The sequence below is a fragment of the Lepidochelys olivacea genome, assembly GCF_965140295.1.
Source record: "Lepidochelys olivacea isolate rLepOli2 genome assembly, chromosome: 1".
Classification (NCBI taxonomy): domain Eukaryota; kingdom Metazoa; phylum Chordata; order Testudines; family Cheloniidae; genus Lepidochelys; species Lepidochelys olivacea.
The window spans coordinates 231,343,179-231,478,051 of record NC_140411.1 but is presented as its reverse complement, the minus strand read 5'-3'; the positions used below and the strand labels follow the sequence as shown (position 1 = coordinate 231,478,051).

The 134,873-nt window shown below is 42.8% G+C and overlaps 1 protein-coding gene across 4 annotated transcripts; it reads right to left on the bottom strand.

Annotated features, from left to right (window-relative positions):
• Window positions 1-54,400: 54,400 nt before the first annotated feature.
• On the bottom strand, window positions 54,401-134,667 carry ARFGAP3 (ARF GTPase activating protein 3). 4 transcript variants are annotated; one of them, XM_084632380.1, is made up of 17 exons: window positions 134,649-134,667; window positions 125,186-125,304; window positions 124,451-124,523; window positions 115,620-115,751; window positions 113,043-113,126; window positions 107,834-107,915; window positions 106,400-106,459; window positions 106,120-106,164; window positions 103,369-103,415; window positions 102,128-102,273; window positions 79,771-79,896; window positions 77,393-77,512; window positions 71,759-71,896; window positions 70,246-70,369; window positions 69,914-70,004; window positions 56,243-56,364; window positions 54,401-55,532 (listed from the first exon to the last, which is right to left on the bottom strand). In XM_084632380.1, the coding sequence occupies exons 3-17, from the start codon at window positions 124,475-124,477 to the stop codon at window positions 55,515-55,517; spliced, it is 1,362 nt and encodes a 453-aa protein (XP_084488506.1). In that variant the 5' UTR covers window positions 124,478-124,523; window positions 125,186-125,304; window positions 134,649-134,667; the 3' UTR covers window positions 54,401-55,514. The 4 variants fall into 4 exon arrangements, with proteins under 4 accessions (XP_084488506.1, XP_084488505.1, XP_084488503.1 ...); XM_084632379.1 differs by lacking the exon at window positions 134,649-134,667 and adding an exon at window positions 134,416-134,536; XM_084632377.1 differs by lacking the exon at window positions 134,649-134,667 and adding an exon at window positions 133,955-134,153.
• Between the last annotated feature and the right edge of the window lie 206 nt (window positions 134,668-134,873).

Here is a 134,873-nt window from a genome sequence, read left to right as displayed (position 1 = left end):
TGAGAATGAGACCCTTAACGAATAAAATCTGAGTATCATGTTCCCAGGAAGATTGTATTCCTGTTCAGCCACAATTCAATTGAAATTGGAGAGGATTCATGGCGCAACATTTTCTTGATCTAATTTCTGTGTGTGGGCGGCAGGGATTATCCACGGAATGGTGTTCCTGGCAGCCAGAAATAAGGATGATCAGCCGCTATCCAGACAGGTTTTTTTTAATGAAGAAGTTGGCAGCTATGGATAAAACCTTTTAAAAACATTAACCCAACGTTCTGGGTATTGATTAATATTCGGCACGTAGGGGAGTGTGATAGATTTTGCCCATCAGTGGCAACAAGGATTAAAAATAATTTGTTTATCAAGTAGAGTCTCTTTGATCAAAAATGAAATGAGATAGAGGGGGTATTGCACCAGGTGGACAACCTGGCTATCTTCCCAGAATGCTAGAAAATTATAAACCCCAAAAGGAGAAATATTATTGCACAGAAAGTGCTTTCATGTGGTCAGAACAAAGTCTCTAGTTCTTCTATTCAGTGCAGAACTGTGGTGTAGGGAGGGTCAAAGGTGGCTTTACTCCAACTTTACATCTCCCTTATCATGACTTTGGCAGAGGACGGGAGTAATCCCCAGTGTAAATTAGAGGAGCCCCAAAGGCTACTCAAATTTATATCCTGATGCAAAGTACATTGCGCTGGATTGGTGGTTGATATTTTGATATTAGGAAATCTCATAGCATGCAATGTTGACTAGGCCTCAGCAGCAAACAGTTTTCCTGTGGAACAAGAGTTTTTGAGATTTCAATATTTTGCCACCATCCCGAAATGGGATGAAAAGTCACCATCTCGAAAACTTCTGTGACTTGATAATCCGGAAAAAAAAATCAGAGCAAATCAATCACAATGTTTAGTTTTGATCATTTCAAAATGTTTCATTTTGATTTTGAATTTTAAAAACTTTTTATAGTATAAGGTAAGTAAAAATTTCAAAGCAAAGTCATTTTGAATTAAAAACCAAAACTTTTCATTTGGAAAGTGTCAAAATGGGACATTTCAACAAACCTGAAACTTCTTTTTTCCAAAATTTTCTTTTGAGTTAGGACACTTGTCAAAATCAACCTTCCTAGGCAGTTTCAGTTTCAACAAATGGACATTTTCTGGTGAAAAAAGTATTTTATCACAAAGTTCCTGACCAGTTTTAATATTGATCCTGGCAATCACTGTCTGGAAGGACAAATTTTGTACCAAATGGTCGGGCCCCAGGGCCAGCAATTGCTGACTAAAGTTTATAGTGTAAATGGAAGTTGTAAATGCCTGAAAATCAGCCCCCTAAACATGGTTTTAGGAGCCTAACTTTAGGCCCCTAGGTTCAAAAATTTTGGCTCCAGCTTTTACCAACAGGTTACCACACTGTGGTATATTGCAATGATTCGTACCTCAGACCTGACAATGCAAAATGAAGACAAATGTGATTAAAAACCATGTCTTGACACAACACACTTATCTGGGGAACAAACTTCCGTAAGTGCCCAGGACAAGCCCAAACAATACCTTGCTCTTATATAGAGCTTTGATCATTAGATCCTAAAGCACTTCACAATTTTTAATGTATTTCTCCTCACAACAGCCCTGCAAGGTAGAAAAGTGCTATTATTCCCATTGTAAGGATGAGGAATTGAAGCACAGACCTGCCCATGGTCAGACAGCAAGTCTGTGGTGGAGCAGGGAATTGAAGCCAGTTGCCTAAGTCCCTTGGCTAATGACCTAAACACTGGCCCATCCTTCCTCTCAGGTTTGATTTCTCCTCCAGTGACAGGTTGTCCACTTGTTCCAATACCCCCGCCCCTTTAAATCTGACCAGGTTTTGAGGTGCTCCCACTGACAAGTGATTTTCTTTGTGGGGCTTCATTGCTACCACTGCTTCGTTCAGTCCTTTCTTCATAAACATATGTTGAGTTAATAATATACTTGAACAATGTGACCCGCCAGCTACCGGAGGAAAATAATCTGTCCCACACACAGTCTTTGGAAAGCAAATATCATTAAACTGGAAAGACGTTTTGAGACTAATGGGAAACAAAGGTAACTTAGGGTTTTTTTGTTATGTTACACATAGGCAAACACTCCTAATTGAATCAAGAAAATCCATTTTCAAAAACTGTCTGGATCTTTATCGATTTCCTGCCATCATTTCAAGGTGTACTGCTAATGTACATTCCAGAGAGCATCCAAATGGTTTATTCTTAGCCCTGGAGTTTTAGGGAGCTCAGAGATTTTTCATTAAAATAGTTCTTGTTCATTTGAACTATCTATGAATGCAAAGTGAAAATAATTTGTACCATTTTGAAAATATTATTTGAATAGTTGGATAAACTATAGAATTGGAGAAGATAATTTAGTTGCCAAGATTAATTTGAGAAGCAGAAGCATTCAGCCCTGGAGCAGCTACCACACAGATATACCCTATGTCAGATAGCTCACAAATATCCTGAATCATACATGACAAAAATATTTCACATCTTTATGTATCCCAGAGAGCTTGAGAGTTGTTCGTCCATAGTTACCCTATACAAGAGCTGTTCAACTCTTTAATATAGCTTTGTTTAGCACAAAGATCCAGATCCAGCATAGCACCTAAGTATGTACTTAACTTTGAGCATGTGGTTAGTTCAGTTGACTTCTGTGGAGCTACTTACATTCTTAAAATTAAGCATGTGCTTACATGCTTTGCTGGATAGATGCCAAAGTGCTTTATAAACTAAAAATACAGGACTCTCCATTGAAATGCAGCCACCTCTGGGGGGGGGAGCACAACAGCTCTTTAAAAGTACACAGCAACTCTATACAATGAAAGAAGGGAAAGAAGAATGCGGTATTGTGTTGAAATGGCAGAGGGAATGTAATTACATTGGGCCCCTCCCCTTCAACAGTTTAAATTAGACCTCCTTAGGGAGAGGTGCGTTTAAGACAGAAACAGGATCTGCAGCCTATTGAGAATCAAATGTAGGGAGAGAACGGTTAGGCAGAAGAAAGACTTTCCTGGGGGCCTTGAATCCTAAAGCTGGGTGGCAGGAAATTATAAGTCTTTTGAAATACTGATGCAAAGTGAGAGCATTTTGCCATCCCAAAATGTGTCCTCTTTGGCTCTCTCCCTCTCCAGGGCCTTTCAACAGCTTTGCTTCCCTGTGGCACCTTTACTTCCCAGTGCCTGTACTGGCTTTCCGAACAGCAGCACCCCTACCTATGACAAAAGTGCTCTTCCAAGCAAGATGGATTTTCTCCAGCTTTCTTCTTTTTGTACTTTCACCGCTGCACCCCTTTCTACGATCTCCCTGTCTTTGTGTCTTGTCATAACATTTCTCTAATCACCCATCGTCTCCTCCTGTTGTGCTTCTGTCTTTTCTTCCCTCTCCGATTTCTCAAACAGTGGCGCCTCAGTCACAAGTCCTGCAGGAGCTGGCCAGGCAGAGTTGGAGCAGCAGTTGGAAAAAGCACTCAAGACCTTGCAAATAAGACTCATGGCAGATCTGTGCTCCAGCTGCGAGAGAGAGAGAGATCCATCATGAATCAGAGGCCAAGTGTAGCAGCACAGGGCTATATCATCAGGACTAATACTCACAAAACAAGCTCACTGCAGCTACTGTCAACATGGAACATCTATCAAGTGTAATTCGGGGGTTATTGGGGAGATGAAATAGGAGTCGTTCCTTTGTGTATTTCCAGCAATGTCCATATTGTTGAGCTTTTCTTGCCTTCAGCACTGTATGGATATTCCGGTTCCTCATTTACCATCTCTTCTGCAGCTGGTTCACCGTTCCCCTGCTAAGTCTTAAGAGTCTTCCATTTATCCTGTGTGTCTTGTGTTGGATGTGTCTTTTTACCCCAACAAATAGAATGCATAGTATTGTCACAGTTCAAAGCAGCTGCACATATTTTCCCTCCGTAAGCCCTTGAGAGCTCCTATTCTTTGCTCCCAGCACCTGAACCTTCACCGCTGATGGGTGGAGAGCTGTATCTCTGTTATGCTTGACCATTTGGGGGTGGTTGTTTTTCAGGCTGCACAGTTCCTTGGCTATGCCGTGACAGAGGCACTGACTCCCTGACTGGTCCGGGGCTGGAGCACCCATGGAAAAAAAGCAATAGTGGGTGCTCAGCACCCACTGACAGCCCCACAGATCAGATCCTCCTCCTCCCCACAACCCTCCTGCCCACCAGTGGGCCCCCACCAATCAGCTCCTCCCCTTCCCTCCCAGCACCTCCAGCCTGCCACAATCTGCTATTCAGTGGCATGCAGGAGGCGCTGGTGGGGAGAGGGGGCAAGACGAGGCAGGGGGAGGGGTGGAACAGGGTGGGAAGGGGCAGGGTGTGGGTGGGCCTTGGGGTCAGGGGTGGAGCGGGGGCCGGGCCAGGAGTTGAGCGGGGGCCGAGCACCCCCTGAGGAACTGGGAAAGACGGCACCTCTGTGCTGTGATATCCCCAGCAAGCCTGACTGCCTAAACAGAGCAGCATCCACTCCGCTTTCTCTCCAAAGGATATGATCAGTATAATTACCCACAGTTATAAGTTGCCACACAGCCCTTAGTAGGCAAGCACATTTATTCTTAAGGTGAAAAAGTTACACAGAAAACATTAAAAGAACCTACGTATGTGCTAATAAGCTTACCAGAGATCACCCCTCAACTCCAACAAGGGCTTTGAGCAGTCCTTCAAACCCCACCATGGAGTTTTTCTGTGGTTACAAGTTCACAACAGCCTTAGCTCAGAACTAGCACCCTATGTGTAGGTCAGTCTTTCATGTATACAGCCTGGGCCTTTGATCTTGAGACTCTGGGAACACATAATGAGCAGACATTGCCCCCGCCCCGAAAGGATAGGTTTTTGCAGAACCAGAGATGGAGCATTTGCATTCACCTCCCCCTAGAGGTTCCCCAGGGAAACCACTTGACACTGTTCGTCGCAAAAGTCAATGCTTGTCTGGCCCATTGTTCACCTGTAGTCCTTGGAAGTTTATAGCACTTTCCAGGGATTGCATCCCATCTCCCCCCTAGAGAGATTGCATACAATCCTGACCCACAAAAACACATAATCTGTGCATTTAATACAATGGATACTGCAGGAAATTGCCAGATCTGTCACAAATATACCCTTAAAATTGACCATTTTCTCTATCGGTGGTTTCAGCAGCCTCTGGGTTGATAAGGAACAAACGGCTGGTACGCACAGCAGAGCAACCTGTTTCTCTGAAGTTGTACATTCAGCAAAAAAGGTTGTATCACAGTCCACATATTCATTAGTGATCGAATGAACAGCTGGCTTGGATGCTTGGTACAACAAATGAGAGAGATTGAGACATCCCATCCTGAGCTCTAGCAACGGACCCTTACTCCTCAGCACTACATTAATACCACATGACTGTGCAGCTCCCAGTGCAATGGGGACCCTAAACATGTAGGAAGAGGCAGTTCCTGCCCTGAGGAGCTTATAGTCTGAACAGACAAAAGAATAGGAAAAAGGAAATATTGTTACCCCTTTCAACCTGAGTGGTATGCCAAAAAGTTGAAGTGGCCAGGGTTGCTCCAGTTTGGAGGAGGTATTTCTTTGATGCAATCCTGTTTATATACAAAGAATGTATAAATCCCTATTTCTCTAACTACTGAAGGAATCAAACAACAAGAAACAATCTCCTCACTCACAGTTCCAAGCCCCTTTTCCAGTCAACATTTTAGCCCAAAAGCTCTCTCTCCTTCTTCGCTTTCCTCAGGGCCATGTTCCCAGGGCTCATTCGGACTTTGTCTAGTACTTCCCTGCTGTGCACGCGCTCTCTGTCTGTCTCTCTGTGGTATTTTCCCCTGCTTCTCTCGCAAGCACCCAAACCTTCACAAAACAACAGCTAGGGAAACCTCTCTGTCTAGATTTCCCTCATTTTCGGTGATAACGTGCCTGTGTTTGTGTAGTACTCCTGTTGTTCTAGTGACCTGGTTACAAAAGGAGCTTAATGGCTTCTCTACATTTATGTTCAATGATAGACATATGCTAATTTCAGAGAGGTTTAACCCACTCTGAAACATTATTCCCATCTGACATATGGGGAACCCAGGCACAGATATTAAGTGATGGGCTCAAGGTCACACAGGAAGTGTGTAGCAAAACCAGGATTTGAATCCGGAGCTGCTGAGTCTCAGTCCAGTGGCGAAATTGCAAGACCATCCATTTTGTTCTCACTACAATTTGTGGAAGCACATGCAGAAACAGTTGCATTGCAGCCAGCTCACCTGAGCTTTTCAAAATATGAACTTTTTTCCACATTAGTGCAAAAATTTCCCAGTGATTAGGAAATAATGAGCTGTGCCAGAAAGGGGATGGAAGTGGGAAGAATTGTAGCCTACAGTCACTCAGGCACCACAGTGATTGGCATAGTATAAAAACCTGACTAGATTAGAATGGGGATTGCAATTTTACAGGCACAGGAGGTGCACAGAACTGTTTGTAGAAGTCACAGAAATTAGAAAGGGAATAGGATGACCAGACAGCAAGTGTGAAAAATCGGGACAGGGTGTGGGGGGTAATAGGTGCCTAGGTAAGAAAAAGCCCCAAATAGCAGGACTGTCCCTATAAAATTGGGACATCTGGTCAGCCTAAAAGGGAAAGACCTATGAAATTAGCTAGTTCATCCCAATGCAGGACTATTCAGAAGGACTAAATCTAAGTATTATTATTATATGTTTTCAATTGAGCATTTATTTAGTGCTTTACATATTCACAACTTTGTTCACATGAGCTAATTAATCCTCACAACAACCCTGGTAGGTAGATAAAATGTTGGCAGTACTGTTTCAGTGGGGAAACTGAGGTAGACAGTTGAAGTTATTTTCCCAAGCCCAGACAGCAACTGTGATAGACCTGGGATGAGAACTCAAGACTTCTTGACTCCCAACCCCTTGTGCATCCTTCCTAACCACACTGCCACCTAAGTATCTTTTCCCTCCTAATTTACAAGCACTGAAATGATTGAGTTGTGCATTATTTCAAGTGGAGATGGACCCAAATCAAAAGCCTGGTTCCAAACTCCAGATCTGGGAACTGATCCAATCTGAATGCAAACACAAAATCTGATCATCTTCAAGATGGTTCCAAAGACCATGGATCTGAACACCAGATATGGCACTGTATTTCTTATCTCCAATAGGCTGAACCAAAATCACAGTCACAGTTCAGCTCTAGAGCTGCATTTCAGATCTTGATCAATCTCTAATTGCAAGTGACTATAGTACTTCTGCCTCAGCAGCACAGTGTGAAAAAGGAACAGCTGATATGGGAATAAAGACCCACCATAAAATGTAACGTTTCCAGAGGATTTCCTATTGAAAGTAACTTCTCTATCACAATGAAAATCCCAAAAGATAAGCTGGTTGATCTATAGCCCAGTTCCAAAATAGATTACTGTAAAATGCCTGTTTACTGTGAAAGTGATGAAGCTGAACTGATTTACTGCTTTTGCTACTAGTGGGTTTTGCACTAGTTATTTTTTATTTTGAACATTCCATAAATTGAAGACACAATGTTATTGCAAAACCTTTTAACCCAGATAAGACCATGCCAGCTTCCTCAAAAGTGGTCTCATATTTTACAGGGGGCGTGGGAATGCAGTCTCTGGAGTCTGTAGAACACTGAATATTTTTTAAATTGCTGATTTAAAAATGGGGCTTTCCCCGCAAAATGACGCTAGCTAAGAATGACATCATTCTAACCTAATTGGACTAAGTTGCGTGGCTCCATGGTAGGCTTCACACCTGATTTGTCCAAAGGAATGGTGGAGTTAGTGTAGTCCTCAGGCCATAAGAATCAAGGGTAACGCCTAGAAACCTTAACTTCTGGATCAACAAAGCAGCTGAGGGGAGACTGGCGTGCCATAACTATTTGAGACCAGCCACCTTGAAGGGAGGAAGTCAAGACATCAACAAACTGGCTCTGCCAGCCTTCACCCAGATTCGCTGCATGCAAAGAAGGTCTGCTACCATAGGTGCTGACTCCGTGGGTGCTCCGGGACTGAGCAGGGGTGGGAAGAGGCAGGGCCGGGGGCAGAGGTGGGGTCGAGCACCCAGGGGAAAGCGGGGAAGTCGGCGCCTAGGTTTGCTACCACAAAGCGTTCTGCCAGCAGAGCATCCTCAGCTGGTTCCTTGGCTGCTGTTCCAGCTTCTGCTGCACTAAAGCCCAGAAGACAGTGAGAGCTGAAGAATTTGCTAACCCCACGGTACCTTTAGTAACTTCTTTTTTCTGTTGGTCTCTCTCGCTGGAGATGTCCCTGCCTTTTTAGGGTTTTTTTTTTTTAGGTGGTAAAAGTGTGGCTGTGTGCATGAGCTCCCATAAAGCCCATACAAGGAAGGCATCAGAAAGAGAGCTCCTCAGATTTAAACAGCTCTAAGTATTGTTTCATAAAATTACTCATTTCAAGTATGTTCTGTGCTTATGTTTAAAAGTCCTGAGAAGCTTGAAATAGCCATTTGTAATTTCTGGTAAACAAGAGTTGTCAAACTTCTCCTTATCAAGAGTGTTCTCCTACACTCTGTGTACAATATCTCTATTAGGAGTGAGAGAAAAGGGTTAGCAACCACCCAAGAATTCTAAGAAGGAAGCTTTATCGTTAGACTTGGCAGAATTCAATTTTTTTAAATAATGTTGATGGCTAATATCAATATGTAGTTCAATTTTTATCAAAATTATGGGAGTGGGTTAGATGATTATTTATGACAATAGCTGTTGAGATTCAAAAAGTTAAAGCTTTATAACCATTAAAAACACCAGTTGTCAACATCACTGTTAAAATATACACAGCAAGTCTTCTTACATCAAACTCTCATAAGTTCTCAAACAACATTTTTTAATTTGCTTTTTAAAAAATTCTGTCATCATTGATGGAAATATTTCTGATCAATCTGTGTGTGTAAAATGAAACAGACATTTACTGTACTGATAAAAAACAAATCTGATCCTTCCAAACCTATTTATAATTAGCTCTGATGTTTGTGTACCATGGTAGGTGTTCAGATACAGGTACTTCTGTCTCTTTGGAGAAGGCTCTTAATTCAGGTATGTGTTTGGGGTCCTGGCAAGGAAAGGGTGCACAGCAACCATGCCTGCCCTGAACCCCTCCCTTTGGGATCTCTTTGTGTTGGACCCCATCCCCTTGTGAAGCTTCCCAAATACAAAGTTTTCCTTCTTCCAGCCTTGAAGAGACAGTGTTATCTCCTCCCAGGGTAGCAGGAACGACATTCTTTAATGGAGTGCTTTGGATTGGTGAGATCCTCTCGGTTACCCCACTCTCTGTTTCCAAAAGGTCAGCTGGGTGGACTCACCCCTCCAGGAGATCTGACCCCCCAGTCTCCCCTTAAAACCTGATCCACAGGTGAGGGGTCTGGCATTTCAGATGCAGATCCTTCACCCTCCTCCTGGGGAAAAGCCTCCCTACAAAAGGTGGGCAGACCCTCCTGTCCACTGCTTCCTCTAAGCTGTGTGTGCATGCACACAGATCCTAAACCCTGTGCACATGGCGAAACACCACACACACAAAAATTTGCACAGAAGAAATTTTTTGCGCACACGGCTTGTCAAAAATTAGAGGGAACATTGCTCCTGTCCCTCCTCACCTTCCGTCTGGACTTCCCTTTCTGGGCTCCTCTGAGGCAGACACTCCTGTGTTCCCTAAAAGGGAAGGTGACCCTGATTTAGCTGTGGGCTCACGACTACCAACACCCTTCACTGGCCAGCAAAATCCCCCCCACCCCACCCTGTCTTCCACTGAGGTTGGGCTTGCTTCCAGCTACAGAGCCCTTGGGGTCTGCTCCCACTGAAGTGGTCACCAGGACCCCAACTTTCACCCTCGGGACACATGTCTCTGTGCACCCCAGGGCAGGACCTGTCCCCTGCTGACCTGCAACTTCTTGGCAGTCAGCAGCTGGGATGGCCTCCCGGTTACAAGGTGGAGCATCCCGCTCCCCTAGGGAGATGATTACAGGACAGGAGCTGGCTCTATCCAGCCCTTCCCACAAGGACTTGCCTTGAGCCCCAGGGCTACAGGAACTGGTTACAACCATCCCTGCCCCCAAAGCTGCATTCGCCACGGCTACAGAGGCATTAAAGAGACGCTCTCCTATTCCCCCAGCCGTCTATGTGACTTCCAGATTCCTTCTTGCTGCTAACAAAGCCTGGGACAGATTCTGCCACATCGAAGAAATCATTCCCCAGTAGAAACGGTGCAAAACTGTGTGCCACTGCTGTAACAGTTAGGTCAGCCTGCAAATCATCAGTTTCCAGGTGCACCTTACCTAAAGGTGCAAGGACTTTGTAACCTCCCACCAATTCTAATTGTGCCATTTTTCCTGGTAACCAATTCTTTTCCTGGATCAGGTTTCTCCTGACCACAGAAATTTCTGCACCCGTGTCCCTTAAACTTTGGAGCACTTTGCCATTAAGTTTAACAGCATGCATGTGCTCACTGCTTGGTTGTGTACAAACAACCTTTACAAATCCTGTGTGATAAGAGGAGATACCCCTGTGCTCTGAGAAACAGCAGCTTCATGTGTTACCTGCTGTTCCCACTCAGCCAAGGACATTTATTCCTCAGGTGCTCAGTGGACTTACAATGAGAGCACCTTTGGGGCTCCTCTGCTTGTACAGGAGATGTGGGACGAGTAACAGGGAAATGGGGAGGTGAACAGCCAGCCTCCTTTTTCCCAAGGGTAAAATGGTGATTCTGCTTTCCACCCACCCTGTACTCCTCTGCCAGTGGTTTATGTTTAATTGCAGCTTGTGACTCCTCGTAAGAATCTGCAAACCCAGCTAATTCCCCTGCTGCATTCACCTTGTTGTCCCACAGATACCGTTTTACATCATCACTGCACATATTCAGGAACTGTTCCAGAGGAACCAAATCACACATTTCTTCAAAGCTTGTAATTCCTTTCCCCCTCACCCACTTGTCTACCAAATCTCTCATTTCATTTACATAAGCCACATTACTCAATCTAGATCCCCTCTTAAGACTCCTGAATTTAACCCTGTAGGTTTTCAGGTGTAATCTGAAACTGTTTCAAAACCAGTTCCTTAAATTTACCATAGTTTGAAGCACCAGCAATAGGCATCTTATTAAATATGTCCAGAGCTCTCCCAGTCAATTTTGCAACTAAAGTAGTCATTTTTTGATGTTCAGGAATCAGATGGAGAGTACACACTCTCTCAAAGGTGATGAAATATTCGGCAATATCACTGGATTCATCATACTGCGGGAATAATCACTCCCATTTATGCATTTTTGGGGAAATGGAGCCAGCTGCTGAAGGATTTTGTCTCTTCCACTCCATAACAGCCAGTTCATGTTTCTGGGTCTCAATCTGGGCCCGAATTTCTCTGTCTTTTAATTCCAGGGCTAGCTGCCTCTCTTCTTGAGCAGCTTGTTGGGCTAACCTCTGGGCTTCCATGGCTCTTTGGTGAGCAGCTTTCTGTATTTCAATTTGAGCGTGAGTCTGCACCGCCATGGTTTCCCTGGCTACAGCTGCTTCTTTGAGCCTCATTTCTGCCTGCCACATTTGAAACTCGCGGCCCTTTGCCTTTTCTTCTGCTTCCAGTCTGGCCAGCTCTAGTTTTGTAGTTGTCTAGCTGGTAGTCATTTTCCTGCTTTCTTGTGCTTATTTCCCTCACCCGAAATAAACAAACAGAAAATAACAAACCAGTAACCACTTTGTCTGTTCTCCAGCCACCACACTTAAAACTCACTTAAAATCACTACCAGTGTCTCAACGCAATCAGCTGTGCACAGGTCCTGCTCGACTATGCCACTATGACGGGTTCGACCACAGAGATCCCCTTGGGACTGTCACCTGATGTGCTGAAACTACCTCTGAGTCCATTTCCCCTGTCAGCTTGGGACTCCAGAACCCTGTCTTGTTGAGCCAGACTCTGCTCCAACACAGACGCAGGGTCTGAACCACATCCCCAGAGCTGCAAGCTTTAACTGAAAACCATTCAGCAGGTACTCCTATCTCCAGCACCCAGAAACCCAGCTCCCAATGGGCTCCAAACCCAAAATAAATCTGTTTTACTCTGTATAAAGCTTATATAGGGTAAACTAATAAATTGTCCGCTCTCTGTAACACTGATAGAGAGATATGGACAGCTGTTTGCTTCCCCAGATATTAATCACTTACTCTGGGTTAATTAATGAACAAAAGTGATTTTTATTAAGTATAAAAAGTAGGATTTAAGTAGTTTCAAGTAATAATGGACAGAACAAAGTAAGTTACCAAGCAAAATAAAACAAAATACGCAAGGCTAATTTAATACACCAAGGATCTAGTTACAAATACTAACGTCTCACCCTAGATGTTATCTCAGGTACAATCCTTTTCAGACCAACATTGTAGTTTATGGCCTGGGTCCAGCAATCACTCACACCCCCGTAGTTACAGTCCTTTGTTCCAGTTTCTTTCAGGCATCTCTTTGGGGTGGAGAGGCCATCTCTTGAGCCAGCTGAAGACAAAATGGAGAGGCCTTTTATATTCTCTCTCTTGTGGGCGGAAACCCCTTTGTTCTTCTGTGCAAAATCACAGGAACAAGATGGAGTTTGTAGCCACCTGGGCAAGTCACATGTCCATGAATATTTCAGCTTTTTGCAGGCTGACGCAATGGTTTACATGTTAGTTTGAACATTTCCAGGAAAGCTCAGATGTGGATCGGCGTCTCCCAAAGTCCATTGTTAGTTAAGTACTCCCAGTTACTTGAATAGCCCCTTCACAATATGTTGGCCAAACCTCCCTTGTGTGTTTCCTACAGCAAACACTTTAAATACAAGCATAGAGCATATCATAACTTCAGATATAAAAATGATACATGCATACAAATAGGATGAATATATTCAGTAGATCATAACCTTTGCAGAGATATGTTATATGGCATATCTAGCCCAAAGCATATTCCAGTTATGTCATATTTACCCTCATAAGCATATTACCATAAACCTATAGCAATGTCACAGAATGCAATATAAGAGCCTTCACAGAACACAACAAAAAATAATTGTGCTTCACTATTAAGACACTTAATCAGCTGCAAGTTATAGACTTGACTGACTTTGGTAAAATTCATTAATGAGGATTTATATCTAAATGGACAGTCACCTTCTTAGAATCCTCTTTAGAATATATAAGGATTATTTTTAGAACTAATTTGATGATTAAACTCAGTTGATTGTTTAATTCTAATCCAAAACTGATGCTAACTTGTTGATTTGACCTTGATTTCATAGTTATATTTCTTTATTCAGCTTAACATTAGTAAGAATAGCTTCACTTTGGTGACATGAGTGCAGGCGACTGGACTAGATGACCTCTCGAGATCCCTTCCAGTCCTACGAGTCTATGATTCTATGATGTTTTCTTGACTTTATTTTTTGTTTGTTTAAATGTTTTATTAAAACTTATAAAATTTGTATTGAGTCATGTTTCTTTTAATAAGCGACATGAGTCCAGAATCTTCGAGGACCTTTGTGGACATCAGCCGGTCAGTCTAAAAGCCTGACCTGTTCTCCCTAATCAGCCCATGACTCTCACATCAGATGCTTCTTATAAAGCTGAAGAGACTGCCAGTCCTATGCTAACTCACAATTCACTTGCAAAGACACAGAAATGAAAAGAACAATCTCAATAATGATTCCGAACATTCACTTTTTCTGGCTTCATAGCGAAGAATAGCCAGCGGAGTTAATTAAAACAAAATGCAGCTACAGTTCCACAGCCGTGTCAGCAACATGATCTGTTTGGGGAGAGCTAACTTGCGAAGAGGTGTTTACACCTGCCAAACACTGACAGATGCAATTTTAACAAGCATATTATTTTCCAGGCCTCTTGTCGTATTGACTCTGAATGGGAGTAGAAACTGACTCTTTAAACCACTCAGTAGGAATGCTGCATTTTGCTAGCAGTCTCAGGATACTTCAGAAGTCAAGGATGCAAAGATATCGTATTTCAGCCCTGATGCATTTAATATGTCTAGCTTTGGGTATATAAATCAATATTGTTAAACAATCCTTCACAAGACACTGTATCATTGATATGTACCCGTGGGCAATATGTTCTGTTTATGGTCCCGATTCTACAGATCCCTGTGCCCAGCCAATTGGACCCTTGTATGCTCAGGGAACCGCACTGTCTTTTATGGGGCTTCATGTGGATGCAGAGGTCCAATTGCCTGCAATAGCTTATATGACTGGAGCCTATGTTTAATCTTAACAGTAGGAACAAAGCATAACATAAGAGGGGAAAAAATTAAAACAACAAAACAGTCTATACCCATGTCTATCTTACCTAGAAGCTTCTTGGCTCCTGATGGAAGTCTAAAAAGGCCTAACTTCTTCAGACATCCCAATGGCATCTGTGTGTGTGTGTCAGTCTGAACAGCTTATCAACAACTGCTTGATCTTTGGACACAGTCTTTTTAAATGTTTATAGTTCTTTTGATCAGCTGGCCCCCAGCACTGGCCAAACAATCCTCGTAACCTGGAGCCAGGATCCCCACAGTTAATAGCATTGTCTCTTAACCACCATGGACTGTTTACCAGGTTGTAGCTTACCTTGATCTATTATTTCACTTCCTGCTAGTTTTTCCAACAATCTGCTCTTAAACTAGTGCAACATACTCATACAGTAAACATCGCGATAACTAGGCCATACATGGTATTCATAAAGTTATTACAGAGCAGTCCCACGTCTGTCATGATAGTGACATACCTTTGTTCTAGGCAATCACCCAAAGCACTGACAAATAGGTGATTACCGGTCAACCTCCTGTCTGAAAAGACCACCCCAAAGTAAGTCCACAGGCACTGAATCAATTTTACTCCACTTCTATCTGAAAGCTCTCTCTGTTAGGCAAAGCTGGTCACTACTTTAGGTTTCACAGTGCACTTAAATATGCCAAGGATGCGTGGAGGTGTCTGAGCAGTATGTGCAGCTGCCTCCGTGGCTCAGCCGGAAAGTGAAATTTGAGCCTTGCAGAGTGGTTTCTGTTGGATGAGAAATCGGCAACACAGAGTCAGGGTGCATTCTTGGTGTTATCTCTTTATTTACAAAAAATACACACAAAGTCCTGTTTCCCTGAATATGGTAGAAACAAAAATAACAAGGATGCATTTCCTTGCTCAGTAAAAACCAAACCAGTCACTCCAGCCAGCCTGAGAAGCATCTTCTTTCTGCCTCTGGTTCTGTTCAGAGTCACACTGCAACTGCCTCTGCCCACTCAAAAAGTGTAGAAGAAACACCTAGAATGGGATATCTGGGGAAATTCCTTATAATCTTTAACTTGTGGCTGCACGGCTGACCAGGTAAACCTGGGTCATTAGGGTCACAGTACCCCCTTTTAATGACTCTGGGTGGTTACCTGATGGTTTTCAGCCAAAATGTTTTGATTTTCAGATGTTTTCACCAACATTTTTTAAAATTAAAAGTTGAATTTTTCCATGGGATATTGGGGGGGAACATTTTCCAAACAGCTCTAATTACTGTACATAAGTGATTTGGTTGTTTTTCATACTAGGGATTACATACTATACAAAGTACCCTGACAGACTCTATAAAACAATGAGAAGGGATTATATTAGTAAATAACTTCCCTGTAAGCAGTGTATTACCAAGAGTTAAGAGGATGTTTGACTGTCATAGATCTTCAAAAAATCAGAGGGGTAGCCGTGTTAGTCTGTATCGACAAAAACAACGAGGAGTCCAGTGGCACCTTAAAGACTAACGGATTTATTTGGGCATAAGCTTATGCCCAAATAAATCCGTTAGTCTTTAAGGTGCCACCGGACTCCTCGCTGAGCTTCAAAAATTCCACAGAAATATTTGGCAGTGTATAGCTTAGAAGCAGGCAGATTTAAAACATTCACTTTGACCCACTATAGACTTCAAACACAACTTGTTTTGGTTGCCCAGGGATGCGCAGACATCATTTTTACTAGTCAGGCAAAATGACTCACCAGCCATCTAAATAACTAACCTATATGTTTGAAGTGCCACTTGTACTTTCTCAAGAACTGTGATCATTTATTTCTTTGTCTATATTTTGTGCTGCATTACAATAGTTTCACAATTCACGTGTCTCAAGAGTTGTTTGATTTAAGGCATCATGATATTTCTGGAATAGCGACTAGCTGAATAGTGTTCTGCCCTCCCATCCATGTGTCCAGTTAATGAAGATCAATGCCGAACAATTTTAAAGTAATATGGAAAATTTATGTGTGGGTTTACAAATTGCATTTCTTTCTGTTTCTAATCTTTCCAAGTGAGCCTCCCTCCACTGAACATTAAACCATCTGGAAAATGTCATTCAGCGGGTTATTTCCAATGCAAAGAAGATATGCATAACAAAAGTAAATCATGATGTCATGACTGAGATGAGTTATATAAGGATAGGTCCCGTAGAGACATGATGGTTCTTTAACTATTTAGATCTCTAACTTTGACTAGAAGGTGCACACAATAGCAATATAGCAATACTAACAAGCAGAGATAGAAAAGGATATGTGATGACTGGGGCTAGGGCAATCAGACCTAGTGGTCGGAGCTGGAGTTCAGAGCAGAGCCCAGGCCGCAGCTGGAAGCCTAGCCGAGGGCAGAATCAGAGCTGAGATCAGTAGCCAGGACCAGGAACAAGGTAGGAACCCAAAGGAAAACAGGGAAGCTGGAACCAGAGACGTCTTTGGCAAGCACGTCTCAGGTGAGAAGGCAGGGTCCAATATAGCAGCCAGCCAGGAATTCACCCAATTGCCCTGACAACTTCTTGTGCCTGCTTCAGGCTTAAATAGCACAGCTAGCTCAATCACTGGGGCTGGGCATTCTGCCAATCGGATCCCCCATAGGTGGTGCTAACATTCCATTACCTGCTCGGCCCACCACTTACTAACAAGCTGCCATATGGCAGCTGGGATGTGAAGGTTGTCCGGGTACCCACCGAATCAGGGTCAAGATCTGTTGCTCTTTACAGGACAGAGCGGTAGAAGCCATGGTACCAATCCTACAATATAAAGTGCACCAGATTGTCATGTTTGTCCTCACACACTTCTCCCACAGAATTCCTTATCGACCTGTGCCAGACTTGTTAAGAAGGAAGATTTTCCAAAGGAATTCAGCTGTAGCCCTGGCAAGCATGGAGAAGCTACCCAATGAGGTCCTCACCATGTCTAGAAATGATTATATCATTATTTGTTTCTTTGATTGCAGCACCTAGAGGCTCCATGCCCATCCTGGCTGGGGCTGTACCCACACAAAACAAAAAGTCTGCCCTTGCCCCAAAGACGTCACAATCGCTCTATAAGATGAGAGATCACACACAGGGACAGAGACAGAGGGGAGGGGGACTACAAAGAAACAAAGACAATATTGGTCAACATAGCAGGCAGTGGTTTCAGCACACCAGGTGCCTCCACTGTTGTCAAATTTTTGAGGGGCATAACTGGTGAGCAAAGTATGCCCATTACCGGGGAGTCTTTAAGTGATCTAGGTTTACCTGTAGGCATTCTAGAGCTGTCTTTATTAATTACAGACGCCATCAAACCCTCATCAAACCCCATAACAAGAACAAAGAAAGGGGTCACACAAACAGAATAACTCAAGGCAGCATGTCGCTAATATATATCCACCCTCTCAAATTCCAGAGGTGACACCACTTAAATATGTGATTCGCAGTGTCACTCTAGGGCATGGCAACAATACTGATAAAATGCTACTTTGCATGTCTACTAGTCATATTTTAACGTGCATGTATTTGCTTTGGGAACCATAGAATCATAGGACTGGAAGGGACCTCGAGAGATCTTTTAGTCCAGTCCCCTGCACTCATGGTAGGACTAAGTATTATCTAGACCATCCCTGACCGGTGTCTGTCTAACCTGCTCTTAACAATCTCCAATGACGGAGATTCCACAACCTCCCTAGGCAATTTATTCCAGTGGTTAACCCCCCTGACAGTTAGGAAGATTTTCCTAATGTGCAACCTGAGCCACCTTTGCTACAGTTTAAGCCCATTGCTTCTTGTCCTATCCTCAGAGGTTGAGAGAACAATTTTTCTCACTCCTCCATGTAACAACCTTTTATTTACTTGAAAATTGTAATGTCCCATCCCCCCTCATGTTTAGTCTCCAGACTAAACAAACCCAATTTTTTCCATCTTCCCTCACAAGTCATGTTTTTGTTGCTCTTCTCTGGACTTTCTCCAGTTTGTCCGCATCTTTCTTGAAATGTGGTGCCCAGAACTGAACACAATATTCCAGCTGAGGCCTAATGAGCACAGAATAGAGAGGAAGAATTACTTCTCGTGTCTTCCTTATAACACTCCTGCTAATACAGTGGTTCTCAAACTTTTTTTTGTGTGGACCACTTGAAAATTGCTGAGGGTCTCGGCGGACCACTTAATGATCTTTCCAAATGTTGTTTGTACAGTTAGCGAACTATTGCAAAGTGCTTTGGAAAAAAGCGCTGTATAAAAATAAACTTAATAATAATTAATGTTTTTTTTGGTTCTACAAATAAATATGATCTCATATTTTAATATCAGTAGTCTTACCTTTCTAATGCGATGGATGTGCCCTCTCTCCCCCCCCCCAACAGCAGCCCCCAAGGTAGGGCTGGGAAGGAGGAGGGGGTCTCTCCCCGGCAGCTGCAGCCCTGGAGCTGGGGAAAGTTGCCTCTTTCTCTGACCACCGCAGCCCTGCATGTCCCAAATTCCCCCCACCCCCTCTTCTCACCCCACTGCCCCCTCCCACCTACCCCTTATTCCCCCCCAGGCTACCACCTTACCTTACATGTGAATCTTGTCCAGGTTCCAGGCATCTAATTAGTGGAGCCACACCTGCACGGCTCTACTAATTAGGTGGGTGGCCTTTCATTTTTTTGTGTGCAGCCGCCCAGGTGTGCATCTTAGAGGGAACTATTTCGCAGACCACCTGATATGGAGCTCGCGGACCACAGTTTGAGAACCTCTGTCCTAGAATGATGTTTGCTTTTTTTGCAACAGTGTTACACTGTTGACTCATACTTAGCTTGTGATCCACTAGATCCCTTTCCGCAGTACTCCTTCCTAGGCAGTCATTTCCCACTTTGTATGTGTGCAACTGATTGTCTCTTCCTAAGTGGAGTACTTTGCATTTGTCCTTATTGAATTTCATCCTATTTACTTCAGACCATTTCTCAGATCATTTTGAATTTTAATCCTATCCTCCAAAGCACTTGCAACCTCTCCCATCTTGGTATAATCTGCAAACTTTATAAGTGTACTCTCTATGCCATTATCTAAATCATTGAACAGAACTAGTCCCAGAACTGATCCTTGCGGGACCCCATTCGATATGCCTTTCCAGCTTGACTGTGAACTACTGATAACTACTCTCTGGGAATGGTTTTCCAACCAGTTATGCACCCACCTTATAGCTCCTTCTAGGTTGTATTTCCCCAGTTGGTTTATGAGAAGGTCATGTGTGACAGTATCAAAAGTCTTACTAATGGCAAGAAAAACATCTACTGCTTTCCCCCTATCCACAAGACTTGCTACCCTGTCAAAGAAAGCTACTAGGTTGGTTTGACATGATTTGTTCTTGATATATAATGCTGACTGTTACTTATTACCTTATCTTCTAGGTGTCTGCAAATGGATTGCTTAATTATGTGCTCCATTATCTTTCTGGGTACTGATGTTAAGCTGGCTGGTTATAATTCCCTGAGTTGTCCGCATTCCCCTTTTTATAAATGGGCATTATATTTGCTCTTTTTCAGTTCTCTGGAATCTCTCCCGTCTTCCATGACTTTTAGACGATAATCACTAATGGCTCAGACATCTCCTCAGTCAGCTCCTTGAATATTTTATCCAGCCCTGGTGACTTGAAGACATCTAACTTGTCTACGTAATTTTTAACTTGTTCTTTGCCTATTTTAGCCTCCGATCCTACTTCATCCTCACTGGCGTTCATTAAGTTAGATGTCCAATTGCTACTAAACTTTTTGGTGAAAACAAACAAAAGTCATTTACCACTTCTGCCATTTCCACATTTTCTATTATTGCTTCCCCCAATTGAGTAAAAAGGCCTACCCAGTCCTTGGTCTTCCTCTTGCTTCTAATGTATTTGTAGATTTTTTTTCGTTACCCTTTATGTTTCCACCTAGTTTAGTTTAGTTTTCTGCCTTGGCCTTTCTAATTTTATCCCTACATGTGTTATTTGCTTATATTCATCCTTTGTAATTTGACCTAGTTTCCACTTTTCGTAGGACTCTTTTTTGAGTTTCAGATCATTGAAGATCTCCTGGGTAAGCCAGGGTGGTCTCTTGCCGTACTTCCTATCTTTCCTGCGTAGTGGGATATTTCCTTTTGTGCCCTTAACAATGTCTCTTTGAAAAACTGTGGCAGTTTTGTTTTGTGTGTGTAATTCTCCCAGAAGTTCACTTGCTATAATGAATTAATGAGATGCAAAATTTCATCTAAAAATTAAACAGGTTGTGAGTAATAGGAAACAGTCACTAAGCAATCCAAAGCCACTACAAAACTCGCCTGGTTTAGGATTTCATTTTAAACTCAAGACTCAGAGCAAGTTCACTGAAAGATTGGCTCCATTTCATACATCTTTTGTACAATCTGGGACAATTCACTGTATTGAATCAAAATCAAGGGAAAATCATGATTTTGTACATTTTTAAAACAAAAAGGGGGTGGAGTATGTAACACACATGAATTGAGAAAAATACTAGTTTGAACCCCTGTAGAGCAAAACTGCCCCAGTTCTATACAGCTCCAGTTATAGACCCTCTAATTCTACATTGCCAGCATGCCCAATACCCACAATGGGATCAGGCCTACAATCTATATGGCTAGTTATTAATGTCATCTAGCTAGCATTAGCTAAACAGTATCAAGATTCTGTATCTTGTATCAAGTATCAAGTAAACATGGATGCAAGATTCTCATTTGGGGAAGAATATGGACAAAAATTTCAAAAGCACCTAAGTGACTTAGGGTATTTAAATCCCATTTTCAAAAGTGGCTTAGGCACTTAGGAGCCTTAAGGTATGTCTACATGTAACCCTTCTGCCCGTCAGAGTTGGCAGCAACAAGGGCCGGGTTCAATATCTAGGGGTTCCATTCCAATAACACAATGCAAACCGGCTCGAGCCCCCACCCAGTGACCTGGGACAAATATATACCACCCCCGCTGGGCGCCTCCAAGAGGCAATACTTCCCCTCTCGCAAGCACATAGTCTGAGTGTAGCAAAAGTCTTTTAATAATAGAGAGAAACAATGTGGCATTATGTTGGGGAAACACCACCAACAGGATTCATAACACAACCCATGAGCAAAAAAAAAAACCCACCCCAGGCAAATTGGGGCATGCCCTTTTCCCTTTGGTTCTTGAGTCCAGCAACCCCAAATCACCCAAAGTCCCAAAAGTCCAATGCCCCAAAAGTCTCTGTCCCTGGTCAGGGCAGCCCCAGAGTTCAAAAGTTTATCTGCGGAGCTTTACCTCCCAACCTGGGTGGAAATGGGACGGGGGTAAGAGGCACCTTACGTGATCTGAAGCTGACCGCCCCATAGCTCCATAGTGGCGCTCCACTCCGCCAGCCACCCCACAAACTCCTTTGCTCAGCTGCGCTCCGCTCCGCCAGCCGCCCCACGAACTCCTTTGCTCAGCTGCGCTCCGCTCCGCCAGCCGCCCCACGAACTCCTTTGCTCAGCTGCGCTCCGCTCCGCCAGCCGCCCCACGAACTCCTTTGCTCAGCTGCGCTCCGCTCCGCCAGCCGCCCCACGAACTCCTTTGCTCAGCTGCGCTCCGCTCCGCCAGCCGCCCCACGAACTCCATCACTCAGCTCCACGGCCCACAAGCAGCTCCTGCCATCCACACACTGCGCCGCATTGAACTGCTCCACAATATATCTTCAGGCTCCCCCACTACTTAACACAACACTCAGTGATTTCAGCTCTTAGGTGAATTCAGCTTATAATAGGGGAGCCCCAGTGCTGGTGCACTGTCAGCCCAAAGTGAGCTCAGCAGCCTATAACTAGACTTCTAATGAAATCAAAATTAGCTCTGATATTCCACAGTGGAGAGAGGAGGAAGTGCAATTAGCATGTAAGGCCCTCACCAAGGGGCCCATGCCACCAAGTATTAATACTTGTCCCCAGCCTCTCTCCATTCACACAGTTTTGGAACCCATGACCCTTGCCTAGCGAGTGCTACTTAGTTGATGGTGAATCCCTCCATCATAACAAAAGGCCACGTGCATTCCAAGCACAGTTCCCATAATCAGGGTAATAACAATTTATTCTTCCTGCCCCAATAACAGAGACACTGGGGATCCCACAACAGCCAAAGTGACCATTTGGGCAGCTATGGTCTCATTCTAGGCGTGGTGGGTGTGCCTATGCAAATGAGATCGGCCCCTGAAGTTCTTTTCCACAACTTGCCACACCTCACCACCAGATGTCAGGGTGGAGCTCATCCTGACTCTGCTTACATCCTCCCCCCAGCCGAGACTTTGTCGTCCCGACAAATCACACTCCCTTTATACCAACTCATTGGTTTCCTCCAAAGGGCCTCAGGAAGCCCACTTTAGCTTCCACAAGCCTGTGTGCTAAATGTATTGGCTCCTCACTAGTCACCCCACGTGCATCATAAGTTAACCGTTTCACTGGTCTTATCACCCTGTCTCGTCTATTGAGAATCTCTGTTGCCGAGGTAGGGGGAACATCCTCTTGAGTGATGGATGGAGAGGCTTCCCTGGAGGGTCCCTCGGCTACTGGCGTAGGCCCCTGCACTCCTAGTTCTAATGCTGGAGGGTCCAAGGTGCCCAGGACATCCTCTACCTGTCTGTCCCCATTGTCCAATAACCTGTGTGTGTCATCACAGGGGGGTCTCATCAGCAGCACCGGGGTATCAGAAAGGGGCCTAAATAGTTCCGCCATTGGGTTTAGGGCGGAAGAGGGAAAACTCTCGTTTGGTTCAGCTGATCGAGACTGAAATCTTGTCTCCATCCCAGGATACACCAGGGTTGTGTCTTCCTCCTCAGACTCACTCTCAGATGTGCAGAATAGGGGTAAGTTAGCTGCAGGGGGCCCACTGTCTGTGTTGGATGGCGGCTTTGGTCTAGCACCTCTGTTCTGCCCGGCGGCCCTGCCGTGGCCCATCTCACAAGGGGTGCTTACCAATTCCCCCACAGGGAGCAAAAGGTTTCTATGTACCGTCTTTATTTGCCCTGGACCGTCTTCAGGTTTGATCTTGTAGACCGGCAGATCTCCCAGCTTTTCCATCACCAGGTAAGGTATTGCCTTCCATCTGTCAGCTATCTTGTGTTTGCCAGCAATACCCAAATTTCGCAGCAGGACTCTGTCCCCCAGCTGGAGCTCCTGCGAACGCACTCTAGCATCATATCGATGTTTGTTGCGGTCTGCGTTCTTCCGAGCCGCAGCGGTAGCTAAGCGATAAGCATCCCGCAGCTTTTCTCTTAGTCGGGATACATATTGCTGATGAGTTTCATAGCTATCTCCATCCTCTGATACACCAAAGCACAAGTCTATGGGTAATCTTGGTTCTCGCCCAAACATCAAGAGATATGGGGTGACTCCCGTAGCATCGTTCTTTGTGGCATTGTAGGCATGCACCAGAAATGCGACATGCTGGCTCCAGGTTGCCTTCTGCTCTGGTCGCAAAGTTCCCAACATATCTAATAGGGTTCGGTTGAACCTCTCGGGCTGAGGATCACCTTGGGGGTGATAAGGCGTTGTCCTAGACTTTTTAATTCCTGCTATCTTCAGCACCTCCTTCAGAAGGTGACTCTCAAAATCCCGCCCCTGATCAGAGTGTATCCGAGCCGGGAATCCATAGACTGAGAAATATTTGTCCCACAATACTCGAGCAACGGTGGTGGCCCTCTGATCACGTGTGGGATATGCTTGTGCATACCGTGTAAAATGGTCAGTCACTACTAGAATGTTTCCAACATTCCTCTTGTCTACCTCCACAGACAAGAAATCAATGCATACCAACTCCAAAGGTTTGTTGCTGGTGATGTTCTTGAGATATGCAGCCCTCGTGGGCAGAGTTTTCCTTTGAACACATCGAGCGCAAGTCTCACATTTCCTGCGAACATCTTCAGCCATTCGGGGCCAATAGAACCTACTACGAATAAGTTCCAGGGTCCTCTCCATCCCTAAATGCCCAAAGTCATCATGCAGGGCCCTCATGGCCAGGGCTCTGTACTTTTTTGGCAGTACTAGTTGTGCTCGTTGTTTTTGTAAAGGGTCAGTGGTCATTCGGTGTAGCACTCCCTGAATCAGTTTTAGTTTGGTCCATTCTCTCAATAGTAGTTTACCCTCCGGGTTAGGTGGGACAACCGCAGCTGGGCTTCGCCCCTCCCGTTTGGCAAGTAGTGTATCACGAATGTCAATATCTTGCCGCTGGGCTTCTTGCCAGTCAGCCGCATTGAGCATGGGCAAAGGAGATTGGTCTAATGCAATATAGTTCACCGAAGCAGAAGGCATGCATTCAGGGGGCAGGCCCAAAGCTTCTGCAACACATCCCTGAAGGCCCTCACGGGCCTCTGGCTCTCGGCGACTCACACTGCAAATAGCTCTCACTCCATCTGTGAGTATCACAGCAACTTCTGGAGCCTGCGGACGCCTGGACAATGCATCTGCATCTACATTGCTTCTCCCTGATCGGTACTGAATGCTGAACTCATAGCTAGCCAAGGCGGCCACCCATCTCTGCCCTGTAGCATCCAGCTTAGCACTTGTTAACACATAAGTCAGTGGATTGTTGTCTGTCCACACCTGGAACTGAGCACCATACAAGTAGTCTCGAAATTTCTCAGTGATGGCCCATTTCAAGGCCAAAAATTCCAGCTTGTGGGTGGGATAGCGAGTTTCACTATCAGACAATCCTCGGCTGGCAAAGGCTACAGGTTTACATTTGCCTTCCACTTCCTGGTACAGGACTGCTCCCAGACCCTCCAAACTGGCATCAGTATGCAGGATAAATGGTTTGCTTGGGTCAGCAAAAACTAGGACTGGAGCATGAGTTAGGCAAGTAATGATTTCTCGAAAAGCCCTTTCACATCTCTCATCCCACCGTGGCCCAAATGGTGCAAAGGGGCCATTGTGTCTCTGCACAGGAGGCTTTGGGGACCTCCCCTTATTCTTGGACTTAGATTTATTCTTGCTGGACTGATGTCCCCTGGTAAGATCATTCAGAGGCTTTACAATCGTAGCATAGTTTTTCACAAATCTGCGGTAGTAGCCACTAAATCCAAGGAAGGTCTTGAGTTCTCTGTAGTTACTTGGACGTGGCCATGTAGTGAGTGCTTCTATTTTATCAGGATCAGTACTCACACCTTCTTGGGACACAATGTGACCCACATACTTCACTGAGGTTCTGCAGAACTGGCATTTGTCAATTGAAAGCTTCAGACCATAATCCTCCAACCTATCAAGCACTTTAAGAAGTCTTTCTTCATGCTCCTCTAAGGTTCTTCCAAACACAATCAGGTCATCCAAATAAACTAACACTTGCAGTAAATTCATGTCTCCCACAACTTTCTCCATGAGACGTTGAAAGGTGGCAGGTGCTCCAGAAATCCCTTGGGGCATGCGTTCGAACTGATAAAACCCTAATGGGCAAATGAAGGCTGTCTTCTCCTTATCTTCTTCTCCCAGAGGGATCTGGTAGTATCCACTTCGAAGATCCAACACAGAGAACCACTGGCTTCCCAGCAAACAGTCTAAGGCGTCTTGCACTCGAGGCATAGTGTACTGGTCGACCACAGTACGGCTGTTTAGGGTGCGGTAGTCAATACACATCGGGATTTTCCCATTCTTTTTGCGGACTACCACAATGGGTGAGGCGTATGGGCTGCGGGACTCTGTAATGATGCCATTCGCAGCCAGCTCCTGAAGATGATGTCGCACATCTTCCATCTCAGAGAGAGCAATCTTCCTAGATCTCTCCCTGAAAGGTCGAGAGTCATGTAGTCTGATATTGTGCTCTACTCCTTTTGCACATCCCACATCCCACTCATGCAGTGAGAACACCTTGGATCTTTCACAAAGTTTCTTCCTCAGGCGATCTTTCCAGTCCTCGGACACTGGTGAATCTCCAAAGTCAAACTTTGCTGGGTCTATTGCCGAAACTGGAGTTTCATACTGGGGTTTTACAATCGACTCAGGCTCAAAGAGGTCTGCTATCTTTTGTCCTTGCTTCACAAAAATATCACGACTCGTTTAATTAGCAATCAGTATAGTCACCCTTTCCTGGGCTTCAGCAGGTAGGGTTATGACTCCACTGGGGACCAGCACTCCTTCAGGGAGCTCTCCTCCCATCGGCTGCTCTATCATTGCTAACGTCCCTTTACTGCCTTTCAGACAGGTACTCATGACAAGCACTTCTTGCTCCGTCCTTGCAGGCACTACTAAAGGGGTTGTGCCCGCGTACTTCAGTGCCCCAAGCGGTAGCTCAGATGTGTCCCTTTTGGCGCTCTCAATTTTCCTATAGGCTTCAGCACAAAGCGTATGGATCATCAGGGTATTCAGGTATTGGTCCCCAGCCCGCCTTCTGCAGTAATCCGCGAGTACCTTGAAGAGACTGGAGTTGGTCCCTATCAGCACAGACACATCAGAAGTCCCTTTAGGGTCAGGGCATATTAAGGCAGCTGTGTCTACCTCTTCTCTTACCCCAGCAACCTCCTCTGGGAATTCCAGGTGCACTATGACATACCCTTGATAGGGGTATTCATCCATGCTGAGGCCACACAGGCCAAGGCCAGTCAGTGGCTGTATAGGCAGGTGCCTAAGCATCTGTTGGTAGAATGACTGAAATATAATAGTCACTTGAGATCCAGTGTCAAGCACTGCTTTACACTCCACCCCTTCGATCCTCACCATGACCTCTGCTCGAGGCCCTATCAGTCCTGCAGGGATCCCAGCTGGACAGTCTTTTCTGGGGGAACCTTCAAATCCTGCAGACCTGGGGGGTCCCCGTCCCCAGACCCTCTGGCAGCTACCGGATCTCTCCCAACTGATCCTCAGCTTTCCATACACTAAGGAGGGGTTTTCTTCATTACGGCACTTGGCAGCACTGTGTCCATCCTGACCACATCGGTAGCAGAAGAATTGACCCTTCCCCCTTCGCCTGGGGGGGATGGTGGCTCTAAGTGCGGGCTTCTCAATCGCCACAGTTTGAGGCTTCTTATTCCTGGAAGTCTTAACTCGGTCAACGGTACTTTGCAGCTCAGCTATCCGTTCCGTCAGGACCTGCATTTGTTGGGCAAGTTCCTCTCTGGTGCTCACCATCAGTACACTGGCCGTTTGCAGTGGTGTTGTGCTGGCTGGCTCCGATGTTTGGGCTTCCCAAAACTCACTGGCAGCCTGCCTTTCTTCCTCCTCTCGGACCTCTTTTATCAGCTGGGAGTAACTTGGGGGATGTTCCCGTCGTTCTCTTAGCTGGAGATGAAGTAGAATCGGGTTCTGATACTGAGTTCCTCTTACAATTTGAGCCAGTCTGGTCTGATCCATCTGCTCAGCAGTCACTGCTCCCCTCATGACAGCTCTCTGAAGCAGTCTCTCCAGTCTCTGTATGTAGGCTGAAGCCTTCTCGCCCTTTTGTTGTCGGGAATTAAGGAACTTACAGTAGCTGTCTTCAGGGCCCTCTACGCTCCCAAAGGTGTGTTCAAGGGCCTCTAGGCAGTCCTTCACACTGACCCCAGGGTCAATGAGCTTCAGGGTGCGAATCACATCTAATGCTGGGCCGCCAAGGCTCTCTATAAGGCATCTTCGTTTTTCTGCATCTGGTACGGCCCACTCTTGCAGCATTTCAGTGGTATGCTCTAACCAGGGTTCAAACTCCTCCTCCCCAGCAAATAATCTTAACTTACAACAAGAGTCTGACTCAGCATGGGGCAGCACAACCTTTTCCAATATTTGCCCCAGAGCTTTTGTCCAATCATCAGCCGAGGCTGCAGCCTCTGAGCTAGAAGCTGCTGAGCCAGGGCCCAACAAACCTGACATATTAGCCATTATACAAACAGTAATTTCCTCAAAATATAAGCACAAACAAAAAAAAAATATAAATTGTTTCCCAATGTAGTGGATCACTCAACAGGTGCTTGCGAGGGGTACTGACCCAGGTGATCCCGGACGAGCCCCCAAAAATGTAACCCTTCTGCCCGTCAGAGTTGGCAGCAACAAGGGCCGGGTTCAATATCTAGGGGTTCCATTCCAATAACACAATGCAAACCGGCTCGAGCCCCCACCCAGTGACCTGGGACAAATATATACCACCCCCGCTGGGCGCCTCCAAGAGGCAATACTTCCCCTCTCGCAAGCACATAGTCTGAGTGTAGCAAAAGTCTTTTAATAACAGAGAGAAACAATGTGGCATTATGTTGGGGAAACACCACCAACAGGATTCATAACACAACCCATGAGCAAAAAAAAAAACCCACCCCAGGCAAATTGGGGCATGCCCTTTTCCCTTTGGTTCTTGAGTCCAGCAACCCCAAATCACCCAAAGTCCCAAAAGTCCAATGCCCCAAAAGTCTCTGTCCCTGGTCAGGGCAGCCCCAGAGTTCAAAAGTTTATCTGCGGAGCTTTACCTCCCAACCTGGGTGGAAATGGGACGGGGGTAAGAGGCACCTTACGTGATCTGAAGCTGACCGCCCCATAGCTCCATAGTGGCGCTCCACTCCGCCAGCCACCCCACAAACTCCTTTGCTCAGCTGCGCTCCGCTCCGTGGGCCACAGCACAGCCCATAATCTTTGCAGCATTATGTGCTACAGCCCCGTAAACTATGCCGCTACCGTCCCCAGCCCTGCCATGGCACATTGCCTATGCCAGGACTTGTAAGGCGAATTCCTCAGAGAACAGTGCCAGTGTGAGGGGAATTCTCCCCTGGCTGTTTATGGATTTTTTTAAGCCTCTTTACACACGCTGACCCTTTTACCCTTTTAAATCTTCATCCACTGAAGTTTGTGATCCTTTCTATAGGTTTTCCAAATCTGCCTAGAGCATTCGAAAGCAGTGATGTATTCTATAATAGGCTCTATAAAAAGGTTAAAAACCCCTGCAGAAATGATCTCGATTAGTTTTAAGATAAAATTTGACAAATTTATTTATGAATGGGATGGTATGACATGATAACCTCTGGGCCACCAAGCCATGGCAGGCATTCTTTTCCTCCCTCTGCTCCTTCCATCTTTATTGCCCTAACGCACGCTCTAGGTCCCTTCGTTGAGTCTCTCTCACTGAGGTCTCTCACCTCCTCCTCAGATCTCTCTCCCTCAAGGGGCCTCTTCCTGGACTCTCCCACACTTGGCTCCCAACCCTCTCTCCTTCCTTTTCTGTCTTCCCCTTTAATCACCCACAGTCACTGCCTCACTCTCCACTTAGTCTCCAGCCTCATTCCCTTTTGGGATAGGTGTCTCCTATAGCTCTCCTCTTCCCTCTTTCTTTGAGGGTCTCTCTCATTCTCTATACTGTGGGCTGTGAGGGGGAACAGCGTAGAGCTGCATACACTAGTCCTCCACCACTCCAGCACTTGGGGAATTCTCCCTTAGGCTGTTGTGACCCCCCTCGAGCCAGTGTATGCTGCCAGAGAAATTGGGCTGGCAGCCAGAATTTGGCCCATAGAATTTAATAGAGAATGAGTTTCTTTCTATACATTTTCGAACTACCTATAGAATTGTCAGGCAGGAATCTGATTTTCAGTTACTTTCCGTAGGGTGGTCCATAAACCATATGGAAAGGATATTATTTTCTATTAACTTTTACAGGACTGCAGATGTGGAGTCCTTTGTAACTAACAAACCTCTCACAGTGTCACAGCCAGAAACAGAACCAAGGAGTCCTAGTTCCCAGTTCTTTACTTGTCTATATTTATTCTGTATGTTTCTTTTATTTATGGTGGCAAATTAAAAAAATACTAAGAGAAAGAAGGCTGTTTCCAATTCTCCTGTGATCAAAGAACGGGTGCATATGTTGTTAAACAAATTGAGGCTTGACTGGAAAAGGAAAACTGGTGGGAAAGCCCAGTTGATGCAAATTGGAGCCACTCCACTGACTTTGATAAGTCTGTGACAATTTACATCAGTAGAGAATTTGACCCACTGTTAGGCCAAAATATGCAGACTCCACTCTGAATGCCGATTGTATGTGCTCTTTGGGGCAGGGAAATATTCTGTTCATTGCCATGTACATTACAGTGTTATGTATGGTAAAGGATCATTTAAAAAAAGCAACTCTCTTAAGAAAAAAAAAAGAAGGGGTTCTAAATGCTTATTTGCAAATGGCAGCTTGCTAGGGGACTCCCAAGAAATGTGATCACACACACCCGACTGGATGGGTTCCCCAATGACATTGAAGTGAAAAGGCACCACATCGAATCAAAAAATTAAGCAAGAATATCAGAGCCAAAGCTGTTCTTTTTAACTCTGCCACACCAAGTCTGCACAACCAAAGCAAACTGATGAAAACCGGGAGGGAAATCTTACCTGCTTTTCCACCTTGGTCTCGCATTACAGGAACAGGTTGTCCGGCTGGTTACTTGGAAGGTTATGAGCTAAACTAAGAAGTGGTGAAACAGGTTGGCAGAGAGAGGCTAATTCCAAACTCAGTGAAAACAATGGCCTGAGTACCCCCAGCTGCCTTGGGAACTGTACATGGTGTCAAGTTTTTCTTTCAGGGGCTCCTCCTCATTCTGTCCCTGCAATAAGCAGGTTTCTCATCCCAGTGTGGTATAAAATCTAAACTTAAGCTGTTAATTTTTTGGCTCCATTGAGACACTCAGTTTGTCGATGTAAAAGTGTCAATTTAAAATTCTCACCCACCCACCCCCTTTTTTTTCTTTTAAATTGCGGCCAGAGCGTGGGGACTAGTATAGCAACCGGAGAGGCAGCCCACTGCCAGCTCTGGCGTATGAAGGTCTAGATTTATCCATGCGACAACTAGCGCACAGGCAGCAGCAGATGCCAATGCAACCCCCCTGGTGTCCTGCTAATGTGCCTCACTCTTGCCCTGGAGCTGCTGATGTAAGGGGACTGTTGCCCCCTTACTAACATTCAGTGGGGGTGTTTTAGTTGCTAGCTCCCAGTACTAAAAAGGGGGAAGGGTCGATGGGGAATCAGGACCCTGAGACTGACAGCCCCCAGGAACAATGGGGAGAGGCCAATGCTCTAGGTCAGCCTGAATGACAGGGCGGGCAGGCTAATCAGGGAGTCAGGAGGCCAGGGAGGTCCCGTCTTCGGTGTGAGCTGGAATTGCCTGGGTCAGACAGAGTGGGGCCGAAAGCAGGGGCCCAAGCTGAGCTGGGGAGGATCCAGAGGGACCAGAAAAGCAGCCCAGAGAGAGCAGACCCTGTCCTGGGAGCAGAGCTGCAGCTCCAAAGCCAGAGGCACAGCCCAGAGAGAGCAGACTTGCCCTGGGAGCAGAGCTGCAGCAACCAGAGCCAGAGGGGCCAGAAAAGCAGCCCAGGAAGCAGGTCAGTGCTGGGAGCAGAGTCACAGAAGCAGCCGGCAGAGCAGACCTGTCCTGGGAGCAGAGCTGCAGCAACCAGAGCCAGAGGGGCCAGAGAAGCAGCCCAGGGAGCCGGAGGCAGAGCGGCAGCAGCAGTGCAGAGACAGAGTGGTGGAGCTGGGGCTGGAGCAGTGCGGAGCTGGGTGCGGTGAGCAGCTGGGGAGAGCGAGGGGGACCCTGGGGGCCCAGCACAGGGAGACACCTCAGCCAAGAGGCTCTGCAGGCCAGGCTTGGATGTAACCCCGACAGGGCGGGGGCGACACTGGGAAGAAGGGTCCTACCACTGAGAGCCTGAGAGCGTGTGGCCACCACCAGAGCAAGTGTCCGACCCACAGCATCCCTGCAGCACAGCCAGGGCCTGAGGAGGAGGCCTGGGACTTACAAGGAACAGCCTGTGAACTGCCCTGACGTTCCAGAGACCCTGTTTGTGACGTTCCCTGCCACAGAGCGGGGTGATGTGTTTCCCTTCACCTTTCCCATTTTTCCTTATGCTTTTTAAAATTAATTGTTGATTAAATAACTTGCATTTGCTTTAAATTGTATGTAATGGTCAGTGGGTGAGAGAAGTGCCCAGTGCAGAGAGAGTACCCTGGAGTGGGGACACCCTAGCCCCTGTCCTAGGTGACCACAGCAGGGTTGGGGGTTGAGCCCCCCAGGAATCCTGGGCCCAGCCTTGTTGGAGTTACGAGGACTCTGCAAGACAGGAGAGTGGAAGGGGAGTCCTCAAGGGCAGAGAGGCCTCTGGGTTAAGGAAGTGGGAGCAAGGACTCAGATCCTTTCACTAGCCCACTTCACCGGGGTAGTGCAGAACCCAGGAAATTTCCCCACAATAGCAGGACTATTTCCCCACTTACACTGAGCCAGAGGAAGGAGGAACCGCAAGACAATGGGAGCACGGAACCTCAAGGCTTTCACCACTGTCTTCTCCCATCAAAATAAACTAAATAAACGGTGAAAAAGTCTGGGGGTGAATTAAAAAAAACAAATTGGCTTTTCCTTTTTGTAAAGTGTAAGCAAGAATTTCAGCGAAGCGCAACTGAAATGACAAGAGCAGTGTAGGAGAGAGAATTCACATTTCTGGTGCCAAAAGCCCCTTCTCCAGCAGGTTATGAAAGGCCAGCACTCTCTTTACATTATCAGTCCATTATCTGTTGGTTGATTATACTCCCCTGAGGAAATGACTCAGTAGACATCGGTAGCTGCTGTAAAACCAGTAGCTTTATATAAATTACAAGTTTTGTGACCTTCACCTATACCACACTCCTCCCCAGTGCTCTGAAATGAAGTCTCATGAACACTAATAATTGAAGTATCTGTTAGAACTGCTAGCTGAAAGTTTCCTATCATACAGGGGGCTGATTGACCCTTTGGCTGGCTTCTCCCTGCAGTTTCTAGGTCCAGAGGGTGCTGGGGTTCCAGAGACTGAAGCTGGTACTGCAACTTGATGCTGATATCATCAGAGGATTTTCAACAGTGTTGACTATATACAAATGGGCTGTTTGCTTCCATCCCCTCTTGCCCCTTGTCAAGGTTCCTTCCCCACTCTGAACTCTAGGGTACAGATGTGGGGGCCTGTATGAAAGACCCCCTAGGCTTATTCTTACCAGCTTAAGTTAAAAACTTACCCAAGGTACAAACTTTGCCTTGTCCTTGAACAGTATGCTGCCACCACCAAGTGTTTTAAACAAAGAACAGGGAAAGAAACCACTTGGAGACGTCTTCCCCCAAAATATCCCCCCCAAGCCCTACACCCCCTTTCCTGGCGAAGGCTTGATAATAATCCTCACCAATTGGTACAGGTGAACACAGACCCAAACCCTTGGATCTTAAGAACAATGAAAAATCAATCAGGGTCTTAAAAGAAGAATTTTAATTAAAGAAAAGGTAAAAGAATCACCTCTGTAAAATCAGGATGGAAAATACCTTCCAGGGTGATCAGATTCAAAACATAGAGAATCCCTCTAGGCAAAACCTTAAGTTACAAAAAAGACACAAAAACAGGAATATACATTCCTTCCAGCACAGCTTGTTTTACCAGCTATTTAACAAAAGAAAATCTAATGCATTTTCTAGCTAGATTACTTACGAACTTAACAGGATTTGGAAGGCTGCATTCCTGACCTGTTCTGGCAAAAGCATCACACAGACAGACAGAACCCTTTGTTTCCCCTCCCCCGCCCCTCCAGATTTGAAAGTATCTTGTCCCCTCATTGGTCATTTTGGGTCAGGTGCCAACGAGGTTACCTTAGCTTCTTAACCCTTTACAGGTGAAAGGGTTTTGCCTCTGGCCAGGAGGGATTTTATAGCACTATATACAGAAAGGTGGTTACCCTTCCCTTTATATTTATGACACCCCTCCCTTTGTTTCTTCACCTCAGCTTCACTCCACACCCATCCTTCAAACCTTCTCACTCTCCCACATAATCTCTCTCTCCTTCAAAATGCCCTTCAGCTAAACTGTGAGAGAGAAGGGTAGACAGACCCCTCCCAACGATACACCTACAAAACACATTTTTTTAAAAAAAGAGGAAGAAAAGAAAAATATTGTAGCCCTGACATGACATTTGCCACCAACACATTGTTCACTCCCTGTTCCCCCACCTTGTGTCTGTCTTGTCTATTTAGATTGTGAACTCTTTGGGGTAGGGACTGTCTACTAGTCTATCTTTGTACAGTGCCTGATCTCAGTTGGTCCCTCGGTACTACCATAGAAAACAACATCAATAATCATGGGACAAATCTGGTCCTTGTCAATGGAGTTACACGAGGGATTAATGTCTGGAGGCTCTGAGCCCTGTTTTTCAGTGCTTAATTTGTGCCTCTTTCATTACAAATTAAGCACGGCCTCTTTGACCATGTGTTCAACAAGAGCATGTGCTGTTGCATTTGTGTTATTATTGGAAAGGTTTGAACTTCCCAACTAGACATTTGGGTAAAGTTCTGGCCCCATTGAAGTAAATGACAAAACTCCCATTAATTTCAACAGGGCCAGATTTCACTCTGTCACTTCAGTCTTCCAAATGGCTACCTAGCATCTGAGTCATGAGTTCTTACACACTTTCCGATTTACTTCCAACAAGCATGTTGCCTCACTAAGCACTTTTTTTTTTTAAACCTTCCCTTATAACCAAGTTCCTTTCTCTCTTCTTCCCTTGTCATCATTAAGGAGCCTAGTTTGCACATTAAAGCACATTCTCTAAACTGCCTTCATAAAAGATCCTGTATTAAAAGTTTAATTGCCAGTGAGATGAATAAAGCACAGGGGAGTTCACCCCTCTTTGCTATTGTTTCAGGGTATGTCTACACTTGTACAATTTCCAGCTTAAGTAGCGATAGCCACACTAGCGCTGATAGAGCTAGCGCAAAATAATAGTGTAGACACAGCAGCAAGAAGGGATAGCCACCCAAGTACATACCCATGGTCTTGGATGGGATTGTACTCAGGGCAGCTAATCCTCATGCTGCCATGGCTACACTTCCATTTTTACCATGCTAGCTTGATCAGAACTAGCACAGCTATGTCTATTTGAGGTGGAAATTGTACCTTCCAGCCCCAGTGCAGGCGTACCTTCAGGTTCTCTGCAGCCTCAAGCAGACATCACGGCATTGGTTACACGCAGTTCATGGTTGGAAAGTCTCTGCAGCCATGAGTGACAGCAATATATTTATTTTTTAAAATGAAAGCTTAGATTATGGAGAAATGGAATAGGTCTTGCAGGCCACCTAAATACTTGATGGAGTTGGAGTTGGACCATAGACCATGTTTACACTCTTGCACTGTAACTTCTACCTTTTCCTTTAACTGGGGTGAAATCCTCCAGCATGAATTCTGTGACTTATATTAATGGTACTTTCAAATCATAACCATTCCTGTTTTCTTTATTCTCAATTTACGATCTTGAAATCTCCTTTTTATCACTTTGGAGTTACCCAGCCACAAGTCTGAACTTATATGTAATTAGAGATTAATCCAGATAAACTTTAAGCCTTGAAATACAGCAGCCACAGCCGTTGAGCTGGGCCAAAACATGTTGAAAAACACCGGTGGTCTAGCTATACCATTGGAGAACTGACTGTACTGGAGTGATCATTTGGTTTTATTTAATGACAAGATACTTTTGAGATTTACTCTACAGTGTTACCTGTTGTTGAACCTAACTGTCAAACTGAGGCTTGACACGTCTTTCAGCCTGTTAATGCTGAAAACAAACCAGAATTTTAGGACCTGGATATTGATATACGTCTAAGTAAGGCTAGTCATTACTTTGTAAGCGCCACAGATTCATACTTCTCCATATACAAGAACGCGTGCACGCACACACACAGAGTGGATGTGGCTTGTTCACGCTGAACCACAAGGAAACCCAGACCTTCATTATTAACCCCTTTAAGAGCTAATTTGTAGCCTCTCAGTGTGTAAAGCACTGGTCTCGCTTTCCCAGAACTTCAGATTGGCTCTCAGGAGCCATTGGCTCAGTTCCATAAACAAAGCCATTCCTGATTTCAACAGAGGCGTGTTCAGCATAAAATTCCTCTAGCTGCTCACAATTTGGTTCTCTCTTAACTACGGCCACATCTACATTAGAAAAGATTTGCCAGGATTGCCAACCCAACATAGCTGTAGCAGCAAAGCCTCCTAGTGTATGTAGATGTAACTTATACTGGCCAATAAAAGGGGAGAGGGATTTTGCTGGTATTGTTTATATTGATTTGGCAAGCTAAATAAGTTGTTTGGGGGAAAAGCACTTTTTGTGCCATTATAACTGCATCTACACTTGGGATTTTGCCAGTACAAAAGTGTCACCAAAATAATCCCATCCCTACATTGATATTAGTACACCAGCAAAAGTTTCTAGTGTACATCTGGCATAAGTCAATTTTGCTTTTAAATCTTATTTGTACTAAAAACTGTAGGATCCAATTTGCCTCTTCACAACAACATTAAATTTACCAGCTGGTCCTGACACTTCCCTTATAGTGGCATTCACCCCTGAATCCTCCATCTGTCTAATAATTTCTGCAGAACCACATCATTCTGTTCTTTACTTTTGTTCTCCTTTTCCTGGGGTTGTTGCTTTGCTTCAATCTCTCTTCAAATTACTAAAATGTATGTGGGGATCAGATAGCTGAGTTGTTTGAATCACAGGAACTGGACTCCAACGTAAATACATTTTCTGGGCTCTGTGTATTGCTAATGCATTTAATCTGTCTTTTATCTCTGGAATGTCTTTTAAACTTATTTTCTAATTACATTAAGGATTTGTTTGGATAAGGGGATGGGCATTTCTTTTTAGTCTGTAAGACAAATTTTGATCCAAAAAGATGGGAAGTGATTTTTGCAATCCGGGGTGGTGGTGTGTGTGTGTGTTTTTTTTTTTTTTTTTACTGACCGCACTGCTCCTCCATTAGAAGTTACTTGGCATTGCTTTGATTCATTAGCGAAAGAGCTGTGTTCTTCTTTCATCTTTTCCATGTTAGATTAATTTTTTCCCTCTGTTTCGGTAGGATTGTCACATACTAACTTTGCATAGATACATCATTGGCTCTGCCACAGAATCCTTGTTTGATGCTGGGCCTCATCCAAAGCCCACTGAAGTCAATGAGAGTCTTTCCATTGGCTTCGGATGAGGCCCTTAATCTCAGTTCTACAAAATGGGAATAATGTTTCCTTTCTCCCACCATTAGTCCTGTCTATATAGATTGTAAGTAGTTTGGGGCAGGGACTGTTAGTTATCTGTGTATGTACTGAATAGCTCAATGGTGTCCCAATCCCAGTTGGGGCTTGTTATCCCTAACTATATCATATTTATTAGAATTTAACATTAATATTTTGATAGCACGTAGAGGCTAACCAGGGCAGGACTTCATCATGATAGGTGCTGCACAAGCATTTGGTTCAGCTGTACGCTGCTCTTAGACACAAGCTACCAGCAGTCATTTAATTATATTTAGTGCTATCTGCTGCATTTAATAGTAAAAATGGACATACAGATCCACATAAGTGTACTTCAAAAATTAGACTCAAATCTGCAATTACACCCAAGTCTGTAGACCTTTATGCCTTCACTGAGCCCCTTTGAAGCCATCAGGTCCTTTATACACAACATGCCCCTGGTGAAACCTGGCATACCAGCTCAGGTGAAAAAGTGGCAGTCACCAGTAGTAGCCTAGGTAGGAAAACTCAGAGAGCCACAAACCATGCTGGGGAAGATGTGTGGCTGTGTGCTATCCACACATGCTAATTACACATTGTGGCATCCTGTGACAGGCGCTGCCATGTGAAGTATTTTGAGCCCTTTGCAGCAGGAGGTGAAAACCACATATCCCAGCTTTCACTGAAGGAGAATGGGAGGTGAGAGCACCCAGCAACTTGCAGAATTGAGCCTTATTTTTACAGGGATCTTCTATGTTTAGGAAACTAAAATAAGCCATAATGAGTTGGTCCTTTCTTTAAATAGCAAGCTACTGCAAGTAACTGACTATGGACTTGTCTGTAGTAACTCAGCAGAGGCATAGGAAATGACTGTGCAATTACATTTTATCAAATTACAGTTCTATATTAATTTTCCAGAATAGCACACATTGTACTGTAGGGTTTTTTTCTCCAACTCTAAAATATTCTCAGGCTACTCCCTCTTGTTTGGAGTTTGCAGATCCTCTGCAGGGCCATTTTGGAGCTTCATGTAGTACTGCCATTATACCAAACAAGAACTTTTCTTGCATTTGGACTTTCCAGACAGGGTTTATATTAGTCTCCAGGGCTTGCCTTCACTTTCCAGTGAGCATATGACCTTTTCAATTCCAGGGAAACCCACTTGCTTCCTGTTTTCTCCTGTTCCCACAAGGCCTGGTGGCAGCCACATCCTATGATGCTTCACTGTCACTTTGCTGGACACTGTGTGTCTGTTTATTCACATTTGCATTTTGCAGGGGATCCACAGAACTCCCTAAAGCAGAGAGGTACAACTCATCCTGCCTTACTTTCTGCAGACTGACTGCTGCTGGGCCCAGATCACACATTTCCCCACTGAGCCTCGCAGCCTTTGAGCAGGACCAGGAAAAAAAGCCCTGAGCACTTAAAGTGATAGCTTACAATTTTAATACAGTTTTCAATACTCCACAGTAAGAGAAGTAGGTGCTAATTGCAGCCATGACAAAAAAATTATAATTTTCTGTCCCCCTAAACCTATGTACCTTTGCAAACCTGACCTAGTTCACTGGTTGGGCCTTTATAATCAATGCCTCTGAAAAGAAAAAGCAAATGTTCCAGCTTTTTAGAAGCAGATCAAAAAAGATCCTTAAAGGAACAAAATTAAAAACACGACATGTAAGGAGAGTCTGGCCATCTCCACTGACTGCAAACAGGTACTGTGCCAAACCACAGAAGAAGAGTTGGGCAGACAGTGAAAACACTGATTTACAAATAGGCTTCTTAAATCCAGCAGGTGATTTAAACCATCTGCAGTCAGAGCTCTTTTTATGTTGATTTTCCATGAACATTTGGGCGGCCATACTTTTTGAGCTTTTATTCATGTAAATATAGATGCCTACATTGGAAGTGTTGATGTGGCCACTCCTGTATGTACACTGGCTGGCTGGCGGTGTGTGTGTGTGTGTGTGCGCGCGCGCGTGCGTGTGCGCGCGCAGGAGTGACCTGGTGTTAGAAGAAAAGACATGATCAGGAGAGTGAGAAAGCCAATGATTTTGACACAAACAAAACTAAGTGACCTGTTTTCTGTCATGATGCACCATGATGTGAAGAGCGCAGCAGGGTTCATGAGTGGAACCATCCAACACAGGACTTTTGTACCTAATTTTGTTCTGCTCCAGGTGTGATGTTTTATGGAAGTTATGTAACGAGATCATTTGAATATCTGCAAATAATTTGCATATGCCCATAAATTAAGCTTACTGTCAAGACACCCCTCCCCAGCAGGGGAAGCTGATGCAGATGAATGAATGTCTGAAGGGGTCTGTGGAGGAATTGAGTAGGAAGCTATGGGGTGGCTTCTGGACTGTTTGTATTGATGAGAGGTAGCACAGAACTCTGGGGTGAGGGAAGGAGATGTTTGGGCAGCTGTGGGGGCTCCTATAGATTAGAGAGTGCTGAATCTTTTAAGAGAAGAATGTGCTGTGTCTCCTGAGGGACAGGCGGTTCCTGGGATGGATGTTTACTGGGGCGGCTTTATCTTCTGCTGCTGCACTAGCAGCCTGCTCCCAGTCCTAGGGGCTTGCTTCTGGCTCTGATCCATTAGCGGAGGGAGCAAGAGGAGGATGTGCCACTGCGGCTCTACTGGTTAAAAGACAGAACTCTAGGCAAAGCCCACTGCCCTCCAACATCTCTGCTGGATGGATGAGACATGCAGGAATGTGAGACACTCGGCAGCCCCGAACTTTTGACAAGTATGGAGATTAACACACCCTCCTAAACGCCACTGATGTTAGTAATTCCTGGCTGTCCAAGGAATGCAGGGGAGGGGAAGTTAAGGTGGAGCCATCTTTCTGGCTCTAGAACGTAAGAACAGCCACAGTGGGTCAGACCAAAGGTCCATCTAGCCCAGTATCCTGTCTTCCAATGGTGGCCAATGCCAGGTGCTTCAGAGGGAAAGAACAGAACAGGTAACCATGAAGTGATCCATCCCTTATCGCCCATTCCCAGCTTCCAATAATCATTCACAGTGTATAGGTAGCCTCCATGCAAACGTCCCTCATCAACTTGCTCAGCCCTGAAGGCCAGGGACCACCTTTCAGAGAGAGAGGGGAATTTTGTCTCCACTTCCATTCAGCCCTCTCCACTGAGGCTGCCAACAAGTATGCAATCAATAGATGAAGCACTCAAGTACAATGGAAATGGGTGTGGTATAAAAAATCTAGGCTGATTATCCAATTACTTTCATGTAAGCTAGTGCATAGTCTTCAAATAGGAAGAGCTTTCAGTCACCACCAACCCAGCTTGGATTCAAACCAGTGATATGGACTTATTCCATTATTATTCTCATAAATTATCCAGTCCTTAACTGAAAGCGTGATGGTATCTCCACCTCCATATGCTTTCTTAAGAATTGTGCAGCTGTCCAATGAGTCATCTCGTGCGGCAGGGTGGTATTTGCACACTCCATTTAACACGGGATTTTTCCATCGCCACAGGTCTGAGAGAGCCTAACCTGTCTCATTTACTATAGATTTTCTGCCTCACATTATCACATAAAGACTTGATTGTAAAGTACATTGCGTACATTTCCCCTCTATTAATAGGCATCTTTCTTTCTTCCAGAATAACATTTCCTGTTTTCCTGAGATGTTTTTCTTTAATTGGAACTTCCTTTTCACATAATACGTTTATATTGCATTTCCCAGTTACATAAATATCTCTCAGAATAGACAGTCTGTCATGAGTGGATTCACCTGCTGAACGCCATAAGCTTTTAACCCCCCCTGGATCCAGGTAGTGACTGCCCACTCTTCTAAGGCACACTCTCAGGTGCAGACTTTGTGTCCACCACCCTTCTTGTGTAGTGGAACAATACAGTCTGCCACCTAGACAGTGGAACCAGTGCCTTAGTGCGCCCAAGCCCCCAGTCGCTTAGACACATTCCAGCTAGGTTCCACCTGGTTGTTGGAGCTCTGGTTTCCTAGTTATGCTCTTCAGGGGAAATGTGGCAACATAGGCTTAGCCAAGAAATTTCTTATATACCACCACTTTACTCTTGAGAAGCATAAGAATTACAGATCCATGGATTAATTACAAACTCCCCTCAGTCTGATCACACCCCCTTTTGTAAGTCTCTGGGTTTGGTCCAAGTCCTTAAGGGAGGCAAAGTTCCTCCTACTTCCACTCCTCCTTTTGGGTTGTCTGTTTTTGGTGATTAAATAGCTTCCTTGACTTAGAGCATTTCTCTTTTTAAAATAGCTTCTGACACCTTTCCTTTTCCTGCTCTTCAGCTGGGCATTTTCCATGCTCCAACCCCTCACTGGCTTCTGGGCAGAGTCATTCAAAGTCAATAGCTCTGCCTGTAGCAACCCCACTGTACCACAAAGGAAGAGCTGTCCAATGCTGATGGCTCTGTCGCTGATCCCCAGATACAGTCTTTGCATGGTGCCAAGTTTCTGGTTTGGAATGAATGCTCGAAGCCACACTAAAGGTTATACTCAAAATAGAGGTTAAAATATAGCAGGTGTTCAGAAACAAAAATGGAGTTAATAAATTGATATAGACATGTCATAATAATGAATTATTTCTAACAAGCCACCTGTAGCCTGTCTGGATTATTTGTCATAGGTTTCACACAGACCCTACCACCAATTTTAAACTGACACAGAAGAGACTATAGTTAATGAGCCAAATTTGTAACTCCATTCAATTGAGTCATACCAGGAATTCATTTGCCTCACTATATATTAAAACATTTATTCTTACTTGTGTTAGTAACAGCATCTTAGATTAAACCAGACACAAGAGAAACATCTAACTTATTTAACACTTTTTATACCGTTTGTTTGCCTCTTTGCATTTCACTCAGTTTGACCATGAAATTAGACTGGTTTCACATTCTGGCTCACGTATACTAACAGTCTCCAAATTTTTGAAAGTCAAGTACCACTTCAGGAAAATGAAAACAATCCCAGCCTCCTGAGGCTCCTTCATCCCCATCTGTGGAAGAGAGTGCAGGGGACTGAGAGTTTGAGGACCACTTGTGATTCTCTGAGACATTTCTGCTGAGGCAACCAACCTGGGTATTCTGAAGCCCTGGAAGATGGAGAGCTATGGTGGGATGTTATGGTGAATCCTCCAAATCCATAGGTGTATGGCTTTCTAATGTAGCAGGGAAGACCTGGCTCCTCCTGTTGATTTAATGCATCATTGTGATGTTATCTGTAAGCACTTGCACTGTGAAGCCCCAAAGGAGAGGCAGAAATGCTTCCCATGCAAATTGCTCCAAGTTCTAGCATGTTGGTGTGGAGGGAGGTGTCAGGAGCCAGCCATTTTCCATGAATCTGAAGCTGATCTGGGTTGCTCTCCACCTTTGAGTGGAGGCACCCATAATTAGAGTCTTTAATGGAAGGGATGTTGGAGAATGGAAGTTCTCTGCATATTTGTTTTGGTTGTGTCAACCAATCTAACAATGACAGGACTTCTATGGGGAAAGATACCTTGTCCATGGTGTGTGTGTTGGGCAGATACTCAGATTTCAGCCACCCTTGCTGTGGAAAAAGTTGAAGTCTGGCATGCTACATGACAGGCACGCACACCACCATGTGTCCCAGAAGACTGATGCAGGTTCTCACTTGCATCGTGGAACAGGCACAGAGCTGTCCTACGACATCTGTCATTGGCTGGGGTCCAGAATCTGGAATCTCTGAGGTAGGTATGCCTTTGGTAGCCTGGAATGTAACACTATCGTTATAAATTCAGTGCTTTGCATCAGCATTAGTGTGGATTTGTCTTTGTTGACTCTGAGGCCCAGAGAAGTGAAGAGCACTGGAGTCTTTTGTATAGAATCTCTGACTTGATGCAGGGCAATCCCTGAATTACCCAGTTGTCCAGATAAGGGTAACCCTAAACCCCTAGTTTCCTTAGATGAACTGCCACGGCAACAAAACCCATGGTAAAATACGCTTGATGCTGTGGTAAAGCCAAAGAGCAGGATTGTATAGTGGTAGTGAGACTGGTCTGAGGCGATCACAACCCAAGCTTCTCTGAAATAAAACAGGCAGTTGCCAAACTGAATAGAAGGGAATGGATCCATAGGTAGTCCAGCCGGACTTTGGACATTCCCGTCAAAATTGTTTCCTGGTTGTCTGTCCCTGGTGCATGGCAGCCAAGGAAGAGGTCAAAGAACATCAGTGGCGAGACTGTTTCCTGCTCCTTGGTGGCCCTGAAGCGCACTGTTGAGGGTAGCATCTTGTATCTGTACAAGGACGGTTGTCGTCTCAGACCTGGAACATACAGATCCAGTGAGCAAAAGGAAAGGAGGACGTGTGGCACATTAGAGACTAACAAATTTATTTGAGCATAAGTTTTTGTGAGCTACAGCTCACTTCATCATTTTCAATAACACCCCTTAATTAATCAAGCCTGACATTTACCATATCTATACTTGTGCTGCCATAATTAAAAAACCTTCTACTCCCTCATTGGCTATATTAAACATTGTCTTAATTAACGGCATAAATACCATTTCAATAACTATCAATATAGAAAGCATTCTTCCAAAACATACACATTTCATTTAGAACTCCTGTTAAAACCAGTTAGGCCCAAACAGGTTTACAATGACCTGGGGTTATAGCCTAATATATCTCTAACTTGCCTCTTACTGTCTTACTTTATTTCACCCACGATTTAACAGCCCTCATTATTGTCAAAACTAAATTTAGGCCCAAAAACCTGTTCCCTACTTACATTTTAGCACATTTCTATTGAACACGAAAAAACATCACTTTTATACGCTACCTGACACTGGTTTTCTCTATGTCAATGCCAATGGTAAGAAGTTATCCAGTGCAGAGGCAGAGAGCAGTCTGCCCCCTGAGAGTACTGGAGCAGTGCAGAGCGACCATCAGTGCCAATTTCACTTTAGATATACATGGAGCCCTGGAGGAGGACTTTGTCTCCTGACTGAGGGAGATCTGTGCATTCCCTGGCCTCTGGGGCAGTGTTCCTTATGGCTCACTTCCTGAGTTGAGGCCAGAGCAGCAAAGAAGGACTTCTGAGTGTTCCATGAGCTTGGGGTGACATAAAAGATTGCTGGGGCACCAGAGGAGTGTAAGTGACTGGGTGGAGTGGGTCAGTCAAGTTACTTGCCAGGATCTGAAGATAGCCCCTAGAAACATCTGTGTGGGTAAGTCTGCCTTTTCTCTAGCTTTCTGGGCGCACTTTGAGAAGATTTGTACATTGGGCAGCATATATGTCCTTCTCTAGGCATAAGAGGCATATTGAATGTCTGACACTGATAGGCATTTCCAAGATGAACCCTGTAGACTTGACTTTGGCCATTTAAGCCTGTGGACAGGGGGAAAAGGCAAGTAACCCTTTCAAAGTCCTGAACTTAAGTAAAAGATTTTTTTTTCTTCCTATCAAAGGGTATTAACTAAACTTATCTAAATAACAACAGCTCTAACTAACCTCTCTGCAGGCAAAGAGACATGGATATGGTGGGGTTCTGTCTTGCACCATGGGTAATAAGGAACAGAGAGGTGGTTGAGACTCCCACCCCTTCTGGGAGCCTAGTGTTCTCACCACTGATGTTCTTTGACCTCTTCCTTGGCTGCCATGCACCAGGGACAGACAACCAGGAAACAATTTTGATGGGAACAGGAGCGTAGATGTGGCCCCTGCAGACATTGCTATTCAAAATGAATTCAATCTTGCACGTGTGGGGCACATAATGCACCAAGCCTGGAATCTGTGTGGGCAGGCACTCAAAGAACTTCTATTTTGGGCATAAGCTACCCTTCAGTGCCTTTTTAAACTCTTAACATTAACACATTTTAGGATTTTCCTCTATTAGGCAAAAGATTCATTTATCAACTGCAACAAACAGCCACCTCAGCGTTGCTAAATATAATTACACTAAAAAGAATATGAGCTCTGGGTTCATTTTATCATTTCACATTATAAACCTTATTCTGCTCCCACTAAAGATAAAGGAAGTTTTGCCACTGCCTCGGCCCTGATCCCACTCCCACTGAAGTCAACAGAAGCCTTTCAATTTTCAGTGGAAGTTGGATCAGGCCCTTAAATGGGGCCTACATGTGTTTTCCCTCTGACTTTCACATGACTAATGATGTCTGTTTTCTTCCAGCATGATTTTAGAGTGAGATTTCTAGCAATCCTTTCTGCATTCCAGTGGAACTCTTAATTCCAGAGAATCGGACTTTCAAATGTATTTATAAAAATGCGACAGTGACTTTCAGATTCTGTCAACTCCACTGGGCAAATGAGTATTATTATTGTTTGAGCACCAGAAGTGCAGTCAGCCCTACTGATACATGTATATAACCCTATGGATGTCCTAGATTAACATTTCTCAAAGTGTGTCCCTGATTCTGAACAGAGCTTTCAAATTGTTCTCTAGAACCTCTGCTTCCTTATATATATATTTATAAAGTTAGTCTATAACTGTTATGGTTGTGACAAAAATCTTTGAAAACATGACCAGCATGTATTTACTGCAACACCTTCCTGAGTTTGCAGAGAGCCCAAAAATATCTCTAGGGTGTCAACTCTCCCATTTATTTTGATAAGTTAAGTCAGATGTCACTGCTGATACTTTGTGTTAACACTGTTACTTATTCCACTGCTCATCAAAACATATATGAAAGGAGAGGAAGTATATTATGAAGATCTAAAATATAGGCCTTTAACATCATCTGGAGAGAAATCCTGTCCCCAATGAAATCAATCAGAGTTGTGCCATTGACTTCAGTGGACTCAGGATTTCACTCATCCAAAGTCGGAAAGGCGAGCGGGAAGAATTTATTTCATTTTCCTGATGAGGGGCTCACCTTCCAAAAGTTTGAGAAACTCAGATTATTTCCTATGTGAGTTGACATTGCATTTACACTATCTAAAAACTAAGGAATGGGTTAGTACACCTCTGTATGTAGGCAAGTGTTTAATGTGTTAAGCTCTGCAGCAGCAGTTTACTGATGCAGGATCAGATGCTGCAAATTAATACTTTGCAACCCTTTTAGAGTTGCACCTGCTTATAAAAAGGTCTGAATTTACCCTTTAGTTACTGGTTTCAGAGTAGCTGCCGTGTTAGTCTGTATTCGCAAAAAGAAAAGGAGGACTTGTGGCACCTTAGAGACTTTGTTAGTCTCGAAGGTGCCACAAGTCCTCCTTTTCCTTTAGTTACTGATTTCCATTGCTGCTTTGCATCGACAAGATAGCTTTGCTTTCATCCAATTCCCAGAGTTTTTTTGCACAAAAGACAGAATGGCATAGGGTACCATTAAACATTAGAAAAACCAGCGGCTGAAGATAAAAAGGTAGCATATGCAAGTTACTATTAGAACGTAAATGGAGAATTCTGAATTAGCCACGGTCAGACACAAGATGCATTCTATTCCCTTCCATCTGATCAAATTTCTAACCTGTATATCAGAAAGACCACAGATTTTACCAAGAGTTTTTGGACCTTCATGCACTGACATTTTTTTTTTATTATTTCAAGAGTTATTACAAATTCAGGTAAATTTGATACGATCCAGAGGAAAAGACATGCAAGGCAAACAGTAAATGTTATAAATAGATTATGTATTACCAGAAAATGAAGCAGAAAGAGATCATCAACATAATGGAAAAAGAGAAGAAAAGCATGTTCATTTTCTTTTGGGAGCTAGTGTACACAGCAAATCAAATTATCAAACTACTATTACATGGGATTGCTACACACAGTTAAAAATACTTACCACATACCAAACATATTGCCCAACTGATTGAGGGATGGCTTAATTTAACAATGAACCTCTAAAGATTGGATGCTTCCAGTTTATTCAAATTTACCAAATCTTTTGAGAGACCCCTGGTACCCTCCAACTCTCTCTGTCTCTTACCTTTAGTAACAGGCCCCAGATCCCTCCCTGAAATGGACCCCTCCTTGTTCCAGAGATCTGATAATGGCTGGGCTTCCCTGTGCTAGGCCTCATTAGTGTGGAATTAATGTGAGTGCATTCAAGTGCAGCCTTGATTATTTAATACATTTACATTAACTTAACTTCAAAGCCTGTTCTTAAAGACTTTCTTTCCTACCAGTCCTCAGATCAGTACTCGGTGCTTTCAGACTCATGCATTGCACTACAGTATTCCATCACAACAAATGGATTGTAAAAACATGTACCAGCATGCAAACCACACCAAAGTTACATGCATGTAAAGTCATGGGTAGGAGAGTCCCAAAGGATCACAGATCAGCTGGTTCCAAGAAGGATCCTAAGTAGAGCTGGTCAAATACTTTGCACACAGAGGTGTTGTTTTGAAAAATGGCCTTTTTTCAAAAACAAATTTTTTGAAAAAAGCAACTCATAGGTCCCACCTTTTGTAAAATTTTCTTTGACTTTATCAGTATTGTTTTCAAAATAAAAAAAATTGTTTAACAAAACTCCATTTTCAGTAAGAGAACTGGTAAATGAAAAATTTAACAATTTCAAAAACTAATGATAAAATTTCAATAAAAATATCGTTAAAATGTGGAAAATTTCACAAAAAATAGAAATTCAGTCTATTTTGAATCCTATAAAATGGAAAAAATTTTGAACTTTTTTTGCAAATTTTTTTTTGACCAGCTCTAATCCTACATTTAGATACTCGTCTAAAGCCAAATATGCCCCATGGCATGGCCCCCCAACAACCACCATTCCCCCTTTTGCTTAATAGGACCATAACTTTCCTTATACCAGTTATATTCTTGGGCAGACCAAATGACCTCCTACCATCTCTAGTGCACCTTTGGTAGGTAGCTTTCAGGGGGGCCCCTGCTCTCTCATCTTACATATAAATGGGGGCATATCTTCCTTCCAGTCTCTTCTGCCTTCTCCCAATTCCCATTGAGTATCCCCACACTTCTTTCCTTTTCACCACATTGTGGTGGCTCCCCCAATCTGGTTCTTTCCTCATTCCTTCCCTACCCTCTGTGGCAGTGCTTCTCCAAATCATCCCTCCTTTGTTCCCCTCCTCCAATGACTCCCTCTCCTTTGGAGGTGACACCACCCTCAGACCTGACTTGACTGCCACCCCAGGAGTCTGTAAAATGCTACCAGCTCCTTCTGAGAGGAACTCTGTGGTCCCCAGCCTCGCCTGTTCTGCTCCTTATTGGCCCGAGAAGGCAAATAGGCTGATCTGTAGCATTATTCCCCCCACCCTTTACCTTCTAGTAAAGAGCAGGATGGAGCAACACTGGGGAGGGGCACAGGGAGCAGGCTGCAATACTGACAAACTCCTGAGGATGACTACACACAGCACATACTTGCTTTTGGAAAGCTTGCAAGCCCTCAGAATGGCCTCTAAAATGTTGGGGCTTTGGGTAGTTAGAAGTGCTATGCTGTTGCCACCAAAACCATGAAAGTGAAACTGCATTGATAAGAGGGAGTTAGAGAGTGTAGGCAAGATAGATAGTTCTTAGTGTCACCTGTTGTGTTGAAAAGGGGATGTCTCAGGCCCAACATGGACTAAAATGTAACTAAAACCCTTGTTCACTATTACAACATTAAACAGTTAAGTATGGTCCAGAGCTTGATGTCAAGTTATTGCTGAAAATGGCTTACCCCCATTAAAAATCTTTTATTAAAGACAGAAAAAAAACCCAACAAAAATTAAATGATTTGAAATGTTAAGTATTAAGTAAGGATTTATTTTAACAACATTTTTCCCCTTTAGCTGTACAGTCTTTTATAGAGAGAAACACTTGTTTGACAGTCTTTTAGATAGTATTAAAGATGGTATTTACTATCCTTCATGGTGAAGAATGAAAAGGTTAGTTTAGGTAGTTGGGATTTGTCATTACTTAATTTAATCCTGCTTCCTTGAAGACAAACACATCAAAAGGTGAGAAAAAAGACCTGCAAAGAGAGAAAACAGAGCTTCTGTCTCTGGTGTTAACTTTCACTTGCAACCTTGCTGCTGGAGAAACAAGTCAGAACATGGTCTGATCACCCATTCCAAAACGCAGCAAACTTGAGCCAGCATCAGACTGTTTTAGGCATTGTTTTTAGCTGCCTCTCTGAACAAAGGCTCATAGCAGTGTTGCAAAAGATGGAGCTATCTTGGCTAGCTAAGCCAGACTCTTTTACAGAAGACATACAGAAAGACATAAAACACATAAAAGAAAAAGAAATAAGGGGAATGGAGGGTGGAAATGACACCCAACGGAAGGGATTACAGCAGAAATGCAAATCTCTCATTCTAGCTGGAGGTGGCAAGGTTGTAGGTTCCCTCTCTCTGACCTGATCCAGTCAAGTTCCTAACTTAGGATCAGGATGATGAAGGCATAATGGATCTCATGGTCCCAGGAGATGGTGCGGGTGGCAGCCATGATCGTAAAGCTGACTCCTTCCAGTCCATGCCCTGCCCACTAAGATAATATCCAAAGAAATAGGGTGGCAACCTTTTAAAATTAACAATGACCAATCAAAACACATTTCAGAGATTTCTAGAACCTTTCATCTCTGTTATACATGGAGCCTTGAAGACCCCTGACTAAAGTTCTAGTAAGTTAAACATGCAGGTTTGCCTCAGTCTGTCTGTCTTCAACTCTTGCTGATTTATACAAAATAGTTTATGAAACAAGCTGTTGGACTCTTGTTACTTTGGACAATACATCAGTGGCTGGATTCCTATAATAGAAGGGCCTCCCCCCCCCACCACTGAAATTAATTTTTGTGAAGTTTTTCCCCCAAAAACAGTATAGAATTTGGGGTGGAGGGAGGCAGGCATGAGGAGAGGAAGGAATAGAGCTGAGGAGAAAAATCTCAGATATTTCAGCTTCTCTTATAGCCAGTTTATGGCTCAGCTCTGGGATAACAGAGGCAAGTGTGGTGCTGAAAAAGTCCTATAAATTTGTATATTGTATGGTTGTGAATTAATTAAGAATGCCACAGTGCGGAGGGAAATGAAAATGAGAATTTTTACAGTTAGGGAACCTCTGAAAGCCAGAACCCCAAGTATTCTATAATTCTCTTACTATGGAATTTGCTGTAGAATCTATCCTTTGTCACAGTGTTTGGCTCCTTATCTAAATTTCTGTTCATCCATAATTTTTTCTATCCTACAAGGTTGTAAAGAAAATCTTAAAAATGTGACCCCATTGTAAACTGATGCAATGCTGTCTAGTGAATCTGCACAGTATAGAACAATAGCTTCAGAAACATTAACTGACTCATTTATTTCACTAAATGAACTCAAACCTAAAGATGACAATGTATATGTCAGTACTCAAGGCCCTGATTCAGGAAAGCACTTATGCATATGCTGCCTCCAGGAAGGAAGACTGCTGGGGAGAGATGGGGTCCACCTGACCAATAAGGGGAAGACAACTTTGCACACCAACTCACCAGTTTAGTGAAGAGGGCTTTAATCTAGGTTCCAATGGGGAACAAGTGACAAAAGTCCACAGGGAGGTTTAAAAAAGGTGACTTTAACAGAAGGCTAAATATTGGCTGGGGAGGGAGGAGGGAAGGGAGAATTATAATAGGGTCAACAAGAGGAAAAACCCTGGAGGAATCTGCTCAACATCTCAGATGACTGTACACTGTATAAATGCAAGGAAAACGGGGAATAAAGAGGAAGAACTGGACATATTAGTAAATAAGTTAATTATGACTTAATTAGCATCACTGAGACTTTGTGGAATAAATCTCAAGACCGGAATATTGGTATAGAGGGGTATAGCTTGTTCAGGAAAGACAGGCATGGAAAAAGGAAAGGATATGTTGCGTTAGACATCAAGAATATGCATGATGCAGGTGCAACAAAGGCAATTGTCAATCTGAGGCATTAACAGGAGTAGTGTTGTATGCAAGAGAAGGGAAGTAATGGTTCTGCTCTACTCAGCACTGATGAGGCATCATTGGGAGTACTGTGCCCAGTTCTGGGTGCCACACTTTAGGAAAGATGTAGGCAAACTGGAAAGAGGCCACAGGACAGCAACAAAAATGATACAAGTTTTAGAAAAACTAACCTATGAGGAAAGGTTTAAAAAACTGGGCGTGTTTAGTCTTGAGAAAAGGAAACAGAGGGGCCCTGATACCAATCTTCAGGTATACTAAGGGCTGTTATAAAGAGAAGGGAAATCCATTTTTCCTTATGTGCACTGAAGGTAGGACAAGTAGTAATGGGAGATTTACATTAGATATGAGGAAAAAACTTTCTACCTATAAGGGTAGTTAAGCACTGGAATAGATTTCTACTACACCGCGGGGGGAAGAATCGATCTAAGTTACACAACTTCAGCTATGTGAATAATGTAGCTGAAGTCGCTGTACTTAGATCTACTCACCGTGGTGTCTTCACTGCGGTGAGTCGACTGCTGCCGCTCCCCTGTTGACTCTGCCTGCGCCTCTCATTACGGTGGAGTACAGGAGTTGACGGGAGAGCTCTCAGGGGTCAATTTATCAGGTCTAGACTAGACGCGATAAATCGACCCCCGCTGGATCCATCGCTGCCCGCCAATCCGGCGGGTAGTATAGACATACCCTGAGTTGGACAAAGATTCTCTTAAAAATACTGAATCTCTATCAGCCCTTTAGACAAGGTTTTGGTAAAATTCCAGGCTTATATTTCAGGTATGGCCAAACTGCGGCTTTTTTACAGGTAAAGAGCGGCTCATGGAATCCCCTTTGTGTCCTCTGCCATTCTCTGCTTACCAGACTAGGGCTGGGGGAGCTTGGGGCTTCTGCCCTGTGGCAGGGCTAGGGACTTCTCCCCTATGAGGAGGAGAGTCTCAGGGCTTTAGCCCTACGCATGGTGCGTGTGTGATGGGGCTCAGAGCTTCAGCCCTGCATGGGGCAGCGGTACGCACCAGGGCTCAGGGCTTCTGCACCCTGGCACCTCAGTCTGTTAGGTGGAGAATGGGGGGGGGGCATGCATGGGGGGCTCCGGGAAGTACTTCAAGAGAATTTAAGCCCTGGTGAACCCAACGGCATGAGAGTGAGACTGTCAGAGAAGCTCACACATGCACATTATTTCAGGAACTTGCATCATTCTGTATTCAGATATTCTGCAGAATACAGGCTGTATTTACTGTTCAAAGGTCACATTTGTATAGTTTTAGCTTTAAATGTTAATCCTACATTAATTTCATGGATGACAATGATATCTTCAAATTGTAAGAAATGCAAGGAGAAAACCAAAATATTAAGCCAGAATGGGAAGAAGATTTTGCATTCACGGTTAAAGATGGCAAACCCCTGTGCCTTATCTGCAATGCATCATTCACTAACCACAAAGCGAGCAACTTGAAACATCACTATGAAATGAAACACAATAACTTTTCATCTAAATACCCTCCTGAAACAGAATTAAGGAAAAACAAGCTATCCAAATTAAAATTACGCCTAAATACAGTCAGACATTACTTTCAGCATTCAGTAAGGAAGCTGACACAATGACCTAAGCTAGTTTTGTTATGTCATGGAATATCGCTCATGCTAAATGTCCATATTGTGAGGAAGAATTTGTTAAGAAGAATATTGCAGAAGTGGTTTCACTTTTAGATCTAAGTAACACAAAACTTCAATGAGTAATAAAGCAAATTCCAATTTCACACCACCCTGTGGAGAGGTGTAGCTCCCCAGATCAGTGCTGATGTTGCAATCAAGATGCAAAATGATCTAAAGAATTCTTTACCATACAGCCTAGCTGTCGACAAATCCACAGATATACAAGATAAACCACAACGAGCAAACAATATTTGTTCACTGTCTTTCTGTGGATGTAATTGTGAAAGAAAAAACACTGGTCTTGGTGGCACTAAAAGAAACAACCTGCGGAGTTGACGTAAAGAATGCACTTGACAAAGCACTGACAAATGCTGACGTACTGCTGGATAAACTTGTCAGTGTTGCAACAGATGGAGCACCTGCAACAGTAGGGGAAAAAGGTAGGACTTACCAGACTCTTGAAAAGCGATCCCAAATATCCAGAGTTTCTCCCTGTTCATTGTATCATCCATCATGAACATCTCGCAGGCAGATACTTCAAGTATGAAAATGTTATAAAAATGATCCTAGAAATTGTCAGTTTCATCTGTTCAAATAGGAAGACTCATCGACAGTTCAAAAATTAAATCGAAGAGCTGGATCTAGACCCACAAGGCCTCTAACTTTAGCAGTAATTAGCCATGGTCTAGTAAGTAGGATGTTAATATTTTTAAAAATGCACATGTAAAGGTTGTGTGTTTCTTGTGGCTCTCAAACTTCTGAAGATTATTGTATGCATCTCAGAGGGACAGTAAATTTGGCCACCCCTGTTATAATTCCCTCCACAACATTACTGTTTTTTGTTTTGCTTTTTTAACTATCAGGAAGAATGCAAAACAGTTTTCTTCTATGGTATGTTTGCTTTTAAGATAACTGAGGGGTTTTAGTCTAACAGACATTACCTGTAATTTGTTATGGTTACATTTATCCTTATTTATAATTTCTCAGTCTTTTCTACTTGTGATTTGCTCTTTCTACAGAGCACATGAGAGAGAAAAAAAAACGTTCCTCACAATATACATACCAGTCTTCCCAAAGAACCAAGACTGTGAATAATCACTTCATTCATGTAATGACACCTCATCAATACCAATATTTATGCATGGGTGTTTCAAATATGGCATTTCCTTATACAACATAAGGCGGAATTTAGAGAAGCAGTTCAAGTCTTCTGTATCTAGATATCAGGGCTGAAAAAACAACACCACCACTGTCTACTAAAGTAAAGCTATGTAGTTAATCAGGACAAAAGCCCAGCTGTGTTCAGCTCTTATAAAAAATAAAGGATTTTTGGATTAATAAATCAGGATGTATCAGACAGAACAGCAAGTAAAGATTAAATTTGAAGAACTTGAATCAAATTCGGTTAGTTAGATAGGAAATATAGTGTCCAGATGTGTCTAGATTAAAATCTTAATATACAAAGCTACTAGCACTGTAGGTTCCTTCCCCCACTCCAAATCAGTGGGTGTTCTTTATAAACATAGCAAACTGATATGAAATGGCCACTTCACTCTATTTTAATTAAAGACTAATTCCAAACAGCAAGCACAGCATTAGTATAGAAACCAAACATGCATGGTGGACTGGCCTCTTGCATACATGTATATAAGAAAAATACAACTGATTTCAATGGTTTTTATTAGGCATTAGCAGTTTACAAATTTGAGAGTTGTTTAAGAAATAAAGCTATAGAACAGAATCAGTTGGAAACTCATTTTGGGGGTTTTTTAGATCCACAAAATTTGCAAAATACTTTGTCAGTGGCAAATTCCAGGCTGTCTAAAACACAGCCCCACTATATTTTCTTATTCACATATTTCGTAATTTATCAAAAAACTAAGATTGTTCTAAAAATACCTAACAAAACTAAATAGTCAATTAAACTACTCTATCTGTCCCTATAATTATGTATACTTGAATTTTGTTCATTTTGTACACGATACTGATTGTTTAAGAGCACTTAAGGAGACTATATTGCAATTTTTAATAATTCTTAAAATTATGAATAAATAGATCCCATGACAAAATTAAGTTTGTTACCTTTTTACTTGAGTATTTATATATTTCATACCTCACCCTAAACAAAAGATTTTCTAGAGGAAATAATGCTCTCAAGGTAATATTCCCTTGTCATTTTAATGCTGAACAACATGAATTTCAAGAGTTTCTATTTCATGACAAGCAAAGGTCCAAATCAAGTCCTATATTTTGCCATAATACACTAAATACCATTTCAATGTATGATTTTTTTAACTTAAGATTTCGTTTCTACAAGACACAAAAATGTGAGCAGCCAAACTATGTATACATGTGGCATCTGAGGTTTATGACTACAGATGCAGAGATTCAGATCAGTAAGTCTCATCTTTCCATGTAAGCGCCCTTATATCCACCTTTTTCTTCCCAGCCCCACAGCCAACTGGGGGGGGGGAGGAGGAGAGAGAGAGAGAGGTATTGTATGTAACACTAAGGACACTGGAAGATACAACACTATAAAGGAACAAAAGCGTAAGTGATGTAACAAGTTACTACAAGGTTTTTGCTACATAAAAATAAAGTGACAGTCCAAAAATTCCAAGAACCAGAAAGTAACATGGTAAACAAAAGTGGCAAAACAACTTGCAAAATATTCTACAGCCTTAAGGCAGCCTTCATTTCAATCAGCAATGTGATCACTGGCATATCTGGAGAGAAATTCTTCTTTAGTGTACTTAAATATGTTGATATGCAACTGGTTAAGAATTATATCGATCCTAGAAAAAAGAACAAAACACTCATGGGCATGTTTTCCACAGCAAGATAAATTAAATATGGTAATATTCATTAAAAGTAAGTGAGGTTTAATTTTTAAAGTCACCACATTTAGAAAATTGGCCAAGATTTTCAAAAATAAGAGCTTAATATTGGGCTCTTGAATTTCAAAAATTTAATCTGAGCTCAATGGGAATTGATGGGCGTTTGGTACTTTTGAAAATCAGGCCTCTTACTTAGGTGCCTAATTATGAATTTAGGATTTTAAGTTTCAGTGTCTATTTTTAAAAATATTGGTCCTTCCATCCAGGGACTCTGTGGTACATTTTTCTATCACGTCAATTACAGAGACAAAAGCCTAACAGTTAAATTACTACTAGTTACTCTAAAATGGGATATGAGCAACAAATACGCTTGATAGAATGCACGTTCAATTACTATAAGAAAAGGAACATTTTAGTCATTTTTAAGTCTCAACTGTACCCATGGAAACTTCTCTACGAAAAGTGAATTAATTGGAAAGTCATAAAAAGCTTTAAATATTTTACCATCTGTTATGAAAATTCTCTGACATTTCAGCTACATTATATAAAAACAATCAACTTTTTCCCCCCTAAGGAGTTAACAGGAATCATGTGAATAAATCCTCATGACAAGACTTCAATATCTATCCCGTTATTTTTAATATTTCTTACTTTCCTAATTTACTAACCTGTATAGAAGTCATGACTCCATTAGCAAGAACAGAAAGTTTTCCAGCCACTGATTTCACTCCTTGTTTAAACTGAGCCATATCCGGAGCTGAAGGCAAGACATTTGCAATACTGTAACTTCCTATATAGGGAATAAAAAACATGCAATAGTGATACTGTATTAAAAATAGCATGTTTTGAGAGCTACTATCTACTACACTGAACACCAACCCCATGAATGTCTGCATGTCCATACTAACTAAAGTTCTAAAAATTAAAAGTAACCCTTAGATATAAAACAATTAATCAAATTACTCAGACTCATCTTGCTTTATATTTTCAAATGTCCATTTGAGAATTTGTACATATTCCTACCAAACCTGCTATTTTCTAAAAACATACACTCCACATTCCAAGTTGAGCAATTACACTATGCCAACATATAAGATTCCTCTGCAGTTTCAATTGGATACAAATACTATTAATTTCCTTTCCTAAACTGTTATTTAGCCTTGCTGTGTGTTGTTAAACAGCTCCTGTGTTTTGCTTCAAAGGTGGATGCATTGGTATAGGTGGAATTCCGACACTACCTTTGGGAGGAATTTAGGGTGATGCCGTAGCGATACCTTGTCCCTATGGAATATAGTGTAGGAGGGATCTGCTATCATGGCGGCTAGCTCACCTACCCACGTGGCTGAGGTTATGGCTACCAGGAATGTCACTTTCATTGAGAGGTGGGAGAGGGAGCACGTTGCCAACGGTTCAAAGAGGGGCTTCATGAGGGCGGAGAGGATGAGATTAAGGTCCCACAGAGCTGTAAGCTTCAGTGCTGTCAACAAGAAAGGCTCACAGCATCTAGCAGTCCGTGGTGCACCTCTGGAAATGTCAGAGGACCTAGGTGGTGTCAGTGGGGCCATACTATCCAGGGGGTGCAGAGGCACTGGCAGGAGGGGGCACACACGGGTGAGTGTTCCAGACGCACGGGTACCATGGCAGTTATTGGTACCATCAGATCCCATTTGCACCTAGCCTTACTCTCCACATGTGGAAGCTTGGGCATTGGTCCAGTTGGATCCGCGCACAATATCTCACCCAACTTGGCCTGGCTTGGGGAAGAAATGCTGTGCGCTGGAGCAATCTATGATAGGGATCTGATTTTATGCTCATGACAGTGTTTTTTACTCTAATGTCGGTACTTGTCCTTTGTCTTCAGTACCAACAGACCAGGGGCATAAAGGGTGATCAGAGGGGCTCTCACTGCCAACAATGGTCGCTGTACCGGGGGTTCCATCGGTCCCGGATCAGAACATGCCCTCAGTCTAAAATGGCTTCCTCCATCAAGTACTTATGGAGGCGAAGCCACAATGTGTGTCTTGCCGAGGTAGCAAAGGCACCTCTGGAGTTTGTCACTCACAGATAATGAGTGCAGGCAGGACACAATTTTTAAATCACGGAATCTGGGGCATAGTCCCCAGGTGGAGAATGTTCCCCAAACAGGGAAAGAACTACACTAACATATAGATCACTAAAATGACAATATACAACTATCTGCAACTAGGTACACAGAACAAGGAGTGGTCACTCTCTTAGTAAAATTAAGAGTGTGAAGGAACAGGGGTTTCCGACTCAGGCCGTGCGGCGATTAGAGGGAACCAAAGAGGCGTCAACCCACTGTACCTATTATACCCTCGGCTTGAAGCACAAGGGGATGCATCACGTACGTGTGGGTCAACGGACACTTCTTCCAGACTGAGGTGCATGGCATGCATGCACACCCACATGTGGAATACACATAGGTACCATGACTTGAAGAACTAAACAATTTGCATTTTAGCAGACAACCCCAGAGGGGAATGAGTAGTGGTGTCACCCGTCTTGCAATCTTTCGTGCCTTACAGTAGCTCCCATCTGGGCTGCTCACAAACAGCCTTCCAGCATGCAAGCCACACCTGAGGTGTCTGTGTGTAACGGCAGCCTGCCAGGTACACCTGGGCTCTCACTAGCCTGGGTTATACTGCAGGGTGACCTCAACACACCCCAGTCCCAGATCGTCCCCCAGAAATGTATGTCCTGTACTGCCCAGCCCTGTCCTGGCCAGTACAAATATATTAAATCCATTATTCCTTTATAGAAATAATATGCCAGTTTATTATCTTAAATAGCTATCAGGCACTTCAATTTAAAAACACTGGATTAGATAAAACAGTAAAGCAAACTTAGCAACTACAAAGAGAGAGATTTTAAGTGAGGATAAGTAATGAGGTATAAAGTTAGACATGGTTACAAGAAAAATAAAGAGAAAACTCTCACTAGTATCTACTTACAAAACTAACTTAGTTGCAAAGCAAACTTTCTCCAGGCTCCAGCAGATTACTGACCAAACTCGCAGGTCAGGACCCCTCCCCTAGAGTCCAATGGCTGTTTCCTTTTGTCTTCTCAGGTGTGGAGAATGAGGTGGGCAAGGGGGGGGAGGATGTCCCCTTTTTTTTTTTTTTTTTTTTTTTTTTTTTTAATAGTTTCAGTCCCCCACTTGAAAAAATATTTCCAGCTGAGACCCAAGAAGACAACAATATGTTTTTTTTCACCTGTTTGAACTTCCTTTGTTTTCCCCTCCTGCTTGATAACTCTGTTTACTGCTTCAAGGCAAATTAAGGCAAGCACACATTGCTTCCTTTGTTTAGGACAGACCTGACTTCTGCCTGGGCAGGGCTGTAGGGTTTGGAACATGTGTTAATAACATCATAGGGGGAATCTTATAACTTCACAAACAATCTTTTCATCCATATTTTAACAGGACAATACGGAACAGCAAATAATGAGTTTTCAAATGATACCTTATAAGGCATACTTTGTACAAAAGATTATTACAATAGTGTGGTAGCATGTAAATACAGGAGTGTATTCTGTCACACTACTTCACAGTTGGAAATAGACTGAGCTGGAGGCATCCTTCAGAATACTCCATTTCAAAGATTCACTGGACTATAAAAGAGAAGGGGACCAAGAAAGAGAAGGTTACTCCCCTTGTGCAATAACTGAGGCTCTTCGAGATGGTTGTCCCTGTGGGTGCTCCATATTAGGTGTCTTGACGCCCTGCACTTGTAATCAGAGATTTGTAGTAGCAGTGCCCCGGTTGGCCGCGCATGCACGGAAGCCATCTCGCGCCGCTCTGAGTGACCACTTAGCATGCGCAGCCAAGCATCCCTCAGTTCTTTCTCTACCCCAGAATCAATGTGAAACTCTGAAGTAGAGGGGAGAAGGGAGGGTAGTGGAGCACCCACAGGGACAACTATCTCAAAGAACCTCAGTTACTGCACAAGGTGAGTAACCTTCTCTTCCTCTTCGAGGAGTGTCCCTGTGGTTGCTCCACTTTAGGTGACTATGAAGCAGTACCCCTCGATGGAAGGAGGGGCTTCGGAGTATTTTTGTTAACAGTGAACAGCACTGAGAGTCCAAACTGAGTGTCGGCAGAGGAACGTAGTTCCAAGGCATAGCGTTTGGTAAACGTGTGGGCCAAAGCCCAGGTAGCTGCCCTGCAAATGTCTACGATGGGTATGTTGTTGAGGAACACTACAGACATGGATAGCGCTCTGGTGGAGTACGCACGAATCCCAGTGGAGCAGGGGTGTTGCTCTGATGACAGAATAGGTGGATACAGCCAGAAATCCATGCAGATAATCTTTGTTTAGAGATGGCCTCACCCTTTGATTGCTCTGCGACCAAAAGAAAGATGGGACAATTTTCTAAACGTCTTTGTTCTTTCTAAGCAGAAGGCCAGAGCTCTACGGACGTCGAGAGTGTGAAGGGATGCCTCCCCAGTGTTGGCGTGGGGTTTCGGAAAAAACACAGGTAAGTAAATGGGTTGGTTTAAATGAAATGAAGAGGCTACTTTAGGTATAAATTTAGGGTGGTGTCTTAGGATGACTTTGTCTTTATAGAATGTGGTATACGGCGGGTGTGCTATTAGGGCCCCTAGGTCCACTACTGTTCTTGCTGAAGTGATTGCAATAAGGAAGGAGACCTTCATTGATGGATGTAGCAGTGAGCAAGTCACAAGGAGTTCGAATGGCTTGCCCATGAGGATGTGTAGCATGAGGTTAAGGTCCCATATAGGAGTAGGGTGTTTTAGAGGAGAATAGATGTTGGTCATGCTGTTTAAGAATTGTTTAGTGGTTGGATAAGCAAAGATCGTGGTTCCATCTACCTTAACTTGTAGTGAGGCAATGGCTGCTAAGTGTACCTTTATGGCGCTATTGGAGAGGCCAGCCTTTTTAAGGCCTAATATATAGTCCAGGACTCTGGGTAGAGGGGCAGAATGAGGAGACTTATGATGAGCCTCGCACCAGGTGCAGAAACCTACCCACTTATGAGTGTAAGTCTTGCGTGTGCTCAGTTTGCGACTATTCAAGAGAATATCTTTAACCTCTTCAGAGTAATCCTGATCCAGCCCCATTAGCCATGGAGTAACCAGGCTTTGAGATGGAGAACCGCTAGGCTGGGGTGAATGATGCGGCCAGCCTCCTGTATTAGGAAGTTGTGGAAGGGTTTGAGGAGGTTTCACCGCCATCTGTGTTAGGTATGGGAACCACATCTGTCTGGGCCATGTGGGCGCAATGAGTATGACCCTGGCCTTGTCCTGTCTGATTCTGTGTAACACCCGGCTTAGTTCCGGGCGGGAACGCGTACATTAGTGGTGCTTCCCATATTGTGAGGAGGGCATCGCCCAGTGAGTGGTGCCTCAGCCCCGCTCAGGAGAAATATTGAGGACATTTTGTATTGTGAGCTGTTGTGAATAAGTCTACAGTAGGGAACCTCCACTGGTTGAATACGGTCACGAGGGTTGGGTAGTCCATCTCCCACTCATGGATTTGTGAGAAGTGTCTGCTCAGATGGTCTTCCATGGTATTCTGAAGTCCTGGCAGGTAAGCTGCAGAAATGTCTATATTGTTGGATATGCACCATAGCCCTAGGTGGAGTGCCTCAATGCAAAAAGGGTATGATCGAGCTCTGCCCTGTTAGTTTATATAAAACATGCAGGCTGTGTTGTCCATGAGGACTTGGATGGTATTGTTGCGGATAAGCGGAAGGAAGTGTTTGCATACTTTTCTAGAATGTTTATATGTAGCTTGGTTTCTGCTGGGGACCAGCGTCCCTGGATGGGGTTGTTGTCCAGATGGGCTCCCCATCCCACTAGGGAGCCATCTGTGGTGATTGTTATAGTGGGAGCTTTTTGTTGGAATGTGACCCCTGAACAGATGTTTTGCAGTTGTATCCACCACTTGAGGGAATCCTCCTCTCTCCGGGGTATAGTGAGCCGTTTGTGAAGGGAATGCTTGTGTGGTATACAGCAGGCGTGGAGCCAGGCCTGTAGGCATCTCAAATGCAGTCGGGCATGTTTGACTACATAAGTTGTAGCAGCCATTTGCTCAAGAAGTTGTAAGCAGGCCCTAGCAGACATTTGGGGGCTGTCTGATTGTTATCAGCCTGGTTAGGTTGTGGAATCATTGTTGGGATAATCTTGCTTGTGCTGCAAGACAGTCGAGATAGGCCCCTATAAACTCTAGCTGTTGGACAGGGACCAAGGTGGACTTTTGAACCTTTATTTGAAACCCTAGGCTGGTGAAGAGGGTTAATCTGTTGTGTTGGTGCTCTTATGATGTAGTTGTCCAAGTATGGGAAGATCATTACCCTTAGCCTGCGGAGGTAAGCTGTGGCGATGGCTAAGACTTTGGAGAATACCTATGGGGCTGTGGACAGGCTGAAGGGTAGTACTTTGTATTGGTAATGTTGATGGCCTAGTGTGAAGCGCAGAAACCGTCAGTGTGCTGGATGAATGGTGATGTGAAAGTAGGCATCCTGTAGGTCAAATCTCCTTTCTCTAATGCTGGAATTATGGTTGCTAGGGTAACCATTTTGAAGGGCTGCATCGTTACAAATTTATTGAGTTTGCGTAGGTCCAGAATGGGTCTCCAGCCCCCATTCTTTTTCTGTGTGAGGAAATAACGGGAATAAAACCCTGTTCCCCTGTGTTGGAGTAGTACTATTTCAACGGCTCCTAGTTACAGGAGATGGTTTATTTCCTGCTGCAACACAGTCTTGTGGGAGGGGTCCCTGAAGAAGGATAGGGAAGGTGGGTGGGTGGGGGAGTAGAAATAAATGGGATAGAGTAACCCTTCTGGTTGATTTCCAGCACCTATTTTTCTGAAGTGATGTTGTTCCAGACTGGGTAGTGTGGTAGCAGGTGGTCTCCAAAGAGAATGGATGTTATCTGATAATCTGGCATGGGAGAAGACAGAGGTCTCAAGCCCTTGACCAATACTTCAAATGATTGATGGGATGTTGATGGTTGAGATGTGGCAGGTTGATCCTGGTTATGCCTGCGCCTTGCTTGTGTTTGCTTGCGGCGTTAGTCATATTGTCTTGGGTTGGGAGTACAGGGTGGGATGGAATCTTTGGGTATAAAAATCTGCCGTTTTTTCTTGTTTGGGGGGACGTAAATACCTATTGTCTTCAAGGTGATTCTCGAGTCCTTTAAAGTATGTAGGGATGGATCTGTGGTTTCTGCAAATAATTTTTGTCCCTCAAAGGGCAGGACCTCATCTGTGACTTGTACTTCCCTAGGAAGCCCAGAGAGGTGGAGCCATGAAGCTCGACGCATGACCATGGACGTGGTGATGGAACGAGCTGCCGTGTCAGCAGAATCAAGGGAGACCTGCAGTGCTGTTTTGGCAATTAAGGAGCCCTCCGCAATGTTAGCTTTGTATTGCTCCTTTGACTCCTCTGGCATTTGTTCAATAAAAGATGTCATTTTATTAAACAAGTTGTAGGTGTATTTCACTAACAGAGTAGTTTGCTATGTGAAATTGCAGTGAGGCTGAGGAACAGGCTTTGTGTTCAAAGAGCTCAAGCCTTTTCCAGTCTTTGTCATAACGGGTGGTTTCTGACTGGTGCTGTTTTCCCCTTTGGTTTACTGCCTCTACGACCAGTGAATTTGGAGTTGGGTGAGTAAATAAGAACTCAGCCCCTTTTGCTGGTACATAATATTTTCTGTCCGAGCGTTTACAGGAGGGTGGGACAGTGGCCGGTGTCTGCCATGCTATCATTGCATTAGAGTAGTGTTAATGGGCAGAGCTATTTTTGTTGATGGGAATGCCTGCAAGATGTCAGTAAGTTTATGCTGAGTCTCTGGCAGCTCTGCTAAAGAGATGTCCAGGGATTCTGTAACTCTTTTGAATAAGTCCTGGAAGGACTTGAAATCAACTCCTGTGATGGGAAGTGATGGCATAATTGTTTCATCTGGGGACGAGGATGAAATATGGGTGGGGGTGGCAGTGTGACACCTTCAGAATCCTTTTCTGGCTCCTCTCCCTCTTCCTCCTGGGCCTCCAACGGTGGGGGGTTCATGAGTGAAGGGGACCGGGTGGCACTTGATGCTGGTACGTTGGGGAGTTTAAGATTTTGGGCTTTGTAGATGTCCTACTATGGCCAACTGGGTGGCATAACAACAGGAGGTGGTATCCATGGTTGTGCCTGCCAGCTTTGTCCTTGCATAGTTGGTTGTTGGTGAGAGGGTCCTGGTTTCGGGGAGGAATTGCAAGGGGTATAAAGACCTGAATCATTCTCTTTATCCTCATCACTAGATAATGGAGGTGCAGATCTGCTCGGAGTGCCTATTCAGGTTGGTCCTGGTCTGACTGGGGTACCGCTGGTGCCGAAGAGGGATGTTCCCAGCATGGAGGAGATTGCCAGGTCCGCCTGTCCCATGAAGGGTTGCAGTACTGGGAAGCTTGGTGTTGTGGATAGCAGCATAGTATGCTCTGCTGGTGCCGAGGTCTTGTGAGGCTGTGCATATGCAGCAGGTGGCACCATTACGCTAGCTGGTGCCGAGGCGTTCTTCGGCACTGTTGGTGCCGAGCTAGGGAGCTTAGCTTTAGCTCATGCACCTGAGAGCCTGGCTGTATCAGTGCCTTGGCTCCTCGGGATGTCTCGGTACCAGACATTCTTGGTGCCTCTCATCTGAGGTTCTCGGTGACGTCGGTACCGGGGCAGACTTCTTGCCAGGAGATCGCTTCTTCTTAAGGGGATCTTTCTGAGGCGATGACTGTGACCAATGTTTGGTCGCCTTGTTAGATGCAGGGTCCTTAGACACTGTGTGGAGCTCTTGTCTGAGGCTGTTGCTGGAGACCGTTGGCCAGGAGGAGTCCTGGACTCTGGGTCGGAGGCTGGCCTGAGGGATTTCTCCATCATTAATAGTTTTCGTTGGAGGTCCCTGGCTTTCAGCGTCCTGGCATATAATTTCTTGCAGGGTGCACACTTCTGTGGTATATGGGTTTCCCTGAGACAGCATGACCATCCGATACAGTAATAGATAGCCTGCAGGTCAGGCAACGTTTAAAGCCGGGGGAACCAGGCATGCCTGAGATGAAGGTTGCTGTTCAGTCACCATTTGTGGGGGGGTGACAAAATAATATTTACTGATTAAAAAAAATTAAGGACAGGAAGACAAAAGAAAACTGTCAAAAGGGATAAACAGAGATGGGAATATAAGCAATTTTACGACCTAGACGGGCGCTCCTTGAAGAAGAACCCCATGTTATCTATCTTTCCCCTAAGACAACAAAGGTGCCAGCCCTTTGACTTTGGAGGACAGATCGTGACCCAGGAATTTGGTCAGCCATCTTGATGGAAACGTGACGAGAATTTTACCTTGTACCTAATCTAGCTTAAATTTTAGTTACTAGAAAGCATTTTATCTTGATTTCTCTTGTAATCATTTCTCACTTTAATTCTTATACTCACTTAAGATCTATCTCTGTAACCAAACTTGTTTTATTTTTAATGCCAACCAGTTCAGTGCTGTGTTTAAACTCAACTCTTTGTTAACTCCAGTTAAAGTAACAAACTGTTGAATACTGGCTGTTTAAAGGAGCAATGGACCTTAACATTCTTCTGGTTGTTCCACGATAAGGTTGGACATTTCAGAACACACATTTTGGGGGAAAACTGGGGCTGGAGAGAGTGTGGCGTTTCCTTACCAGTTGTTAACCAAGACTGGCAGAGACCAGTAGAAATCTGTGGTATTGTAGGCTGGCTCCAGGATCCAAAGTGTTGGACCAGGGTTGTCCAATACATAGAGTGCATACTTGTTGCTGACTGTGAGCGTCCCAGGCAGAAAACCACAGTAGCAAGGCATTGTGAGGCTCTTGGGGTTACATGGTAAAATGTGACAATTCTTCATTGGTCTGGACTGCACCTCAGAATGTGACATCCATTCCAAGACTTTTCTAGTTGTTGGCAGCTCCACATGGTGCTCAATACAAAACAGCTGAACTCTGATTCTTCAAAAGGCATAGTTTTTCAACTGTTTCTTTTACAGGAAAAGTTAGAAGTGATAGGAACAAGACAATCAGGTAGCTCAATCAGAAATTAATGGGTTGATGCTGGTATAGACAACCCAGTGGTCTGGCCCAAAGTGTTACAAAAGGCCACACTGAGACTCGTAGTGATTAAACAAGGAGTGGCAGAAACATACTTCAGAAACACTGTGGGCGAACACTCATAAAACTTTTGAACAATCTGTAAATTCAGTGCATAACAATATCAAACTCAATTAGAGCTTTTAAAAATATTTTTATGGTACTTCAGTTATGGGCTTCACATTACACTAACATAGCTCAAAATACAAAACAAAGTTGCTTGCTACTGTGGCATGTAACTTATAAGGTAAATGCACATTAAATAAGTTATATGCCAAAGTGCAATTTCAAATTTCCTTATCTGTGGATCATGCCTCATCATCATTCCTTATCCTTTTCCTATGGCTGCAAAACACACTCTTTTCTCACTTTTTCACTACAGTGAAATGATACCTTATGGGCAGTAAGGAAAAAGATGCAGTCCTATAAGAGAAACTTTCAGACCATTACGAGTAATGTGGTCAGATATCATCCCTCCAATTTTTTTTCTTTCCTCAAGAGAAGAGCTTTTTCCCTACAATCACAATCAAAACAACTATTTTGACTGCTTGCAAAAATTCTTGCTCCTTTTATTCAGCATGAATTTGTCACTATTTTAGACTCTCAAAAGGCAAAAGATGCCAAACTTTCTATTAAAACTACACCCTCATTATCTCTAATGGCAAGTCTACACCATAGCTGTTTTAGTGACCAACCATAATCTGAATTGGTATCTTCCCACCCATAATTTCTAAGACACTAGTGATGCAGGTTGGTATTTAATATTAAAAATTGTTCAGGATAGCAGAACTTATTTGCAGTGAAAGATGCAAAGTCATTTTCAATAATCAGCTTTCTGCACTGCCGTTAAGGTCAGCACTGGCTGTTTCTACAGTGGTATCACCAGACCTGAATTCTGCAGATTCTTTAATCAAACCAACATTGTGATATGAATTCAAGTTTCACTTATACCTGTGAGACCCATCTGAAACAACAGTAGCAAAGACATAACCAAATTTCTGAACTGCCATTTTTACTTTCTTATGAACTTTGTCACTTCAGATATCCTTTGGTCTTCTAATTTTGAAAACCAAATGAATAAAAATGAAAATCCCAAAGAATATAAATAATCCAGATATAATGTAAATTAATATCTTAAGCAACTTAATTTTTCCCATGGCTTTCTGGGAAGCATCTTGCATTTTTGTCAGTAAAACTTCACCATTTAGTGCCATTGACAATCAATAACTTTGAAATTAATTACACTAGAGGCTGTTCTTGTAGCCTTTCCTAGCTCTTATTTTTGTTTTGTAAAAGATGTAGACATTTAACCTGAGATTTTTTTTTACAAGAACAAACACTTTGAAAGTGTTTTACGATAAACCCTAAGTGCTATTCATGAAAGTGAATGTTTGAGTTTAAAAAATGGTGCTTTATTCTGGCAAGGACTCCAGAATTTTTGTAGCTTTTTTTTGCCAATTTCTGAACTTCATACTACCTTCATTTTATAGAGAATCACTGTCTGCGTGCTTCTCAAAGTTAGGCAATTTTCAAAGGATAAGGACACTACCTCTCCACCATAATTGAGGGATGCATGTGTAACAGACTGACTATTGTGTGAATTAAAAATGGCAGTACAAATCACTACAGTATATCACAGGGCGATACTGGCTCTTTAAGAGGGTGCACTCTGCCTCATCTGCTGACCCAAATGAGCTTTAAAAGAGAGTATCTGGGACTAGAGAGAAGGAGAAACCCAGTGAAGGGGAGTCTGAGTGTGTCAGGCTGAATGCCAGCCAGGAAAGAGGCAGAGAGTACAGACACAGGGCTCTCACACTGCCTGCTCCATGGGAATAGGGACCCCTGGAGAGCTAGGACTGCCAGAGTCCCCTGGGAGGGGAGGAAGTGGGAACCTGGGAGGAACTGTTCTGAAAAGGGGCCTCCAGGTAGAAAAGCCTGGATGGCACTGTTCAGGGAAGCAGTAATCGGGCACAGCAAGACTGCCAGAGTCCCCTGGGAGGGAAGATAATGGGCACCTGAAAGGAAAAGGGGAAAATTCCCCAGGAACTGTAACCCAGGGTGGGTACCGGAACTGTTTTGTTGTTGCGTAAGTTTCTACAATAAAGCTGCCTCAGAGACTGTGGGCATGGCAAGGGATCCATTGTTGGCAGAGGCGAAGCTACTACCTTTTTCCAGTATCTTCCTCCTTTTATTATTTTCTTAGTGATACCAGCCGAAAAGAATCTGTAAAAGCCTATCATCTTTGGCAACAAAATTTCATCTTTATCTGATGCACTTCCTTGAGCGCCATAATCCATATGAATTTTTCAAGTGGTCAGTAATGAATGCACTCACAGCACATGTATGCTATAGCATCTTCATGAGATGTAATAGTTTGTACTGTACTCAAATATTGGTATCTACAAGACATTTTAAAACAAGATAGTATATTTAAAAGGATTGCTTCAACCTGAATTTGAATCTATTTTTAAAGTGTAAGTTAAAAGTAGTTTCAGACAGTACACCTGCCCCAATCCTTGTTTTACAATCATATTTTTCTATTGTCTTCCCATCCCCTCCCTCCATTGCTGTATAAGACCCTCACATAAACCATACAGAGAACTGATTAGAGGGGGAAACATGAAATTGTCTCCACAAAAAGTGTGGTTAAATGCACAAAAACAAACTGAAAAAAATATTTCCCCTTCTAATTGCTATAGTAATTGTAGACAAACTAACACTAATACTGTAGGTTAAAAATTCAGGGGAAAAATGGTTTTTAAGCTAGTGTCCCTTTAATTTTATATATATATATATACATATATATATATATATATATATATATACATATACACATACACACACACAGATACACACACTATACTGAGGATATCAGTAAACTGCCATAGTTCTAAGTTAGTCACTATGGCTTCCTTCCTATCAAGAGTCTTCAAAGTTGCTTGAATTTAGATGCTTTTGACTAAAATTCAATTTGGGAATTTGTGCTAAGTGACACTGCTGCATTAGCCAGTAAATTAACAGTGCATACCTTACTCAGTGAGGCCATTGTAATATCAAATGTGTTTTCACTGGAGCCAAAATGAAGATTTTAAATTGATTTTTTTTTAAATTTTCTACAATTTACTAAGATATTGAAACTGAATTGTGTGGCTGTTTTTTAAAGTAAAATTGGGATGTTGGGTATCATTCACTTTTCTAGACTATATTTATAATTACTTATAGATTTTTAACTATTCTTCAAACAATTTTTTTAAAAATTACCTCCCTTTCCCCACTGGCTACAGAATTGAAACCCAACTAATTAGAGCACTAAAATGCTCTGATGTCTCATTGTCTTTTATAGCTTCATGCCATGCTACTGACTGGTCAAATACATAACTGGACTAGAATGACCATGTACTAAGGCTGCAACTATGTCTCAGCCTAAATTTCAGCCAATCCAATACCTTCCCTTTTAATCTCTCGCCTTCTCCCCCAACCCTACCTATGACTAACACCACCTGCTACTGCACCTTGCTAATGCAAGCAGGGCAGGGCTGAGATAATATGGACTGGGCTATTGCATAACTTTCTTCACAGAAGCCCAACTAAGCAAGTAATATTGCCTAGTAGTAAGTATCTTGTTAAACACACATATGCCCTAAGGCATTTAAGGAAGAACAATTTCAAATCTAGTAACTACTCTAAGTGTTCTGGGTCTTCCTGAGTCACTTATGATTGCTTTTACTCCCTCAATAATGATTTTATGTTTATGACTTTTATCAAATGTAGAGATTAAAATCTATTTAGTATGATTAAGGTGCCATATAAATCTACCTGATATCAGAAAATACTGGACCACTTGACTTCCTAATGTTATTTTGTACACATTATCATTTCCCATTGATAAAAGGATTTAATCTTTACAAGTCATAGCCTATTGTTTGCATAGACACATGGCATAAAATCAGCTTCAAATAATATTAAGTTACTTGCCTTCACGAAGGTTATAAAAATCTTAATTGTGAGTTTCTTTGTATTTTTATAATTAAACTTGCCCCTCTAGTTCTGTGAGTGAATTGTAATAAATGCTAAGCACAGAATGCAGTTTATATATACTTCATCTTGTAGGAAATTGGGAGAGCTAGATTGCTGACACAGTGCAACTGGAAACTAATACTCTTAGTACATTTATACAATGGAGTTTTAGTTTTTCTCATTGCCTTCCTTTAATACCTGCTGGTTGCTTCTTTTGCTCTTCAAACAAGTCGGCTGAACTTATGGAGGAACTTGCAGAAAGTCTCTCTAGACGAGCCCTAGCTTCATACTAGAAAAGAATTAAAAATAAAACATCACCAACAGTATATTGACGTCTTGCTCGTTTACACAGATAAAAATCCATGTGTCTCTGCAAACTCCCCAAAGACAAGCTACTCTCTGACCGTTAGCCAATCAGAGCTACCTACCCTCCCCATTATTAGTAACTGTAACACAATTTTCTAAAGTCATCACAGAATATTTGAGCATCCAAAAATATGTTTATTTTGCATAGAAATTTTTGTACTTACGTCAGTATGGTCTTGCTTTCCAAAATACATATCTGATGAAATAGCTTTGACATTGCCAAATTTTTTTTGTGCCTCATCTGTGCTTAAAGGTGGCTCATATTCAGGTTTACGACGAGATGTAGGCCTAAAAGTTAAAAAAAATGCATTAATGCCTATAAATTATATCTAGTATAACATGATTGAACAGAAAGCAAGATCTCTTTTTAACAAAAAAAAAAAAAAAAAAAAATACTTAGTTTTTTATATTTTTTTTAAATGCAAGTCAATATGAAACAAGGACAACAAGAAATATAAAGAACTTTTCTTTAAAATAATTGATATAGTGGCAGAACCATAATATTTCAGTGATAATTTTATAGGTAGATAGGTAAATACTACTTGACTATAACTTGAACTGAATGAGTTTTGTTGGCTTGAATTAGAAGAACTAATTCAAAAGAGATTTATTCAAAAGCAAGCAAAACTGGTGTCAAGAAGGATTAGATTAATTAATTCAAAAGTTACATTGTAACCCACATTTATGTTAAGCTCTGCCCAAAGCGAACATGTAAAAAAATAATGTTCAAAATGAGAGACTGTTTACAGCAGGTGTAGCCTAGTGGTAGTACAGACGTTCATAATCCTTTGAACCATCATTACCTTCCACATCTCACTGGCAACTAAATTTCTGAATTCTCGACAAAATATAACATTAAAAGAATGTCAAGGTTTCACAAACAAACACTCTAAAGTAAGGAAATGTCAATGTTAAGATTGCATTTTGCTACAGTCCTTAGTTATAGGATCACATTCTGTTATTTTCTAAGAATGGTTATTCATTTAGTATGCAGGTTAGATGGTGTCAATAAATGAAGACGTGCAAAATTAACTTTTAAATAAACTTAAAATCAAAAGTGAAAAAGAAGGCTGCAGACTATAGTTGTCGTTGACTATAAAACTGAAAATATTTCCCCGTGGAAAACAATAAACACTTATTTTAGACCAATTTAAAAAAAAAACAAAAACAAATCTGTTACTTGTAAATATATTAAATAAATTTTAGTCCCAATTGTACAAGTGCATCACTAATTCATTCATTTAGTGTCCAACTTAAATAAAGAATGAGGCAGAAGGTCTACAGAAGAAAAATGGGCAGGGTCAGAAAATAGAAAAAACTAAAAAAATAAAAACAATGTAGGTTTACTTCGTCTTACATTGCAGCTTCTCTTCTGTGCATGTCTTTTGGATTATAAACTCTTTGGGGAATGACTGTCTTGTACACAATGCTGAACACTTAATAAATAGTCAACATGTAATAAGTAGTAATCAATGACAAAAAATTACACAGGGAAACAGAAGAAACTCATGCTATATATGTAAGGAAACCTCAATACTAACGATCAAAGTTTTGGCCAAATCCTGCTAGTCTTAGTCTCACAGGCAGTACCATTTAAGTCATCAGGACTAGTCTCATAAATTAAATGAGCACGTTTAGCTCTTTGTACTGAAGTTAGTACAAGTTATCTCTGTATACCTGTCTGCATAGTCTGTAATTTTTGAAGTTAGAAATGTGTCAGTGTCTCTGTTACTACTCTCTTTCTTCCAAAAGGCATCTGAACTGTCATCCCATTTAGAAAAAGTGCTGCTCCTCAACTCTGCAGAATCAAAGTACCTGAATGAAAAAAGAAAAGTATTGAATAAAATGTCCCATTTCAATTTTATTTCACTAACTCAAAGCACTCCAGCTATTCCATAATTACTAATGACTGCAAAAGCTAACAGATTAAACTAGGCAAAACTCCTACAAATGGTTACAAATGGTTTTGAAACTTAAGCTAAATATGTTTTGTAAGTATTTCTCCTTATGGAAGAATACATCTTCATCTAAGAAGGTTTTGCAAAATTATTACTCATATGTGTGAAATGTATATATAAATACCGGTACGATATGAAAAGAACTATTACTTGCTCTACAGTAACTGTGGTTCTTTGAGATGTAATCTCTGTGGATCCCCTCATAGTTGCTCATGCTTAAGACCGGAGTGGGGTTTTTTTGAGGGGGAGGGGGATTGAGGGAGGAATGGAGTTTGAAGAGCAGTGTCCATCAGGTCTACATGTGTGCCCTGTGCCACCTTGTGCTCCCATGAAAGGACACAAAGGGTGGAGCAGCAGCAACCCTCCCTCAGTTGGCTTGAAATGCAAAGCTTTTGCTGTTGAGGACTCCAAAAAATCAGGGACAGAGAGAGAGTTGTGAGATCCACACCGACTACAACATGTCAAAGAATGACAACTACTGTAGGGCAAGTAACTGTTCTTTCTTCTTTCACTATGTGATCGGCGTGGATACCACTGAAGGTGACTGGCAAGCAGTGTCTTCCTTGGACAGTGGGATTGAGTAGTTTCAGCTGTATCAAACAGAGACTGAAGTACTGCTCTCCAATACTTGGCATCCAGATGTGGCTGTGGCATCAGAAGCATCAATTGCTGTCTGTATGGTCATCTTGGCCACTGAGGGTATGTCTAAAATGTAATTAGACACCTGTGGCTGGCCCATGCCAGATCTCTTGGGCTCAGGCAGTGGGGCTGTTTAATTGCAATGTAGACCTCTGGGCTTGGGCTGGAGCCCAGGCTCTAAGACCCTCCCACCCCGCAATTAGCCACATGCTGCTATACGCAAGCACAGGAGTACCACGACATGCCTTGTAGCCCTTGTCCTTCGGGAATACTCTGCTTATACTACCAACATGATTAAAGAGTCCAGACTGGGAAGAGCATAGAAAAACTCAAACCCTGTGGGAGGTACCTCCTCTTAACTTGTTTCCCAGTGGGCTTTATCCTGAACAGTGTCTGCCACATGACCTTGGCCAGGTCCTTCATTATAGGGAAAGCAATTCTGGCTGAACAAGCTGACAATATGTTAAATAGCTTCTAGGATTTCTCAAATATGACTGACATCTCAATTTCTAGAATTTCAGCAATCCTCACAAAGAGCTCCTGGAATGCTTTAAAGTCATCCGGTGATAGTACCAATGCTAACAATACTGCCTTGTCATGTGATGAAGACAAAGGATCCTTTGGCCATGACACAGTGTTGGTGCTGCTCCATCCTTGAATCTGGCTCTCCCTGGTATTCTAGCATAGGTAGTCTGGCCAGGGACGTTGATGGGAATGACCTCTTCCTCAAATCTGGTAGAGACCAATTTCTGGATGCCTGAAATGGTGGGCCCAAGTATCCCCAGTAGGGCCTTGGTGGCATGCAACAGGAATATGGCTGGCTAGCTTGCTAGGTACTGGACAGTCTAATGCCCTTCTTGATGAGCTGGTGGATACTGAACTCTATAAAGTAAATTGAAACCAGTGACCTCAGGAGAAAGGGCTATCCCACTGGAAGACAAGGTGAATGCATGCCCTGAAGATGATGAAGTGGAGTAGAGCTCCTCCATGGGTGGCACTGAAGTATATCGTGTTTTCAGTAACAAAATCTGTACCAGTATGAGTCTCTGCATTAATGTCTGTCTTAGTTCTCGTCAAGGCCTATCCTCTCCAGCAAGTATTGATGTAGAGGGTTGCATCATCATAGCTGGAGGATTCTGTTGCACCATACGCTGCTCCTTCTCCCCAAGCCTCCTAACCGTCCATGACTTGGTGGATTTATCTTCAGAGGCTTTGAAATGCCTGTCCTTATGGGAAGACACCGAGGTCTACATGCAGTCTCTGCCTCTGTGTTCAGTGCAGGCCCCCTCAGCGCCAGGTCTTTACTCAGCGCAGTCTTCCCTGTGGTAGGCTTTGGGGTCACTTGTCTGCTTGACAGAGCACTGGATGAAACCGGCTTGACCTGCTAGCAGAACTTTGAAGCTTGTCTCCTCAGGGTCTGATGAGACCTGTATAGACTGTTCCAAACGATGGAGCTTTAGTCTCACACCTTGCTATTTACATCTTCGTGTAGGATGAACAGGGTTTAAAGCCTGAAGGTTTAAGAAGCCCTGTACAGGGAGTCTGTCTGCAGGGAGTGGCCTACAGGGAATTTGCCTGCAGAGTTCAGTTCGGATAGATGAAGAGTTCATGGCAGTTGATGTAGAAGACTGAAAGTAGTTCTGAAGGTTTTCTTGAAGATGTGCAGGAATTTAGCCTGAGCTAAGAGCTAGCAAGTCGGACAATCATCAGGTGCTAGCTTGCTGTCACACCAGGTAAGAGGGAACTGAGGTAGGATCACAATCACCCTACCATTTATACCCTTGTACAGGAGCACAAGGAGATACAGGGCACATGCATGGCCCCAACAGACACTGCTATTGGGGCGGGGGGGCGGGACGGACCAAAGAACACCCCACAACCCCCTCTCGTATGCACACACGTCTACAGTGGGATTCACACTGACATCTAATTCTAAAAAACTTAAAATAATGGATATTTTGCAGGGCAGAGATTAGAATACCAGTTAGGTGTTTTCAGAAATGTTAAAAACTAAACCAGAGAGCAGATTCTCTGCTGTATAGATTACCACCGCTAAACACAGATGAGAACTGTAAGAAGCCAACTCTTGCTGGTGACCATTCTCACAAACCCATCTCTCTGCCCCTGCCTCCTGCAGCCCTTCAGCAAGAGCACACTCTGGGGAAGGTGGGCCTGCAGAGACCCAAGTTCTCTGTGTCCCAGCTGGGTGGGAGTGGGGAAGCTGCCCAGGGGAGCAGCCGCCTCCACTGACAAGAGTTGCCTCTGGCACCATGCACACCAGCCCCACATGTCTCCAGAGATGTTTCCCAGAACCCTCAGGGAGGCTGCGTGGTACAGGGTGCTGATCCCTGCTTCAGCGCCAGCACAAACATCAAAGCAGTGCATCTCACTGCCCTTGGTAACAGCTATTCAGGAGCAACAGCTAGGCGCTGCAGGGAGGGGGTGCTGCTTTGCCCCCGTCCCCAATCTCCACCCATGCTTTGGAGGCTGTCATGAATGCAAAAAAAAATCCACAGGTGGCCGCATTTGAGAAATGTTGCACTAGCGTTTAGGATTTACAATGCAGTATCATATATAAAGTAAATTGCGGGAAGGCAGCAATCCTCAGCAGCACAACAGAGCCCAACGAGTAGCTTGACTCCCACGTCTCCTAATCTATGTCACTCCTACAAAACTCTAAGTTTCTACCCACCACCAGTTTAGAGTGACAGCAGAGCTCCAAGCTCCATGGGCTTAATATCAGTGTATCTTGCAGCCCTTCTGGTTTACCACATCAGCTTCTGAGATATATGCATCCTACTGTCCTGCTCCCCCAGGATAGGGGGAAGCATATAACTGCAAGAACTGTAGTAGACAACAGTAGAGGCCACATCAAGTCCATCATTTCTTCTTCCCTACTGAGGCTATCAGCCAATTCTCTAGCTTTTAGAGGCTTGGTAGGGACAGGGTACAAGGAACAATGTGAAGCAGTGAGAGGCTGCAACAAAAAGATTAGGGAGAACAGAGAGAAGATGACTCAGAGACTGGCTTGGGAGCGAGGAGCCAAGGATGACAGAGTTCCTAAGTCCCATTTCCTTGCACCCTTAGTCTCCTGCCCTGTGGAGCTTCAAAACTGTGCAAAGTATTCTGCTCCTCAACTCCCAATGAATGCCAAATATTTAATGAATAAAACAAAAAAAGACTAAGGGATGCCCATGTTGTTTGGTACCTTAACTTAATTTCTAGACTTTCAACTGTTTAGATTTGTTTCTTTTTTGAAGACTACAATTTTTGAAAGGATTTTACCCTTATATTACAGATATGTATTGTCGGCCTGATCTCCAGCTAAATTATTTTGTCTTCTGATGTATATTAAGACAACATTAAAATAATCTTCCTCTTTTTCATAGCTATAGCTAAAAACGAAGGAGATTTACTGTGGTAGAAACCTCAAAGTCTAACTGACTGGCTATATTCTCTTTGAAGTGAGAGAGTTTGTACACCAATTTCAATTAAATTTTGCTATTACCATGACTAATACAAAAAACAAACAGCTAGGTCATGATTTATCTTCTAATTATTGAACAAAGATATAAAAACCTCTTCCATAATTCATAATTTGACTGCCAGGGAACTAATGAATAATTTGAGAGCAATTAGAGCTCTTTTCATGGGACAAACAGAAGCATTCAAATGGGTCATGTTTTATTTTACAGCATTGTTGCCAGTGTATTTGGCACCATGCCTGCATTTCTACCACTAGTGATTACATTACAAAGAAGTGACGTTAAAGTCTTTGTGTTTTAATTTGACAGTCTGCAGGTAACTAGGTACAATTTTTCAAAGCCTATTTTTTCCTGTTTCTTTGGCAGCAACCCAATATTTAAGATTTATAAAAGCACTATCTGCTCCTACCTCAATTTATGAACTGTTTCATAGCAATTAAGGCCTTTAGGACTTGCTCTTTTTTTCTCTCCAGTGACAGCAATATCTAGCACACTAAATACGTGCTTTGAACAAAAATGTAACAATACTTTACTTTTTTTTTTTAAACGTACTTTTGAATGGTAAAATATTTTAAAATGTGTACAAATCGGAAAGCTTACCAATATATGAAAGCGATACATCTGAAATATTTGTAAGTTTTCCATGTTTGACAACACAGATATATAATTAGATTTATTCCAACCAATCTCAGCATTCTAGTGTCAGACTTTAATATGAAGCCTATTGTTAGGTTTGAGAGTTAGTTTACACATGCTAAGAGGACCAATAAGTGAAGAAAGAAAATAAGCTAACATGATGCAGAACCCACTGGACCCAAATGGTACCAAATCAGATTTTCCCATCCCCTACATATGTCAACTGGCTTTGCAAATAAACACACACAAATTAAAAAATAATGCAACATATAAAATAGACCCATCAGCAAGCCCAAGTTAAAATAGATGGGAAAAAAACCCAAAAAACCACAGCACCAATCAGCAGAAACAAATATCAACGGTTCCTACCTTCCCGCCCAAAACTCTTCACTTATTAAAATGGTAGAAAGGTTCAAAAATGAAAGTACTATTGATAAACATTTGTCACTGAGATATTAAAATCAACTGTTTTGCAAATTTTCCATTTAAATGAGTTCACTCTAAACCCTAACAGATGCAGAGTTGTGTGCAACACTGCCTTGATTTTATATCAATATTTTTACCACATCAAAACAAAAACTTTAATACATTACCTTGAACTAGGGGAAGAAAAATATGAATCATCTTCATCGTATTTTTTTCTTGGTTTTGTAGTTGTGGGTGTTTCTTGTTCTATCGTTTGCATGTCTGAGATTACTGAATGGGAAATGCCACTGTATCAATAAAAAAATAAACAAATAAAAAAAAGCATTAACTAAGTACAACTCTGAACAAGGTCAGCTCCCAGACTACTGCACTGGGCAGCACAGCATGGGGAGGAGGTGACCAACACTCTGTGGAGAAAGAAGTGATTCACGACTATTTAGAAAAGCTGGACGAGCAAAAGTCCATGCATGGGGCCGGATGCACTACACCCAAAGGTGCTAAAGGAGTTGGCGGATGTGATTGCAGAGCCATTGGCCATTATCTTTGAAAACTCATGGCGATCGGGGGAGGTCCCGGCTGGCTGGAAAAAGGCTAATGTAGTGTCAATCTTTAAAAAAGGGAAGGAGGAGAATCCGGGGAACTACAGGCCAGTCAGCCTCACCGCAGTCCCTGGAAAAAATCATGGAGCAGGTCCTTAAGGAATCTATTTTGAAGCACTTAGAGGAGAGGAAAGCGATCAGGAACAGTCAGCATGGATTCACCAAGGGCAAGTCATGCCTGACTAACTTACTTGCCTTCTATGATGAGATAACTGGCTCTGTGGATGAGGGGAAAGCAGTGGACGTGTTATTCCTTGACTTTGGCAGAGCTTTTGATATGGTCTCCCACAGTATTCTTGCCAGCAAGTTAAAGAAGTATGGGCTGGATGAATGGACAACAAGGTGGATAGAAAACTAGCTAGATCATTGGGCTCAATGGGTAGTGATCAATGGCTCCATGTCTAGTTGGCAGCCGGTATCAAGACAAATTAGAGGACTGGGCCAAAAGAAATCTGAAGAGGTTCAACAAGGACAAGTGCAGAGTCTTGCACTTAGGACGGAAAAATCCCATAGACTGCTACAGACTAGGGGCCGAGTGGCTAGGCAGCAGTTCTGCAGAAAAGGATCTAGGGGTTACAGTGGATGAGAAGCTGGATATGAGTCAACAGTGTGCCCTTGTTGCCAAGAAGGCTAACCGCATTTTGGGCTCTATAAGTCGGAGCAGCAGATTGCCAGCAGACCAAGGGACGTGATTATTCCCCTCTATTCGGCATTGGTGAGGCCTCATCTGGAGTACTGTGTCCAGTTTTGGGCCCCACGCTACAAGAAGGATGTGGAAAAATTGGAAAAAAAGAGTCCCGCGGAGGGCAACAAAAATGATTAGGGGGCTGGAACTTATGAGGAGAAGCTGAGGGAACTGGGATTGTTTAGTCTGCAGAAGAGAAGAATGAGCGGGGATTTGATAGCTGCTTTCAACTACCTGAACAGGGGTTCCAAAGAGGATGGATCTAGACTGTTTTCAGTGGTAGCAGATGAGAGAACAAGGAGTAATTGTCTCGAGTTGCAGTGGGGGAGGTTTAGGTTGGATATTAGGGAAGACTTTTTCACTAGGAGGGTGGTGAAGCACTGGAATGGGTTACCTAGGGAGGTGGTGGAATCTCCCTCCTTTGAAGTTTTTAATGTCAGGCTTGACAAAGCCTTGTCTGGGATGATTTAGTTGGGGATTGGTCCTGCTTTGAGCAGGGGGTTGGACTAGATCATCTCCTGAGGTCCCTTCCAACCATGATATTCTATGATTCTAACTCAAGCAAATTGCAACCCTCATTTTTTGAAGATCTCAGGTAACATCCAAAAACCATACTTTTGAATTGTAAAATATTTTAAAATGTGTACGAATTAGAAAGCTTACCAATATAGGACATCCAAAATCTATGAATAATTAAGATTTGGGGACAGAGGGGGAAGCTTTGAAGTCTGCACTGTATATTTTCTAACACTGTCAAGCAAGCTTGTGAACATGCCGGCCATCTCTTCTGATTTTAAAGCTTGCTAAGCCTGCTTTTTTAATGACTCGGAACTCTGAACAGGAGCTGTGTTCTAAGCTTACAGGATTTGGAGCTCAGTAAAAGCATACCAGCTAGCTCCCGGACAGTCAGCTAACTTGAGAAGAAATTTGGTGGAGAGGCACAATACAATAACCTTTGGGAACATAAAGTCAAACTTCAGTTAGCTGACTGTTTTGGTTAATGTGAGATGCACTGTACATAATATAGGATTTACCATACCAGCAGGCCATAAAGTCCAGTATCCTGCTTTTAAGAATGGCAAATACCAGATTCTTCGGCAATAGATTTAAAAATAGCTCTGGTCAATTATGTATTTTCTATTTCCTTTCTGATCCCTGTGATATTAATTATATTGCCCTCATCAAAACATGCATAAAGTCAAGAGTAAATTTATAGGGCTATATAAAAGCATTTTAATACAGTTTACAGAATTTCACATACCTTCTGTTGCTGCCAAATCCCATGCCAAGTCTTTCTACCTCAGTTTTCTTTTTACCAGCTATATTTAACTTTTCTTCTTTCATTTGAATTTCAAGATCCTTGTAGGCCAATCGTAAAGATGATACACTAAAACAAAAATACACAGATGTATAATAAATGTAAATTACTTCTTAACCCTTTGTTCCCCATCCAGTAACGTTAGTAGGAAAGCAACAGAAAACTCCATTTGATAATAAAGATAATATGGCCAAATTAACACTGCTGTAGGAACCTTTACTTTTGCATTTCCTGATTTATTTTAAGTGCTCAGTATTAATGCATTCAGTTTTTACAATCATTGCAAACATACTATTTTTGGGTAGATAAGGTGGCTAGAGGAGAAAGCCAGGGGACAGAAGGGTCAGCATGAACAGCCAGTGCCTCAACCTGTGTTTAAACATAGATGTACAGGTCAGAAAGTAGGCAATTGTGGACTGTTTCGAATTGTACACCTTTAGACCAGTGGTTTTCAAACTGCGGGTCCCAACCCAGTACTGGGTCGCGGAATGTAAGGCACTGGTTTGCAGGGATTCTGGTCAGCACCACCAACTGGGCCATGAAAAGTCCCATTGGCGGTGCTGCCTGGCTAATGAAGGCTAGTCCTTACCTGTTCCAACAACGTGCTGTGCCCCGGAAGTGCCCAGCAGCAGGTCCAGCTCTTAGGCAGAGGGGCCACAGGACTCTGCGCGCTGCCCCGCCCCAAGCACTGGCACTGCACTTCCATTAGCCAGTTCCCAGCCAATGGGAGCTGGGGAGATGGTGCCTGCAGGCAAGAGCCACACAGAGCTGCTTGAGCGCCTCCGCCTAGGAGCCAGACCTGCTGCTGGCCACTTCTGGGGCGCAGCGCAGTCCGCAGTGCCAAGACAGGCAGGAAGCCTGCCTTACCACCTCCATTGTGCCACTGACCAGGAGCCGCGTGAGGTAAGCCCGCACACCAACCCCCTGCCCCAGCCCTGAGCCCCCCACCAAACCTGGAGCCCCACGCTGCAGCCCTCACCCCTGCACCACAACCCTCTACCCCAGCCCTGAGTCCCTCACGTCCCCCAAAGCCCTCATCCCCAGTTCCGTTGGGTCGCAGGCATCAATTTTCTTCAACTGGGTTGCCAGAAATTTTTTTTAAAACCACTGCTTTAGACTGTTGTATTGTGAAAATTCGATCTACAGTTCTCCTCTGTTAAGTCTGCCCATGTGTGTTCCCACCCCAAATTTTTTTTTTTTTTTTACCATATGCTCTCATTAAGGAGTGTTTGTATGCCAAGTTTCAAGCATCCAAATATACCAGCATTTGAACATGTTCGAAAAAGTGTTGCCACAAGTATTCTTTACCCTCTGAAATAGACAGGTGAAAATTTTTTCCTCTACATAAAAAGGAAAAAAATTGCTCCTCCCACATCATAGTGGGTGTGGAGGATGGGTGGCCTTCGTTGAACCAGGAAGGGGGAGAGCTCACACCCAGACTTTAGCTTTGCCACTCTTTGCGCCTCAAACTGCATGTGGGAGTGTGCCTGGGGTAGGGGCTTCTCTGCCTCCCATTGGCCACCTGAAAGCAATTAAGGGGGCTAACTGGATCTCATGACTGCCCTCCCCCCATTTAAAGCTTTCCCAGGCAGCCAGGAGCCATCTTGCTGTGATTGCTGCTGCACCCTCACTCCCTTTGAGGTATATATCTCCAGGTATATATATCCAGTTTTATTTCCTGGATGCTATGTCCAAAGGATCACCTGTTTTTAGGATCAAGAAAAAAAAATTCCCCCAAGACGGTAAATTGACAGAATCTGGAAAGTTTTTTGTCCCCCTCGCAGAATTGTGGACATACAGTTTAGGTTAAAAGGAGTAAGAACAGAAATTTAAATATTAGGAGGTAATACAGAAGTGTTTAGTTCATCAAAACTTGCAGGCGATGTCCAGTATGGATAAAGGCTAAAAGGAAAGAAGTAAATGAGAACTGGGATGTGTCTGATGGACCTTTTGCTGTAAGGAGATGGGGAGACATGAAGTCTTCTCAAACTGAGGTCCCTTTTGGTACCCTCTATCCCACATGGGAGGGATGGGGGGGGTGGCAACAGGATTCAGAAGTGAGATGAGTCCTAGGGGTTAGGCAGAAGAGGATCTACCACAAGTTACTGGTTACATGGTGAGAGCCCTGTAACTCCACACTGGATCCAGTCAAATGCCTGGTATGAGAGAGAGGGTGGAAGTACAGTGCCCCTCCCCACTGTTAAGTTAATAAAGATATCTACCCCGTGTCTGTTTTTCATTCACCACTGTGTCCTGATCAACAAACTCAGTTTTAGGCAGACCAATTAGAGAAAGTTTCAGCCATAATGAAGGAATTTTTCAGGACGTTATAGGTAAAACAGAAAAAAAATTGTTTACAGATAATTTCCTTTCTGCTAGCAGCGTTTCCCACAATTCTTGACATCTTGGCTACTCTCCTCTCTCTGCAGCTCATGGAGGCAAATCAGTGTTGGAGCCATGGGGCCATGTCCCCCTGAGGCCGCTTTATAGAATTATTCCCAAACTGTAACACCTGCATAACATCATTAATAACAAATATTCCAGAGATAATTGCCTGATAATGATTCCACTTAATATTTGACTCGACTCATACGCCATCCAGAGTGGGTAGAACTGTGGGAGACAATGCTAGCAGAAAGGAAATTATCAGAAAGAAATTTTCCATTCTGCAGCTCAGTGTCTCCCACAATTCTTGAAGTCTAGAAAGTAGTGAGCAGCAAACAGATGTAGGGAGGGTTACAAAAAGGTCAGAAATAATAAAATGGTATCCCTCCCCATCTATAATATTTGTTCAAAAAGCAAAATCATAATCCAGGCCATCGTGTGCAGAACCTTCCTGCCAGAAGTATGCCTCTGCAGAGGATACAAAGTCTACCTTGTAGCACTTCATAAATGTGACAGCATTTGACCAGGTGGCCGCCTTACAAATTTCCACTGTGGATGCCTTCGCTCTTTCTGCCCATGAGGTTGCCAGGGATCATGTGGACTGTGCCTGACCCCTCACGGAACCAGAATCTCTGATGCCTTGTACGTTTCCACAACACCTAGCAATAGAGGACTTGGAGGCTCCTAGTCTCTGGCATTTCAGATGGAAGGATACAAATAGGGTACCTGATCTCCTTGTGGACTCTTTCCATTTGAGGTAAATTTTCATAGCCCTTCTGATACCTAAGGACGGTCACCTCTCCAATGTGGGATGCTGTGTCCTTGGACAGAATGAATGTAGAAGCACTCCTTGGGAAACTTGGAAAGAAAAGGTCACCTTTAGAATAAACGATACCGGAGTTCTGAGCACCGCTTTGTCCTCATGACACATGCAGTAAGGTTACTGCATAGAGAGCACTGCCAATTCTGACACTCATCTGGCAGACATGATGAATTTCAGAAGACAAGTTTTCAGAGACAAATAAAATGATGACATTGATGTAAGTGGTTTGAAGGGATGGACTGTCACAGCTCTCAGTATAAGTCCCACTTGAGAAAAAGAGGTTCAGTTGCCAGTATGGCTAACTGAACATCACACTGCTAAGAACAGACATTTCATGTGCAATGGTGCCGGGCTGGAGACCTTTGTCAAAACCTTCTTGCAGAAAATTCAAGATAGCTGGAATTCCAGGACTTGTAGGGTGTGCCTCATGTTCCTGGCACGAGCTGCAAAATTTGGCCTAGATAGAGGAGTGCTTTCAAGGTCGATACTCTTCTAGAAGAAAGAAGCATTCTGATGACTGGTGGACAGACTCAGCAATACTAGTGCTTCACTTTCAATAGCCAGGCTGTTAGATGCAGCCAGTTTGGGTCCGGATGAAGCAGAGGACCTTGTGAGAGGACATCTTGTCTCTCTCAGAGCTGTAATGGTGGTCCCAATTTCAGCTCTATCAGGTCCCAAAAACCAGGGTCTCCTAGGCCATTATGAGGTTTCCAGTATTACTGTTGTCTGTTCTTGTTGTTATTTTCTGGACCACCTTCCCTAATAATGGGAAGGGTGGCAACACACTGAGGAGGTGCTGTAGCCATGTGTGTGATATGGCATCTGTCCCCATGGATCTTGGGTCCAACTTCTCTGGTGAACTACTTTGGATCTCTTGGCAGCCATGTACTTTGCAAAAAGGTCAGTTGAGGGCAGGCCAAACTATTGGACAATTAACTCTAAGACTTCATAATTCAGGCACCACTTCAAACTGTTCACCTTGCATCTGCTGAGCCAGTCTGCCTTCTGGTTTAGGTCTTCCTTTATGTGAACTGGCCTGAGGGAGAGAATGCTCTGCCCACGGCACGATTTTCATTACTTTGGTGTGTAGCCCTGGGCTTCTTGTTCCCTGTTGGTTGTTCACATATGAGACCATGGTTGCACTGTCCGACTTAATCAGAAAAAATGGTTACCTACTTTTCATAACTGTTGTTCTTCGAGATGTGTTGCTCATGTCCATTCCATTCTAGGTGTGTGTATGCCCACATGCACAGTTGTCGGAGATTTTTGCCCTAGCAGTATCTATAGGGTTGGCTGTGGAGCCCTTTGGAGTGCTGCACTCATGCATCGGTATATTAGGCACTGCTGACCCTACGCCCTCTCAGTTCCTTCTTGCCGGCAACTCTGACAGAGGGGTAGGAGGGCGGGTAATGGAATGGACATGAGCAACACATCTTGAAGAACAACCATTATAAAAGGTAGGTAACCGTTTTTTCTTCTTTGAGAGCTTGCTCATGTCGATTCCATTCTAGGTTACTCACAAGCAGTATCCCCGGAGGTGAGCTCCGAGTTCATAATCGTGTGGCTTGCAACATTGCTCTACCGAAGCCAGCATAGTCTTGGGCCTGCTGGGTAAGTGTGTAATGAGACGTAAACATGTGGAGAGAAGACCAGGTAAGCGGCTCTGCAGATATTTGGAACAGCACCTGGGCCAGGAAAGCCGCCGATGAGGCTTGCACCCTAGTCATATGGGAGGTCACAATTGCTGGTAGAGGCCCTTTCGCCAGATCATAGCAGCAGCAGATACAGGCAGTGATCCAGGATGGAATTCTCTGAGTGGACACTGGACGACATTTCATCCTGTCTGCCACCGTGACAAGCAGCTACATTGACTTATGAAACGGCTTGGTCCTTTTGATGTAGAAGGCTAGCGCCCTCTTGATGTCTAGAGTGCAATCTGCACTCCTCCTCCCACCTATAAGGTTTTGGAAAGAAGACTGGTAAATTCATGTCCTGGCCCATATGAAACTGTGAAACTACCATGGGCAGGAAAGCCAGGTGCAGATGCAGCTGAATCTTGTCTTTGTAGAACACTAGATAGGGCAGCTCCAAGGTAAGCGCCCTAATCTCAGAGATCCTGAGGGCAGACATTATAGTGACCAGGAATGTAACCTTCCAGGAGAGGAGGAGAAGGGAGCAGGAAGCCAGAAGCTTGAAGGGGGGACCCATGAGTAAGGCTGAGAGTTTGTCACAGAGGTCATGGAAGTCACAGATTCTGTGACTTTCCATGACCTCCGTGACTTCTGCAGCAGCCAGTATGGTGGACCTTGGGGGCTGCCTGAGCAGCTCGGGTGACCCCCAGGGCCAGCCGCACCGACTGATGCTGGGGCAATCTCAGGCCACCGTGTCCCCCACCCCCCCCAGCAGCAGGAGGAATTTGGGTATGGGATGGAGCTCAGGGCTGGGGTGCGGGAGGGGGTTAGGGCTCTGGGTGGTGCTTACTTGGGGGGGAGGTGCTCCCCAGGAGCAGTGACATCGCTCTGCTCCTAGTTGGAGGCGGGGCCAGGCAGCTTTGCATGCTGCCTCCACTTGCAGCTCCCATTGGCTGCAGCTCCCGGGCAGAGGCAACACACAGAGCTACCTGGGATATCTCCGCCAAGGAGCTGAGCGAGGGGGATGTTGCCATGAAGCCAGATAAGGAGCCTGCCAGCCCCGCCAACTACCCCCCCCAACACCAGCTGGGGGTTCAGGACCACCACCTGCCCCCCAGTACCCACAGCACCTCCCGGGCCACCCCTCTCCCAAGATTTAGTCAGGGATATATAGCACAAGTCACAGACAGGTCATGGGCCATGAATTTTTGTTTATCGCCCATGACCTGTCCATGACTTCTACTAAAAATACCCGTGACTAAAACGAAGCCTTACCCATGAGCCATGACAGCACAAGATTCAGGTCCCAAGGAAGGACAGGATCCCGGACGTGGGGGTAAAGTCACTCCAGACCCTTCAGAAACCTGACTGTCATGTACTGAGCAAAAACCGACCTGCCTTGGAGAGGAAGATGGAAGGCCAAAATTGCGGCCCAATGGACCTTAACAGATGAAAGAGACAGATCCTGGAGCTTGAGATACAGAAGGTAGTCCAGGTTCAACTGCAATGTGGCCTGCTCGGGACAAATACCTTGGTCCGAGGTCCAGCACGTAAACTGCTTTCATTTGGCCATGTAGGTCACCCTGGTGGAGGGCTTTCTGCTGCCCAACAAGACTTGTTGGACACGGGCCAAGCATTCCTGTTCCTCCGCATTCAACAATGAAGCAGCCAAGTCATCAAGTGCAATGCTGCCAGGTTCGGGTGCAGAAGACTGCCGTGATTCTGGGACACCAGGTCCAGCCAGTGGCCCGCAAGAGCATGCCGAACCAGTGCTGGCACAGCCAAGCCAGCACTATGAGGATAACCTTCGCCTCACGATTTTCATGAGGACTCTGTGGATTAATGGCACTGGACGAAAAGCATATATGAGGGCCCCCGACCATGGGAGCAGAAAGGCATCTGACAGGGAGCCTCTGTCAATCCCCAGAATCAAGCAGAACACGTGGCACTTCCTGTTCTGCCTGGACGCGACAAGTCCACCCAGGGAGTCCCCCACCTCTGGAAGAGGATGCTGACAACATCCAGATGGAGAGGCAATTTGTGGCAAGACCAAAAGGTCCTTCTGAGGTGATCTGCCAGCATGTTCCTGGCCTTGGGGAGGTGCGCAGCTGCAAGATGAATAGCATGCTGAACACAGAAGTCCCATAGCCAGAGAGCTTCTTGGCAAAGGAATGACAAGCAGGCTCCACCTTGCTTGTTGATTTGGAACGTAGCAGTGGTTTTGTCTGTCAGAATCTGAACCACCCGGCCCCTCAGATGAGGCAGGAAATCCTGGCAGGCCAAGCGAGCCGCTCTGAGCTTTCTGACGTTTATGTGGAGGGGGTGATTGTGACTCAACCAACATCACTGCATACTGAGATCACCCAGGTGGGCCCCTCACCACAGGTCTGAGGCATCAGAGACCAAGGTCACCAATGGGTATAGGGCCGCAAACGGGACCCCCTCCAACACCAATACGGGATTCAACGACCATGCGAGGGACAACAGGATGTGGTGCAGTGATTACCATGATTACATGGTTTATATTGTGTCTGTTGGGGATGTAGACCAATGCCAGCCACGCCTGTAGAGGCATGAGATGAAGCTGAGCATACCAGACCACATAAGTACAGGCTGCCATGTGGCCCCCCAACCTCAGGCATGCGTGAGCAGTGGTGAGAGGATGGGCTCGGACGTAAGAGATCAGGTCTGTCATGGCTTGGAATCAGACCTTGGGGAGGAAGGCTCTGGTCCAAGTGGGGTCGAGGACTGCCCCAATGAACTCTATGTGATGCACTGGAATTAAAGTATATTTTTCCTCGTTTATTAACGGACCTAGATTGTGACAGATAGACGAACCAGATCGAGGTGGTGTTGCACCTGATCCCGGGAACAGCCCTCACTGAGCCAATAGTCAAGGTACGGATAAATTCAGACAACCCGACGCCTCAGGTAAGTGATAACTGGCTCCATGCACTTCGTAAACTCTCTCGGGGCTGATGAGAGACCAAAGGGCAGTGCTGTGAATTGGAAATGGCACTAGCCCAGTGCAAAACGGAGTAACCATCTGTGTTCTTGGAAGATGGAGATATGGAAATATGGGTCCTTCAAGTCGAGGGCGGCATCCCAGTCTTAGGGTTCTACTCCCGATATTTCCTTTCCCCCTCATTTCCTGAGAGACCTTCTCTACTGCCCCCAGACGTAAGAGGTTCTCTACCTCTTGGGCGAGGAGTTGCTCATGAGAAGGGTCCCTGAAGAGGGATGGGGAAGGGGGATGGGAGGCAGCCGAGAACTGTAAGGTGTTGTTCAGTATCCTGATTACGTGGTCCGCATGGTTGCGAATAACCTCAGACCGTTGGGTACTCAACATAATATCTTTGGGCTACACCCTCAAAATGCCTGTCTCTGGCCCACCTGGTGTCTTCAAGGGCCAGGTTGAGCAGGCGAATGGGAAGTCAAGGGGCAGTGTCCCTTAAACCCCTTGTCTCTGTCCTTTTTCCTCTGCACCGTGCTCTGAACCCGGTGCCGGTGGTGGTGGTTTGTCGAAGGAGTGGTGGGAATACAGAACCAGCATCATCAGCATGTCCCAAAGGTTCCAACAAGGCCATTGAGCAGGCCATTGGCCCTGCTGCCACACCACTGCCATGGATGTTGTGCCAGTTTCTGGTGCCAATGGAGATCCATGCCTTCTTGGCAAGGGGCTGAACTCCAGCTCCGACTTGGACCCCTTCCAGTGACCAAGGTGGGGCTGTGGAAGCCTGTGTTCACCAGCTGACCATTGTCGGAGACCAATGCCTAGAGGGCAGAGATCAGTGTCTGTCCATTGAATGGTACCAGGGCAATGGGAGATCAGTGCCGTGACGACAAGCAGTCCTGCGCTGGTGGGGACCAATGCCTGGGAGATCATCCATGCGATAGGGACCTGCACTGGGGCAGTCTCTGGCAAGAGGCTAGGTAGTACTGAGAGTACAGAGACCGGTGCCTCAATTCCAGCGTTCTATGCCTCATGGAAGGAGAGTGCAGTGACAGAGACCAAGGTTGCGGGGCCGGGGTTCTAGGTTGCAGGGACAGGGACATACTCCTATGATCCAGGGGCTGATGGCACTCCACTGCTTTTTGAGGGAAGTCTCATGGCAGGCCTGCCCTTGGATTGCAGGGCCTTAACCATGTCCGGCACCTGGTGCAGCGTCTGTAGTACTTGCAGGTCCATAAGGTCTTCAGGCGTCAAAGGTCCCAGTAGCAGCCAGGGTCCCCTGCTGCTCCCAGGAGTTGGAAGTGGATCCCTGGTTGGGCTAGGGGGTCCAACCATAGCAATATCCCCTTGCAGCTCTGGGGCAGGCACGTGGCCTGATCTAGGTCCTTTGCCCAGAGCCCCCTTCCCCTCCTTAGATGGGTGCCGGGGAGCCTCTTTTCTTTTGCCACTTTTTGGGCACTGGAGACGGGGAATGGTGCTGGGCGGAGCCTGGTGCCTGCGGGGATGCTCCACACTGATGCCGAGGTGCTGGGAGTGGCTCCGACACCGGACAAAGTGCAGCCTCCATGAGGAGGGCTTTCAAGTGGATATCCCGCTCCTTGCAAATCCTGCATTTGTCCTGTATATGGGATTCCCGCAAGCACTTCAAACAGCTGCTGTGGGGGTCACTAATAAGCATGCATGATGAATATGGTTTGAAGCCCAGAGAACAGGGCATGCCCCACGCTGGGGCAAAGTCCTAGCCGTGACTCTAATAACTAAACTAAGAACTAACACTTAACTAAATGGCTAAGTACCTAAGAACTATATACCAGGAAGATCAACAATGGGCTGTTAACAACCTCTAATGTTCTTGCAATGAAAGATGAGGCGCTCTGACCAACAGTCACGGGCGGTAAGAAGGAAAGGAGAGGGAGTAAGGCCGGCAGCACCTAATATACCAGAGAGTGCCGCTGCCGATCTTATGGATATTTCTAAGGCAAAAATCTCCAACACCACGTGGGTCCGCACACACCTTGAATGGAATCTATATGAGCAAGCACTCGAAGATGAACATGGTAGCCCTCAAGGCTGGATGGGAACTTTCACAGCACCAGCTTGAATGCTCTTAGTTCTAGAAGGTTTATCTGGGGACCTTTCCTCCAAATTCCAGATGCCTTGCAACATTTGGAATGCCGGGTGTGCAGCCCATCCCTTTGCAATGGCATTGGTTGTGAGGATCATGGGATCTGGAAGGGATACAGGTGGACACTGGGCAGACCACCATTTTAAGGAGTTGAGCACCTGTGTCAGAACCCTCAGTTGATCTTTCATGCACTCTGGGGAGTTGTCCCATATCTTTAAGATAAAGCCTTGAAGTCAAGTGATGTGTGAATGCACACATGGAGTGATCTCTGTGCACAATACTAGGAGGCCTAGTAGCTGAAGGCTCAGTGTAGTAGTGGGCCTCTTGCAGTTCCAAAACAACGTGAGATCTTGACTCTTCTGATACTTCTCGAGAGATGGCTATATCCTTGGCTACTAAGGTGTATGTCCATTCCCAAATGAGTTATACGGGTGGACCAAATCAAGGAGCTTTTCTTGGTGTTGATAATAAAGCCACAATTCTGCAGGATATAGCTGTGTGTGCTGTTGCTGAGGATCGAACTCTGATTAAAAATGTCATCCAGGAAGTGGTACAGGTGAATCTCCTGTGACTTGAGTCTGGCTATGATTACCACCAAGAGCTTTGTAAAGATACCTGGGGACCAACGACAAGAAAGTCTATTATTGAAAATGCTTCCTGCCATAGGCAAACCTTAGCAATGGCACAGTTTGATCAGGATGCAGAGGTATGCATCTGTCAAATCCACATATGTCAGAAAATCCCCAGGGACAGGGATGACACCAAACAGGCTGAAACGCTGGTTTCTTCATCAACCTGTTGAACCCTTTGAGCTGTAGAATGGCTCAGATTCTCCCTGTATGCTTCTGAATTATAAAGAGCCTTGAGAATCTTTCTTCAGAGGGAACATGCTCTCTTTCTCCCATATCTAGGGGACAGAAATCTCATTTTGGATTAGACCATTCTTTGCAGGGTCATTCGATATGGCAGACTGGATGAAAAACACATGGAGTGGAGCCCGTGACTTGGGAGTATCCCTGACTCACTGTCTACGTGACCTACTGGCCAATGATTGAAGCAACCCATACCTCCAGGATACTGGAAATCTTGCCTCCAATCTTCAGCTTCAGGCAGAGACCAATGTGGTCTTTGACATAAAGAGGCTTTGGGAGTGACCGGATTCCCTCAGGCCTTTCCTTCTGAGCCACGGTTCCACAGCTTTCCTCTGGAGAACCTGCTCTCTCTTCACGGCTATTTCTGAGAGGATGAAGGCCAGTCTGTCCTTTCTTTTAAAGGCATGGAAGGTACTCTTTAGATCTTTTAGCACTGCCTGCCACTACCTTGTCTAGCTTCTCTCAAAAAGTCAGGGCTCCCGTGAATTTGGTAGAGCACCACACCTGCTTCGCACAGCTATCTACCTTCCAGTGATGGAGCCATAGATGGAACCTGGTCACTGAGTTGGAGGCCATGGCTTTGGCAGAGAATCTCATTGCCTCCATTGAGGCGTCAGCAATGAATGCATTTATCAGGGAAAGTCAGGGTGACAGCTATCCTTGAGGGCTCTGAGATCTTCCAGACAGTAGAGAGATGTCCTTGCAAATCAAGCAGCTGCCAGGGATGCCCTGAAAGAAGCAGAGGAGGCCTCAAAGACTTTAAAGTAGCTGGTTATGCTATCTGTAATTAAGAATGTGATCAGTCTGTTATAAACTCTGGCCTTCATTTTTCTATCTGTGGGAATCATCAGGAGAGAACTCCCCTTCTGAGGGGATAAACATACCTTTAGCCAGGGATGCCAAGTCAGTGTCAACCTTTAGTATCTCAGTAATTGGGATTTTTGGTTTATGAATCCTATAGAAGCTGAGAGAATTTCTGTTAATCTCATTATCCCATTCATCCCTGACTATATCCTTGAAGGAGTGTAGGGAAATTGCAGCTTCAGGGGAGGATTTAGAGGGGAGAAATTTGCTCAGAGGCTTACTCTCCAGATTATTTCTAAGATTGAATCTGAATAATGGATACAACCTTGCTGCACCTGGCCTTGAATTTCTCAGGGGAAAAAAACAACCTTTACTGAGTCTTTCCCCAATTCTGATTGGAGTCACAGCCTGACAATTCACCATTCTCTGTGAAGGATGAAGTGGAAGAGGAGTCAACAGACTCAGAGTCCTAGACCTTCGACACTTTTTGTTCCCTGTTTTTGCTTTCTTTGATTTTTTAGCTTTTTTAGCTTCCTTAGAGAGCGTACAAACTCCATTGCAGCTTCTGTGAGGCCTTTTGCAGCTAGCCTTGCTGAGGGCCCTAAATCCTCTCGGGAGATCTCTTTCCAAGTCCACCCCTGCTGGATCCCATTCCCCCAGGAGAGGAACAACTTCCAGACCCCTTCTGGACAAATTGGGAAGGATGGGGTGTTCCTACAACCCCTACTTCTTTTATCAGGGGACTCAGGACCCATTTTAGGACTTGTGAAGGACAGGATTTGTGACCCTGTAAGTCTGCCCTCTCTGTTCTCCAGAGGCCCCTTGGGACTTACCCCCTGAATCAGCTGACTGGGGTCCCCCTTGTCATCCTTGAAGCCTGTCCCCACTCTGCCCATAGTCTCCTAATCCATTTTTTCCCACATCAGAGTCGCAGTTGCTCCAAAGGGTATGGGATCCTACAAACCTGTGCCACCCATAGCCCCAGGACATAGACTTAGGGACATAACACTGGTGCAGTCTGACCACAACTCACCATCTGCTGAGCTTGGAAGGGCAGTTTTACTGATGGAACACCACTTGGATGTCATTTAGTGCTTTTTAGGCTGCTCTAGCATACTTGGAAGGTCAAAAGGAGCCAGGAGGCAGGCACTGCAGCTGAGATGACGGGGGTTCCACTGCCCAGCTAAAAAAACTGGCCTGAAGGGAGAAGGGGTCATTGCTCACCACTGCCACAAGTTTTAACAAAGAGGTCCCCCCCTCCCAGATGTGAAGGCAGGAGCTGTAAAAACTGCCATCTGCTTGCTGTGCTGCCACAGAGGCAGAGAAATGTACAGTAGGCAGGAACGGAGGGGGCATGGCCAGTCCATGCAGCTCCAAAACTCTGATTTGCTTCTGTGAGCAGCGGAGAGGAGAGCAGCCCAGATATCAGGAATTGTGGGAGATGCTGGGCTGCAGAAAAGGGTGTTGTAGTGGGAACAATTGTGCTACCTTAACAACAGTATTTGCTACTGACTAACCCTTTAACCTAAGCAACATATGAAAGTTAGGGTTGCTGTGATAATTCTCCCACGAGTCCAAACTTTTTCATGTAAAATCTCAACGATAAGGTTATCTTAATGTACTTTTTGCATTTCCTGGGAGGAGGAATTATGTAAATGGGGAAGTGTGTGCATATTTCTACTTAAGCATGCAAAGTGAGATTCAAGCAAGTGCACATCCTAATATACGCAAGATCACATTTATACAAACTTGTTTTAGTATACATGTAAATCAAGTAGAACTTTTAAAATTAAACCTTTTTTATTTTTTCCAGAACAAAGGTATTTGAACTAAGAATAAAGTTTCAAAAATTTCTCCTGTATTTTTGTACCCACAAAATGATTTATAGGTGTCAATTAGGGTACCTGCCTCTCTAACTGATTCACAACCACAAATCAACTGCACATGTAAAACACCAGTGTAAACTTCACCCACAAAGAAGACAGCCAGCCATCCTTTTGAAAATCTGGATATTATGTGGTGAAAAATATACATTTTTCATACTCAAAGTTACTGATGGAATTTTAGTCCAACTAAATTCAATTCAGGGCTCAGAATCAATACATCTTCTCAACTATCTAGTGTCACTTTTGTGATGATGTATTCTGATATGACTTCCTGGTAATTGGCATATACACAGAATTTTTAAAAGAGTACTGTCTCTCCAGTATGTGTTCAAAAGCCATCTTCAAAACGCTGATTCCTTTGCTTGGTTCTGCCTTCTGGCTCTCTTATTTCCACACATAATCATGCTGCCTCCATATTTTTGGATTATACAAACGAAGTAGCAGGATAGCAAGTACTGTTATACCATCAGCAGTTAAGAATGTGATCAGCCTCTGTTTCAAATCCCAGTGCTTAGAAGTTTATAATAAAAACCAACTAAGACAAACCCTCCACAGAAGATCTTAGAATGGAAATGAATTACAAAGTTTTAATCAGATATTTCAGCATGAGGGTTAGATACTGTACGTGCACATTAAGTGTTTTCAATTTCAAAGAGGTTTTTAATATAAATGCATACCAGCCAGTCAGATGCTAAAGAATGCTGACAAGCCATTACAATACTCCATGTTATGTACTCAATTTAACCCCTTACTGCTGATTTAAATAAACCATAATTAGTTGATTAGGACATTCCCTAAAGCAATACAGTGCTGTTAAAGAGTGCCAAAATGCAGAAGTGTGCAATATCTTGCCTCAGCCACGAAGGTAACATTTAAAATCTTGTAGCACAGGTACACTTAAAATAAATGCATATTCAAAAATACTTTTAAAACATATTAGTGGCCCCCTTAAAAATTATTAAGGTACATCAGGGAAATTGTATTCCTGTGGCAATGTGGTTAGCTACAGTAATAGTGTACTCCTTACTATGTACATTTTTAAGGCATAAATGTACATATCCCTGAATATACAGTTATACTGCATCACCTAAAAACACAAAGGGGCAAAGGTCTGATCTTTATACGACTTATAATCTTACACAGATGGATATATTTCTTCAAATAATAAAGAGTGAAAACGTCAAACTACATTTAAAATTATGATTGTGACAAGAAAATTACAGAATGAAATCTTTGAAGTATATTTTCTCAATGAATATATAAAACCTACTAGTTCTAACAGTGAGATATTTACATACATCTCTCAGAGAGAAAACATCTTAAACATTTGATTACTGTCACTTTCTCTCCACACGTACATTAGCTAAAACTAAAAAGTCAACCTTACCTTAACATTTTAACATTTAAATTTAACTCTTTTTAAAACTGTATATGGACATATATATCCCAGAAAAGTCAATATGCACAAAAGTAAATCTGAAAAAATGGCCAAAAATCACTAAGTTGAAGGTGATCTATAAAGGAAAGCAAGTTTCTTAAGCCTTCATGTACTCCTTTAAGTCTACAATTCACTGAATAAAGTGTTCCATAATGGAAGACATGAAAAAGGTGTATAAATAACAGTCAATAGAAATTAAAGCAGTTATGATAGTTAGGCAAATGGATATATAACAAAAGAAATAAAAAAACTGCATTAGAAGTAAACGTAACCGAAGGGAGCTTTTTCTTGGAATTATCCATTCTGAAGCCATGCATGTTTTTACATGCTGAGAAAACTTTCACTTTTAAAAACATGCATTTTGACTTTTGCAATTATAAATAAAGACTTACTGTTACACCTCTGTGACAGCATTAATGAAACCAAGAAAATAAGAAAAATACGTGTCTTCAAACCAGGGCATATCTTTCAGGCAAGTATATTAAGTTCTTATTAATTCCCCCATTTACAGCAGGCTCTATTATAGGGCAACTGAAACTGGTTGTGCCAAGTTCAATTTGAAACTTCTACTAGACTTTAATTTTTAAAAGACCAACCAACCAAGATTTTAAGGACCGAGCTGAAGAGCACAGTTTATCAAGGATATTTTAGCAACGTCAAACCTTCAGATCTGCTTCTGGTTAAAATAAACAGCATGTTGATGGCTCTGAATAAGTCCACTTATCCACTCTGTTGCAAAGGGCAATAAGAGCAGAAGGACAGAAAGGATTAAAACCCTAGAAATCTTGTACACAAGAGTTTTAAATTATGCACTACATTTAAAAAAGAGTACAGGTTTTTCCTCAAAACTTTTGTGAGTTGAAAGCAATGTTTACATTGTAGCTATTTTATGAAGTCCTATTGAATTTTTCCAAATTTTTAAATTAAACTCAGCAGAGATATTGTTTGGAGCCCCATGTGAGTTAAAGTATATTCATGCTTCTCTAAATTTTGTATGCACTGCCACCTAGAGGTTACAAATCAAAGAGTAAGCATTTTAAGGAAAAAAAAACAGAAGACTTGCCTATAACTGGAGTGAGACAAGATTGCCTACAAAGATCCACATATTTGGGGCATGTGTGTGCACCCCACACTTTTTGCCACAAGTTTCTAGGGGGTTCTGGCCACGAGGGTCACATGTATGCTTCCTCACTGTTTCAAGCTCTTTGGGCCAAAGCCTCAGCCCTGTCCCTCCAATCCTTCCATTACCTAGACTCCACAGAAGTAGAAACTCAGCATGGGTCCTACAGATCTGTGAAGGCAATCATCTAAAGAACCTCATTAACAGATGTGTAGCCTGTTTTCCTTCATTAAGTACCGTCTTCACAGAGTCACACTTGGAGATTGGCAAGCAGTAATACTGGCCCTAAGGAAGAGATAACTAAATAAAAATATAATGAGTCTTCCAAATTCATTATCAAAACTAGAAGACATATACAGAGATTCATGCTTCTTAGTTATGGACAGAGCACCAGGTAGCAGCTCTATTATCTATCCTAGGGATGTTTCTGAGACAAAATTCAGTAGTTGCCTTAAAGATAGTAGAATGTGCCCTAAAGCCCATGGGAGCGAAGATCCAGTGCAAGATGATGATAAGTTTGGAAACAAAGTGATAACACTGTGTGTCTGTCTTCACTAAAACGGTTAGCTCAAATTATTACACTCAAGTTAACAAAGCTCAAGTCAGAGCTGCCACACTGTGGCATAATACTTGAGCGACACCGAGTGATTGGATTGGCATCTAACAAGTTGTGCTAACTCAAGCTTGTAGCCTGTAGCTGCATCCCCAATGCATTACTAGCTCAAGCATCAGCATTACATGAGCTTCACAACCAATACCCTCTGAAGGTATGTTTATATTGCAGCCAGTAGTAAGCCTCCCAGCCAGGGTCAGGATGGATAAAAATCAATGATTTTAAAAAAAAAAATTGGATATTTTTTATTTAAATCAGATTTTTTTGACAAAATGCTTTTTGAGGAAAAAACCTATCTAAAGATAAAGATACATTATAGCTCAAAGATATCTCATTATGGAATAAGGGATTATAAATTCTAATTCTATAGTATGAGACAATATATTCATATAATGTTTAAGAAAAGTTTTGCAAATGAGTTCCAATAGTTCATGGATTAGGGACCCAATTTTATGGGATTCCAGGGGCTTCTGCGTAGATTATTTAGGTTAATCTTTCTATCTACACAATTGGACTCAGTGCTCAGTCTAAAACAGGGGTGGGCAAACTACACCTTGAGGCCAGCTTTGGCCCCACGCCATTTCCAGAAGCAGCCAGCACCACGTCTCTGCAGTCCCTGGAGGGAGTGAGCAGAGGGCTCCGCACGCCCGTCCTCGCCTGCAGGCACTGCCCCCCCTACAGCTCCCGTTGTTCAGGAATGGGGAACTGTAGCCAATGGGAGCTTCGAGGGAGATACCCGCAGGTGAGGGCAGCACAAGGAGCTCTCTGCCCCCACCCGGGGCCACAGGGATGTTGTGCCAGCTGCTTCCGGAAGCAGCACAGGGCCAGGGCAGGCAGGAAGCCTGCTTTAGCAATGCTGCGCATCACTGCCACCCTGGAGCCGCTCCAGGTAAGGGGCGTCGGGCTGGAGCCCACAGCCCAAACCCCTCCTGAACCCCGCACCCCAATCCCCTGCCCTGAGCCCCCTCCTGCACTCCACACCCTTCCCTGCACCCCGTCCTAAGTCCCCTCCAGCACTCCACACCCCTCTTCCACCCCAACCCCTTGCCCTACCCTGAGCCCCTTCCTTCACACCACACCACCTCCCACACTCCAATCCCCTACCCCAGCCCTACATTCATGGTCCTGCATGCAATTTCCCCACCCAGATGTTAAGTTTGCCCACCCCGGTCTAGAAGATACTATCAGAGATGCTTAGTTTTGCAGTTCTCAAACTGTGGATTTGTGTCTCCAGAAACAACATGCTTGTTATAACAGCAAAAATGTGTGTGTGTGTTGATAGACAGACAGTATATAAAGGTAAGAAATAACAGACCTCAACGCTATTGTCCCTCTGCAAATTTGTGTACAGAGTCAATCCCTTACCTCTCTCTAAAAGTGCAAAGTTTCAGAAAGTTCAATAATACAAGATTGTTGGGGGCGGAAAAGTTCTGGACAAGGAGAAGAAGTCTGGAGAGAAATGTGAGAAGGGAGGGACAGGCAGTAGAAACAAAAGTGAAACTGAGCAGAAAAAAAAAGGAGTACTTGTGGCACCTTAGAAACTAACAAATTTATTTGAGCATAAGCTTTCGTGAGCTACAGCTCACTTCATTGGATGCAGCTGTAGCTCAAGAAAGCTTATGCTCAAATAAATTTGTTAGTCTCTAAGGTGCCACAAGTATTCCTTTTCTTTTTGCAAATACAGACTAACACGGCTGCTACTCTGAAACCTGTTTGAGCAGAATATTCCAGAAGTCTTGAGGTCTTTCTGAGCGTAGCCTTCATTGATTTGAGATCTACCATACCATTCTGTTGCTAGAAGGGAAAACCTATAATGGCAGCAGGCCATAAAAGAGACCCAGTTTGGCATTATTTTAATGAAGTTCCTCTACCTGTGGGTAAGACAGGCATGCACGTAAAATGAAAAGAGTGCAACAAAGAAATGCAAGGCCCAGTTGCCCAAAACAACCCATGAAACATCATCATGAGAAGTGTTCCTTTTCAGGAGGAAGCTGCATTGAAGATGATGAAAGGAACATGTCTGAACACGCAAGATCTGCAGGTTGGTAAACTTTTTTATTTCATAATTCTTTCTTAAGGACTGCCTGTCTTCCTTCTGGACTATTCTTGAATTTTCATGTTTGACCAAAGAATATAGTGGTTATTCTATATACTATCACTTTAGATGCAGTTGTGATTAAAAATAAATAGCCGAAACAGGCAGAACTTCCTTTTAGAATTTCACCTTTAAAGTAGTACTGAGTGTCTGTGAATGCAATGAGTAATACTAAATGAGCAGTATGGTAATAATAATTAAATAACTGCATTGACTTATTTTGTTTAGGAGAATCCATCCTCAACACATGGGATTCTGAAGACTATCCACCTTCAAGATCACCATCATTTTCTATAGTTTCAGAGTTAGCTGCCAATGATAGTATTTCAGTCACATCATGTATGTCACATAGCCACAGCATATCACCGTTGGCAAAAAGAAAAACAACTCCATCATCCAGAAACTGCCATAGATAAGTTTGTGATAAGAACCAGCAGATTACATAGAGAGGTAATTGATAAAAAATTGCCCGGTTTGTTTATGCAACAAACTCTCCTTTCCATATGATTGAGAACCCACACTTAATTAACATGGTTCAGTCATTAAGACCAGGATACGGTCCATACAATAGAGCAGATGTCACAGGCAAATTGTATGGATAAAGTGTATGAAAGAGAAATTGAGCAGTGTGCAAAAGGTCTAGACGGTGAAATTGTTAACCTGAGTCTTGATGGGTGGAGCAATGTCCACAATGATCCTGTTGGATGTGCTTGTGTGACAACAGAAGAAGGGAACGTCTCCCTTACAGAAACAATTGATACATCAGGAAATGCACACAGCAGAATACTTACAAGAAAAAGGTTATAACAAACTGTGAAAAAAAATTCAAATGTCTAGTACGCAACTTGGTCACAGGCAATGTTGCAAATGTAACCAAGATAAAAAGAAAATTAGAAGAGTCCCAAGCTAATAACATACGGTTGCAGTGCTCATTTGATGCACCTCCTAGCCAAAGACTTCAGTGTTCCAGAAATAAAGGCTAATGTTGTTGAAATTGCAAAATACTTCCATAACAACCACTTTGGAGCAGCTGCTCTGAAAAAAGTGGGAGGAATCAAGCTAACTCTCCCACAAGATGTGCCATGAAACTCAGTAGTGAACTGTTTTGAGCACTATATCAAGAACTGGACTAACCGCATGACAGTTTGTGAACAAAATCGTGAAAAAATAGATGGCACTTTCACAAAGTTCTCAACACTGTGCTAAAGAGAAATGTTGAACACATGCCGAGTACCCTGAAGCCTATTTCTGTAGCCTTGAACAAAATGCAGAGAAATAGCTGTTTTATTGCTGACGCTGTTGAAATTTGGAAGGAACTGAGTGAGATCTTAAAATACAAGCATTAAAAAAAACGAATGGGACAAGCACTATCTCCAGCTCATTTTCTTGCAAATATTCTCAATACTCGGTACCAAGGTCAAACCTTAACTGCTCAAGAAGAGGAGTTGGCTAGGACATGGACATCCAGCAATCATCCCTCCACAATGCCAACTATAATAAACTTCAGAGCTAAGGGTGAACCATTCAAGAAATATGTTTGTTGATGATGTTTTAAAGAAAGTCACACCAATGAACTTGTGAAAGTCACTTAAGCACTTGGATTCAGAGACTGTTGAAGTGATAATCTCACTTTTAACAGCAGTAGTGTCTTTTGCCGGTATAGAAAGATATTTTCTTCCTTTGTTCTAATTTATTCCAAACTGAGAAATCATTTGGGACCTGAAAAAGCAGGAAAGCTTTTTTTCTTTTCCAGATTATGAACAAACAGGAAAATGAAGGTGAAGGTGACTGAGTTAACTGCAGAAGCCAATATTTTAAGTTTCTCATGTTCACCTGGCTGACATTGTCGATTTAATTTTTTTTTTAAATATATTTCATTTCACTATTTTACTTAAACAATTTTAACAAAAACAAACCTGATTTTAAAAAACTTGAATGTTTAACTAAATTCAAATGCTTGTTTTGTTAAAATATTCTATGTTTGCTGTTGAAAAAAAAAAAATCCAGAATACATAACGTTGTTTTAGTTAAATAAAACAATTTAAATGTCTGTCTGGTGATGTTCTCCTCCTAATACAGCATGACAAGAAAATCCTTCAAATATTAATGATTAACCTGTTGAATTGGAGATAGTTCACCTCCCAATGACTTCATAAATATCTGCTTCAATTACCTTTGGTAAATTAAATAACCAAAAAAAATCATTCATTTTCCTGATATAGCTGTAAAACTAATCTGAAAAGTTTTCAAAATAAATCACTTAAAAATGTATAGTGTGTACCTTCTAAAATTGAAACCTACATCTATATCTATCTCTGAGTTGTGAAGAATATGTATCAAGGTTATAACATCCAACAAGAATGCACTTTTATGAAGAAATCCATGATTAAATCAAGTCTTCCTGACTAGTGATTTAAATCAAATCCACCCCGGCCAGGGTAGACCTATGCTAGTGGTGTGAGCTGCACACTAAAAATAGCACTGTGGACATCACAGCTCCTGCAGCAACTTGGGCTAGCCTCTCGAGCTCAGACTCGAGGAGTCAAGTGGACTTGAGAGCCCAAGCCACAACAATTATACTGCTATTTTTAGTGTGCTAACTCAAGCTCCATAGATAGATAGTAGTTCCTGTCTATCTATCCACAATGGGAGGTTTGTTTCTAGCTGCAGTGTAAACATACCCTGATGGGACAGCAAGCCTGAGTTTAAAGCACCACTAAAAACTTGAGCTAGAGATTTCTATGTGCGGATGGGAACTGGGTTAGGGATAACACTTGAGATATATCCTGGGCTACACTGCAGCAAAGACAAGCCCTATGTAAGTGGTAATTTGAATTCTGGATGACCCCCATGGGCTACAAACAACCTGGGGAACTCCCAATGGGTTTTTGAAGGAGGGCGCCCTTGGCTCCAGGAAAAGGAGGACTTCATTTTGCAACAGTACATGTTTACTGCTAAATATACAAGTCAACTGCTAAATATATTTAACTTTGTTGAGAATGACCATAAAACTAGAAATAATGAAAGAAAAACATATAGCCATCTGAAATCTGCAGGAAGAAGCTACAGAGGTTTCAACTGGAAAGAACCAAGGGACAGGATGGGTACATAACTCCTTATATAGCTTTGGGTCTCAATGATCATTACCTATGGAATACACATGAGGCAACCCACAGGCAAAAGTATTTTAGAAGGTTCTGATAAAGATATAGGATGTGCCTGACACACTCGATCATGGATTTGTACAGGTAACAGTACTCAAACTATTCCTTGCTTTTAATAGAAGATGAAACAGGAAATGGTGTTTCATTGTATTTCTTCACTATTGCCAAAAAAAGTTTCTCATGTTGTTGGTATTATTTTTAAACACAGCTTTCTGCAAGTTACTTTTCAACTCATATAAGCTATGTTATTTCAGTAAAATACAAACATCAACTGAAGCTTTATTTGCACCAAATAGTACTTGGTGTTATTCAAAATGTTAATAGATAAATCTAACAAAGTAACTGTTGTGTTTTATCTTGTATAAGTATTTCATAAGTAATTCATACTTACAATGGTTCTTCCCTCTCAGTTCTCTTACTGACATGTAGATCTTCCTGTTCCTTCATTTTATCTACAGCTTGTGCTTGCTTTTCAATCTCATTAAAACTCTTGCTGCTCACCTTCTGGGCTCCCAAGCCACCTTTTTTGGCACCAAGCTTTATTTTAAAAAGAAAAAAAAAAAAGAAAGGCTTTATATCTATAGGTAACTATATTAACTGTCCTATGGTTTAGTATATTTTTGATAAAAGAATCAAGTACTGTACCTGATTCCACAGAATCTGGTATCAGTAATAAAAATTCAGAGTGGAGAAGACCATACAATATGTTCCTAAAAGCTGCTCTCGGCCCCCCTTTGATTTTCAGGAACTTATTTAGTCTCCCAAACAGCAATTACAGCCTGGTGAACATCCTGCAGTTTGTCAGACCTTGTTACTATTGTGATAAATTCTATACTGAACACCATAAAATATAAAGGAGACTCAGTTGTTATTGGGATAGGAGCTTACATGCAATTTCCTAGCTCTCATATATTTAATTTCTCAACCTTAACATTTCATTGTTAGTTTTTGTATTAAATTTATCTGTATCCATTAAAAAACCCTGAAGTACACAGGACAGAAGGCTTTTTTTTTTTTTGGGGGGGGGGGGGGAAGGTAAAGCTATTTTTAACATAAAAGTACTGTCATAAAAAGTCTTAGGCCCTGCTCATCTAATTCACTTAATGCAGATATACCTATGAGCCAAAGTACAGCTTAACTGGCTTCAATGGCGGTGCACTTGCATACAGCGATTTGCAGGATTGGGGGCAAATGTTAAATGTAATTGAAACCATGAACATGATAAAATACATACACAAAGTAAATTCTGCTCTCGGGTATGTATACGAAATGTCTACTGAATTCAGTTAATTGCATATGTACATCCAGATTCAGTAAGTGCTCAGTATTATAGTATGCAATCAGAAAATGACTTATAGATGATAAAGTACTCCACCCTATAATACTACTACTAGTAAACATTGAAACAAATGCATCTGAACAAGAGTTTAGAAGACCATTTTGTTTATAAGGTTGTTGGATATTTTGTCATAGTTCAGATTTTCTTATTTGTTTTAGTGATGCATATTGTTGCTGATACAAAACAGTCATTGCACAAACCACTTAGATAAAAAAATTCTGTATTGCTGCTTAAATACTTTTAAAATTCTAAAAAATGATATAGGCCAAAATATGTATTAATTACAAACTTACCCCCTTTTTCGCTTGATTTTGCTTCTTTTTTATAATGGAGGTGCCCTCTGCAAAAATTAACAACCATTACTTTGGCATATAACTTTACATTTATCCAATACTTGCAGATGCATATTTCCACAATTTAAGTCTTGAATGATAAGTTTTGCAGTTCATTCTGCTGGTTTAGAATACTGCAGTTTCTATATGAAGAAATTAGCTGTATCACTATACTTTAATGTTTGATGTATCTTGTTTTCCTGTTTGTAAGTGTTTACAATTTATGGTTAAATTTTCAAACCTGGGTGCCTAAAATCAGACTCCTAAATAGGAGCAAAGGATTTGTCAAACCGGATCAGACTCAAGGTTCACCTAGTTCAGTATCTTGTCTCTAACAGTGGCCATACATATATAACTCCTGTGGACATCACCAGGTTTTGTGGATGCTCAACCTTTCTGAAAATTAGGTGATTTATAATCTATATTTAAACGCCTTTTTAAACTTACTTTTTTAGAGTGCTCATTTAACTGTTTTTATTTAAGTGCATAAATATCAATTTAGGAATCTAACTTTAGGCACCTAAGGTTTGAAAACTTCAACCATAGTGTTAATACTAAATTTTGAGGTGTGGAAATGAAGTGAAGTTACTTTGCATAACGTCCATCAAATCCCTAAAAAGTAGATTTTTGTTCATAAGACTTTAATAGAACAGTGAAGAAAATTTTGTACTCTTTCACAGTGACTGACACATTAAGCCAAAGCATATAACTTTCATAATAGGAAATTTCAGATTATTCTCACTATAATAATCTGAATTTCCAATGAATGTTTGTGTACACTGTGAAATTTGTTTAAGCTCTAAATTAATTGGAAGCCATCTTACATGACAGAGAATTATAGGCAACAGGTGGTCTTTCAGTGTTCAATATAAATGTAAAGGCATTTATTTTAATTCTGTGGCACATATTCCTTGAAATATGAAAAACATGTACCCTAGGCATACTACTCTTCCTTAAACTTAACTAAGTACTAACAAATAATTTCCAAGTACGAACTGAAACTCACTTTGACCAAAGACTTCAAATCTCAGTATAATAATAGTACCTTCATAATAACTTGCATTTACTGTAAGGACATTGGAGCTGGAGGTGTAATTTACTGCTTGTGTAGATGTCTGAAACTCTAGGTATGCACTCGGACCAGCTAGCCTGTCCTGCTGCTCATGCAGCCGTGGCTATGCTGCTATTTTTAGTGCACTAGTTCAATCAGAACAAGTGCAGGTATGATCTCTCTAGCTCCAGTTATACGTACCCAAAAGATTTAACTTTTGGAAGGTGTGCCATGTTTTATTACATAGTTGCTGTTTCAACGTTTTATTAGCTACAGACCTATCTCCAGCTCCAAATAATGCTGTGAAGATTTTTTTTAATGAAGTTATTTTTGCCTAGTATTTTTCTATGTATAAATCTGCAGCAGAATCTGCACCACTCAATAATGAGGACGCTCAGATATATTTGGATGGGAGGATGAATCTGCCTTTCCTATACTCTAGACTAATTTCCAATTCATAAACAAACCCAACTTTAAAGATACTAGCCTGGATCATCCCTTCCAGGGTTGGGGGAAGAGAATATTGTTTCTGCTGGGGGGATAAGTCACAGGAACAACTCCTGTAAACGAGGCAGACTCAGTGATCCACAAGAGCCAATCCATCCACACAAAACCTAGTGCTTCCGCACTAGCTCAAGCCTCCAGCATCCTCTTCTCTCTCTCCCTGGTAGCATGGTCTATATTATCTTTTTTGCCTAAGCTACATGGGGCTGGACAATGTGTATGCCTCTGGTTGGGCCCCATTCTTCCCCAGCCCCAACCTTCTCAGCATACACTTTCTCCCCACATGCACCCCGGAAATACAGAGAGATTTTAATAGAGAGAGAGATGGGAGTCGGGGGGGAGGGCGGAGAGAGACATGGGGGACGACGACACACAAAGACCTGTGTATGCAGAGTCCTCTCCATGGGTGAACCTAGGAGGAATGATTTGGGCTAGAATTTGTTTGAGTCACTTGCTCTTGTACTATAGCTTTCTACTGCAATACAAGTTTTCTGTAAATATATACTGAATGAAATTTTCCATTTCAAGACGGTCCATTTCAACTAGTAACTTTTCTGTTATTACTGACTTATTTAGCTTTTAAATTCCTTGGTACAAGGACTATGTCTTTATACTTGTGAAGTGCCATGTAAATATAGTATTAAAAATTTTATATAATAATAATTGCTCTACTCTTGACATCAGTATGCCATTTTCACTCAGTATGAAGGGACAGACACTTTCCCCTATGTGAATACCATCATTTTTATAATGACATACTAAAATCATCATAAAAACTATAATATATTTGAGAATATTTTCTTCCATTTCTGAAAAACGGAATTTCTTATGTTTACCTCAAGTAATTACCCTACAACTATTTCATTTATGCTGTAAGATACAGCTCTGCAATGTTGCTTAAATTATGAACTCTACTTGATAAAAATGTATATTACTTTTTCTGCAATAAATTAGAAAATTATTTTAAACTAAAAATTATTGCTGGAAAGAGAGCAAAAATTATGTTCAAGACAGACAGACAAGCCTATTAGTGAAACGTGTGTTTGCTTAATGTAAATAGCAGGCCATGAATCACAGTACAATGCTCTATTCCACCTGTGTGCTTAAGTGTGGAACCTGAAGCAGCCCAACAGGAGGTCTAAAACATTAATGATCACCTTTGTTAGGTGCGATGCCTGCAGCATTTAAATTCAGCAACTCGGCTAAAATGAGAAATAAAAACAAAAAGCACTGAGTAAAAATCACTTTTTAAGTGTCATACATTGTTTAACAGAAACAGCTGTATTAACATGTTATATTACAAGTTAATCTGTTTCAGTAGCCCATGTGCATAAATATTAAAATAAGACTCGCACATTTCTTCCCAACCCAACGTTTTCTTTAACAACATGTACTGGAATAAAATATATTGTTCATCTGTCTGTTTAGGGCCATTACCTAATGCAGCTTTTGGTGAGACACTAAGGCAATCAACACTTGGGCCGTGGTCTGGTTCACCTAAAAATGTAAAAAAAATTGAGAACAAGAGAAGTATGTTTATTAGGATGTTTTGAACAGCTCGTGTATTCAGAAAAGATTTTTTTTAAGGTAACTTCCCTGCCCACATTCTTAAACCTGGTTCTCCCTTCATTTCCCTGCAATTTTCTGTATTTGCACAGAGCCATGATAGTGCTTGATGCGCAGGTAAATTTACATTTCTCCTGTAGTAACATTACCAGTGACTCACAAAACAGCAGGTAGAAGGGACATTTTAGTGATATTGAGATAATTTGTATGTGATTGTAACTGCTCAAAATTCCAGTGTCTGTCTTGGACTACAAAACCTGAAAACTAGAAGTCTGAAATATGTTTGGAAGATACAGAAGTAAAAATTAGCAAATTCCAGGGACCAGAGGTTGAAAATTTTGGCTCACGTGTGTTATCGCAAGGATGTAACCAAATATGGGAAAACCAGAATGATACAATCAGGAAAAATGCATTTGAACAGATTTGATTTTAAAACCTATTTAAAACTGGTTCAAGTTAACATGTTTTTCTTGGGCAGCAGGACATGGCATAACAATCCCTTCCCTGTTTACAGCTCTTAGTAGGAAAACAGAAAATGTAATGGCTGGTTCACATAGACCAGACAAACTGAGTTAGCCTGAGCCACTTCTAAATCATATTTAAAGCCAGTTCTGCAAACAAGGTTTAGTTCTCAATATAAATAGTGCTTAAGTCTCTGGCTGAGTTTCAGGTCATTGTCTGCATTCTTAAAATACAGAATTCAGATTTGTAATGGTACAGAACAAAAATCAATATACTTTTTATTTACATAAGCAGAATAGTTTTGTGAATCCACATACAAAACTATACTGGAAAAAAAAAATCTATCCATATATTTCACTTAACAAATGTGAAGTAAAATAAAAATAAAATCTTAGACAATTAATCTGCTACTTGATTTATGATAAGAAGCCCTCGAGTATCCTAGCAACATCAAATTTTAATCTACTAGTAGCCTATGAACTGCTAACTCATAATAAAATATCTTTAAATGTTTAAATACATTATTAAAATGACTTTCTGGTGTAAGACTTACATTATGATTTCAGTAATTCCCAACCTGACCAAGTCTAATGGATCAAAGAGTAAAATCTGGCCCAAGGAGTTTCAAATTAAATTTAAGTGCCTCTAACACTGTACAGTCCTGTACAGCACAGCATGACCCCTCTACACAGTGTTCCCTACCTACCCAAAGGCTTCTTAAATTATTTCCAGCAGAACACAATTACATGGTGAGTAGCTGTTACTGTTATAATAAGTAGCATTAGAAACTAAAATCAACACAGAGGTAAACTTAGTTTATTGTTAATGGAGGATGAACCATACCTTCATTAGATTCTGGAATGATTTCTGAAGAATCCTCCTTTTGAAAAACTGGCTCCGATGATGCCCATTCTGTGCTACTCACCTGCAAGAGGAAAAGGAAGTTACTAAATAAAAATGTACAGAAAATAAAATGCATTAAGTAAAATACAAATAGTATCTGCATTGACTAAGTAAGGCAGTGACTGATCTTAGCACTTTCAGTACGACACATTTTGGGGTAACTGTTGGATTTGATTTCTCATATCGTCGCTACAGTTTTTGTTTAAAAAATTGCCCTCAATTAGTAATTGGTTTTTTTTTTGTTAAATAGGTACAACCATAATATGCAAGCCACATAGGGGAGCAATTAAATTTACCAGAAACAGCTGCTTCTAATGAAGATAAACACTAATGGCCTGATTTTTCCGTAAGGTGCTGGGCATCTGCAATCTCCCATTTATTTCAAAGGGATGGGGGGGGAGGTGAGGGTGCTCAGCACTTAAAGATTAGGGTATAATTGTTTTATTATATTTTACAGTACATCTGTCGTTATTCCACACTGGTTATTCCATTTTGACCAAGATTATATGCTACAGAAAAGCTGCACAGTTTATTTACTGCTCTACTCCCAAACTCTTCCCTTCTCTGTAGTCTTGCATCTCAAACTCTCTTAATGTTTCATTTTGGACATTGAGCTGCCATCTCATCTTTTCCTGGCAACACTCTCTTCTTCTTCGGGATAGAAAATTTCACTATCCTACCCACCAGCAAGGCTTGCAACTTTGGCATAATTTATTATGCTCTCTCCCCAAAATGCACCTGTCACCAACTCCTGCTTTTTCTTCCTTTACAATTCAAATTAATGCTTTCCCACAACCCTATTGTCAAATCGTTGTCAATGCCCTGATTATCTCTTGCAAGGACTACCGCCAACCTGCTCCTCTCTGGAGTCCCTCCTTTACAGGCCATCCAAAAACATTCTGTGAAAAGCATCTCTTTCTCCTGTTCAGACCATGTCACTTCTCTATTTAAATTATTTTACTGGCTTCCACGTCAAATTCCAGGTTCTGGTCCTAAGCTTCAAGGATCTCTACAACTCTACTCCCATCTACAACTCTACTTCATTTCTTGCTCTCTTCTTTGGTTCTGCCCAAGTATTCCTTAGCCCCTTTCTTCCACTCTTGTTTTCACATCATCTTCCATGATAACTTTTATGCTTAGAATTCTTCCACTTATTTTGCAGCCCCAGGAAGTCTTGTCACTAAGATACTGAATCAGAATTCAGGATAGCTAGGTTAAATTCTTGGCTTTGCCACAGAATTCCTGGGTGGTGTTGGGAAAGCAACTTAAACTCTGCCCTAGTTCTCCATCTATGAAATGAGGATATACTTCCATACCTCTCAGAGATATTATAAAGGATAAATGTATTAATGTTTGTGAGACACTCAGGTACTAATGGTGATAAGAACCACAAAATCATGCAGCCAGATACATTTGAATCCCGTCTTAAAAAATTCACAACTTCTGAAAAGCCTTATAAATACAGTAAGAATTCATTTAAAAAATAATTTCAAGTGAAAACTGAGAAAAAATGTAAAAGAATTGCTTTTCATTGAAACTGCACTCTAAGAGCAGTACTGCCCCATTCCTAAGGTTACGATTTAGTCTCAGATATTTTTAGTAAGTCATGTAAGTAAGTTTAGTAAGTAAACTTTAGTAAGTTTTAAAAGTCACGGTCATGTCATGGGCAATAAACAAAAAATCATGGCCCATAACCTGTCCATGACTTATACTAAAAATACCTGTGATTAAATCTTGGGGGAGTGACTGGGAGGAGGGGGGGGGGGTGCTGCTGGGGTGGGATTGGCCAGGGCCAGCGGCAACAGCTTCTGGGGGCCGGAGCAGTGGCTGGTGTGGCTGTCCCTGGGGGGCCACCTGAGCAGCTGGCCCCGCAGTCAGCTGCTTGGGCAGCCCTGGGATCAGGCACACAGGCCCCTGCAGAAGTCACAGTGGTCGCGGAAAGTCACGGAATCAGCGACCTCCGTGATAGACACTGAGCCCTACCCATTACTAACTGCTGACATCTCCCTCTCCTTAAATTCCCCCCAAAATTATACCCAGTGTAGTCTTGTCATTTTCATTGTCATTTTTTAGCTAATGTAGCTAGTAAGCACCCGAGGGTAACTTTTTATTTGCCTGTAAAGCACTGTGCACGCTATTATACTATAACAACTTTAATACCAACGTTAGTAAACTGATAAGGAATGGGTATTTTGCACACCAAGGGCTAGTCTGTCAATACAGAATCACAGAAATATAGGACTGGAAGAACCCTTGGCAGGTCATCTAGTCCAGTCCCCTGCACTGATCTATTCCTAAAAACTTCCAGTGACGGAGATTTCACAACCTCACTAGGTAATTTGTGCCAGTGCCCTTACAGTTAGGAATTGTTTCCTAATGTCTAGCCTAAATCTCCTTTGCTGCAAGTGAAGCCCATTACTTCTTGTCCTGTCCTCAGTCGATAAGGAGAACTTATCACCCTCCTCTTAATAACCAACTTCTATGTATTTGAAGACTGCTACCACATCCCTACACTCAGTCTTTTCTTCTCCAGACAAACCAAACCAAATTGTTTTCAATCTTTCCTCGTATATCATGTTGTCTAGACCTTTAATCATTCTTGTTGCTCTCCTCTGGACTTTCCCCAAATTTGTCCACATCTTTCCCAAAGTGTTGTGCCCAGAGCTGGAGTAAAACTCCAGGTGAGGCCTTATCAGGGCTGAGCAGAGTGAAAGAATTACTTCTCGGGTCTTGCTTCCAACACTTCTGCTAATAGGTCCCAGAATGATGTTCGCTTTTCTTGCAACAGTATTACCTTGTTGACTCATACTTAGTGTGTGATCCACTATAACCTCCAGGTCATTTCTGCCTTTCCTAGCCAGTCATTTCCCATTTTGTATTTGTGCAATTAATTATTCCTTCCTAAGTATAGTACTTTGTATTTGTCCTTATTGAATTTAATCCCATTTATTTCAGATCATTTCTCCAGTTTGTCAAGATCATTTTGAATTCTAATCTTATCCTCCAAAATGCTTGCAACCCCTCCCAGCTTGATATCCTCTGCAAACTTTATAAATGTACTCTCTATGCCATTATCCAAATCATTTTTGAAGATATTGAATAGAACTGAACCCAGGATAGATCCCTGCAGGACCCCACTCTACATGACCTTCCAGCTTGACTGTGAACCACTGATAACTGCTCTCTGAGTACCCTTATCCAACCACCTTATAGAAGGTTCATGTAGGCTATACCTCTCTAATTTGTTTATGAGAAGATCATGTAGAACAATATCAAAAACCTTACTAAAGTTGAGATATCACACCCATTGCTTCTTATCCTACCCACAAGGTTTGTTACCCTGTCAAAGAATGATATTAGGCTGGTCTGACATGATTTGTTCTGACAAGTCCATGTTGACTGTTAATTATGACCTTATTTTCTTCTAGGTTTTTACAAACTCATTATTTGCTCCATTATCTTGCCATACAGAAGTTAAGTTGATGTCTATAATTTCCTGGTTTGTCCTTATCCTTTTTATAGCTAGGTACTATATTTGCCCCTTTCCAGTCCTCTGGAATCTCTCTGATCTTCTACAAGTTCTCTGATGGCTCAGAGTTCTCCTCAGCCAGTTCCTTAAGTATTCGAGGATGTATTTCATCAGGCCTTGCTGACTTGAGCACATCTAACTTGTTTAAATGATTCTTAAGTTGTTCTTTTCCTGTTTTAGCCTGAGATCCTACCCTACTTACACTGATATTTGCTATGGTAGTCATCCAGTCACTGCTAACTTTCTGTGGAAAACTGAAACTGACCATTGCTGTGTTTCTCTTATCATCTTTCTCTCCCCATTGAGAAATATGCTTGAACCTTCTGAAAAGTTCTTTGTCTCTTTGGGCATTCTACTATGGCAATACTTGATGTCGTTTGTAATAATATCAAATTACTACAAATTTAAGATCATAGCTGCTAAAACTGCTTTCTAGTCCAGGCATCTGGATTTTTCTGTTACCATACTGCCCACGCTACTGAAGCTGTAACAACTGAACTGAATGTTGCCTCTATCACTTCTATGTGAAACTGTAGAAAGGTGCATCGGGCACAGAGGAAGTGAGGCAGACTAAGATTCAGCTGAAAACTGAACTAAAATTAAAAGAGAATAGTGACAGCATGAAGTACTCAGAGTAACAGCCATGTTAGTCTGTATTCGCAAAAAGAAAAGGAGTACTTGTGGCACCTTAAAGACTACCCAATTTATTTGAGCATAAGCTTTCATGAGCTACAGCTCACTTCATCGGATGCATACTGTGGAAAGTTTAGAAGATCTTCTTATACACACACAAAGCATGAAAAAATACCTCCTCCCACCCCACTCTCCTGCTGGTAATAGCTTATCTAAAGTGATCACTCTCCTTACAATGTGTATGATAATCAAGGTGGGCCATTTCTCCTCCCCCACCCCCACCCCCCCCACACAAACTCACTCTCCTGCTTTGTGGGGGGGGGGGAAGGAGGGGGGGGGAAGAAAACCTAGATTTGTGCTGGAAATGGCCCAACTTGATTATCATACACATTGTAAGGAGAGTGATCACTTTAGATGAGCTATTACCAGCAGGAGAGTGGGGTGGGAGGAGGTATTTTTTCATGCTTTGGTATGTATATAATAAGATCTTCTAAACTTTCCACAGTATGCATCCGATGAAGTGAGCTGTAGCTCACGAAAGCTTATGCTCAAATAAATTGGTTAGTCTTTAAGGTGCCACAAGTACTCCTTTTCTTTTAGTGTGAAGTACAATACTTTAGCTCTTATAAAGATCAAATAAGTATTCTGGAGATTCTATTTTTTCAGGAAAATTTCCACTTCTAAATATTTGCTAGGAGCTATTGTGCTCTTATTGATTTACCATAAATTTATGGGAAATTTAATCAGTTATAATGTTTTGATCTCATCTGACAAATTTACTGTGACTAAAAGTACAGCATCTATGGATCACAAAATAAATAGGAAAGTAGCTTCAACCCAAACTGTTGTCAGACTAGCATCCTTCCTATAAAAGAGTTGTATTTCACATATTAGTGTCTAACTATCACAAAGTATACATTTAACAACACTGAGACAATAAGCAATTGAAAAGACTAATGTAAGAATTATGTACAGCATATTCCATACCTTCAGAGAAGCATGTGATGCAAAAAAATCCTCCTCTTTGTGTTGGGGTGACACAGGCGGAATTCCACAGCCATCTATCCACAACTAGAAAAAAAAATTATATGATAAGAACTTCAGTTTCCATCTGACATTACACAAATATATTTAAAATTTCTTCCAAATATACAGGACAAAAATGAAACTTTTTTTTAAAACTGGGACTTAAATTGATCTTAGGCACACGGACAATGCGAGATTCATGACACAGCCTTTTATCCCAAAGGCAACATTTCATTTTCCACATGGTCTGCTGTCCCACTCCAATAACTGTCCAAGGCTGGTTCTCTTTTCCTACCCGTTACCTTATATCATAGAACACCAGGGTTGGAAGGGACCTCAGGAGGTCATCTAGTCCAATCCCCTGCTCAAAGCAGGACCTATCCTCAATTTTTGCCCCGGATCCCTAAATGGCCCCCTCAAGGATTGAACTCACTACCCTGGGTTTAGCAGGCCAATGCGCAAACCATTGAGCTATCCCTTCCCCAAAACTGTGCATATTCTCTTCAAATTGAGGAAGGAGCGGACAGGGTAATAAACTTACACTTTTGACTGGGGCAGGATGATACAGTCCTGGGACCCTAGGCTGGGTAGATGGATGGGACTGGCTGGAGCCACTCTATTGCTGGTGCATGAGTGGCTAATCATAGAATATCAGGGTTGGAAGGGACCTTAGGAGGTCATCTAGTCCAACCCCCTGCTCAAAGCAGGACCAATCCCCAATTTTTGCCCCAGATCCCTAAATGGCCCCCTCAAGGATTGAACTCACAACCCTAGGTTTAGCAGGCCAGTGCTCAAACCACTGAGCTATCCCCTGAACCTTTTTAATAAAAACAAGAATTGAAAAAATGTTCTTTTAAGTGTTGATACAGTGCTTTCAAAACCTAATGTGCTAATTATAATGTAATGAAAGTGTAGCATTTGACTGAGATGAACAAACATACTTTGAACTAAATAATAAAAATAGGTTCTAGAGTTTCAACAATTTGTTCATATTCAACATACCTTACATCACATACCTATTATATATGCCATACACTTCTGCATAATTATATGTACAATTTTAAACTGAATTGTTCAAAGGTTCAGAGATACATTGTTTTCCTTAAAGAATTCAGAATCCCAAAAAATTATTTATCATTGTGCAGGTGTAGCTATGCTATATGCAATTTTAAAAAGCCACCAAGTACCTTAAGTAGCAATCTAAGATGATTACAGGAAAGCATAAGGTAATGTTTAAGAAATAACTTTCAGGCTGGATACCTACTGATTTTCCCAAATAAATACATGGGGAGAGAAGTGGTTGTTGTTGTCTTTTAAGCCCACTTGATTTTTAAATGAATCTTTCTTTTCCCACTGTGAAAAGCAGTTTCCCTCCAGACTGTTGAATTCCTCCTGGGGAAAATGCCTCTCTACGACCTTTGTGGACAACAGTTCAAACAACATTTAAACAGCCCTGGAGCTTGATGCAATAAGATAAACCCACTATTTTTTTCCAAATCTCACACAGCTATCTACATTTCCCTCCCTAATATTCCTATTCTGAATCAGAGTATAACAATCAAAACACAAGACAACTGCAAAAAGCCTTCCAAACTTTCTCAATATGGCTTAGCCCTACTTTGAAGGAATCGTCCCACTCACTCCCAAGAACAAGAGGGTGCCAAAGTTTCCATCACATTTAAGGGCTCAATTGGCACGGTTCTGATATTTAACTCCCCACTGATTTTGAAAGAAGGCTGAAGGCTTTTGGCACATTGCAGGACCTTGCAAGTCAGGACTTTAAACCTTTGCCTGCACCCTGGGACAATTGATAAGAAAGTCATTTCTCATGGCAGTTTGAATTTTGTGGACTAGAAAACTAAAACTAGCAGTCTATTCCATAAAGGTCACAGAATAATAAGTTAATAACTTTACTCCTATACTAGCTTAGGCAGGATTTGAACAAGTGACCCAGAGAAAGAAAGTCCCCATATCATTACCAAAGCCAAAATGTATTTTTTTAAGTATGCATTCCATAACCCTTGCTGACCATCCCTTTTTGTACTATTTTCACCTGCTCTATTAACTGATAAGGGTTCAACTCCAGAAGAAGCAACAGACATACACTTTACAAAAAAAATACTGGCACTTTTCCCATTAAAGTTACATAAATTCATAAATGTGCTACTTCGTAACTACAATAATTGTAATTAAAAACAATAAAAATTACATCTTTTTAATGAAATCTGTAAGGTTTTTTCTAGCATTGATAACTATTAACACGGTAGTTAGTACTCATCTAATTAATCCAAAACTGTGGGACAATATTAGCTCACACTTGACTTTTTAGCATTTCCGTCCCTCCCCAACTAACAAGATTAGTTTCAGTACTTCATCTCCTAGCCCCACAGATTCATTGCAATTTGTATTTACTTAGCTACAAAAACAAACACCACTTTTCACATTACATTTTGGCTACTGTTTAGAAATCTAAAATTACTTTGGAGCCAGAAAATCAATTATTTTATATTAAAATGAATGATCTAATGCATTACTTACATCAGTACCATGCCTCCTTGTTGCTTGTGTTGCAAGATATTTAATCTTTTCCCTGTAAAGTTGCGCACCACGACTATTGTACTTGGCATTGGTGTCATTTGTTATACACCCATGTTGTTGAAAAAATGCAGACTATAAAAATAAACAAAAACATGCATATTATGAGAAACAGAATTAAATATTCGTGGGACAGAACGAGGTAATTTTAAATGGTTAGATTCCAAATAATTTTATTTTAAAAATTATTGAAATTATTTATATCTTTTATTGGACCAGCTTCTGTTGGTAAGAGACAACAGAAGTTGGTCCAATAAAAGATATTACCTCACCCACTTTGATTCTCTAATATCTTGGGACCAACATGGCTACAACATCACTACATACAAAAATATTTAGTTCAAAGAAACAAGAAATTATAAGCCAGCTCTCATTACTTATTTCTTTTATTGCCAAATCATGGAAAACCAAAAATCAAAACATGGAATTATTGATAAAGGCTATTCATGAGATTAAAATGGAGTCACATCCCCATAGATAGACATAAGATTTGTAAAAGAACTCCTACAGAACACTATGATTAAAAACCAAGCAACGTAATGGCAGTTATTAACCCTGGCTATTTTATTATTAAAAAATAGAAAAGAAAATATTAAACAAAACAACCCAAATGATCAGAGATTTTAACCAAAGTAACCACTTTCTCTATGTCTCTCTGTGGAGAGCTTTTAGCAGAGATTACACCTTTGACAATACTATCTGTGGAGTATTCTTCATTTAGTTAATTAAGACCAAGGTATATTGTTTCCCAAAATTATTGTGAAACCAGACTTAGTATCTTAGATGCTTAAAAACTATTTGTATAAGGACATAATTGGTTTAAGGGAAGGTTGTCTAGGTTTTATTAATAGCCAGCAAGCTTATAGATGGGCAAAGCAAACAATCTCAATTAAATCCTATGAAACCAAAAGAAATATTGAAATTTGTTACTTTAAGCACCTGTCTTGAGACAGGTCAATTACAAATATTAAGAATCTCAAATCCAGTTAAATCCTACTATTTCTCTGTTTACCAGTGTTAGACTGGTCCTTCTCTCCAGGAACACATAAGAACCATCATACTGGGTCAGACCAAAGGTCCATCCAGCCCAGTATCCTGTCTACCAACAATGGCCAATGCCAGGAGCCCCAGAGGGAGTGAATCTAACGGGTAATGATCAAGTGATCTCTCTCTTGCCATCCATCTCCACCCTCTGACAAACAGAGGTAGGGACATCATTCCTTACCCGTCCTGGCTAATACCCATTAATGGACTTAACTGGATAAATTCATGGAGGTTCTCTTTTCAACCCTGTTATAGTACTAGCCTTCACAACCTCCTCAGGCAAGGAGTTCCACAGGCTGACTGTGCGCTGAGTTAGACATAGTCTAACCATTAGGTGATTAACAGGAGAAAATGTTAGTATCTTGAGTTACAATAGCATTTCCATAGCCCAATAAAATCATTACAAGAATTTCAAATATAATCCCTTTGCAGTGTTTTTTTATTAACTTCTCACCAATCCACATTGAAGTCTTGGGTAGGTTTTCCTTGGGTATGGTTTCTTCTTGAGTCTTTTCTGTTCTTAGCTGTCTGTAGTAGCTTGCTTGTAGAGACGGACAGGATGAGTTGTGGAATGCTTGCCGTTTAAGCAGGGTAGCAGTATGTGTGAGATGGAGGAGGTGCTCACTTCACAGTTTTATACCCTTTCCTTCCTATTTTCATGAAAATTATGGGAAAACATCTCTTTCATGCATGTTTAGATTCAGAGTTGGTTGCTGTCATTCTTTCACTGGCTCAGTACTTTCCTGAGCTGTCCTTAAGAGCCTCTTCATCTTATGAAGATGTAGTTTGTTAATGATATATGCATTACAATTATAATTCTTTCTTGACAGTTGTATCTCTTTTGTCTTTGGGGCAGGAGGGTCTCACAACATCTTTGAAGTTAGAGTTTTAACTCTTCCTTTTTGTTCAATCCATTTTCTGGAGCTAGCACTTCAATTTTATTACAGTTCAACAGAAAATACAATGCTTTCAGAAAGCCCAAACTCTCCTGTTCTTTTATATAAATTTTTTTTGTTTCAAAATAGTTTTTTGAAATTAGTAATTATTTATGTAAAGTCTTTCTAAGAGAGTTATTTAAACAAGTTGTTGATTCTTTGTAACAATTTTTGAAGATTTATTCTTGTCTTCCTGAGTTGCATGAGGGAGTTGCTTGAGCATTACTAATAATTAATTAATTCCCTGTTAATATAAACATTCTATTCTTAAATGATTTCTTACATTAGTAATTAGTTTAGTAAAATCGTTAATTCTATGTTGATATTTAAAGCATGTTACCATTTATAGCAAGGATATTAAGAAATTACATTAGACACTGGCATATTTGCAAGTGTTTTAACTAAACAAAACAATCTGCCACTGCAACATTTAAGAAATAAACATAGGCCTAATCTACACTACACAGTTAGATCAATGTAAGCTGCCTTATGTCAACCTAAAAATGCCTGTATCTACACTACCAGGTCTCTTCTGCCGACGTAACTCACCTGGTACGTCAACTTAATTATTCCATCTCCTCAAGAGGCGTAGTGCTTAATTCAATATAGATCGACATGGTGGCAATATAGGCACTGCGTTGCTTACATTGACTTAACTGGCCTCCAGAAGATGTCCCACAATGCTCCGCTGTGACTGCTCTAGTCACCATTCTCAACTCTGCTGCCCACAGTCAGCTACACAGGGAACAGCGCCTCCCCTGTTAAAGGGCCGTGAACTTTTGAATTTCCATTTCCTGTTTGTTTGGCGCAGAGCGCCCGCCTGCCCAGCTGACCATGCTGGCTCCACGTTGGGAGTACACAGGAAGTGATGGATTTTCTGAGTCTGTGGGGAGAAGAGGCTGTACAGGTACAGCTCCGATTCCACCATAGAAATGTAGACATATATGAGCAGATTGCTCAGGACAGGGGGAGAAGGGCTACACCAGGAACACGCAGCAGTGTCACATGAAAATCAAGGAATTGCAGCAGGCATATCAGAAGGCAAGGGAGGTGAACAGTCACTCTGGTGCAGCACTGCAGGCATGCTGTTTTTACACGGAGCTGCATGCTATTCTCAGTGGCAACCACACCACGACACCCAAGAGCTGCATCAAAACTTTGGAGGAGTCGGAGTCCAGGGCCACTGCAGGCAACACTGAGGAGGTGGTCTTGGATAAGGAAGAAGAGGAGGAGAAAGGCAAGCAGAGGGATCCATTGTCCCAAAGAACTAGGAGCTGTTTTTAATCCCAGAGCAGTGCAGCCAGTCACAGCACAGCAGCAGGGACAAGCATGATGCCAGGGAAGGAACCTCTGGTGAGTATCCAATTCCAATTAATATTTTGGGGGTCACATGTTCTAATATGCTATTTTTTATTTTAAAAAAACTAGTTGAGGTAAAGTAGCTATCTGCTTTCCAGTGGCTGTACCAGCAAAGCAGAACTTTGAATTTTCCATATGTTTTGGCCTTAGTGAAGGGAAGAATCAGCTGTGCTCAAAGATTACACAAATGATAGTATTAAATGTTTTTGGTTATTTTCTATCCTAATATTCTAAGAAAATCAAAAGACAAAAATGCAGGTCTTTTTTAAAGAAATGGCAAATACCCAAAAGAATTAGGTTAGTTTTTACTTTTGCTTCTATGTGCTTTACTTTTGTTGGTTAAAGCTCAGTTTTTAAAGTTAAATGAATACAGATGTGGTAAAGGGAAAATATTAAAAATTATCTCTTCAAAATTTGTGTTTTGTCATCTAATACGCAATGCCAAGAACTCTTGTATGCAATTCAATTGGTACCAACAGGGCCCTTGTAAATTCATTATCTATGAGTTAATATGAGTTACTGTCTGAAATTTGCAATACCGTAGCTAATGAACTAAAATTTTTTCGGGTAACTTGTTTTCTGTAATAGCTGAACTCAAATTCTGTTAAATTGCATGGTCATATTTCATATGAAGTTTGTTTTGTTTTTTACCAACTCCTGTTTTGGACTATTATTAATTTTTGCTATTTCTTTACTGCAGTTGCAGTTTAATCTTGAACCTCAGCTACCACAGTGATTTGCTCCCTAGAAATATCTAGGGTAGTTAGAAAATCAGTATAGTCTTCTGAGGTTCTTCTTCCTGGAATAGCTTTTTCAAAACTGTGTGCCTAAAGTCATGCTTGTAACTGTATATTTAGAGGCCTGAATAAATGGCCACGTTTTTCAAAGAGCTGAGCACCCAGAAATTTCCATTAAAGTCACTGGCAGCTGCTAAGTGATGAGTGATCAGCACTTTCAAAAATCAGGCAATTTATTTGGACATTTAAATATGTATTTAGGAGTCTAACTTTAGGGGCACAGTTTTGAAAATCTTGGGCTTAGAGCCGATTACAGTTAAGACTGAAGCACAGTTGCCGGATTTGTTAGCCCATCTAGAAACTCTTACACTCTGTATCCAGCCTTCAGCTATAGTAGGTTGGCAAACATTTCTACCTGTTACTAATATTGCATTATTTATCATCCATAACTGTGCTCTGAAGAAAGTGTCAAAGCTTCAGATTCACCAAACCAAGATCTTTCAAGCAGTTTTGGAATGCACCACTATAATTTACGTAGGTTGATAGATTAGTTTTCATATTAGAAGAGCTCCACTGTCACCATTCATGAAGTCTGAATGAATAACGATTTTTTTCTTTCCTTTAAGCTTTTATTTTAGTAAGATATTCTGTAATCAGATTTGTTTGTTGAGATGGTGTTTGCATATTCCCATGTATGGAGATAAGTTCAACTAGGCTGGAGAGCATGAGGAAGAGCAGTGCCTATTGGATTATGAGTGTCCTGTATAGCCAAGAACATTCAGTCATGGTTGTAAGAGGCTGTCTGGTCCCCAGCTTTCTCAATTCCTTTCTTTCCATAGTTACTTGCAGGACTAGGGTTCTTTGCAACATGCGTGAAGAGATTTTTCGGAATACTTTTTTAAATTAAAATCTCCTGTTAGCACGTTTGCAGTTGTCATAGTGTTTCATAGATTTTGCACTGTTGCACAGCTAGTTTAGTGGACTAGTTCTATTTTTATTCTGGAGTAAGACCAGAAAAGAGACCAGATTTCAACAGGGATTGTCTTGCTGCAATCAGGGAACCTTTAATGTTAAAACTGTTTAAATTAATTAGTGTGTGTTGAACAGACCTCATTATTAATGCAAAACTGATATTAATATATTGTAACTTTTTAACTTATTAAAACTTGTTTGTATCTTTAGTGAGTATAAAGATATGGATACAAGTAGGTTATAGCCAAAATGCTGGAAAATATAACACCTGTTTGTTTTAGTTATATGACAAAATGTTCAGGACGGTTAAAGGAATTCCAAGAGGTTTCTGCTTTTTGTAACCATGGAGACAGAAACCAAAAGACTGTCTTATCTAGACCAAGAAACCTCCCTTTGTATAACATACCAGCTTGGTACAAATGTAATTCTTATCTCAAGAAAACCAACTATGTAAAAGATTCATGTTTTAGGAAAACACCTAAATTGTAAAGAAGAATGTAGGGTTGTATTAGCAGAGCAATAAATCTAAGTGTAAAGTGATCTTTTTCACCTCCCTTCCACCTGTCCAAAACAAACACACAAAACCAGAACAGCAGCAAAAATTTCGAAGTAAACCTATGCAAAGAATTGAGAAAATATCCTTGTTGAAATTTTATAATTAGTCTAAAAACTTCTCTAGGAAAAATCATGTGTAGTTGAAAATGCTTTAAACCTACGGGCATGTCTACACTACAGACTTAAGTCGACATCCCATCACCGCAGTAATTAAGTCAGCTGTACATGTCCACACCACACTCTGTCAATGGAGTGCATCCTCACTAGCAGCACTTGCATCTATGTAGAGAGCAGTGCACCGTGAGTAGCTATCCCACAGTGCAACTTGCCACAGGGGAGTTTTGGGAAGGGTTTGCAGTGCCTTATGGGACCAAAACATTCTCGCAGGGGTGACTGGAAACATAATTTCCAAGTCCCATAATGCAGTTTTCTCCCTCCTCTGATTTCATCAGCAATCCATAATATTTCACACCTTTTTTCAAAAGGATGGTCTAGCCGTGCATACGCCATATGCAGAGAAGCATGGACACCGCTCAGCTGTGCACTACCGTGGCGAGCGTTGCAAACACTATATGCCTTATCCTGTGGTTTTTCCAGAGCTGTGAGAACTTCCGCATGGAACATGGCAATGTCCTTCAAGTAGCCCTGAGGGTAGTCATGGAACTAAACAATTCCCAGTTGCTGTTGGCTGTCATGTAGCAGCTGACCACAGTGGAGTACAGGTTCTGGTCCCAGAAAACACGCACTGATTGATGGGATCCCATCATTATGAAGGTATGGGATGATGAGCAGTGGCTGCAGAACTTTCCTATGCGCAAGGCCACTTTCCAGGAATTGTGTGCAGAGCTTTCCCCAGCCCTGCAGTGCAGCAACACTACAATGAGACCTTCTCTGACAGTGGAGAAGTCAGTGACGATTGCTGTGTGGAAGCTTGCAACGCCAGACTGCTACCGGTCAGTGGTAAATCAATTTGGAGCTGGTAATTCTGTTGTGGGGGTTGCGGTGATCCAAGTATGTAGGGCCATTAATCACCTTCTGCTAAGAAAGGTAGTGACTCTGGGCAATGTGCAGGACATATTGGATGGTTTTGCCGCAGTGGGGTTCCATAACTGCTGTTGGGCGATAGATGGCATGCATATCCCTATCTGGGCACCAGATCACCTTACCAAAGAGTACATAAACAGAAAGAGATGTTTTTATGTGGTGTTGCATCCACTGGTGGATCACCGGGGGTTTGTTACCGACATCAACATGAGATGATCCAGGAAGGTGTATGACATGTGTGTCTTGAAGAACACAGGTCTCTTCAAAAAGCTGCAAGCAGGGATTTTCTTTCTGGGCCACAAAATCACCACTGGTAACATTGAAATGCCAATAGTGAACCTGGGAGACCCAGCCTACCCCTTACTCCCATGGCTCATGAAATCGGACAACTGGATATTCAACAATATGCTCAGCAAGTGCAGAATGGTGGTTGAATGTGCCTTTGGCTATTTGAAGGGCCGCTGGTGCAGTTTGCTCACTAGGTTAGACCTCAGTGAAAAATATATCCCCATGGTTATAGCTGCTTGCTCTGTGAAGCAACCGGAGAGAAGTTTCCATAGGGGTGGGGCCTGGAGGTGGACAGGCTGTCTGCTAATTTTGAGTAGCCAGATATCAGGGCTATAAGAAGAGCTCAGCGTGGAGCAATGTGTCTCAGGGAGGCTTTGAAAACTCATTTTAGTAATGACCCACAGTAACGTGTCCTGCTTTTCTGTATTGTGCCTCCCCATAGTCTGAACCCTGCTGTGACCGCTGTTTTTCTCTCTCATGCACATCTCCCAACCTGGTGCCTCAGTTTCCCTGTCCCTCCTCCTCTTCTCCCCCTCCCCCCCACTTTGAATTAATAAAGATTATTTTGTTTTCAAGACATGGACTGTTATTGCACACATATATAGTATGACGTTCTCCTCTGGTGGCATCTGGACCGGTGATCTGCTAGATCTCTTCAATCCTTGACTCTGGGAGCCAGCCTTCCCCTGCTCTGCTGTGAGAACCCCCACTCCTGGGCTGTTCACGCACAGCCTCTGGCATGTAAGCTGCTCCTTGGATTATGTAACCAAATGACACTAGCTAATATCTCTAGTCTCAGGCAGAACCCTAGGAACCTCCATCTTGCAGTGTCTAGTTATGCCCGCTGGACGCTGCAAGCTTATATTAGTTTGTCAATTCAGTGAAGAAATTGATATGTACCAGGCTTGTTATCCCAAGGGGAAACTCTGAGCTGCTTCAAACCAAACGCACTGGTAGAACAAACAAACAGATTTATTAACTATCAAGATAAATTTTAAGTGATAAGTCAAAACGTAAGTCAGATTTGGTCAAATGAAATAAAAGCAAAATGCATTCTAAGCTTATCTTAACACTTTCAATGTCCTTACAAACTTAGATGCTTCTCACCACAGCCTGGCTGGTTGCTCTTCAGCCAGGCTCTCCTGTTTGATCAGCACTTGGTGTGATGTCTGTAGATGCAGGTAGGAGACAGAGAGAGAGCGCAAGCATGGCAAATGTCTCTCACTTTTATTATGTCCTTTCTTCCCTCTTGGTTTTGCACCCCACTTCATAGTCAGGTGAGCATTACCTCATTGCGGTTCCAAACTGACCAAAGGAAGCTGGGTGACTCCCTCGAGAGTCTAACAGATTCTTTTGTTGCTGCCTAGGCCAGTGTCCTTTGTTCCTGTGAGGCTGGGCTGGGCTTGTCCCATACACACCCTGATGAGTTGTGAACTGCCTCTCTGCTCTTGGAGAGTTTTTGCCAGGGCTTATTTTAAGCATGAGGATATCTTTTCTGTGTTTTGCTAGAATTCTAAGAGAGACACATTTATTGATCTTATGCCTTGAAGTCTGTGCAAATCTCTTGAAACAGCATACGTATTGTCATGACCCCATTTCCATATAAACTAGTTTTTTCCCAACACGATGTATAAAGTTTTAGGAGTGCAGCAGTTAATTCATTATTTTAAACTTGAAACACACAAAAAATATACAAATATTCTAGGGGGCTATGGAGTTAACTCCTTCATCCCTGAATGCTTCACTAACACATAAAATGAGCAATGAAGCTAAGTGTTAAGCTGTTAAACATGAAAAGCAAATACTTGAAATAAGAAAAACATTTCTAAGATATACTTACGGCATTAGCATTTCCTCCTACTTGCATGCATCTCAACTGAAACCAAGACCAGTTGGAATCTAATTCCGTAGATCTAAGCAGAGGAAACATTTTAAATGTTATTTTCAAAAACAATTTTAAACATCTTTTAAAAGTTGTTTTAAGAAAAAACTACCAGTTTGTAATAAATATTACAGTTCAAAACTTGGAGGGGTTTTGTGTACAATAATCCACTAACTCAAGGCATGTCTACACTACAAACTTAAGTTGACATACAGCCACTATAGCAATTACTGCGGTTTTTCATGCCCACACTAACCTCCTTCTGTCGGTGGTCACCAGGAGTACCAAGTACCAAGAATCAAAGTACCTCTTTGGCTGTCCATAAAACTCATGTTAGCCTTAGGTAAGGCAGGGTTAGCAAAGAATTTCTCCCAGGACTGTAATTAACTCTTCAGTGTCAAAGGTCTAGTCACAGCTGCACCTGCAAACTACCCTAGTGTAAGATGCAGTTTATACAGACAAAAGAGTGCTCTTGCTAGCATAGCTTATACCAGTTGCCTGAACAAATACAAAGATAATTTTCAGCCAGTAGCATCATGAGATGGATGTGAACCAGTAACTTAGAATGAAAAGCTCATTCCCTCATTAATAAGTGTCCACAATAAAAGCCTCTGAAGAACCACAATGTTGTGACAGAAATACTAGAAACAAATCTTACCACTTATTTAGCATAGAATCATGCTAACTACTTACCGAATGAAACTCAAGTGAACACCAAGTGATCGATGGGTCCCTGAGCAATCGATACAAAGAAAAACACCGTATGTTATGCTTGCCCAGCTAGGATTTTTGGCTCCACAGTCAAAACACACCTAAAAAAGATAAACAAATAAATTAATCAATTCCCACTAAAAGATACTTTTTGACTAATTATCAATACCTATGTAGTGCTTAGCATTTTAAAACTAATTAATCCCCAGATCACAGGTTGACTAGTTTATTTTATATTATCCCTATTTTATAGATGGGGAAACAAACTGAGGTTAAGCAACTTGCCCAACTCTCACAACTAATCAAGAGCAAGCAGAATTAGAATTCTGAAATTCCTGGCTCCTAGTCTGTTCAATCCACTGTCTTCTAAGGAACTCCTAAATTCAATATATTTAATGATAAAGTAGTCACTTCCACTCATACGAACACTTACTCATTCCATCTATTTAGAATGTAAGCAGCTACATAGATTGTAAAATACTTGGGGATGAGAATTTGTCTTTATGCATACCTGCAGTGCATCTAGCACACTGCTGGCAACATACAAATACATATATTATAGAATCTTAAACATCATCATGTTCTATTTGTTAAAAATATTTGTGAAAAGTGTAACACACTTCCTTGCAATCAACTTATCCTATCAGCCATTTAGTTTTTATATTCTGAAGCTTTTGTGTTTAAAAGAGACAAGCGACATGCGTGTTTAAGAGAATCCATATCAAAATAGCCCAAGAATAAGTCTGTTACAACTCTTTCTATGTTACTAAAAACAAGTGTTTAAGGAATAGCATTTCAAGGACATTCTCTCTCTCCATGGTAATAAGTGATTCAGATAACATGTTTAATACCAACTAGGTCTATTCTCTTCTCAGTGAGTTTATATACCATCAGTTAATATTGCTGGTAACTATGTCCTGCATGCTTTCCTTTTCCCCTGTAGATGCAAAGGGTTCCTGACAGCAAAACCAGTATGGTTCTGCTGAACATAGGGAGCATTCTCCCCATGTATTGCATAACCCAGCTCACTGTGGCTCCTAATGTGTTTGTTTGGGAATAGAGCCAGAGGATCTGTTGTTGCCCTTATCCTCTGGTTCCCCATAACATAGGAGTGAGCAGGCAGAAGTGCCATACAGCCACTCTCTTGCCTGAAGGGAGAATCCCTTGCTTCCGTCCAAGTTACGCAGGATTTGGGCCTGTGCATCTTTTCAGGATTTGCATGTAAAAATTAGTTCAGTTTCATATTTCAGCTTTCATGTTTTGTTTCAGTAATCCTGACTTTTATTTTTTGGTGGCTGAAGGAAGTGAACCCTCACACTCAACTTGATGGCATTTCTCTGTCTGTAACATAACTTTTGAACCTCAATTCTAAGATTACAGGGACTGTTCTAAGCACCAGTGGGCATAACTCTGTACAGATTTTGGTGAAAAACAGAAGAGGAATATGGGACACAAACAGAGCCCTTTGCATCTGGTTAGCAAATGCAGCAGCTCCTACCAGCTCAGGAGTATGTCTATAGATAAAGAACTGGTTAATGGCAGCCACAAACACATTCAGCATAATACCCCACACCTCAGCTTGGCCCATCCTTCCAACAGAGTTTACAGTAACACAACCTGAATGACTTGTCTCCGAGACAGAACGTTGTAAAATGGTGGAGGGGACAGGGGTGACAGAGGTGCACCAAAAGCTCATTACAAGGGAATAATAACTGGGGACTCTGGCATGGGGGGGAAAAGGGGTACGCAGAGCCCCTGGCATGGACAGGAGGAGGAAATGGGGCGGGGGGGAGGAACTTAGAGCCCTTATTATAATGAGGAGAATGGGGGACAATGGTATGGAGAGAGGAGACCCTGGGAAAACACAGAGCTCCTGCCATGGTGGGAAAGGAGGGAAATGTGGAGGCACAGAGAGTCCTTAGCATAGGGGAATGCGGAGTCACAAAAAGCCCTTTGCATTATGGGGGGAGGGGATGGGAGACAATGGCAGGGGGAATGAGACATAGGGAAAACACAGAGCCCCTGGCATGGTGAGGAAGGAGATAATGAGGGGGCAGACACAGACCTGGCTTTAGGGGAGGAGGATTGCAGGGAGTCCCTGAAACAGAGGGAGATGGGAGAGTAGCACACAAAGAACTTGTGGGAGGACTAAATGGAGGAACACAAAAAGCCCTTGATGTGTGCAATGCTCTCAGCCTACAGAAGCGACGAAGTTTACAGCTCTTTTTCCTTTAAAACATTTACTGCAAATAGACTAAGTCCTAATCTACACTTAAAAATCAGACCAACCTAAATACTTTGCTCTGGGCTATGAAAAATTTCGCACCCTGAGTGCCAAAGTTAGGTCAACCTAAGCCTTGCTGTAGAAGCAACTAACTAGACAGAGGAATTCTTCCCTCAACCTAGCTACAGTACTGCCTCTTGGAGAGATGGATTAACTACATCAGTGTAAAAATCCCTTTTGTTGATGTAGGAACTGTCTACTCTACAGCACTATAGCAGCACAGCTGCAGCACTGTAGCTGTTCTGCTATAGAGGCTGTAGTGCAGTTATGCCCTTAATTATGCCACATTATAAAAAAAATCTTGCTATCAACACAGACTTAATGTCCAAAACTCATCCCCTTTCTTTTTTTTTTAATAATTCAAAATTATCATAAAAATTTCAAATATTAGCCTGGACTTCCTTTTAAATTGGCTATTTCCAGACTTTTTCTTTAAGATCTCCTGTTTCACCACCCCCAATTCCTTCTAACGGAAGGAAAGAAAAAGTTTATACTCTTGGGCTGAAGCTAATAAGACCAACCTGCTTATTTCTAAACATGAGACACCAGAATAGATTTACAGCTCTATTCTGGGTCCTAATCTCTAACAACCTACCCCAGTGAACATAGGAGAAAAATATCTGAATGTCAGTAAGCAGTTATGTTTAAACAAAGTGTTTTAAAAGTTCAACATAATACGTAGTCCAAAATATTCCATTTTTCTATGTGATTTATAAACATTTGTTCTCTTATAGCTTTCTTGATTGCATCATCTTAAAACTGATTGCATCATCTTGTAAATTTGACTATTGCAGTGCATTGAAGTTCATTGTCTTTGCTGGTGCAGGGTCTAGCTCTAAATGAACAGGCCATTTTACTGTGTCCTCTGAGAAAATTCATGTATAATTTGTAAATAGTTGGGTATACAGAAACAATGTATAAAAGCCTCTGAAGGCTTTTTGTGAAGTCTACTATTTTGTAGACACTGCATCTTAGGTATTAGGCACTGTGCACACCACTGTTGTTGCAGAAGTAGAATCGTCCTCCTCATTAAAACAATATTCACATTCATTTTGCTCAGCATTCTGAACTCTTTTTTATTCTCAACTTGCATGGACTGCGACAGGAAATAAATATAAATTTTAATTAGAACTAGCATTTCTGAACTAGTTTATGAAATCACTTCCACCTAAAAATAGAGCAGAGTATTCCCTACACCGTTTTAGGGGCAGACATTTGTCAACTCCCGCAAGGAAAACAGAACCCTGATCCTAGATTCTAGCAGGTAATTAAAGCATAACATCATTCTCAGTTACTTTATTTCAAGTTTTGCTTGTAATCCTGTTTCTACTGCACTGATTTTGGATGTTAAAATGTTTTTTAAAGGAAGCTTTTCTGTTCATCAGCTTAATAGTCATTTCTGAAAAAGCAAGCATCAGATAATCAGCATGTTTGCACCAGAGAACAGATAACTCAGATAAACTCTTTAGTGTCTTGCAACACACATTTATTAAACCAGTACTTACACAGTACCATCTCTGTATATATAATGATATATACCACTACCTGATATGGAAATACACTAAACGTAGCCCTAAGAGATTTTGGTGGGTGTGGCACTTAAGGAGTTGAGCAGATTAACTGAATTCAGCACTCATCCCTCCGAGTAATATCTTCCCTAGATATATTAATTTTAAAACAATACAATTAACTTATATATCAAACTACATATAGTGTTGATAAATAATCTATTTTGACTGTTACAAAACTTTTGCTCTCTTCAAATATAGGCAATTAATTATTCTGATCTTTTAGTGACGCATTGACAATGGGAACTGCATTATACACAAAAGTAAAGACAGACCATGCCCTGAAAAACTTACAGTTTAAAGAGATTAGTTATTCCCTAATTTGTAGCATTGAACAGGGACACAAAAATTGACAACACAAACACCAGCTGCTTTGATGTTTTTATAATTTTTGAAAGGTCAGTAAATTAAATCAAATATTTAGCTGAAAGGATTACTTAATTATACAAAAATTTTAAGTAAATAAGACTTAGGGCTACACTAGAAAAATTACAGCGGCACAGCTGTGCCAATGCAGCTGCACCACTGTAAGATTTCTCATGTAGCTGCTCTATGCTGACAAGAGAGAGCTCTCCCATCGACATAAACCACCCCCAAAGAGTGCCAGTAGCTATTACCACTATGCACACTATCACTTATGCCAGCAAAATTTAGGGGAGTGTTTTTTCACACCCCTGAGCGACATAAATGGTAGTGCAGACATGGTGCCATAGCTGTGCTGGTCAGGGGAATGATGAGATGTGATCTATGACCAACATAACCATCAGCAAAAGCCTCTAGTGTAGATGCAGTTTTCCCAGTACAGCTTATTTTGCTCAGGGTTGGGAGGGCTGTAATAAATTATGCCAACAATACCCAAGTTCTTCCCAAATTGCATATTTTAATATTTACAGCAGCAGTACAACCAAAGGACATTAGTAAGAAATATGAAAATACGCAGCTTTTCCAAGTCTTGCACTTCCTCCTCATGTCAGCAAAAAATCAACATGAAAGAAAGTACGGAAAGCTTGGGGGGGTTGGGAGGGAGGGAGAGAGAACAGATAAGGAAATGCCTAGAAAAAGAGGACACAGGACAAGTTGTAACAAAAAATAAAAGAATAAATTAACAAAATTATGTTACCTTTGAAGACTGAAACATTATGCACTTCAACACACACACACACACACACACACAGAGGAAAGTTGTTGGGACAATGAATTGTCATTCTTCCTCCCCTCTCCCCCTTCTTCTCTCTGTCTTTGGAAGTGAATGAGATGCAGCGTCACTTGAGTTAACAAAACTTGAGATACTCCTCTTGAGTTAGCCTAACTTGAGTAATTGAGGCCATACAAGAAAATAACATTTCAGCTGCTGCCCTCACTTTCGTGTAGCCCTAAGACTTCTTCTACAGGCATATTTCTAAAAGTTCTTTGCACCAAAGTAAGTTGAGCTGCTCTATAAATTATTTCCCAATGTATTGGGTTAGATTTTGTTTGTCCTTTCTGGGCACATGGGGGGAACTGAGGGTAGGTATTGGAGGACTAGCTGCATTTGAGTGGAGCTAGTCTGTGTCCCAAGACAGAATAGTTGTGTTAGCAGCTAACAAATTGTGCTAATTCAAGCTTTAGTCTATGCCTGACAGACCAGCCAACCTGAGTTAAAAGCACCACTATATACAAGTTGAGGAAGCGTTTGTGGATGGGACTCGAGTTGTAGGGCAAGGCCTCGAAGACAAGGCCTCACCCTCCTCAGCGCATACCAGTTAGGGTGACTATTAGGCCAAAATGTTGAATCATATAGGCCTCAACATATTACTACTGTTTTTCATATAGAATTAAAATGTTATTAGGCACTTTACAAACAGTAACAAGACAGAATCCATGCCTCAGACAGTTCCAGGATACATATGCATTTAATTTTACCTGTCTATTTCAGCGTTCTTCAAAGTTCAGGCCGCGACTCAAAAGGCACTGGGTCGCCTTGCTCAGCGACCCAGCAGCTCTGGTCAGCAATGCCAACCGGGATGTTAAAAGTCCCATCGGCGGTGTTGCCCAGCTAATGCAGGCTAGTGCCTAGCTGCTCCGACACTGCGCTGCACCCCGGAAGCGGCCAGCAGTGGGGCCACAGGGCTCCACATCCTGGCCCTGCCCTGAGCACGGTCTCTGCATGCTGGAGGAGGCGGGGGGTGCATGCGGGCGACAGCTGTGTGGACCTGCTGCTGGCCACTTCTGGGGCACAGTATGGACTGCAGTGCCAGGACAGGCAGGAGGCCTGCCTCTGCACCCTGGCTGCGCCACTGACTGGGAGCCACCAGAGGTAAATCCGCACCTTGACCATGTGCCCCCCCCCAAAACTGGAACCTCTTCCTGCACCCCAAACCGCTCATACCCAGCCCCACCCCAGACCTGAACCCCAGCTTCAGCCCTGAACCCCCCCCAACCTGGAACCCCTTCATCTCCAGCCCCACCCCACAGCCCTTACCCCTGCATCTCAACCCTCTGCCCTAGCCTTGAGCCCCTCCCACACTCCAAACCCCTCATCGCCAACTCTGTTGGGTCATGGGCATCAAAAATTTTCTTCAACTGGGTCCACAGAAAAAAAAGTTTGAAAACCACTGGTCTATTTTGGTAGGGCCAAAGCATAAAACAATACTTTATGAGAAAACTGTGAAGAATATTCTGAGATTATACTACAAATCATACATCTTTCATATTTGGATTTTTCCTTTCATTAGGTGCAAATGAAGGCCAATGAAATTAGTTGTCATAGTTTTGAAGGGATTCTTAGTGAATAAAGTTTTCTTCATAGTTTATAAAAGCTAACTGAACATCTTAGTGCAAAGGCATCAACAAAATGAAACAATGCTTCAGAACACTGAGGAAACAAAGTGCCGATGGGACAATGGTCCAAGTAATTTGCAATAAGACAACAGCACAATTTATGGACTACAAAAAGAATGATGCCACTTTTATTAATTTCAAGTAGTTTCAGGAAAGAGACCAGATGTTAAATCCACTGCAGTCTAACCATAGCTTCTGTTTTGAAACTTTCTTTGCTTCCATTCCTCACCTGTAAAATAGGGATGATGCTACTTACCCACCTCACACAGGGATTGAGAGGTTTCATTTGTGATTGTCCTGAACATGGGAAGCTCTATCCATAAAGTAACAGCTGTTTGGAAGCAGGGGAAGATTGGGGTGCAAGAGGTTAGAGCACCCTGCTCCCCATACTCACCTCTCCCAGGCTGCATGCTGGTTTCCCTCCCTAGGAGAGGCAACACTCCTTCCTGGTAAATTGGGTTGAAAACATAATGATGGAGCCTGTATTGCCTGCCCCTTCCCAGAAGGAGAGATGGGGGGAAAGGATGTGGGCTAGATCCTAAGTCTCCTCATACTGGGGGGCAGGAGGGTGGAGTAGGGGCAGTGAAGCAGGGGGAGGCTTTGACAAGAGCCCTACTGGGGGTGAGTCACTCAGGGGAGGTTTACAATAACAGGGAAATGATTGAGACATACCCAGAAAATCCTGGCAGGTGACCTGCACCATATGCTGCAGATGAAGGGGAAAAAAAGAACTCCAAGGTCAACTGCCAAGCTAGGCTGGGGGAAAATTCCTTCCGGACCCCACATGTGATAATCACTTAGACTTTAAGCATGTGAGTAAGAACCAGCCAGCCAAGAACCCGAGGCGGGAGAGAAAGAGATAGAGCATGTCCGGTGCCACCTCAGAGCTCTGATCCTCCCAGTCTAATGTCTCATCTGCAGCCGTGGCCATCCCTCATCCTTCAGAGGAAGGAGATTAAATATATATATATATATATATTATATACACACACACAGTAGAACTTCAGAGTTATGAACCAGAGTTATGAACTGACCAGTCAGCCACACACCTCATTTGGAATTGGAAGTACACAATCAGGCAGCAGCACAGACCAAAAATAAAGCAAATACACAGTTTTAAACAAACTATTAAAAAAAAGTAAAGGGAACATTGAAAAAAATAAATTTGACAAGGTAAGGAAACTGTTTCTGTGCTTGTTTAATTTAAATTAAGATGGTTAAAAGCAGCATTTTTCTTCTGCATAGTAAAGTTTCAAAGCTGTATTAAGTCAATATTCAGTTGTAAGCTTCTGAAAGAACAAGCACAACCTTTTATTCAGAGTTACAAACATTTCAGAGTTAGGAACAACCTCAATTCCTGAGGTGTTGGTAACTCGGAGGTTCGACTGAACATACACACACATTAAATTGGGGGAGGCCAGCCACATCCCTTTTTGACACCAGCCAGAGGCTGACTGAAACCCTGAAGTATGAGCTTTAGGAACATAAGACATAAACCGGAAGTGAACCCTGCCCCCCACCACACAATCCAATTTATTAGTGCCCGGCTCCCCACTTAAAACTAATCAAATGGTTCCCCCTCCCCGCCTCCGCCTCCCCCACTACTCCCTTTGGGAGGCTGTTCCAGAACCTCACGCCCCCGGTGGTTAGAAACCTTTTTCTAACGTCCAACCTGAGTTTGTTCAGGGCTAGTTCACACTCATTTGTTCTTATGCCAACATCATCCTTTAGCTTATACAGCCCCTCGCCCTCCCTTGTGTTTCCCCTGTAGAGAGCAGCCATCCCTCCGCCCCCGCCAGGCTAAACAAAAGGCTGTTCCTCCGTGATGACAGACCCCCCCGCCCCCCGAGCACGGGTCCTGCAAGGGCTGCCCACAGCAGGCAGGGGGAAGCAATGGTGGGTCGGTGCCAGAGGGGGGAGAGGGGCCCCCCCATGATCCCACTGGCCAGTCACGGCGGGGGGGAGAAGGTATCCGCTGGCACCGCCCCCTCCCGCTCCCAACAGTGCGACGTGTCACTAACAAAGTTCAGCTCCCCCCGCCCCTCAGCGCCGGCTCCCGCCCAACCGCGGCCCCGTTACCTTGTTGGTGGGGACGGCGCGGAGCCGCTTGAAGATGGCGACAATGTCCTGCTTGCGGGGCTCGCACATGGCCGGGCCGCGCGGCGGGCCGCTCTCGGCGGCGGCAGGGCAGGAGAGCGAAGGAGCCGCCCGCACCCGCGCCCGCACCCCACGCACGCAGCACAGGCGGATGGGGCGGGCGCTGAGCGGGCCGGCCCGCGAGGGGCGGGGCCTGAGCGCGCGAGAGCGAGGGGGCGGGGCCTGAGCGCGCGAGAGCGAGGGGGCGGGGCGCTGCGCGGGAAAGCGCCGTCCACGTTCCGCCTGGGCCGGGGGCCGGAGTTGCTCGCGCGCGCCTCGCCCCCGTCTCAAGGCCCGCTAACCGCCACTTTACCCTGCGGCCGAGCGAAGGCGGAGCCAGGGGACTTCGGGCTACACCACGAGACGACGGGGCAGAGGGAGATGGAAACCCCGCCCCCCCAAACCTTTTGGCGCTTCCCGGGGGAGGCTGAGAGGCCTCAGCCGGAGCCTGCCGGAGCCGCCGCGCCGCGTCCCGACTGGCCGTCGTGCGCCCTGGGGGCTTGACAGCCGTTAGTGGCCGCTGCCCCCCGCGCCGTCGCGCCCCGCCCGCCTTCGCTTTGCGCTCGTAGTAGTCGCCGCCCCCCGAACCAGCCATAGCACCGCTCGGAGCTGGAGACCCGAGGCGTCAGGCGCCCACCCCGCAGCCGCTGAGTGTGGTTGGGGGGGGGGGGCAAGTCCCTTCGTCTCAGGCTGCTTCCGTCGCCCCGTCTCCAGCATCTATCCCGCCCCGTCTCCGCGTTCCCGGGCCACTGCGAAGAGACCCTCACGCTCCGCAAAGCCTTCCTGACTCCCCTGCCGCCCGCTGCCAGCAGCGGCTTTAACACCGCACACACGGCCCCGTGGAAGGACGCGAGAGCTGTCA

What these genes read in the sequence shown, in the direction of transcription:
- ARFGAP3 (XM_084632377.1), bottom strand. Translation starts at nt 134,023, where the DNA reads ATGTGCGAGCCCCGCAAGCAGGACATTGTCGCCATCTTCAAGCGGCTC. An exon ending in GTTCACTTGAGTTTCATTCG is followed by an intron (nt 124,524 to 125,185) that starts GTAAGTAGTTAG and finishes TCCTCTGCTTAG; the next exon opens with ATCTACGGAATTAGATTCCA. An exon ending in CAAGGAGGCATGGTACTGAT is followed by an intron (nt 113,127 to 115,619) that starts GTAAGTAATGCA and finishes TTTTTTTTCTAG; the next exon opens with TTGTGGATAGATGGCTGTGG.